Below are 127,811 nucleotides of genomic sequence, written 5' to 3' on the forward strand. Positions count from 1 at the left end.
ACTATAGACAATAACATGTGTGTTGATATCCATCAGTCGATACTCTTTTTTGTGATCCGGTATGCCACGGTACATGCACAGCCGTACTCAAGCCCCAAGCTTGTCACGATACGGTTCCGTGATGTATACGTATGCACTGCATCCGAATAGCTTCATGTAGGTCACGGACGGGATACGATGGTACCAAAGCTCATACGGGGTTCGGTCATCCGTTTTTGAGCTGGGCGTCATATTGATCAGTGTGTAACCATGATACACACACATTTAGCCCATAGTTGTTTTGGAAGCTTCCCGTCAAGTAGGAGTGCTCGCACTCGTTCCATGATTATACGCATACGGCGTTCAGCAACACCGTTCTGCTGAGGTGTGTACGCATTGGTAAACTGTGCAGGAGTACCGTACTTCTTGAAGATCGTACGACCACGCTGTTCGTACTCTTTCGCATTGTCTGCTTGTAGCCGTTGAATGTCATGGTCTTCGATAAGAATTCGAGTGTGTTGTAGGACGTGGACGTCCCGCCTGAAAATATTCTGGGCTTTTCTCCTAAAGTCTTCGTAGCAGGCGTACAACTCACTACGGTTCTTGATAGGGTAAGTGAACATGAATCGAGAAAAGTCATCGATAAAGACTAGAAAATAGCGACAGCCAGTGAGACTAGGCACAGGCAACGGACCACAGATATCTGAGTGCACTGCTTATAAAGGAGATGTAGCACAACAACTCTATTAGAATAGAATGGGGCGCGGTGCGACTTCGCTAACGTGTAGGCTACACAGAAGAACTGAGCTGTAGAATCTACGGGCGCAGCATCATCGAGTCCACCAATGGCTTGGCTCCCAGATAGATCATGTAAGATGCTAGCGTTAGGATGTTCAAGACGATTGTGCAAAAGCACAAGAGATCTTTGCTTACCTTTGGCCTTGAGGGTCGTAGCAGTGGTCTTTGGCTGGGCCTGGAACTGGTACAGGTCCGTGTTGGTGCCTTGAGCTTAAAGGACTGGTCAGTCGGCATAGCACAGAGCTTGCGATCGAAGTTGCAGCGGTAGTCGTGCTTCATAGCGGCTGGGACCGACAGCAGGTTGAAGTGCAACTGCGGAGCGTAGAGGACGGTATGAAGGGTAAGCGTCATCGAGTTGCCTTTGGAGTCAACGACTGCGAGCTCAACCCGTCCACTTCGATTGGAATCTGGTTGTTGCCACCAACCGTGATGGATCCACCACTTGTTGCGATGTCGGCGAACCACTGGGATTCATGCGTCACGTGGCACGTTCAATCAGCGTCAATAGTCCAGGTGGGGTCGAGCTGAACGTTGGCTTGGGCTGTCAGGCTGATAGGATGGTTGATCGTCGTAGCAACAGCAATGATACCGGTATGGCGACGCTGTTGACGGAACACCTTGCACTTGGCACCGTCGTCGTCATCGTCATCTGAGTCAGATTCCAGTGAACGGTTCTTGCCTTGATCAGGGTTGCGGTTCTTGCCACCGGTGCCATCATGCTTGTGCTTGAGACTACCGTAGTTCTTATCTCGGCGACCGTTGCCGCCGTTGCCGTTGCTGTTGCTGTTGTTGCGCCCTTGGGTTTGGTTCCAGTTCTTGGAGTTGGGATACGTATGGTCGAGCTTCGAGTTGCCCTTGAAAGCGAAGTTCGCTGGCAGTACGGTACCAGCCTTCACTCGCCCATCTTGCTAGTCCTTTTGCAGTCCGCGTAGCTTCCTGTAGCTCAGTTGTTGGCTCTTGGCCTTCAATTTCTCAGCTCGGTCCAACACTTGCTGCTTTTGTGCAGTGAAGGGGCAGTTTTTCTTGCCCCATCTCCACATCGCCGTTGTCTCCAGCGGACCCATCCGACCTGCCATCAGACAACTCGCCCGACGAAGAGTCTTGCTGCAAGTCGGGCTTGGGCGCGTCGTGCTGCTCGGCGAGCGACGGGTCGAGTTCATCCTCCTGGCCGAGGTCGACATCGGAATCTCCAGCGTAGTTGGGTTGAGTGACGAAATCGAGAAGATTCTTGCCGTCGAATGCAGCGGTTACGCGGGTCTTCCAAGTAACGAAGTTCCTGCCCTTCAGGCGAGGAAAGTCACAGTCGTTCACGGGCGAGGCTTTCGCTGTGCTCATATCCTGTCAAGGAATAGCGTCGTAGGGCGAAGAAGGAAGAGGATGACTCGAGTCGAAGACGGTAAAAGAAGTTGTGATTGAGGAGAGTTTAGTTGTCGGCTCCTAGTTACCAGTCAAGGTTTCCCTGTCTAGCATGATATCACCTTCTGAAGGTGGTGTATCTACACATAGAATTGTGCTATTTACACTAACAGCTGGCTCAAAAATCTGCTGCCATGATGGAATTCGTCAATTCTGCATCGGAATTTCAACGCTCCTCCCTCGACGTGCCAGTTTCGGCTAATATATATCTCCGATGCCAGCCAGTACCAGCGTGCGCTTGATACGCAACTTGTCGAGCGGGTTGGTAAACGTGTCGGCGGGATTCATATCGCCACTCGCCTTGAGCAGGTCAACCACGCCCTTTTCAATCTGCTCGCGCACATGGTGCCATCGTAGCTCGATTTGGCGTGTCGTTGACTGTAAGTCCGATTCGCCGCCATTACATGCGCTGCTTGCTTGTAAATTCCAATGCTTGGGTTCACCTCTCGTCGCGGAAGATTCTCTTTGCAAAAGGTTACTATCCGAAACCGACTCCATAGCAGCCTCTCATGCAGCACCATATTCAATCACTGCCGTGGACAAAGCTACAATAATCTGGCGTCTCGACATCCACGAAACCGCTACACCTGCCAGTGTGAACGCGAATCCAGTGGTACTGTTGCTACAAGATTATTTGCCCAATCACTATCGCAATAACCTTAACGCACTACAGTTATCGATTCAGTTGGTTGTCGCTTATGCGTATTTACATACTCCACAGAGCCTGGCAGGTACCGCAAAACTCGTTTCAATTCGCCTACCTGCTTTCTGGAAGGCTTTGCCAAATAAATAGCGGCTGAGGTGGCCGAGCGCAAATGCGAGATCCGGTCGGGTACTCGTCGCCAGGTCCATCAGCATACCAATGGCCTCACGGTAGGGAAAGCTGGTGTCGCCATCCTCATATTCACCGAGGAGCACAAAACGAGCATTCACTTCCAGCGGGCCTCCAACCGAATGAGCTCCTCCATAACCAAACTGCTCGACAATCTCATGTGCATACTTACGCGAATGACCATGTAGCCATCAGTTTACTCCACCTCCACGCCAAGGTAATTCTTCAAGTGATCCTGGTCCTTGATGCCGTACGTCTTGCCCAAGCCCTCGAACAAGCCGTTTTTCTCGTCTTCATCGTTGGTCGCCACCAAGACATCATGTACGTTGACCAGAACAAGCATAGTTGTGTCACCGTCCAATCGAAAATACAAGCAAGGCTCAGTCATTGATCGCTGGTATCCCTGGTGCAGCTTCCACTATTTCAGCTCTGAATTCCATTCACGGCCTGACTGCAAAATGCTATCTTTACTACCTCACTCTCGGAAGTAAAGAAACGGTGTTCTCGGGCGTGACTACGCCCATCGTGGAAGTCGTCGACAAGCGCGTTCAACGAAGTCAAGAACAGTATATGGCGCTTACGGCCTCCTATGGGACTCGTTGGTGCTCGACGACCTACCTCCATGCTGACTACGCAGCCCTAATTAAGGTGTTCGAGTTCGAGCGACGCACGGGGAAGGGCTGGCCTGAACTGCGATAGAGCGCCCGAATTGTTGATGCGAACGCAGCCGTCGCTGAAGACAACCCACGATTTTAGCATAGCACGGAACGGCTCTAGGCACGATGCCTGCAGGCTGGTGGTTTGGAACTCTGAAGTGCCCAAACACCTTTGACATTTTTTTCTTTTTACGTTTAATGGAACTTTTAAACTTTGGATTAGTACGTCCCCAGGTTGGACTCTCCATTTCGAAACTTTATGCTTATCCGGACCATGGGCAGCATCGGAATGGACGACGTTAATATGAGCGGCTGCGAGAGGTGTATTACATTGGGACGAAGAAACACAACGAAGTGTTACTACTTCGAATGAACTCTCCCGACCGCTTCGTGGGGTCAAATTAGAAGCGCGGCACTGCGTGCTGCGGGGCGCCGCCCCGTCTGTGGCATTAGGCGACTTGATCTCATCGGAGCCAGCTCACAGCGCTCTCCATCGTCGTCGTCGACGACGACAATTTCCCCGTCGTCATGCTGCTTGGGCGTGGCCTCTCGCGCGGTTTCCTCGTCCGAGGGATCCTTCACCGGCGCGACCTTCTCGTTTGCTGGCGTATTCCCCTGGGCATCCGGGCGACCGCCTCATCCAGGTCCTCACAGAACATCGGGGCTTTGTCATTCACGTCCGTCGTCGGATCGGGTGCCGTCGGTATGGCGTCAAGACAGAACAGCAGAGGGCATCCCTCCATGATCTCCTCGACCGATTCGAACGCGGGCGCCTTCGGGGGGTTATATTTTCCTTCCCAGAGTTGCTGCTCAATCTTCACACGCAGATTCTTGATGCTTCGTCCGCTAGCAGTCGACCCCAAATACGTTCGGAGAGAGACGGGACCCAGTGTTCAGACACGTGACACCGCGTGGTGATGTCAAGCACCACCTGAACCAACGCCTTGGTACTCAGGCGCTGTTTGAACGGCTTGAGCGTCGAGTCGAAGGTGCTTGTTTATCCCAACAGGTCCGCCGATGTCTTGAACAGTGGGTTATCAATCCGGAACAACTTGATAGCGTCGTGGATCCGCGTGTGATACATGGGTTTGGCCTTCTCGGACAGGTATTTCAGGCTGAGCACGGATGGACAGGCGGGCGGAGCCTCGCCTTTCTCCTTCTTGCACATCGGGCCACCCCACCACATCAACTTTCTGTTCCCAAAGGCCTTTATGCGTCGCAGGAACCGAATGCCCCCCCCCCTCCCACACATACACGCCTCAATGCACACGGTGAAAAAGCAGAGACGCTCGCGCGCGTCCTTCATTCCGTTTCCGTCGCTGAGTGAAGACCGACTCGTCGAGCAATGGTGCGTGTAGAGCCCATTCGAAGAAAGGCCTCCAGAAACCGTTACGAAATCGCTAGTGTGCCACATGAACGGCTGAAAACTCGAGTAATTCATAGAGTAAATTCAGGTACCCCTATGGGTACGCCCGCTGGTACGGCTTGTACCAGGTGGCGCGAGCGTGGCGGTACTGGTTCTTCACGCGCACGATATCCCTGGTGCAACTCGAAGTTCGCCTTCACGTCGACCTGCGACCCGGTGGACGTGCGCGAAGACGGCTGTTCCTTCTTCTTGGTCTTATTTTTTGTGGACACAAACCCGGTGGCGGCTCGCTTCGTCGCTTCGCTATCGAAGACTGGGTGTAGCGCTACCACTGGCTGCCGCCTTCGGTCGCGACGGTTTCCGGAGTATCGAGATGGAGCCACTCTGGGCCGGCGCTGTTGTGTCTGAGTTGTTGATCAGTCCTCCACAATGGCGTCGTGAATCTCAAGGCCGCTCGAAGCCTCATTCGCCGTGAGGATGCCCCGCATCGTGGCCCAACTCTTGTCTGAGGGTTGCTCTCTTGCTGCGCCAGCCGCCGGACGTATTTGGCGGATCCTGTTGATCCAGGAACAGCTTGATCTTGTGCGCCAGGTTCTAGTTTGGTGTCGCTCAGGACCACGTGTGGCTTCTTGCTGAATACTGGTGCGTGCGCTGTGATATCTGCGTGTCGCGAGGAGGATTTACTTGTCCCAACTTATCGAGAAAGGCCGGACAGAAAAGGAAAGGGGATGGAAAGCAATTTGACTGAAACGAACATGACCCGACATGGTTCGGTGGGGATCGCCTCGTTGGCTTGCCACTAGGGCGAAACTCAGCGTTATGTGCAGCCTTTCATCCTACGGGTTTCCAACTGAGAAAGGGCAACTCACTACGACTTGGACGAACCATGGGTGATGCCTACGTTGCCTTCGTGAGCTGGCTGGAACGCTGCATGCCTGTCGATCTGCTTCCGGCTGCGCAGGCGTCTGATACGTACTCGCATGGTTGGTGGCAACGCCGCTGCGCAATGTTGGACGGGTCTTTACAGCGCAAGTGTGGCGACTGACGTGCCTCAACGGCTCACTATGGAACCCCTCCATGTGCCAGTGCAACGCAGTGCTGTTGAACAACGAGGGACGCCGGATGCGCGGAGTCACGTACCTGTACGCACTGTGGGGCTCCGTCTTCGCAGAGCCTGTGTACGTACTGGAGGACGCCTAACACGCCACGGAGGCTACATCCGCATGCTCCTCAAGTGGTGAATCACGGGCTACACTACGTTCTACACCTAATTGTCCTATCTGGACATAAGTATGGTGCACTCGGTCGCCGCCTACACTAAGGCTACGATTGAATTCGAGTCGCCGATGTACCTTTGAAGGTGTCTGCATTACGTTTCTCGTGCTCAAGTTCGTGCTGGCGGTGGCATTTTTCGCGCCTATGCCCGCGTACGACCCGTTGGATATGGCCGTCTTGGGTGAAACGGCGTGGTAATCGCGCTGGTGGTGTTGAATTTTACTAATTGTATCTTTGAGTGGGCCTCCGGCCACAGTGTTGACGGTGATCGTGGGTATTGCGATTCACGTCTAGCGCTGTTACGAGATCGAGAATGGTCTAGACGAGTACTCGCCCGCCGCGATGATAGTGCAAGGATTTAAGAACTTACGGATGAGAGCTGCTGAGCGCGGGCGCTCAGGGACTGGCAGCTTGCAGTGCCTGCAAGGCGAGAGTGCTGTCGGAGCATCCGTTCCTTTCCAAGACGCTACGTACAGCGTCGATGTGGAGATTCATAATGATCGCTCTTCACAGCGTGCGCCTTCGGTTATCTCTGCGGAGCTTCGTGCTGCAGAAGAACGGTCGGCGCTCCTGCGCCTCGCGCTCGCCCGCAACCCGAATGTTGGTCGAGGTCGACGAACGTACAGTCGGGAAGGATGTCATGTGAGGGAAAAACTTAAATTTATGCAGTAAAAGGATACATTTCATTTACTTAGCTAACCTTTATTTTTGGGGCTTTTATGGATTTCATCCGGCGTGTCCTCAGTTTTCAAGCTACAAGTTCAGAAGTGAACCCGACACATCCTTGCCGTGGCTTTGCGTTTAGCAAAGGCATCCACGTTCTTCTTTCTGATTTTGGTTTTTACCATCGACAACGCAAGTCCCCAATCCAACCCCCCACCCCAGTCCAATACCCTACACCCACCCAAACCACTTCTGCCTTGCAAGTTCTCCGTCTTCCTATTTCCCTCGCCCCCGCCTCTCTTCCCCAGCATCCCTCTACACTACATAGGAGTGGGGATAACCAAGGTCCACGGGACGCTATGGCGGACTCCGACAGGAGATTTGAGGATGTGTCTGCATCCCTAGCCGAAAGTGAAGATTTTGAAGGGGCCCTTACACGACGGCGTCGAAGCACGAAGTTGCGAACTCGTCTTCGCAGTGCTGAGATACTGGAGACCAAAGAAGAACACAAGCAAGAGTTCCTACGTCTGCCAGCAACAACAGCAGCAATGATGATAACTATGTTCATCAGAGCGATGAGGATGTGAATAACGAAGAGTTTCTGTCTCGTGATGAGAGTGAGGAGGGGATCCCCGCGACGCAAGCAACGGTGTTGAACGCATCTGTGTGCATGGTTCATCCTGTCAAATTCACCACAATGGAGGAAAGCGAGACGAGTTCTAGATGGCCTTGAGAACGCACGTTTTGCAGCGGTGAACAACAACAAAAATTCGGCGGGTTTGAAGTGTACTTCCCATGTCGCCTGCACACACAACTGAAGCTCGCATTCAGAAGGTTGCTGAAGAGGAATTTGTTGGTCGCGAATTGGTATGCACACTTTGATTCCAGCCGCACCAGACTCACAGAGGACTCGGATTCACAAGCCTTTGCTACTCGAGATTGACGGACAAGTGTTGGGAGCTACAGATGGCGCATACAAACTCCACGTTGGTGGATGGACCCTGGTTTCATTTGGCACTTTGGACTTCGATATACGAAAACCCACAGGTACCGGCAGTATTTTATCCGATGGCGTTCGTGTTAGCTCGCAAGGAGACCACTTTTGCGTATTCGCGACTGTTTACTGTCACTAAAGAGCGTTGAGAAGAGTTTTTTTGTGGAACGTTAAGTCTTGAATATGGCTCGTTGGATCACTCAACACCAATTGCGTTTCGCAGGGTCTGGCCTGGTGTTAAGCTCTTGAATTTCTGGCCCGAACTTCACCGTAAAGTTTGAGAAAAGAAAAAAATTGCTCTTCAATACTGAACGCTACAACGGCATTATCAAGGCACACCTGAACTATTTGAGCGAATCAAGGTCGAAGGAGCAGTTTGAGGCATTGTCAGAACTTATCACAGAGAACGGGACGACCCTCGGTGAGCCGCAATACACCCAGTGGTTAGAGGACGTGTATCGCACGGAGCCTTGGGGTTTGCGGTTTGCTACAGCCAGCGATACGCCTGGTATAGTCCCGAATCAAAACCCAATCGAAGCGCAACATCGCACAAAGCGATTTTGGGAAATTGAGTACGAGGAACACGAGGAGATTTTCACGTGGGAGGCCGAAGAGTTGGCGAGTGCCATGAATTTTTCAGTGCGCATGGGCCATAACATTGTTCCTAACTAACACCTCGACTAGTGCTGTAGTGTTGAAGCCTTGGCCAGCTTTGCTACTAAGGGTTTGGATGTTTGTCAAAGTGTATCTGTTTTGGACATCAAATCGCACGTGATCACACAAAAAACACAGCCAAAGATACATGAAGTGCCACAACAGATTAAAAATGAGGGGAAGTAAGAAAAACATATTCACGGCACTTATAGGGTAGTGATATTTTCTAATACACGTTCCACTTCTCCTCAAAACTTGTTGCTTACATTCTATCCAACAAGTATTAAACGTAGCCATCTGAAGCATAAAAACAAGTCAAACTCCATAGAATGGAACGTAGCCGAAATTAAAATAGAAATAATCCGGCCCCGTCCTGTGACCGGGCAAACCGTCTCCGTGTCAGGCCATGTGTCGGACGCGCGAATCGGCCAGGAGATGGTTACATCCTGTTACGGGTACCGACCGTAGGGTACCCCGTCTTACTATCGAACTGAGCGAACGACGCGTGGCCTGAGTGGGATCCCGTGAGGTCCGCGGAGGCCTCTACCTCGCCAAGGACGGGTGTAGACGGGTGAAGCGATGGAATTGAACGTGAATTCAGAAGGGTTGGCACTCCCGAGGACGGAGGACACTACAACGGTCGCCGAGGGGCTGGAAGAAGAAATGACAACCTTAGGAACGAGGGCGGTCCTGTCGGTCCTCAACATCTAAAGATCACTCGTGAATCTTCCATGTCCAAGTGACAACAGATAACAAGAAGCTTGTGTATATTTCTACTTAAGTTTCTTTTTCGTATCATGTTTAGTTCGTCAACACTCAACCGCTCTCGAATCGGTGTGAGCTACAATCTCATCAACAGTCCCAGTGTACCCGACCCTGACTGTAACGGGCCTGGTGTATGCCCGTCACTAGCTTACACCTAGCTGTTGAGAAAGCGTCTTGTTCTCAGTAAGACTGAGAACTAAGGATTAAGTCCGATGCCAATTCAACTCTGATTTATTATTAGACCGGGGCGCGAGCCCTTAGTACTAATGTGAACCACTCAAACAAAGGTCGACAGTTGATTGACTGAAAGTGAGGTCTGGCTTCTCCACCTTTCAGCCAATCAGACGATGACGAGTCAGCACACGCTAGTTGTGTGCCGACCATGCCTACTTGTGCAATATGAGAAAGATGTCTAGCTATTTATGTAAATGGAGGGCCCATTACACTGACGGTGGAGGTACACGACAATAGGTGTTTGGTTTTTCGTAATGGGGGCAAAATTTGCCAATAATTCACAAGAATTTCATGATGACTACCGTCTTATCCCGTACCAACCGCCTACGTAGTCAAAACGAACAAAACATATCTTTTAGTTTTGTCTTACGCTCCATTTGAAGACATGGACAAATTGAACGAACACGTGGTCTAGTTAACAGTTGTTCCGCTAATAATGTCGTCGCCATCAATTCTGTGTCGTTTCAGCTGCGTGCCGCGATCTCACCTCTACCAGTCATTCAGTGCCCAGAAATTCATAGCTCTCACTACCATTTCACAAAACCCTCTCCTCCCAATAACTAATCTGTACTCTACCATATTCACCGACAACAAGCGCAACAGCTACAACCATCACTTCAAGTCGATCGTCGCGTCTGAGTACAAGCTAAACGTAAAAGAGTGCGACTTTCACGCGCTGGCGAAGAAGTACAACGTGTTGGTGCCAATGGTCCGCGACAGGGTTGCAGCAGCCAATAAGCTGAAGCCAGTGTCGAAAGACCTCCGCTTTGCCACACACACGCTGCCGAGAATACCGTGCGCCGACCGACAGGTTGAGTACCGAGAGCTCGGGCGTGACCTTCATAGATGGGTGACCACACGAAACAGCAAAGACTTGCCATCAAATACAGGTATATTCTACTTAATACTCTAAATGCTCTAAACATTCACCGAACCAAGGTGGAGTCTGGTTCTGCGCTTTAACAGTCAGTGAAGCGTTCGCTGCCTGCTATGGCTGCTTGGCAGGTTTTAACAACCACTACGATCTTGTTTCGAGACGCCACACACTACACGAACGCTGTCTGACGACGCCAAAGAAACCTGCACCGAGTTCATCGAACAGGCCCAGCGACTCACTCAGGAGCACAGTATTCAGTCTCACAAGATAACCAACATGGACCAAGTCCCAAGGTATTTTGAAACGGAACCGAAACGAACTATTATGACTCAACACAGCTGTGAAGTTCTGATCCGTAAAGATGGCAGTAGCCACCAGCGCTTCACGACTACATTGCAATTACTGGTGACGGACAATATTTGATTCTTCACCTACTCTTCTTCAAGTTAAAGAAGAAACCAACTGTACCCAAACGGGTCTTCGTCGACGGAGCGATTCTTTATATATCAACCGCTACGCAGGTCAAATTTGGGTTAACCCACTTTATTGGTCAACTATGGATCAAAGTTGACCATAATTGATCCATAGTAAACAATGTGATTGTAAAACTTCGATACCTCTTATATTTTATAATATTTATTATGGTTTCAAGGATATGTAGTAGTAGCACTGGCTTTGACGTGAAAATTTTTGTATGTCCATCGGGCGTACGCCTAAATAGACAGGTGTATATCAGGTGGCGTGGGTTCAAATCCCACACTTGTAGAGGAGGTTGATGCTTGAGGTAATGTCGTGTGGAAACCCTCCGTCAGATCTGACAAATAACAAAGGATTTGGGTCGTATGACACGCTCTTCTTAGGCGGGGCGAGTCTCCCATAGAACAGGCTGACTAAAGGATCACGAGTAATAAATCACCGTGAAAATTTGGTCGTTACGTCGTTTGGTCGATGGTAAATAGGATCATTCCCTGGCCAAACGTTCTTGGTTGGTGAGAGCACTCGTTTTATATATCAGACTACTGGTCCACATTGATCAAGTCACGTTTTGCAACGGTACAAAACAGTTAGTCCAACACTTGTTGATGATGTATTTTATTTATTGTGAATTGGCTCCATCAGGGAAAATGTGAGTCTACCAATGTAACAGGGTTACATGCATAAGTGGCTACAGCTACTTGTGGTTCTAACAAATAGGTATGTCTTGAATTATTATCCGCACTGACCGCAAATACATCAAATGTTTTTAGTTGGCCGGAATAGTAACACACGACCGAAACGCATGGTGTTTATTGAAGATCCATCACTGGGACGGGGCACACATAAGATTTTGTGGTCTGTTGTGGTCTAGGCAGTTGAGTGGTCGAGTTCACTCGTGTTTTGCGTTGCCGTCACCTCGAGCCTGTTAAGTCAGCCAAGTAGTGAAGTGCTAGCATGTTGTAGCCCACCACCATGATGTCCAGTGTCTTAACGCAGGCGTTATGATTAGACCCCACGGGAGTGAACGTTGGAGCGTCGATGTCAACATATTGCTGAGCGAGGGGAGGCAGACTTTGTCAACGCCGCCGGCCTACAGAGCTCCAAGGCGTCGATGCCAGCATGTTGCTGAGCGATGAGAAAGGACATAACAAGGTCCCTGCAAAAACACTGAAATGAAGGGTATTGATAATATCGGAAATATGGAACGGGCTTCTCAAATTCAACTTCGCATTGTGTGCGCTTCATATTTAGATGATTCACCGCTCTTTACTTATCACCGACTTGATTAGAAGCTGAACTCGCTGACGATATGCTTCAGTTGGGACAAAGCCGTTTCAAATTTCAAGTATATCCAGTGGGCAAGTCCCTTTAAGACGGTTTCCTGGAAGGACAACCGAACCAACGTCTCCTTTGGATCGGATCGGGTATTTTGGAGCATTGTGGTGATCAGCCTTGCCTCACCGGGCGTAAATGAACTTCTTGCACTTTTTCTTCTCTCGAGCACGTATCTCGTCTTTGAGGAACTCACGCATTCTGGCAGCGATTGCAGTTTGTCCATCGGTGGGACGGATTCGACATCTCCGTCTTTTTGTTTGCTCAGCTTCTTAGCTTCTGCTCTCGACGGAATTTTCTTCTCTCGCATGGCTCAATCACGGGCAGCTTTCGATGTAGCGCTATCTTTCGGAAGTCGTTGCGAGGGGCCTCCAGCTAGGTTGAACAATGGTGGAGACTTGATGTTCTTGTCAGTGAGCAGTGCGGGTACGAAAGGCAGAGAGACTTGGGGGACCTGAAAGGCATGAGCATACGCCGCCAGAGTGAAATCATGGAGGAAGTATCAATACGATCCAGACGTCGAAGTGCGAGACCCACTTTGGCTGAACACAGCTGCAATAATATGTTCGCATGGCATTTTGAATGTCTGACCACACAGCGACCGCAAGTCCCGGCGTCTAGATCGACGGAAAACGTTCCATTTCGATGCTTTTTAGAGCGTGTGCTTACTGGAGCACTCAGGTTCTGCGCTGAGGTCATTCCTTGTTGACTGCTTCGTGTGGACTCGTCCACGTAAATCCAAGAAGCAGCGCTTTTCCGAACAGAGCATGCTGCGGCTGTCCACACCGGCTTGTCAAATATGGCCTTAGCTCGAGGCGTGACTGTGTGTGAGCCATCCACCCAGACCCTTGCGTTTTCCTGTTTGTTATGTAGTGTTTCCATCATTGCATCACAGAATAGCAGCAAAGCACCGAACGCTTGGCTATCTCGGATACCAGCAAGGAGAAGCCGCTCGCTTGTGTGCGCTACTTAACCCTGGAACTAGTGCCGACAGAAGTCCGGGCATCTCCATCAACACTTCTGTCCAGCACTGACTAGTGGAGTCGCAACCGGGAGAGTGCCTTTGGAACAAGTCGCTCACGAACCATGCCTTCGCTGGACAAATATTAGTTTTTGTGTTTGAGCGCTCCGATTTAGCTTTCGATTCGCCCTTCTTTGACAAAGTAACATGCCAACCATAGGCAGACTCAGATATGCACTTCCAAACCTTTCTATGTCCTGAAGATACTGGATGATGAATCGATTTGTTGTGACTGAAGGCGTAAGATTTTAAGAAACCCTTGGCGTCCTTTGTGGTCGCAAATACATCACGCAGATCGATTGTTTGCCTTCCGAACTGGGCAGGCAGGTTTTCCTGGCCGCGCTCCATGACTCTGTAAATGAGAATGCTGCAGACGCTAAATCGTTGAAACAAACTTGTGCTTTAATTATTAGTCATAATTGCAGAGTCGATCTGTAGAGTTCGACTTCAATAAGCACCATGCGTATCGGTCATTGTTACTATTGCGGTCAGCTAAGAAACGTTTGATGTATTTGCGTTCACTATGGATAATAATCCGTGTCTGTTAGAAGGTTACTTTTTTCACCTTGGTGTAATGCACACCAATGGCTACATTGAAGTGGACTACCGCAACGAGTGGTCCACACATACAATCAGTTAAGTACAATAATGACGGCTCCCGCTGGCAATACCTTTATATATGATATTACATTTAGCTGGAAGACCAATTTAGAATCAATACAGTTCTCATTTTTACCTAAAATAGATACGTTACGTTTTTCTTTGATTTAAATTATACTCGTGGGCTCAAGTATGATGAATTCAAATTAAAACTAAATGTAACGGGGTTACACGCACAAGTGACTACAAGCCACTTGTGATTTTAACAGATAAAATATCTGTTAAAAGTTTTAGATACTTCCTCACCTTGGTGTAAGTCACACCAATGGATACATTGACGTGGGCCACCACAATGAGTGGTCCACACAAGCCCAAAGATCCTATTGGTAGAAAACAGCATCTTTCCACCAATTAGAAACGTGCATATTGCCGCTGCTAACCCCTTTCATAGATGGTAAACAGTTTTAGCAGATTTAGAAGGAAGATCAATTTACATACAATACAGTTCTCATTTTACCCTAATTAAGAAACTTGGTGTCTTTATTTGATTTATATTATACTTGTGTACTCAAGTAGAATTAACTCAATTTATTAATAACTCCTACGCTTCCTCATACAAGTAGCGCACGTGTAAGCCGAGTAGCGAGCCAAAGTAGGTCCACTGCTCATCGGTAGCGCATCCTGCGTCCATGGGACTTGGTAATTGGTTGCGGTAGGGTGACGGAGGTGGTGGTGACACTTTGAACTTGGTAGATTTCAAAATGACTACTTAGGAACAGCACGCACAACGCCGAGATTTCACGACACCCTCTACGACTTAGCGAGCAACCAGACAACTGGAAATTGCGATGGGGCAATGGCGAAAGAACGAACAATGTAGCAATTGTCTGTAAACCGACAACAATGTAGTAGATATTAAGTCACGCCAATACACAAAAATCTAGCAATTTCACAACTGTCTAGTAATCGCACAACACGCTAACATATATTTAACGGCAACGCAACACGACGACATAATAAAACAGCAGTCTTCAACTTTTTTACCGCTGGTAGAATACCCTCTTCGCGGAGATAAAATTTGATCCAGCGTTGATCATCATAAAGGTTGATTACTTTTGACCAACGTTTGACCCATGATTCAATTTTGACCTGCGCAGCGTTGACGTATAGAAAAGGTAATCTTCGTTAACCCCGCAGGCATGTGGAATGACGATAATTTGCTCCAGTATGCTGAAGACGCTATTTGCAGCAGAAAAGAAACGCAGTTTTTAAGCAGCTAGTTCTCTATATTATTGACTCCTACGCGTGCCACATCTAATTGTTCGACGAGAGCCGACTCCAGCGGTACAATATATATGTCTTGCTCGTGTCACCCAACTTGATAAGCCAACTTCAGTCACTCGATGTAGCGGTCAATAAAAGCTTCAGGAATTCTACACGGAGAAGTTTGATGGATACATGGGGAAGGCCATTGACGACAAAAAGTTGCAGGCCAAGACAGCGAACCTGAAAATTCTACGCTACTTCGTCGTAGCACAGTGGGTTCTGGACTGGAACTAGACACAAAAAGCAGAGTGCCACAAAGGCTTTTAACCCTTTGTTCCAAAACTCTGCATCATGCATCGTTTCATGAAAATTGACCAATTAAGTTGGGGACATTATATTTTAAGCCTATCATATCGCTGACGGAAAACAGTGTAAAACAAAGCATTATGCAGCGTTTTACAAAAACCCTCAAGTGAAATACAGGTTACATCTACATAGTCATACATGGGTTTCCGGAAAATTTTGTAAAATGCTGCATTTTGCAAACATATCTTGAATAAATATTCGAAATTTACAATTTTCTATTGTCAGATTGTCTAAATCGGACTTTCATACTCCGAGTTGCAAACCAGCAGGTCATGGGGATGGGTAAACAGACACCGTATTAAGAGAAGTCTAGAGACGATTAACCCTTTCACTGCCAGAGCGTTTTTACAGGCCCGCTACAGACCTGTTACTAGACCAATGAGAGCGCGCCCCTACTGATTATTCGACCTATCAGGCAGCTGTTGGTGGAAACGTGGCATTCCCAGTCTGCATCACGGTACTACCCTTCAGTTTGAAATTTCAAAACAGAGCGCATGGTGCACAGCGATCCCTCCCCACCAGTGGGCAGTTCCTGTGGCGACGCGCCCTGCGAGTGGCAGCAGTACAGCAAGGAGATCATCGGCATCAGGCTCCGAATGCTGACGTCTACGCACAAGAGGCGCACTTCACGGCGCATCAAGCGCTCTCTCATGCGTCTCTATTTCTACCTGAAAAACGGCTTACTTTGCAAGACCACGGAGGTTGCTGCTCCGCGCTGTGTGGAGAAGCAGATTTACAACCTGAATGGCATCATTAGGTACTGTATTAATTCTGTTATCATGTAGCTAAGGAAGCTCTAGCTGATCGAGATATGTAATCGTCTTGTTCTTCTTCAGGCGCGTCTGTGCGGCGTCTCCAGATGCCGCGGCGCACACCGCATCCTGCGCAGAGCAGACTGTGGGGGGGGGGACGTCAGCGCGTCCCGGTAGTGAAATGCAGGACGTGAAACCTACGGTGGCAGCCAGTACAACCAAATAGCGCCTTCTTTGAGAAGCCTCTTAGCGAGCACAAGTAACAGGTAAGTTTGCCTGATGACTGCTTCCTCGAGTTTGGCGTAAGAGCATGCAAGCTGTCATCAGCTCCTAATACTTGATTCAGTGGCTCAACTGGTGCAGGTTGCTGTCGGCGGGATTTCTCTAGTCGGGCTCGCTGGACGCCGGTCAACTTCTCTGCAACACGCCTCTTGAATTCACGCAGTGTGACGAGTGGAGCGTCCGGCCCAGAAATCTTTCGGAACAGCGCAAAAGCGTTTAGATGGTCTAAATCAATAGCCCGTGTAAGGATACCCATCGACATGCGTTTTTCTTATCGTCGGATTGGGTCGGTACTTCTCAACTGATCCACTCTATCTACACCGTTCATGAACATGTTGTAGGCCACGATAGGGGCGGGTACTTGGAACATCTGTCGGTGCAATACTTGGTCTCCATTCCAGCGACGCAGCGGGGCAAGGTCACGACACAACATAATAGCTTCTGGAGAATCACCGCGGAGGACGCGCTGTGACGGTGTACCAGCACGATCGTTCGTATAGAAAATGACCGTACGTTTGTCGCGGAATACTACGTATCCAGCATTGGTCGCAATTGTAATCGGTGGGACATAAGCTGTTTGAAGGTGAGGAGGTAGCTTTTTCTGAGCACGTTTGTGAGCATCCTGTAGTTTTTCCCAGCCTGTCGGTACATCGATAGCTACAACTAGTTCCCATGACCCGCGCGGAGAAGCGTCCATTCGAGCTTTAGCTGCGTCTAGCTCGGGGCTAATCCACTTACCCTGTAGTGATATTCCTACGGTTCCTAGCATTTTCATCTCGCCGTCTGTAAATGCAAGTAACGTCTTGGCAAAGTTGTGTCTAGTATAGAAATTATCGCACATGAGCAAACGGCGACAACTTGGAGCTGGAAATGCCTTTGTAATGTGGCTACCCATAATGCGGTAGCATCCTTCCGCTTCACAGGGATGTCTGACCGCTCTAGTGTTCTCAATATCGGCATGCGCAGCGCAGGAAAGACTTCAACGTAGCGATCCACGGGCACTGTTCGCGTTCGGTTCCCAGATCCATTGTCCCAAACTGAGTAGGTATAAAGGCTCTCCCATCCAACTACACTGTAAAAGCGGACGCCATACTTGTCCTGCTTCGAAGGCATAAATGTCCTGGCCCCGGAGCGTGCCTTTGTGCGTACGGTGTTCTCGTCCAAGCTGACGGCACCCACCGGCACTGCAATGGCAGCAAACTTCGGTTGCACGTGGGCGAGCAAACGTCTGCTGTGCCACAGTGGATCCTGCTCTCGGCGCTGGACGGGCACGCTTCCTGGTGCACGCACCAGGAAGCGGGCTCGAATGCTTTCAAAGCGGTTTCGAGGCATAGTTCGTAAAGTCTGCTTGGCCTAGGAAGAGCTTTTGAGACCATAGGTCTTTGATATCAGTTAGTGGTACAATACTAATCGCAATTTCTAAGCCTATGTAAGCATCGATCTCGAACGCCGTAGCCTCATCCTTACCCGTTTCGTTGAGCATCGTGTTTGTCCAACTCTGCAAGGAGACGCGAAATTCACGAGTGAAAAAGAGATAGAACAATCCGAGCTCGCCGCGCTCTTTGTAGGCTAGGTTGACTTCCTTATCGCGGATGATATGAAGCCCGCTTTCACGAATAATTCCATCCACATAGGCGTTTCCGTTCAGCTTGCGTTGAGCTGCCGGAATCACTGTAACAATCGCCGATGCGGCTTCACTGTCGGACTCTGTAGACCCCTCTTCCTCTGCAATTGCTGGTCCGCCCTCTCCATCGTCCTCGGCTACATCTGAATCCTCGAACGACCACTCTGCAGAGCCGTCCTCGTAGTTTAGGAGCTCGTGTATGTTCATCGTCCCTATGCACGAAGATAGCAAAAGTGGCAAAAGAGCTATTATGCGCTCAGCACTGAGCCTTTTGGTATTCACGGTACTACCAAAGTTAGAGATCCTCAGCGGACCTGTTAGTCTTGGTGATCCCTACACCAAATCCACGGTTGCCGAAATTCTACTAATCAACGACGCGCACCAACCGAGTTATAAGACCGCTGCGGACCTACAAGCCTGCTAGATTTACCTGGTAGTGAAAGAGTTAAGGCAACATGGGATTAGCTGGACCAATCAAAAGGGATTGATACGGTGATAGTCTTCCGGTATAAGCCCACCGCCTCAGTTTGCGGTGAATTTCCTGGCCATTCGAAGAATAACTGTCTTTAACCCCTTGATTCCCAACTTTTGGACTTCAAAACACGTTATCTACGATACTCAATGTTGTATCTTACGACGTACTTTTTCACTTGGTATTTGTAAAGCGCCCATAACCTACTTGCGGGTAGGTGTATAAATTTTGGGCAGGTTTTTCAAGCGATGTCGTAAGTTATACGACTTTGCACACCGTCATCATACCCGCAATGTCGTAACTTACCACATTCAAATCGAAAATCTAAAGTCTCAGTGAATTGCACTTTGAATCCAGGGAGTGAAACAAAAACAATACAATAGACGCAATACTTCAAGAAACTGACCATTACAATCCGTGCAAAACTACCATACTTCAAAGCTGGCTCTCATTACTGCGCACACAGAAATTACTCTTGTTCGCTATCATTATCGTTCTTACCCTCCTCGCCATCACCAACACCGCCGTTGAGACGCAGTTCTCGGCGTGTTTTCTTGCGTTTGCCAGCTTCCTTACCAGGGCACCTCAAAACTACTTTCTTGCCCAATGAAGTTGGAATAGATTGACCACACTTGAAGTCATCATGCCAGATAGCGAAGCAGGTTTTTCCTATACCCTTGTATTCGTGGCGAACCTTGCTGCAAAGCCAGCATTTAGCGTCGTCGACAGAACAGCGTTCGCAGAAGTATGTTGTCGCGAAGGACTTCTTTTTTTCGTTTGTGCGTAAGAGAGCACAGACTTTACAGGAGCGTTGACGGCGTTTCTGAACGCCACTGACAATCTTCCGACTGCTTCAGGGAATGCGTGAGACGACCCGGCGCACGTCGGCGTTTCTGGTTGTTGAGTAGTGGTGAAGCATCCACTTCAAGCAAATCACCTTCTTTGAGCTGCTGTAGTTGGTTTTGTAGAACACTGACGTTTCATGTAGGTTGTCCCTTCGAGTCTTGCAGCTTCCTTGTGCGTAATGTAGGCGCTCACTAACACCAGATCCACAAAGCCCAAAAATAAGCTCTTATAATACTTTCTGAACTTGGTAGAAGTCTGCAACGAGAACGTCTGCAGGCGGAGTTGATCACGCACGTCAACTCCGCCCATCCACCTTTGATAGTCATTTACAGCGGCCGGGCACGGCACCGTAATTGGACCCAACCGCTTGATGTTTCTGCTGATTATCGATGTTGTCATCACCGAACCAGTGCACAAGTAATGTCCTGGTTTACGATCCCACCAGTGAAAAGCTACCATGTTCGGAACTGCGACGGCGTGCGAGAATGTGAACGTGCCACGGGGGATAGATGTAGGTCGCGACTTTCGCTTCTCTATGATGTTTTTGTCGAATCCAAGTCGGTCGGTCATGATGGTGCCGATGACGCAGACACTCGTAGCGAGAAGCTCAATCCCAAGTAGAATAGACAAGTAGAAACGGTCTACGACGACAAGGTACCACGGAAGTCGAGTGTCGGTGTCAAGCGCAATCTTCAAGTTCCGAACGACTGCCGCAGCACCTGTTTTGTGATCGAATGAGTGGCACCACCGTCGCTAGATTTGCGCTTGCCCGCGTACATTTCAAACCTAGGCGACATACAATATCTCAGGTTAGCAATAAAGCAGTAAGTGACGATGTAGCTGTGATAGTATGACATACCTGTGGCAATATGCAGTTATAGAATCACACAACATCAACAATTTTGACCCATAACGATGTGGCTTGTCTGGCATGAACAATCGAGTCGTATTGCGCTTTGAGGTTGAAGGGAGCACTCCTTCGTCAAAGGATTACACAGTAGGAAGAGACCGCGCGACTAAAAATTGCTGCTGGAGCTTGGTTACAACGGGGCGAAGCTTCCACAGTTTATCGCGTGTGCGTGTGGACTCGTTGTCCACAAAATGTAAGTCTCGTAGGATGTCCTGGCGTCGAGTACGCGCCATATACCGACCGAAGGTTCCTGCCGGAATAGCGCCATCTTCAGTCATCGACCAATGATCTGCAAAGCGGCGTTTGTGTGGGCACAACATACGTGCAACGAGAAGGTCGATGACATGTAATATTTCGTGGGTCTCATACGCTGACTTTGCCTTCAATCGCCGACGAATCTGGGCGAGAGTCTCACCAGCACGATGACCAGTTCCACTAACACGACCTCCCTGCTTTAGTAGAATTGCTTGAGCACGCCGCTCAACTTGTTGGTTGTAGTATCGAGTTGTCAACTCAGTTATCATGTCCCACAGCGAATTCGACATAAAGTAGAAAAAGGTAAGCAGTGGCGAGCGCCAAAGCTCTCGTAGTTCAGCAACAGGCCGGGCGTCTTCCATATTTTAAGCTGAGTACGTTGTCGCGCTATCCTCAAACACCGACGACACTGACGTCCACTTCATGGCACGTAATGCGGCTGCCCGCTGTTCGATGTCTCACTTGCTAAGTGAGTCCTTGCCGATTTGAAGTGATTCAATAAACGCTTCGTCCATTTTCACAGCATCTTCACCCGACACAGTGTCCTCGTCGTCACTTGAAGCCCCCGAACCATCGTAGCCGTCGTCACCGTCAACAGCATCTTCTCCATCGATTTCTCCAGAACTAAAGCTCTCGTAGGCACTCATGCTTTCGTCCTCCGGTACAAAGTTGATGTCATTCTTCACTTGGACTCGATGTCGGAGCACACGTCTTGAAGGTGCCATGGTAGCGTCACCTGGTTCAACCTCGCTCTCAACGCCCGAGGCTTCAGACAGCTGCTGCAGATTTGTGGTCGCAGTTCGCTGTTCCGGTGACTGCAGCACGCTGGGTGACAAATCGAATGCCCTGGGCACTGCTGCCTGAGAGAGCGCAACGTCAGAGTCGCTGGAGCCTCCAAATAACTCGTTCAGCGAATGTTGGGAAAGCTGGGCGGACGTGTCGATCTGTGATGCTCGAACCTCGTCACCGACTTGGACCTCGACGGCTGCACTTGTCTCCTCTTCGCTCATGCTCTCGTTGCCGTCACTCTTCTTGTTGCCTAACATTCCGGACTCAATCGCATGCCGCACGACAGCTTCCTCACCGACAAGTACAGTTGCGCCATTTGGGCTTACGTATCTCCAGGCGTTTTGAATTCCTGTCGGGCGCTTTGCAGTCCAGCCTACTGCGCATAGCTGGCGCCAGAAGTGGCCAAAGTCGATGTCCCGTGCGACCGCGGAAACAACGGTAACCTTCCCGCGGCGGGTTATCCGAATGCGCGCCATCGAGCAAATTCTCGAATGACGCCGTCTTCCTTCTCGCAACTCCCCATCTTCCCCGTAATCCTTCCGTCTCTTATTCCCGCTGGCCTGTTTTTGAATCTTTCCCACGGACCTCTTCCATCTTATTTTTCTGAAACGACTTGAGTTAAGTATTGGCTGAGCCATTATCTATTGCCGTTCTTTCAATGTTGTATAATACGACATTGAGTTTTGGTGAAGTCGTAACTTACGACGTTGGGAGCTAAGGGGTTAAGATGACCTACTTATGCGATCTGCGATAGAGGGCAGTCGTCCTAGTCTACATATACGCTGTGGAAGCTGAAATGGTGGGCACAATATTAACGCAGCGTCCGGCGATGGATTACTAAGTTCGAGAAGACTGGCCCCAAATCGGCGGTAACGCAGCACCTAGTAGCGACGTGACGTCACCGCATTTGTGGGATGTAGACGTGAGGTCATCATTCCACCACAGGGGCTCCATGCTGACATGACTTTCGCCCTCAGTACATCATAGCTTTCAGATACATATATGTCAAACGTCAGAGAGACTTCGTCGAGAGGCTTTCCAGCCTTCACCGTCAGCTCGCAGCCCAACTCGTTAGGAAGCGAAACTTTCATGGGAAAAATGCAACAGTAGAGAGTTTTTGCAAGTTTTCCTTTCCCATTCCCAGATAGTCTCTCAGGTGTGGCTATGGGAGATCAAAACCACTTTTCGCGGTTTCCCAGTCCCAGCAAATCACCTTATTAAATAGCATGTCATGCTTTATAGAAGGCTCAAGCTGAGCCCCTTGCTTCCAGTCACTCCTGAACAAGTGAAGATGACGGCGGGCGAGATTCTTCTGCTGTGCGCTCTACTCGAGGACACAGGATGCAGTGACGCCATGGTTCTTATGGTTGCAGCTCTCTATCGCCCGCCCGTCGAGCGCCCTGTCGTGCCTAACATCCGCTTCTGCATCACTGCTACGACGGATGTGGACGCCGAGTTCGACTTTCGTTTCGACGTGGCGGGCATATTGCAGCTGTCTTCGCTGTTCGAGCTGCCCGAGTGGGTGCTGACGAAGCATCGTAACTGTGTGCATAAGACGGAAGCTCTCTGCATTCTACTGCACCGCCTCCGCTACCCCAAGCGACTAGCGGACATGCGCAAGACATTCGGACGGTCAGAGGGCGCGCTCAGTCGTATTGTTCTGCACATGGGTAAGGTTATATTGCTGTATGATGTGGGGAGCTGGCGATTTAATCTAACAGTCTACTAGTTGAAGTGTTGTTCGATAGATATGAAGAAACAATTTACTTTCACAAGCATATAATTCAAAGTCGTATTGCTATCTACGCCGATGCTATCAACCAGAAAGGTGCTCCAATGACCAACATCTTTGGTTTCATTGACGGAACGAAGAACGCAATTTGCCGTCCATCACCACGCGCCGGAAGCAACGAAAACCTGCAGCGCCAAGTGTATTCGGGACACAAGCGTGTTCACTGTCTCAATTACCAGTGCATTACGACACCAGACGGGCTGGCGCTTCATTATTGGGGTCCTATTGAAGGGCGACGCCACGATGTCACCTTGCTGCGCGAGAGCAAGCTGCTGGACTATTTCGAGCAGAACCAAGATATTTTTGGTGGGTATGCTGTATACGGTGATCCGGCCTACGGTAAATCCCGGTATATTGTATCCGGCTTTCGTGGTGCAAGTACGTACTAGGGAAAAGGCATTCAACAGTGCAATGAGTTCTGTGTGTGAGAGTGTCGAGTGGTCGTTCGGTAGACTGAAGACGCTCTGGGGCGTTCATCGACTTCAAAAAGTCGAACAAGATTAGACTAAGTCCAGTGGGGAAGTACGTCATGATCTCAATGCTCATGACAAACTGTCATTGCTGCTACTACAAGGGGAATCAAATTAGTTCGTTCTTTGCGTTAGCACCTCCCTCGTTGCAAGTATATTTAGCCGTGGCTTAGATAACCGTGCAATAAACACAACTGCTGCTCCCTACTTGCTCTGCATCGCGGTCATCATGCGTTGCGTGAACACATCCAGCAACTTCACCATGCGCTCGTTCTCGTCGGCGCGTAAACGAGCTTGCTCTGCGCGGTCCTCAGCTCTCTCACGAGCGCGATCCAGACGTTCTTCGGCTCGTTCTTCTTTGCGAGCTGCTATGTCACGCTCCTTCATCTCCATCATGGCCATAGTAAGTTGGGCGAGGCGAACATGCTTCTTAGGTGGGGATCCGGCTTCGTCAGCGGCCGAAGATTGCTCCAGTCGCTCCATGGCTACCCGGCGAGCCACAAGCGACGCTGCCTCGTCTCGCTCGCGCTTCTTCTGTTCGTTTTGCTTTTTGCATTCTTGCTCCTGTTTAGCATCATCGAGGAGCTCTACAAGCTCATCAAGCAGCTGGTCTCTCTCCGTGACCTCCTCCGCCACGCCAGACAGTAGCTCCGCCTCCTTCATCGCCTCTCGGTGAGTTTGAACAAGCTGGTTCATGCGTGACTGTGCGTTCTTGCCACTTAGCTTACTGCGCGAAAAGGCCGGCGAGGCTACGAGCGTTGCAGCAAGACTGTCCCAGTGCTGCATGACCTTGCCCCGTGGCTTAGCAAAAGGCCGGTCAAGCAGCACTTGGCGAAGCAGAGCGACATCGTCTTCTTCGCTGTAGTTCTTACGGCGTGGTGGGGCTGTCGAGCGAGGTGGCTCGGTGGCAGGCTTCGAAGCCACAGTCGTTGCAGCCATGAGGTCGTGTGGGAGGCGGCAACTCTGGGAATGGGAAGGCTCCCACAGGTTTCCGAATTCTGTGGGTGGCGGAGGGGGTTTCCCATAGAGGTGCCCTTTTTGTGTTTACTTTGCTGTGGGAATGGCAATGGGAGCCGCAGCGAAAACTCTCTAGTGACTGTGAGGATCAAGCACTTGTATAAAGCTTATCAAAAATATCAGGCCTATATGAAACATATCTAGCGGGGTATTAGCCCATTTGGGCGACAGTCCGTCTTAGAACGAGCTTTCGCTGCATCCCCTCCGTGTACCGACGACCGCGATGGCCTTGTTGAGGTATTTGTACTTGGAAGATGGAGAGTCTAACCTTGAACCGCAATTTGTCGAGTGCGACGATGAGGACTGCATGGTCGAAGTTGTAAGTCGTGATCAATTTGAAGCCATCATCGATTGCGTCTCAAACTCAGTCAGCTATCGTAGCACATCAGCCATGTTTGCCACATTCGGCATGAGGCTAAGGAATGTGAAGCTCGGAAAGCCTACAGAAAAGGTTGTTCGTGACTCAGTACAACAACTCACAGCCATAAACCTCACGCTTTTGTGGAGGTGTTCAAACGCGTGTGGTGGGTTTCCATTCATACTCGATGGAGCTACCCATCAAGACCGTGGGTACCTGGATGTAAGACTCTCATTTGGATTAACCAGCGAACTTCACAACTTTATCTTTCTTACAATTTCAACTGGAACATACTTTCCCACACCGGGAACAATTACGCTGCACTGATTTTGAGCTCTCTTAACGCCCTAGGTGGTGATGCAGTACTACAGAAACTGATACGCATATCATCGGATGGAGCAGCTAACATGCTGGGGTGCCAAAATGGATTCTCACAGAATGTCAACGACGTCTGTATAAAAAACGGTGGGGGTGGCATTGTCACAAACTGGTGCGGCAGCTGTAACGGGGTTACACGTACAAGTGGCTACAAGCCACTTGTGAATTTAACAGATAGGATATCTGTTAAAAGTTTTAGATACTTCCTCACCTTGGTGTAAGACACACCAATGGATACATTGAAGTGGGCCACCACAATGATTGGTCCACACCTATCCAAAGATCCTATTGGTAGAAAGCAGCATCTTTCTACCAATTAGAGACGTGCATATTGGCGGGGCTCTGACAGCCAGCCGCTGTGAACCCCTTTCATAGATGATAAACAGTTTTTAGCAGATTTAGGAGGAAGATCAATTTACAAACAATACAGTTCTCATTTTACCTAATCTAAGTCACTTGGAGTCTTATCTGATTTAAATTATATTTGTGTATTCAAATATACTTAACTCAAGTAATTACTAAGTACTTACGCTTCCTCATACACGTAGCGCAACGTGTAAGCAAAAGTAGTGAGTCAAGTTAGACCCACTACAGCAGCCATCAGCTAGGCCTGGCTGTTAACGATTTGCTATCAGTTTTTGACTTATTTGTGGCTTGACATTGAGCACGCAGCAATACTGAATAGCTGTCACTTCCTGAATTAAGGTTTCCAGGTTCTCTGTATTACAAAACTGTAGTTTCTGGAGTTGGAGCTACATAAAATCCAGATAATATGAAATAATCTGGAAATAAATTACGGGTAAAATACCGGCGGATAGTCCAATACTTAACTCCAGTGGAGCTATCGGTTACCCCTGGAATTGTTTTTTAGCATCGCCAAAATAGCTCCAAAACCTGAGATAGCTCCGGAAACTAAAGTTCTCTAATATAGGCAGTAGGACGGATTTCCTGATTTGACGAAGCCTGTTCGTTGGCCTTGGGATACGGCAGTTTTGGGCGGCGTCCACCAGCTCAGCGGACGGAACATTTTGGCGTTCCATTTATTTATGTGAGGTCCTAGTACCGGTATCTCCAGTCCTAAGCCACAAGCAGCTCCTGTAGAAATGTTTTTTTCTCTTGAGACTCGCGGAATAGCGATCTTCACATGGCAGAATATAATTTCATGAGCACGTGCCACAACAAGATCGACGGTGCATGAGCCAACACCGTACCTTACGAGCACTGTGAGTTCCTTCGAAGAAAACGCATCTAGGCTTCCGCTGTTGAACTTGTCACGTACTGTTGCAAGCGGGTCCATCTGTAATGTGATCGCAATCCAGACGCGAAGGTTAGGCAAACAGTTCAAGGGATTATGGCGATAACAAACATTTACAGTACCAGCATTGCAGCTAGTTTCGAGAGCCTCCTGATGCTCGGAACATGCTTCGCGGCTTGGGCAGGGGAAATGAACAGTGTCTCAGACTGCCCACAGTACAAGCATACCGATCAGAAGCGCTCAGCAAAGTTCTGTTTAGCCGTTAACCTTACCTCTAGAAGCAATGACAGTAGGTGATGCAGGTGAGCTCTAGTGTTTTCTGAAATGTTCTGCACGGCATGAACCATACGAGTAAAGTCAGAATTGATACCAAATGAATGCAACAAACCACCTACCGTTCGACTCAAAATGTCATCCACAACTGTCTTCACTATAGGCTCAAGCATCCGTGACATCACTTTGTTGTACACAGCCACCGGCAAACCTTCACGCCACGAGGAGCTCATCCCATTTAGTTTGTAGAGCGCGCTCTTCAAGAAACTCTCGACCACCTCCATATCATATTCCGAATCAAGCGCTCCAAGCGACTACCGGGGATGTATCAGCACAAGTTAGGAAAGCCTCTCAGAGATTGACAAGATGTCTTGTACCAGAGTAATACGCCGCACAAGAAGACGTACCGGTAGGGCCTTCATCCCAGATTCTACCTCATCGAGTTGCGCAGTGGTATACGAAGTCAATGCTCGTTCACCGGCATCCCGAAATGCAGAAACCATATCGATCATTGTGGCAGTTTGGTTAAGTGGTGCTGGTAACCTACAACAACAATATCCAAGGCCCGGTGTTAGTACTCGATACTGCACACACCAAGTGCTGTATACATACCGATGCTTGTACAGATGCCCGATAACCAGCATGTGGTACGTGATGTAGAGACAATCGTTGTGATAGAGCATGCAAGCTCGCGGATCATTCGCAATATCATCTTCGTATAGCGTGGGCACAATCGTCCGGAACAGGAAGAACAGATCTCGAGACGTTTGGAAAAGTAGCTTTGCACTCATTGCGCCCGCCGTGCACGCCTCAACCAGGGTCTGGTGTGCCAGCTCCACGACTTCATGAACGCATACCGTCACACGATAATCGGGAATCTGGAAGCAGCTACTTTCGGCATCATCCGCACTCGAGCTGGCGGGGGAGGTACTAAAGCCTGCACCTCCTTTTCCTCCGTTTTTATCTTTTTTACCAGTACCGCCAGATGCATTGAGAGAGCATTTCTCGGTAGCGCCGGTGATCTTGACAGAATCGTGATATCCGTGACGCATGAGGTCGCGTCCTTGACTCAATATGGCCTGTCGGCGCTTCTTCGCGTGCAACCTTCGGCCAAAACGTGCACAAGAGTCAATAAATCAAGTCGTTGAAGCACAGCAAAGAGTAGCAACGTACTGGTCGAGCTGGTCGAAGAATCCTCGCAACTGGCTATTGCTGCAAGCCGAGAAACCGATCGCAACTAACGTGTTCTCCAAACTCGTTACCTAGGCATCGAAACAGTGTAATTAGCCTTAGGTGCATCACTGTAGCATCAACAAGTTCGACAGACGTACAGCGGTCACGAGTACATCTCGGTATGCATCAAGCGCGGCAGAATCCTGTGGGATCTTGTCCTGCAGCAGATTCATGAGCTGTGCTTCGAGGTTACCGGGGATCTTCCACATGAAATCCCCGAGCTGATTCATTAACTCGGCGTTCCCGGCGAACAGCTCCGCGTGCACGAACTGGAGCACACTCACAACGTGTGCACACTTGCTCTCCACCTCGCTCTCAACGGATGAAGCGTCACCGTCAGCACTCACATTCTGCGGTGCAATTTTCAGCGTCACACCACTGTCGTCCCGCGTCTGTTGCACCGAGCTAAGCGGCATCTGCAGCATCGGCTTAATGAGGTGCTGTGAGATGGCCTTCGCGATCTCTTTCAACTTGGGCGTGAGCATATCCAGCACCTCGCACGCCTTCCAGAAGTCACTGCGCCGTTCCTCCATCGACACACTAGTCGGCTCAAACTCGTTCTCCGAGAAGCCTGCCGTCACCTTCAACGTGCCGTCTTTCCACACGGCAGTGCAGGCGAAGTACCTCGCGAGCTGGTTCAGCAGGCGGTTCTTCTTGCTCAGCAGCTGCAGCTTCACCACGCGGATGATCTTCCTGTCCTCCACATCCCCGTCCTCTCCCTGCTCCGCCTCCGCCAGCTCGCGCACCAGCCTCTCCACTTCCGCGACGCTCTCGGACGCGGCGACGAAGCGCTGCTGGTCGATGGCTTCGTCCACGTCGCCCAGCAGCCGGTCCATCTCCGTGAGCTGCTCGATCAGCGTGAGCATGGCCTTGGACTGCTGCACCTGCTTCTTGAGCCGCTCGCGCTGCGTGAAGGACAGCAGCAGCTGCGCCTCGGGCGCCATCTCGCCGCTCTCGTCCAGCTGCAGGCGGTCCACGGCGTCCAGCAGCGCCACGTTCAGGCGCCGCATCTTCTCCTGCAGGTCGGAGGCGTCGACGTCGTCCGCCGCCGCGGGGAACGCGTGCGACGGGGACGCGCCCCACTTGGCCGCGATCTTGACCGCCTCGGCGGCCGAGATGGCCGACGACGACGCGTAGAACGCGCGCAACGCCTCCACCACCTCGCCCCGCACGTGGACGATCTCCCCGTGGGTCTCTTCGAGCTTCCTGCGGGGCGCGTAGAGCGGTCAGAGACGCAGAGAGAGAGAGAGAGAGAGAGCAGCGAGCGAGTTTACTTACCTGGTCAACGTGTCCAGCGACGCCATGTTGCAACAATAATGAGGAAATAGTAAGGACTAAAAACTAGATGAGGATTTTTATTTTGTGCTTTTGTGCTTGCGTGTCAAGCTTTTTTTCTAAACCCTCAAAACGCATAGTCGTGTTGAGAGGGGCTTGAAATCGATGGCCAAAGTGCGCTGCACTCTTGACCCGCAGCGCTTCACAGTCCATTCGTCCGACCGACTACGTCCACCGCCATGATCTCCGCGCTCGCTTGGGTCCCGAAGGGCGCGTCGCGCCGCATGCCGGACAAGCTCAAGCTGACCGATGAGGAGGTGCAGATGCTGCGCGAGGCCGCCACGGAGGAGGAGCAGGAGCAGCAGCAGGCCATGGAGGAGGCCATGGCCAAGGAGGACGCCGCCGCGGAGCAGAACCAGGAGCAGCAGCAGGGCAGCGACGGCTTGCCGGCCTCCTTCAAGATGGACGAGTACGACGAGGAGGACGACGACGCCGCCATCAAGAACTACGTGGGCGGCGGCGCCGGCGCGATGGAGGAGGAAGAGGGTGACGAGGAGGAGGATGCCGTGCCCGACGAGGAGGGCAACGTGGCCATGGAGGACGACGAGGACGAGCAGGACGACGAGCTGGAGATGGACAAGGACGACGTGGAGATCCGCCCCACCGACAGCGTCATCCTCGTGGCCAACACGGAGGAGGAATTCAGCAACCTCGAGGTGCAGGTCTACGACGACGAGAACGGCGCGCTGTACGTGCACCACGAGATCAACCTGCCAGCCTTCCCGCTGTGCATGGCCTGGATGGACTGCGCGCCCGTGCCGCTGGACCCGAGCACGGGCCCCGTGGACGGCAGCTTTGTGGCTGTGGGAACCTTCAAGCCGGGCATTGAGATCTGGGACCTCAACGTGCTGGACGTGCTGGAGCCGTCCGCCACGCTTGGCGGCGAACAGGACGAGGACCTGCGCGACGTGGCCATGCCCAAGATCTCCAAGCGGCGGAAGAACCGCAAGACGGCGCTCAAGCCTGGCAGCCACCAGGACGCCGTCATGTCGCTGGACTGGAACAGTAGCCACCGCAACATGCTGGCTAGTGGCTCCGCCGACTCGACGGTGAAGGTGTGGGATATTACGACGCAGAAGTGCCTGTACACCATGGCGCACCACAGCAACAAGGTGCAGAGCGTGCGTTGGAACCCCGCTGAGACCACGGTGCTCGCAAGTGCGTCGTTTGACCGGACGATCGTGGTGCTGGATGGACGTCAGCCTGACGCCTTCTCCAAGTTCCAGTTGAGTGCTGAGGTAGAGAGCCTTGCATGGGCTCCGCACAACCCGAGCACCATCGTGGCTTCTTCGGAAGACGGTGTTGTTGTGGGCTTCGACGTGCGAATGAACGGTTCAGCCCCGCTGTTCCGTTTCGACGCCCACGCTGGTGCCGTGTCGGCCATTTCGTTCTCTGCTCAAGTGCCTGGCCTGCTGGCGACGGCGGGTGTTGACAAGACTGTCAAGGTTTGGGACCTCAAGGATAACTCGCCTCTGTGCGTCACCTCGAAGGAGATGAATGTGGTACGTAGTTGCGGGTGTATCTTATATTATGGAGAGTGTGGTAGACTGACTGTTGTATTTTGAATTATTGCAGGGTGAACTGTTTTCGCTGTCCTTTTACCAGGACTCTCCGTTCATGCTCGGTGTCGGAGGCTCGAAGGGTGTGCTGGCGTTGTGGGACACCTCCGAGAATGAAGGTGTCGAGCGCCGATTTGGCTCTCGCGTACAGGGTATGTCCACCGCTGCGTCCAGCGATATTTCGGCGTCTTTCCGGTCGCCGTACCAGCTTGGCGAGGAGCTGGCTGCTGAGGAAGAGCGTGAAAAGCAGCAGCAGGGCAAGAAGAAGTCGGGCAAGAGCAAGAAGGGCAAGAAGCACTAGATAGACAGCTACATATAATAAAGATCTTGTTTGCAAAGTGCGTGGCATGAGAACGCGTAAGGCTTCGAATTTGCAGCTCATTTACATGTTTTCAGCATCGCATTGTCATTGACATTTATCCTTCAGTACTCACACCTCTTTTTCATCCGTGTCATATCCATTGCTTGTAGCGGAAGTATAGCTGTAGTGCAGCGGCGATGGCGATCGCAAAGACCCAGAAAAGTGCGTAGCCGTACCGCTCATGAAGCTCAGGCATGTCATCGAAGTTCATGCCGTAAACCCCAGTGAGGAATTGGCCCGGAAGAAAAACGGTCGTGACCACAGTGAGAGTGTAGATCACGTAGTTCATCTGGTTCGCCTTTGCATCGCGGTATTCTTCCGTGAGCTGGCGGCACATTTGGAGTTGCTGCTCGATGTCATCCAGCACCTGTACAACGTGATCGTGGACATCGCGAACGTAGTCGGTAACTGTTGCGTCAAAATCCTTGCTTTCGATGATATTCTTGAGCACCTCACGCGCCGGCTTCAGCAACCGAGGAAGTCGGAACAGCTCGTTCTTCAGAAGGCGCAGAGAGCGTAGGTCAAAACGGTGGCGTTCTTGATCAAGCTGATTCTCGAGCTCAATAAGGCATTCTGTGATGGAGTCGACAACATTTGTCACCTGATCAACAATCACGTCAAGCACTGAGTACACGAGGAAGTTAGCGTCATTGTGTCGCAGCTTGGAGTATGGCACCGCCAGCCGGCGATTCAGCTCGGTCCAGATATCACTGTCGCCGCCGTCTTTGACCGTGATGACCGTGTCATTGTCCACAACAAAGATAAACACGTGCTCAATCCAGACTTTCAGTGGGTCTTCATCATCGTCCTCGGTGTCATCGGTGACAGTGCTTATAGTGCGGTGGAACGAAGCTCGCCTCTCTTTGGCAAAAGTCGGCAAAGGTGTTCCGCGCGAGTCTCCTTGGTGCGTGCACGAGTAAAGCCGATTACGCTTGCGCTGCAGTGGGAGTCCTTTGTCCGGCCTCAATTGCAGCCTCAACACCGGAAACACCAGAAACAAATGTCCGTCGTAGCGGTCGAACTTGGGGCGTTCATGCCCCTCGATCGTGTCTTCAATCGCGAGCGGATGCAGACGGTACTTGATGGCCAGTCTCTTGAGGTTCAGACTATCTCTTCCGTCCAGATTAATCCAGCGCACATTCACCCAGTCGGGTCGATGCGCCGTGAAGAACTCGTGCGAGTTCTCCTGTCTCAACACGAAGCTCTGCAGCTTGGTGCTCGAAAAGTCCGACACCGACAAGGCTGCTTGTTGATAGCCGACCGCCTTCATCTCCTTCACCGTCCCTTCGTCAAACATGTGCATCAGCTTGAGCCGATGCACCGCTGCGTCGAACTGGTGCAGCGTGATCCGTCCACTTTGTTGTCGGTCAATGCCCTGCACCAGTTTCAAGAACACCGCGTTGTCCGAGCATCGGATGCCCAGTGTCTCCAATGCCACCCGGAACCCTTCGTACGACAGTCCCCCATCTCCTTCGGGGCCTGCGCCTTCAAAGGCCACTCGCAGTCGAGACGCGGTCACGTCGAAGTACGGGTCCAGCATGTTGAGCTCGTCGTCGTCCTGCAGCGCTCCGTTGAGCGACACGTCGGCGAAGCTCTTATAGTTGCCCGGGCTGCCGTATCCGGGGCGCGCCGTGGGGCTGAAGAGGAAGGAGATCTTGTCCACACTCAGCTGCAGCTCCGTCGTCCGACTGTGCCGAGAGGCGCTGGAGACGGTCTCCGGGTACGGCGACAGCTCCGAGTCGCTGCGTGGCGACGCGTCGGGCGCCGCCAGGTCTTGCAGCAGCGGCGTGTCCTCGTCCACAGGGTAGAAGTCAATGGGCCCGGCGATGGTCATGCGCTCCAGAAATGACGCATCGGCCTGCAACTCCAGTGGCAGAAGTGCGACTGAGCTGAGCTGCTCGCTGGCAGTTACAACGCGACAGCTGGCGATTGGTGGAAAATACCTTCACTTGGGTTCACTATACCGGTTAACGCTAGTCGATTCTACCGCGCACTTCAACATGGACGCACGATACTTTTACTGTCACTCTTGGCGCTTGAGCAGCTCTCGCTCGTCCCTGTGGTCCAAAACTGCTCGGAACCACGCAAGGTAGTCGGCGAGCACGAACTTGGCAGCTTGCGGCTCGGGGCTCGCGATGAACTGCAGGCGGAGCCGCGTGGCGAACGGGTGCTCCGTGGTGTGCGGCTTCTGAGAACACCAGGCCACGTCTTGATTCGACAGACTAGCGTGCTCCTGGTCGATCAGTTTGCTGCTCACTGCGACTGCGGACCGGGCCACATCGACCTCACGGGCAAGCGGCATGATCGCCGTCTCGTACTCGCTCTCGGTCGACGGGATCCGGTCGTAGTCCTCCTCGGTGTCGTCCTCTCCGGTCGAGTTGTCACCTGGGGATGGAGGGTCGATGAAGTCCACGAAGCTGCCTGTCATGGGGCTTTGCAATGCATGCGGGGGTCTATACCGATAACAGCCGCCCAGCTTGCTCTCGTCGCTGCCATCACCGTCGCTGAAGCCGAACTCCTCCGAGACGTAGCCGTCTTCCAGTGCGGACAAACTCGGCGACGTGCCGGGGTACGGCCAGGTGGGGAACGTCGGCCGCTCAGCCGCTGCCTTCTCGACGGCCACCTCGAGCACCATCTCCCAGTTGTCGTACGTCGCCGCGTCGGGCGCGCGGAAGCGAACGCGCTTGCGCTTGGGCCCGTACACGAGGCCGAAGCGCAGGTTGCGCACGTCCTTGCCCGACACCGGCAGCATGCGAACCGGGTGGACGCTGCCGCCGAGGTCGATCTCCAGGTCGCCGCCCAGCAGCGTGGGGCGCTTGACGTGGAGCACCGGCACCTCCCGACTGGGCGTGCAGTCGGCCAGCTCGCGCCTCAGTACGATGCTGAGCGTGGACTTGTGCCTTCAATGCAGCAGGGGCACACAGTTATTAGTAACGATGACTAGCACTGAGTTCACAGCCCGCTGCGGGCTCACCAGAACAAGTGGCAGGACTGCATCTGCACGGGCGTCTCGAGCGTTGTACACCGAAATGTGGTGGAGGTGGTCATCGTCACTGCGCGATGCTTCCTGGACGCTTGCCTGCCGGAAGTCTGCGAAGCCGAGGAATGAAAATACCGGCGAGTGACTAGTCGCAGGCACTGCGCCGCTGGCCTTTGCTGGCCCGCTCCACGATTGGAATGCCACTGTTCCGGAGCTCACCAGAGCCTCATTCACTCGATGGCGAGCGGCTTTCGCGGATATCAGAGCTGGTCGCGAACCTTAACTGTCTGGATAGAGTCATCTATCTATCTATTGGAACGCTCCACTGTACCGCAGTCATCAACAGAGACTCGTGGCTGGAACTCGAGCTGACTGTATGCTTCTCGAAGTTAAGTATCTTTTCGTCGATTGCCATGGGTGGATCTTTCGGCGACCGAAACCGATAAAACCCTCTCATTGTTGGGGTTTATCGCACGAGACTCACGAAAAACACAGAGGGATGAAACCAAAACACCCAGCCTGCCGAGCCAAAAAGTCCATCACAATAGAGAAAGAGAGAACAGAGGAAGCAAGCGACAACGATGCACGTGACAGTGACCTCGGCGGACGGCGGACAAGTGGCGCAGATCAGCGTGGAGCCCACGCAGCAGCTCGGCTCCGTCGCCCCGCAGCTTCAGCAGCAGGTAGTCCTTGCCCCCCCGTTGCTGCTGCAGAGTCCAAACTTCTCTTCTGACGCTTGTCGCCGTATCCTTTGCAGTTCGGGATCCCTGCGGCGTCCCAAGTGCTGATGCTGGACGGCAACTCGCTGCGCCTGGACCAGACGGTAATGAACACGATGCAGGCAGCGGTGCTTGCCTCGTTAATTACTGACGAGGGTTTTATTTAACAGTTTGAGCAGGCCGGCGTGAAGGAGGACGATCTGCTCGTGATCATGCGCAACCCATCGGCTGCGCCGGCTGCTGCGAGACCTGGCTTGCCTAATGCAGCGGAGTTCACGGCTCGCCCGGGCATGAAGCTGCACGAGATTCCGGTGGGTGGATGCTGTTGTTAGAGGCACGCGTGCATGCCAATTGAAGTTGTCTGCTGCTCGCCTTTGTTACTATAGGGCAACGCCTCTCCTGAAATTCTTCTCGACATTATGGACAAGAACCCCCAGCTTCTTGCGGAGGTGAGGGGTTGCTTGTGCTTTAGTTGTGAGAGTTGTGTGGGGGCTAAAATGTTGTTGTAGCTGCAACAAGCCAACCCCAAATTGGCGACAGCGCTTCAGACCAAGAGCGTGTCGGTGCGTGATACCCTTTGTTGAAGGATTTGAGTGCCAGTCGCTAACTTGCTTTCTTTTTACGTATGATTCTGTAGGACGTGCGTATGGCACTGATGCAGATGCACATGGAGGCTGCCTCCCGGAAGTTTGAGGAGCAACAAGAGATCGAAGCGTTGGAGCGGAACCCGTTCGACGCTGACGCACAGGCGAAAATCGCGGAGCGTATTCGCCTGTCGAACGTCCAGAAAAATATGGAGATTGCTATCGAGGAGATGCCAGAGGCGTTTGCACGGGTCACAATGCTGTACATCCCTTGCGAAGTGAACGGAACGCAAGTAAAGGCGTTTGTGGACTCCGGAGCGCAGTCGACCATCATGTCGTCGGTAAGGGTCCAACCGTGTATATCGAATGGGTGCTCGAATGCGATAAGGAAGTTAACAGATCGCTGTCGTTGATATCTTCAGAGCTGTGCGGAGCGCTGCGGTATCATGCGCCTTGTAGACAAGCGTTTTGCTGGCCAGGTAAGACCTCTCCTGTCACAGATAATCTATGTCCTGGTGTTTAAATCGTTTCTATCTTACAGGCAGTTGGTGTGGGTACGGCGACAATCATCGGCAGAGTGCACATGGCCCCACTGAAGATTGGCAACGAGTTCTACAACTGCAGCTTCACAATTTTGGACCAGCAGGGCGTTGACTTTTTGTTCGGCTTGGACATGCTCAAGCGGCATCAGGTGCGTTGCATTTTCAATCGAATCTCTAACAACGGTTGTCTTCTCGCTACTGACCAAAGTCGCGGGTAACATGGTGCGTTGCAGTGCTGCATCGACCTGGGCAAGAATGTTCTTCGCCTCCACGAAGGCGACCGCTTCCACGAGGTTCCTTTCTTGCCGGAGCATGTACGTCTTCCTGGTTCTGTTTAGTATCCTATTGCAATCTGGTACGTACTCACGAATTCGTTGTCGCAGGATATCCCGTCGTCGGAGAACCGTGAGGCTTCCGCGCAGCCCCCGGCCACAATTGGCGGCGTCCCGGTTCCGGCTTCAACTCCAGGATCGACTCCGACTGGCGCCCCGCGGGTCCCTGCTCCACCTGCTCCCGCTGTCGCCGCCGCCGCTGCTGCTGCTCCTGCTGGAGGTGAAAACAACGAAGCGAAGATTGCCCAGCTCGTGGCATTGGGCTTCCCTGAGCAGCGTGTACGTTTTGCCGCGGAGGTCCCCTCATCATGTGTCATCCTGACATCTGTGACGTGTGTTGTCTATGTTTCACTATAGGCGATCCAGGCGCTGCAGACTTGCAATGGCAATGTCGAGATGGCTGCGGGGCTTCTATTCGAGAGCATGTAGACAGCTCCTTTTAACCAATCAAACCTCCGTTTGAACCCTTTTCGTCGAATCAAACGTCGTTTCTCCGCTCCCAACCCCAATAGCAATAGCAGCACGCAGGAAGCGGCGATGGCAGGCGATGACGAGTTCCGCGAGGACCTGTACGAGATCCTGGGGCTGGAGCCTGCGGCGGATGAGCGCCAAGTGGCCCGCGCCTACAAGAAGAAGTCCATCCTGCACCACCCTGACCGCGGCGGAGACGGTACGAGCCGCTCAAGTCGCTGCGAGCCCAAGCCAGAGCGTCTGGCTGACTCTTGCTCTGTTCGGTTCGTTTATTGCTGCAGTGCACAAGTTCCTGGAGCTGACACATGCGCGCGACATCCTGCTGGACCCCAAGAAGAAAGAGGCCTACGACAAGAAGCTGTCGCGCGAGCTGCTGGCCAAGAAGAAGCAGCGCGAGCGGGAGGCGGAGCTCGATGGCAAGCGCAAGCAGATGCGAGACGGTATGACACGCGAGCTTTCCCTCTCTTTGTGAGGTGGAATTGAATATGACTTACTCATGTCTTTCTGTTTGATGCAGAGTTGCTGAGGAAGGAGCAGAACTTCGAGCGCAACAGGAAGCCCAGCGCGAAGCAGCAGAAGGCGGAGCTGTCTAGGCTTCGAGAAAAGGCTTTGGCTCGGCAACAGGAGCTGCAGGATCGTCTTGCCAAGGAGGCGAAGCGACGAGCTGAGGCGAAAAAATACCAGGACGCGCATGGCGCTCCGAAGTCACAGCGCACCGTCACGTTCAAGTGGGATAAAAAACAGTACTCGCACTCGGATGATACGCTGAGTCGAGAGCTGCGGTCGTACGGCGAGATTGAAGCGATCAAGATGAAGACGTCGTCTGCAAAAGTTGTGTTTGCTGAGGCATCAGCAGCCGCAAATGCAGTTCGAATTGAAGGACACAAGGACTGCTGGCGAGAGGTCTCGATCCAGGGGCATATCGTCGAGACAGACGGGTTTACGTCTGCAGAAGACAAGACGACATCCTCTGTACCGAAGTCCAAGCGCAACGTGCCGACACTCCCGGGAGGTCCTATCTCGCTGAAAGAGCACTTGGCGTTCGAGAAGACCGTCTTGGCCGCATTGCGTGAGAAGGCAAAGCTGCAGCAAGCGCAACAGACTCCCGTGCAATCGCACTGATAGATGATACTTCGTTGGAGTGGCGTATATTCTTATGGGTAGCTTGACACAGGACTGCCTGCCTACCTGACAGTAAAACAGCAAAATAAATACGCCAATGTCGCCACTACTACTCGTCCTAACGCGCTTTCTCGCTGGACGCTGTCATCTGACGCAGGAACTCCACCCAACTGGACGAAATAGCCACGACCTCTTGGCCCTGCAATGAAGGTGCATCAACACAAGACAGTCAGTCTCCTGTAAGCACTCAAGCAGCGCTACAACCACTGCAACGTGGACCCAGAGCGGCCGACGACGCACCACATCGTTGAGATGCTCCATGTTCTGGTTCAGGATGTGCACGTTGGACACGGCCTCTTGCATCCCCTGCAGCAACAAACAGCAACGCCGTCAGCGCGGTCTCGTCGGTCATTGCGCGCATTGACGCACCTCTCGGATTTCGTCTTCGATGCGTTTCTTCTCCTTCTGGAACCATTCCTTCACCGCCACCACATTCACCACCCCCAAGCAAACACTATTAGCCTATAACCCTGTCAAAATCCGCCTCCTGGGGCGATACACACGCACCCGGTCGGGGCCTCCGCGCGAGTCTCGTCGCGGCACGTCGTCCATCTCGGTCAAAATGGACGAATGATGTGCGCCACACCACTGAACCTACTATACTGCATTCACATTCTATATCGTAGGTTGTCGACGTCGTCCTGTCGCCTACGTAGCTACACAATCCTAATTCGTAGTGGGGGGACACCGCGAGAGCATGATCGGGACCAAGCCGTCGCTGCTGCTGACGCTGCTGCTGCTGGCCGTGAGCGCCGCCTCGCTGCACGCCGTGCAGTTCGACATCCGGCGCCGCGCCGAGAAGTGCCTGAGTGACGAGGTGGCCCAGGGCAGCCTCGTGGTGGTGCACTACAACGTGATCGGCGGCGTGCGCGGCAAGTCGGGCGTGTCGCTGGCCATCACGGACCCGCTGCACAAGTTCCTCAAGCAGGACGCCAACATCGACACGTCGTCCGACGACATCCACAAGTTCTCGTTCACGGCGGACGCCGGCGGCAACTACGCCGTGTGCTTCGTCAACAGCAACGACAAGCCCGTGCGCGTCATGCTCGACTTCAAGCACGGCGTGGAGGCCAAGGACTACACGGAAGTGGCCAAGCGCGAGCACCTCATGCCCGTGGAGAAGGAGCTGCGCAAGATGGAGGACACGGTGGACGAGATCCACCGCGAGATGCTCTACATGCGCGAGCGCGAGGCCACGATGCGCAACACGAACGAGTCCACCAACTCGCGCGTGCTCTGGTTCAGCTTCTTCTCCATCGTCGTGCTGCTCGGCATGGGCGTCTGGCAGGTCATGTACCTCAAGAAGTTCTTCAAGAGCAAAAAGCTCATCTAAGCTCCCAGCCAGCCTTCGCCTGGGATTTCGGGCGCGTGGCGAGGCGACAGCCTTTTTTACATAGATGGTGGGTTCGGACGCCTACGATTGTGACATTGGTAGTACAAGAGTAAAATTCGGGCCTCCACACTCGACTCGAAAATACAGCCAGGTCTAACCTGACCTGGGTCCTTATTCCACCAAGATACCGCTTTCGTCAAGGCACGCAACACCAGCGCGTGCGTTTTCACTGCTGCAGGCTCGTTGATCGTTTATTCCCATATGCGCCTAACATATTTTTAGTTGAAGTTGCAGATGGCTACATTTGTGCGCATGCCGTCCGTTTGGCGTTCCCGAAATGGAGGCTCACTTCCGCCGCGGATTGAAGTGGTGTTGCTGCCGCTGAAGACGCGGCGGGGCTATTTGCGACTTGGTCTGGCCTTGCTCGCCCTGTTTAGCCTTGCGTGTTTTGCATTGAACTGAAGCGATGGCGGACTTCCGCGATGCTGACTCCAGCGACGATGACCAGCAGCATGTGGACGACGATGGCGGTCCAGCATGGGAGACTGCGCCGGACAACGACGACGACGAAGAGGATGCAGCTGGCAGCGACGAGGACGATCGGTTCTCGGGTCGCTACCTTGACAACGAGCATGCTGACGGCAGTGACGGAGACTTCGAGGACGCCTGGCTCGACGACTATCTGCCGGACGCTACCGACCTCCCGCTGTCAAACATGCAAACCGGCGAGTCGGTAGGACCATCGGAGGACGGGCGAGCTTCGCTGCAGCATCTAGGAGTCGACAGCCAAGAGGACAGCGACAATGCACTAATGTCACGAAGGTCGAGTCTGGCCCTTGAAATGGACACGGCACCATCCCTCATGGTAGTGAACTCTTCCGGTGACGCGGCCGTGAGCGTACCATCGCCGCGACTCGCGGGATTTGCGGCCTTCAAACACAACAGTGAAGGTGGGCGGCATTATAGCGCGTCAGTCAACTCTGAGCCCTCGCCAGCGTTGATCCATCCCATCCCGACATCGATGTCACTTGATAAAAGCGGCCGACGAGATTCTTCTCCAACAACCCCGTTGACACCACTGTCGCCATCGGCCTCGCCCTACAAGCGAGCTAACAGCCTTTACGCGAGTCCGGCGTCGACAACGACAAAGATCCAGCTTGCTCAGCAGTCCGACCGAGATGACACCCGGACTGGGTTAGCTCGACCCAGGTCCTACTCGCAAGTTTGGGACTCGTCCGAAACCACAAAGAGAACTTCGTCGCGTCTTTTAGACGAGTGGAAGCGCAAGGAAATGTGGCAGGACTTGAAGCGCGCCGAGGAAAATGTCGTAACACCGAGTAGTACCACCAAGCGCGAAAAATCTCCTTCACGTTTGCACAGGTACAAACGTGCAGCTTCAGATGCCCGACTGGATACGTTGCTGCAGACTCTCCAAGCAGAGGTTGCGACTCCATCACGACGCGAGGAGTCTGTAGTAAAGCAAAGGAAAGAATCGCGCAAAAGCCCAATGAGGCGACGAAACTCGACACAGGTTGTTTCCGCGGTCATGAGCCCTGTAAGCGAAAGCGCTGCCACACCAAGACGAACTCGGCCGTCCATCGCTTCGTCAGCTTCCAGCGCCTTCTCGTCCTCACCTCTCACATTGACCACGGTACCTGTGGTCACGCCACCGTCGCCTGCTCCTTTCGTACCCTCCGTGCCATTGTCGGAGTATGAACAACTGCAGCAGGACAAACAAATTCTACTGCAAGAGAAGCAGTCTTTACAGCACGAGAAGCAGACACTGCGAGCAGAGGTCGAAAAAGCTCGGGATTCATCCGCCGCAGACCAGGAACGTCTTCATCAATTGAACGAGAAGATCCATCAATTGAACGAAAAGATGGCGCAGCTCAGCGAAAAGCAGCTTCAACTTGATGCCGTGGAGCGCGAGAACCGCACTCTGAAGGAGGAGACTCAAAAGCATGAAATGCAAGCCCTGAGCTCGAACGAACTCGTCAAAACTCTGCGCGATCAGCTTGCTCTTACTAGCAAAAGCGAGGAACAGCTCAAACTGCAGACCAAGCAGCTCATGGAGCAAAACCAAACTCTGCAAGCAGATCTGTTGGAAAAGATCGCCTCGGAGACGAGCAAGTTTCAGAAGATGGCGAAGCTGTCCGCGGAGAATGAGTCTCTTATGGAGGAACTTGAGCGCAAGGAAAATGCCATAGGCGAGCGGGAGCTTGAAGAGCGCCTGCGCATGCGAGGCTTGATCATCCACGGTTTGTTGCGCACAAAAAGCCGCGGCATGCTTCACTCTGCGTTGTTTCAATGGTCTGGTGCGGCTCGGAATATCGCTGCATCTCGTTCCCGAGCACTAGCGTTGTTGTCAAGTGTTGACAACAGCATTTCGCTGAAAAGAAAAGCGGTAGCTCTCAACAAACTTAAACGCTTTGCAGTCGTAGATAGCCATACGGAAGCTGTGATGAAACTCCAGGGAAGTCTTGACGCGGCAAAGCAGGAAGCGAAAGTGCATCGTATTCTACTTGGTGTGATGCACTTGGACCGCCTTATGGATCACTGCGAGCACCGTCAGGCAGCAAAATCCTTCAGCTCTTGGAAGAAGATTCAACGAGAACACGCAACCTTAACGCGGTCGCTGGAGCTGGGGGTAACCAAACTGCAACTGGTACTGTTAGGCCAAGCGAAGACAGCTACCCGTAGGGCACTGTCAAAGTGGCAATTTGCGACAACGCGCGACAACAATCGTGGAAATCTTGAGCGGGTACAGCAGCTTGAGGGAAGCTTGGCCGAAGCAAAAGAGTGCGTGTTCTCGCTTTCACGAGCGAAGACGAAGCTAGAGGAAAAGCTCCAAGCCTCCCGTGAAGAGGCCCAGCGACTTACAGGAGAGCTAACAGAGAGTGGATCCGAGTTGCAACTTGTAAAGCACGGGTTCGTAACAACCGTGATTCGCGAAGCTGAACGCGCATGGTTGCGCACGGTGCTCGTACAATGGCGGATTCAGACACATGTGTCTGCGGTCACGAAGGAACTTCGGCTGCAAGTTGAAATGGCCGAGCTGAAGGCGGCTGAGCGAGACAAATACTCAAAGTCGCTCGATGACTACAGTCGCGTACTGCGCAGTGACTTAGAGCGCTTCCAGTTTTTCTCGCTTGATAAAAGGATCACAGTGGATGTGCTATCCAAGAAACTGCTTCGCGAAGAAGAACGATATCGCCACATGGAAGAGCGCCATGTAGCTCTGGAGGAAAAAGCACATGCGCTGAAGACACAACTGACTTCGTTTGTCGAATGGGAAGGACTATCCCTTCCCTTTTCCGTGCTCATCCTGTGCAAGGACGTCGCGGTGAACAATCTTCGTGAGCTATTCCAGCTTCACGCGGCAGCTGACAGCGCCGTAATTAACGACAGCGCAGCCGCGAGAGCAGTAGACGGTGACACTCCATCGCCTCGGTTAGCCATGGCGTCACTTGTCCGCATACTTGAGTACTCAACACTGCTGGAGGAAAAAGTCATTGAGCGAGAGGCCCTCGCGGACAGATTGGCACGCCACCTTCCACCATACGCAGTTGAGCGTGGCTTACTTTTTGCCGATTTCGTTACGGGGTTGAACCAGTTCTTGACTGATCTCTTCGCATCCAGCAGCACCAAGCATGAACAACTCAAAAGGTTTTGGGCAAGTCTTCTTTCACTTCTTGGGGCATCTCACGTACGTGGCGGCGCTGTTGCTGGAGGAACCACGCCAACCAGTGGTCGAGGTGTAAACGGTGCTGGCGAAAATGGTAGCAGCTTGATCTTGTGTCCTTCGCGTGCTTCGTGGGCTGGTCATCTTAGTGACGACATTCTTCAAAATCAGGAGAAATTGCTCGCCGTGCTGGAGCACGAAACCGCAGTCGTAGAGCGAGCTGTCATGGAGAAGGCCTCTCTAAAGCACACGTATCCCGCCAGCGAGAATGGAAGTGTCACCCGTAGTGGAAGCTCAACATTCCTTGAGTACCAATGCGACCCCTTTCTTCCTCCTGAGCTGATCAATAGGGCTACAGGATCGCCTACACATTCGACTGCGTCTGCACCAGCCAAACTTAATCCATCCACCCCGGTGTCGCGTAATATTGAACCAAGCGTTGCACCAGTGGGAGGAACGCCAGCAATTTCGATGGAGGCGTACACAAATTGGCACCTTGCTCCGCAAGTGCGTGATCTCTTCTTAGCCTTCCACTCCCCGTTGCTCAAGCTTCTCGTGCAATACTCGGGTGGTCAGCGTACTCCTGCGCTCGGCAACCAATACTGTCTTAATGCGGCTGCAGCCTTGCGCATGTTCACTGATCTCAAACTGTACCCGGCATTCTTGTCCCGAGATTTTGTCCAGGCGCTATTCGATCGGTTCCGAGAGACAACCGACATTGGAGGTGGCTTACTAGCACCACAGGGCTTCACCCTCTTGCTGGGCTCATGTGCACTTGAGCTGTACGCCCGCTCACTTGCAAGCAGCCAGTCCAAATCCGAATTCCTTCTCTCCGCTCGCGAAGTGCTTTTATCGTTCTTTGGAGACCTTGGATTACTCGCAGAGAGCGAAGTCCCCCCGCCTCCACGGTTATGCTTTGTTGGCATGGATGTTGAAACCATTCTTTGGCCGCTCTTCGAGTACTACGCAAAGTCAGCGGAAACTGTGGGTGGAGATCCAATCTCAACGGATGAAACCCGCGTAGGGATGACAGCCAGCACATTCGAGCGCTTTATGACGGAAATTGCTGGCAAGGCTGCAAATGATTCGCGCGCCATATTTCATCGAGTGATGCAAGACCTAGGCAAGAAGCAAGAGCACAGTCCGGGTGGAGCAAAGGAGGGTAGCCAACACTGGCGAATGCGACTAGACGAGTTTTACATCGCCATCTCGTACGTACAAGCCGAACGAAGTCCAGGGACACAATACGCAACGCCCGGTGAAGCGGTGCGGCAATGGCTGCAGCAAACGCAATAGGAAGCAGCGTAGACCAACATGATGAGTGAGCGAGCACATAGTATTAGCCAACCCAGTGTATAAGCAATGAAAAAGATAGCTACCCCGCAATACGAGCCATCGTCAACCACTGCATTCTATCGAAAGGTTCGTTGTCACTCGATAAACTCCCAAGATTGTATCATTCGTCACGATGTCGATGACTTATCGAGAAATTGGCGCCAACTGCACCACCATGACGCGGTTATTCGTCTGGATAGGGGTGCCCACATTTGAAGGATCCACCTGGTACTTGAGACTGCGGAACGAGTTCTGCTTTGCGCGGCATCGGAACCGAAGTTCGTACTGGTTGAAAATCGGACTGCTAGCGACCAGATCTTGAAGCGCCGCAATATCGCGTTGCTGGTCCTCGAGACTAAAAGACGTGAGCAGCACCGGTTTGCACGAGGCCAGCACTGCCTGGATAGTGGGCTCCCAACTTTCACGCAGATGAGGGTGTCCGACTCCAGGGTTGTACAGCACGAACGCGTCCGGAGTCCCCAGCTTCCTCGTCTCGATCTTATGGTACAAGCCATTGATCAACTGCAACTCGACGAATTCATTCTCGTTCGCCCTGGTCGTGGACGTCTTCTTCCGCGCCGACATCACCGGCACGTGGTCTCCAACAAGCTTGATAGCAAACTGCTGTCCAGGATGGAAGAACGACAGCTCGTCCCACAGGTACCTAGGCATCATGGCCTCGGCGCGAGCTCCGATCACATGCATCTCGAACTTGGGCTTCTCCGCCAGCATCAACTCCGGCAGGAACCTGCTGAGCGTCATGACGTACGAGTAGGCGGACGACAGCAGTCTCAACGCCCTCGCATCGTCCAACCAGCGTTCGTCAGGCTTGTACAGCTTCAGGTAGTCCGTCCACGACGTCAGGTGGTGGTCCCCGCCCCACTCGCTGCTCTCCCGTCGACTCGACTGCAGCACTGCACCACAAAGCCACACCCAAGTCAATAAAGAACAATATTCTACACCTTTAGACAACACTGCACGATGACATATACCTTCCGTGAACAGCTGCGAGGCCTCGGGCGTGGCGGAATACTCGACGTCTTCCACCATGCTGTCGTACAGCGCCAAGACCTCGGGCTTCGTCGCCTCCAACGCCTCCGCGCACTCCTGGACGCATGTGCACATCGTCAGTACACACTACTAAGTACCGTCAATGGTGTGGGGCGCCCCCACCTTGGAGCAGGCGAGCGGCAGCCGCGTTTTGCCGCAGTCCGAGCGCTCGGCCAGCACGTCGCCCATGTCCGCGGAGCGCGAGAGCGCCAGCGCCGTCTGGTGGCCGCACTGGAGGCACGGCAGACGCGCCACGGCCCCCACGAGCGACTGCGCGCCTGGGACCGCCAGCTTGCGCGCCGAGATGGAGCGCACGGCGCCGCGGAGCCCCGGGCGGAGCACCAGCCGCTTGAACATGGCGTATCTTGCGGAATGTTGGCCTTTGAGGGGCACGGAGAGATGTGATTGGAGGATATTGATGAAAAGGGTACAGTGTACCAGACGTGCGTGGCGAGGTGAAGGTGTAGGTTGCGCTTTCTGAACTTCTGTTACAGATGTCACGGCTAGCGTTTCACGTGTCTGAACGCAAATTGTATGGAGTATGGTACGTTCGTGTCATTTTCTGTTGGGTACTTACGCTAAACGTGCAGGGCGGTCTCCTCCCTGCTGGCTCTTGCGGCCTTCGTGTTGAATTCCCTATTATACTTGTTTGAATTGGAAAAATGCTTCGCCGGCGCTGCTGCTCGCGCTCGCGGTCGCGGTCGCGCAAAATTGGTTGGGTGTGGCTGATTTACATGTCGGCAATGTACTTGAGCGCGACCTCGAACATGGTGAGGAAGTAGCCCACCTCGCCCAACATCAAGGACGGGTGGATCATGGCACCCAGCAGCTCCTTGGTGGCGAGCGGGCGCTTCAGCCCGCTCTTCACTACGACGTAGATGTGGATGGGAAGGTAGTCGTCTGCGGTCAGAGCCGAGTTTTCGCGCCACTCGAGGTTCTTCTCTCCGCAGCTTTTAAAAATCTCCAAAGCCGAACGCAGCAGTTCCTGGATCTTGTCCATGGGTAACGTTCGCTCGTCGATCATGCTCAGGTGGTGGCACGACAGTCCCCAATCTTCGTCGGACTGAAGGTGCTCCGGAATGCCGCTGTCGGTCTGTGACCTGCACCGCAAGCGCTCGATGTTTCTCACAAGGCGCTGCTCGGCTTCCGTATCCACCGTCGTGCCCACGAGAAAGTTCACCTGCTTCTCTAGTGGTACAAAAATAGTGTCCTCCACTGCGTGGTACACGCAATCGTCCAGCACGGACGACACGTCAACGCTTTGGTCCAGCAAGGAGAGCGTATCGGCGTACTGCGGATCCAGGTGCTCCGAAATGTACTTCTCGATGCTCGTCACCGTGGTGCGCAGGTCCTTCACCGCTGTCGCTGCAACCTCGCTTCCTTCACACCTGCTGCATTCTGGGCACACTGCAGTTTCGATCGTGGTTACGCGGTTGCGGAACGCATGCAAAAAGCGGTAGCAAGTGCTGCCCTCCACGGTTCCTTCACAGTTGAGGCATCGAAATAAATCGTAGTTCAACCACTTGGGCTCGATCGGTTCGCCTGTCGTGTCGATCTTCTCCAGCGAGGACACAAACTCCGCCGAGCACATCTCGAGCTGCAACTCCATCAAAATACTGCGCTGGAGACGTGAGTGCGGGTCTAACGCTGCCAGGTTTCTCAAAAACACCTCGATCTCGCCCATGCCACGAGTAATGGCCGAAGCGCTCGCTGGTCGGAATCGCCGACGAGGGAACGGTAGGTCCATCAGGAAGCGTAAATAATCCCTCTCCTCATCATTGGTTGCCGGTGCACGCCGAATCATTCCCCGAACTTTACGCCGAAGAAAGTAAAAATCACTGAAGCGCTTCTTCGTGATCCAAAACACTCGGGTGTGCAAGTCCACGACATGCAGGACGTACTCGGTTACGGCGGGCATAGAGCTCACGGTCTCGGAGCGCACCACGCGCACTGAAAGCCCGGGGCGTAGTCCTGGGTACTTCCAGTTTGCGTACTCCTTCAGAGTCATGACGCGCGCTCGCTTGTACGCCCTGCCTTTGCTTGGCGAAAACACCAGCGGCGGCATCGGCGGCAGAATAGCAGATCCCGTCGCTGACGAAGCCGAAGCAGCTCCCGCCGCAGCAGCAGAGGAGGGTCTTGCAGTGGAGGCAGACGATGACGGTTGCCTGGTCTCGGGGCACGCTGCGGCGTCCGGGTCCATCGGTTGTGCAGCCTTCTTGGTGCCGTCCTCTATCCTTCGTAGTCCTGGAATGGAGCTCCTGACGGTCTTCCTGGGCTTGGTCTGTGCTGCTGCTACTGCTGTTGTTGCTGTTGCCGGCGAGGGGGAAGAGTCGGCACTGCCCGGGTCGTATTCAAGCAGGAAGCTGGGCTTCCGGTCACCATGCTGCATATCATAACGGCATGGTCCGCCCATCAGTCACGTGGCCCAAACCGCCTTACAGTTACGATCTATCCAGTGCGTCTCGCCTCGTACCTTGTTCGCGCCGCGGCTGAGGATGGAGCGCGAAATGTGCTGCAGCAGGCGGTTCTCGTAGTGCGACGACATGCGCATGGCGAGCTTCCACATGACGTGGCCCGCGAGTGTCGAGGGCGCGTGCTCGTCGGCGGCCCCCGCGGCCTCCTCCTTCTTCTGCGCCAGGTCGTGCAGCGAGAACGTGGGGGCCACGGGCGCCAGCGACGGCCGCGGCGGGAGCTTCAGCAGCCGCCGCCAGCCCGCGCCGCTCTCCTCCTCCTCCTCCTCGGTCATGGGCTGCAGCTCGTCGCATTCGATCTCCGTCTCGCTGCTCGCGCGCTGGTCACGCCGCCCGGCGACGCCGCTCATGCTGCCTGCCACTGCTGCTGTGCCGCTGCGCGTCGGGGCCTGGGCTGGGCTGGCTAGCGGGGGCGGTGGTGCGGTTGTCGGCCTGGAGCCTGTCCTGCCGCCGCTGGCGATTACGACTGCCGATGCTTTGTGCCTGGTTTCGCTGGCAAAACCGTATAAATGTTGGGGCCAGGGCGAACATGGAGTGGTGCACATCAGCCTTTGGAAACCAGTAGCCCTGGATATCGCATTTTGACGTGAACAGAGCTGAGCTGCAAAACTACTTGCAAAACATTATGCGCAGACAGGCGGGGGCCAGAGGGAGAGACCAGCACCAGCAGCTTGTCGCAAAAAACGAGCGCACGACGCGCTGGAGCAACATGCACGGCTTCAGGGAACCTTCGCGCGACCGCCGCGCAGGGTCTCTGACCAGAATCCACTGGGCTGGGTTTGGGAAGCGGGGGGCGGACCAACGAAGTGGCTCAAGTGTGGCGTTGCAGGCAAATAGTGCCTGCACCGCGTCGGGCAGTAACAACGCGGGCTCTCACGGACACCGGCGTCGAGTCGCTCGTTCCGAGCGTTTTGGCCTTTCACGACGTCTTGACGCGGAGGACGTTTTGCGTCGACACTTGCGCCGCTCACCGCGGTATACTCAAGTCAAGTGAGTGGCGCAATCGTCCCACTCCGGACGCGATGGCTGATTTGCTAGAAGTTCGGGCTCATTTTCCGCCAATCGCAACGCGCCGTACATCCGATCCTGGCGAGTTGCATTCAACTTCAGCCGCTGATGAGGATCTCATCATGAGATCTCGCTTCTGCAGAATCTGCACCACGCAGTGCCTCTTTCTCGCGGGATTTGGCTCCAGGCCCCGACTTGAAGCTGGCGGTGCTGGCGGAGTGGGTGGCGGGAAATCGGCGCCCTCGCGCGCCTTCGAGGAGCGTTCAGTCGGCCGGGGCTGATTTACACTGGTGGTCCTGGGCACACGCCCGGGGCTTGGCGTTGTTGCCGCCGCCTCGATGTAGCGTGCTGCTGCGCAGCGGAGCCTCTGATCCACATGTTCGAGACATGAGTAGCGGGAAGTCCGGCTCGAGGTATGCCGATCGTTGTTGAAACGCCCCACCGTCAGCAATTCGCAGGGCTCGTTCGGTTGTACCAGTCGCTTCGACTGTAGACGCGTCGCACCCGCAGTGTAGCAGGGATTTGCGCGCGCTCACCTGCGGGTGGGCTCATCGCACCCGTCACCTGTAGTCGTAGGCTGCGTACGAAACGGCGATACCTAAGTTACAAAGTATCATATCATGTACATCGATTTAGTTGGGTGCGACAGAGCTGGCATTCTGCCCGTGAAGTTGCAATGTGCCGGACAAGCAACGAGTCGAACGCTTCCAGCGTAGCGAGCGTTGATACAACATCTCCTTCCTTGAAACGGTTCCAGGCCTGACAAGTTTTCCTGTCATCATCTACTCATCCATCACAACCAGCAATACTTTTTGTCAATCAAATCTAATGCACTTCAACATGTCCGTCCAATCACCTTGGAGTGTATCCATCTCTGACATCCGACCAATCGCAGCGCGCCACTCGTGATCCACCGGATCATGAGAGGTCGCAGACGCAGTCACAGCAGCGCTCGGACGCCATGGAGCAGGGGGAGCCGCGGCCTGTGTTGGACCGCGTGGAGCAGCGCCGCCGCTACGGCCTGGACTGCGGCGACGTCATCCGCTTCGAGGCCGGGTCGTGGGCGCCCGGCGGCGAGCACGTGCACCAGCTCACGGTGCGCAATGTGTCACAGCGCACCATCAAGTTCAAGTACGAGCTGCCGCGCACCAAATACTTCAGCATGAACTTCCCCACCGTCATGACGCTGAGCCCGGGCATGCTCACGACGCTGGACGTGGCCTTCCGCCCCGTCAAGCTCGAAGAGTACGACGACTTCGTGGGCTTCCACGTGCGCGTGATCGAGGGCGGAGTCGCGGCCGTCACTGGGCGTTTCCGGGTGCCCGTCGTCGCTCGCATCGCTGCGCTCAAGGTGGAGATCCCGCACGGCGTGGACTTCGGCTTCTGCCCGACTAAAGAGACGACGCTGCAGAGGTTCACGCTGCACAACTGCGGGCAGATCGACGCCTTGTTCGACTGGAAGGTGCCGGCGGCGGGGGAGCATGGCAGTCCATTCGCAGTTCGGCCAGAGTCTGGGAGGGTCAAGGCAGGATCCAGTATAGAGCTAACTGCGAGCTTCTGTCCTACGAGTGCGTCGGTGTATGTCACGACTGCTGCCTGCGCGGTGAAGGTAACAGTGGGAGCTAGAGTCCCGGGAGAATATGCGTGCTAACATCATATTTGCTGTTAATTGTCTTTTCGTATAGCCCGATACTAAGGAATCATTTGCGCCGGCACAAGCTCTTGTGGAAATGATGAAGATCAGTGGGATTAGCAAGTTCACGCACCTCTCGGCCTCGGACACAGAGCTAAATTTTGGTGAAGTGTTGGTCGGTGCACATAACACGAGTCGCGCTCCGACGGAGAAGGAGTTTATTTTGCGAAACCGTTCGCTTGTCCGCGCCAGTTTCAATATCGAGAATCTGGAGAGCGATCATGACCCGCGCTTCTTTTTCTCACCTCTTAGTGGCGTCGTAGAAGCTGAATCAACAATTTCCATTAAGGTACGTTACACGCCGTTGAGTGCTGGAACATTTACAAGCGACCATTTTGACATCTTGACGCCCGGTGGTAATCGAGTACGAATTACGTGCAAAGGTCGAGCTATTGGGCCCAAATTCAGCATTTGGCGAAAGAATCTGGAATCAAATTTCGTACCTACACGCTCAGTAAACTTCCAGGATGTACCTGTGGGTGGAAGTGTGGTTTCCAGGGCCATCACACTGCGGAATGAGTCGCCCATGGAGATCTTCTTTCATTTTGACGCTCAGGCCAAAGGTGTCTTTCACTTCGACCGAGTGACAGGAAAGATTCCGCCATTCTTGGACCTGAATGTCACGATTTCATTTTCGCCGCCTCACTCCGGAAACTTCTACCGACGTTTTTTCCTGCTAGTGCACAACCAAAGTACTCGATATGTGGATGTTTTGGGAACAGGATATGATGCGAAAACACGTCCGTCGCCATTTCAGCAAGCCCACATCGATGCGTATCGTCTTCGTGCTGCAGCTGGCCTTGGTCGTCTTTCGCCGGATCAATTGGAAACATATCACGAAGAGAATGGTGACGCGTTATTTCTTAAAGGCGCACTGCAGCTAGCAAAGGCCGAGGAATTATCAAGTGCTGGTGATGATGCGTCATCTGTAACTCATCTCCCTCCACCCAGTAGGATATTTACGAGAAGTGGAGAAGCTTCGTTAGCCGAAGTTGAGGTCTGCGCTGAATACTTTATCAGTATCGAGGATAAAGCTAACCCGGTGGTTGCTGCTGGCGCGTTGCTAGACTTCGGTAGCTGTGGTATTGTGCAATTCCCGTCTAAAAAGCTGCTGCTTGTAACCAACAATACGCATAGTAAGGTGACCTGTTCATGGCGAGTGGCTGTGGCACCAGGTCCAACAGAGACGAGCGATGACCAATCGGTGTTCCAGGTGTTTCCATCTAACAGTGATATTGCAGCAGGTGCTACTGCAGAGTTCCGCGTAGCATTTCAGCCATCCCGGGTCAACTCGTACTACTTTGCCGAGCTAGAGGCATTTGCATCATTCAAGTCGAACCGCACGTTTCGACTCGTGAATGTGGACACATTTACGCCACCGTGGTGCATGGTAGCCAAGACCTGTGGCAACACATTTGCCTCTCCGACAGAACAGTTCCTCCCAAAGATCAGTTTCCGCCTGATGAAAAACAAGGTCAATTTCCCACCCTGTTACCTGGGGGATAGTGTTTATCAGACAATTATGATCGAGAACGCTAGCGACACACCGGCGCTATTTGCATTCGTGGAAGACCCGGCCGAAGTGTTTTCGTGTAAACCAAGCTGTGGCTACATCGAGGCAAAGTCGTTTCACCTAGTTGCAATTCGGTTTACTCCACGCACTGTGCGGAAGTACTCACATTTGCTGCAGTGCATAGTTAACAACGCGCGGGCAAAACCAGAAGTCATCGAGCTCTCAGCCATTTGCGCTCTACCTCAACTAAGTTTCCAGGACATTGAGGCTGATCTTCTCTTACCATCAGAGGCCAAAGTATATGTGAAGCCCACCGCCATCGGTCTTCAATCTGTGAGGCAAGTCGAGTTGATCAATACTTCGCGTGTTCCTCTTGTGTACCGCTGGGAGCTGCCTCCGAAGTATCAAAGCGTGTTTAGAGTCAAGCCTAAGCTCGGTCGTCTCAACGGCCGAGAAGCTGCGTCGATCGAGTGCTCATTCACGCCCGACGAGATCCGCGAGTATGCCGGTCGATTCGTTGTTGCTGTGAAGTCGATCAGTATCCCGTTAGACCAGCAAAAAAATATCAAGTCGAAGATTCCTGTTCTTCAAGAACTTACTGTTCGGGTACAAACCAAGGGTACGACGGGTGCAATTCTATTCCAACCGGAGACACTCAAGTTCGAGACGATCCTCGTCAACTCCAACGCTAAGCAGACTTTCTTCATTGAGAATACAGCGGACTGCGATCTCATGTACTCGCTGGAGCAAACCATGATCTCAAAAATCCAACGAAGTTTGAATCACCAAAGTGGAGAAAACGATGATGGTGACAATGAAGAGGACGAAAATCCGACTTCTCCGGTTGGCAAGTTGGTTTTCTCACAAGCGCAAGGATGCATTCAAGCACAGTCCCGGAAGAAAATCACGGCAACGTTTTTCCCTACCTCAGCTGGAATATTTACCTTCGAGGTTTCTTGCACTATTGGAAACGGGTCAAAGTCGTCTCCTTACGATACATGGGGGTTCCATGAGCACAAGCAAGCTACGTGTATCATTCAAGCTGAAGCCTCTTTCCCAACCATCGAGATTCAAGACTTGCGCGTACCTGGGCTATCCACGCAGCTTGCTTGGCACCAATTTCAGTGCAACGAGATCAACGAGTACCTCGCAGCACCTCTAACGAAAGAGGAAGAGAGGTTGGGTCGCAGCACAACGGCTATTGGGGGAAACCATGACTCCATCTCTCCCGAATCCGATGATTTCGGGGAGGAAATTTCTCTCAATCGTTTTGCGATACCCTTTTCTCCAGCTCCATTGGGTAGCCGTACTGAGAAGCTCTTTTTGAAACTGCGCAACCCCGGGAGTCTCGTTGTACAATATCACCTGCGCTATCCGAAAGAGGGAAACGTAGAAATTGAGCATTGGGCCGAGACGGGTGCGCCATCTGCTGAAGAGGTACGCTTGAACGCGATTATTGACAGCAAGGTATTTGGTATCTCGCCCCGACGCGCGACGTTACTCCCACGTCAGAGTATTCTTCTGATTCTATCGTACTCGTACACATCAGAAGCTTACGATGGCGAGCACGACCTTCCGTTGTTCTTAGAAGTGGACAAAGGTAAGAAAGTAGTGCTGGAACTGCAGGGAAGAACACTGATACACAAAGACCCCAAGCTATTTCTTCCGACACAAATATTCCACCTCTCCCCGGTGACAATAGGCGAGTTCCGACGTGGCTTCTTGCCACCACCAGCATTGACTCGGCATTGCAGTTCAGGTCACGACAGCGATGATTACATTGGCCAACACGAGCCATCACCTCACTTTCAAATGGGTAAGCCGCCAGTCCAGCAAATCGAAGTTTTTAACCGCGGCGACGGTGCCCTGCGCTTGGATGTTGGAAGCATGTCGTTCAAGCAAGTGAATGCTGCCAACTATGGCTATCGTGTGCTTGCTTGTGGTAGCAATTCTGAGATTATTCCTGCGAAGAGCTCGATTTTTCTCGACATTGAGTTCAATCCAATTAAGGTGGGCACTATCGAGGTCCCTCTCTTGCTTAAAGCACATGGCTTAATGGGTAAAGGGTACAAGGAGATAGTGGAGGTTACTGTTGTGGCTACGGGATATCATCCCAGACAGTGGACACTACAACAGATGAAAGACGAACTGTGGGCGTCGACTGCTCCGCCGAAAAGGCAGGTTGTGGATATCCCTGAACTCCCCGCATGCTTTGTGTCTGACTGCGTTGACTTTGGTCACATATCAATGCACTCCGAGGCAAACCAGCTTCTGGTACTGCAAAATGATAGTAAACCTCTCATTCCTGGAGACTCTGCATCGGTATCACGCAGCTTTGTTTTCGAGTGGGACAGCACGCATCCACTCGTCGCAAATGGAACGCTTGCATTCTCGCCTAAGCGTGGAGAGCTTGGTCCAGGAGAGAAATCGCTCATTCGCGTTACCGTTCACACTGGAGGTGACGCGTTTGTAGTTAATCATGATGTGGCTTGTATGATTACCTACAACGACGATCGCAAGGATAACAACAGTAACAACGCAGCTACTGGCAGCCCGACTCGAACTAAAGGACAGCCATCGAGCAAAAGCTCTCGAGGTAACAACGACAAGAAGACGCCTGCACCTCGAACTTCGGTCATCAATCGATCTATAGCAACACAGGAGGCGGTGGTTGATAAGCGAAACAGTCCTGCGACGAAATTGTCGACTTTAGGGAGCAGTAATGAGTCTCCTGACACGCAGTCACCCTCTCCAATCGTTCAGCGCAGCAGTCAAAGTACTTCACGGAAAGCATTATCACAATCGACTCGAAGGGGGTCGCCAGATAGGAGTGGCCCAATGTCAAGTAGTGATAGCCGCCAACTAGAGATGTTGGCCAACATGGAACCAACGCCGTTGTTCGTACGGATATACGCACACGTGCTGCCGCTTGATGTCATGGAGAGAATTTACTCACGTGAAGAGCTTAAAAAATTGCCGCTTACAACAACGAAGCAGATCCCGCGTATCCTTCCAGTATCAGCACCAACGGTTCGAGACGTGAAAACGCCGTCATTGCCAAGCACCAGAGACATAAGCACGCCAACAAGGACATGCCGAGGAATAGCTCGCAATGACGGTGGCAAGGTACCAACCATCAAACCTGGTACTGCCACCACATCCGTCATCGGGGACGAGTCTGCCTCTGCAAAATGTCGTGACGTTCTGTATGATGTCATGGAGTCTCTGGTGATGGACGTACTGACATCCAGTGCCATTCAAGAGGCTCTCGAAGATCAACTCAAGCCGTTGCCACGCTCAGATCGGGCACTTGACCATGCAAGAACGTCGGATGGAGCTAAGGCTATCCAGCCTCCTGAAGCTCTGTATCACAAAGCCCGGCAGAACGAAGATTGCCAGGCGATCGTTGCAGGTGTGATGGAGAACACGGTATTCAACGTCCTCCAAGAACTCTTCTACGGCGACCTGGAGCAGGAACTGCTTTGTGTTCCGCGAAAAGCAGTGTTCCCCAACGCTGTGGCGGGGTCCGTCCCAGCGGCTACCTCTCAGCGAGCTGCAATAGGCACAGGCATCGACACACGAAACAGCACTGGTCAGTCACTTCTCAAGACGTAGGTGTTCGCTCAGAAAAAATCTGTATGGAGAATACAAGGAATCTATCCGAAGTTGTTCTGGTAGATAAAGAGTACAACGTGGTGGTGCGCGGCGCGCCCTTCACTATCAGGTCAGCAGCTCCGCTCAGCTCGCTTCCCTCAGTCTTTTTTGTTCGTGACAAGCAGCTCTTTTGAATTACGAGCTCTTGGCGGCTTCCTCCTCTTGCTGCTTCTTCTCAGCGTGGAAGTCCTTCGCGAACGTCTCGGCCACGATAAGCGGGAACACGAGGGTGGCGTCGGCGTAAAGCTTGACCGGCTTCGAGTCCAAACGCAGCTTGCCCCAGGAGATGGCCTCATCAGGACGCGCGCCGGCGTCGCTGCCATCGAACTCCTGGCCCGTGTTCACGAAGACACCAAAGTCTGCGCCGTTGCGCATGAGGTTGGCGTTCAGGATGTGGTGTTTGACCATGCCGCCGCCAAGAATGATGACACCAGTCTTGCCAGGAGCGCGGATGGTGTGGTCGTTCATGCGGCGGATGTCGCTGGCGATGTCCACGATGAGGCCCTCGTTGCGGTACGAGTGGAAGTAGATCATGTCGCCGATCGACCCGTCCGTGAGCGACGGGCAGAAGACCGGGATGTTGTTCTTGTAGGCCCAGTAGTAGACCGACTCCTCGTTGTTGATCTCCTTGCCCAGGCGGTGGATGATGGTCGACGGGGACCAGATCGTGCCCTGCGTCTTCTGCTCCTCGAGCATCTTGTCCAGGATGGGGTCCATCCAGTCCTCGAACTTGCAGTAGTTGTCGTTGGGCACCAGCAGGTTGCCGATGCGGTTGATGCCGCGGCGGCGCAGGTTCTCGCCCTTGAGGGCGAAGTCCCCAATGTACGTGGGGGCCAGACACTTGATGAAGTCCTCCTCGATGCCGCCCGCGGACGACACGATGACGTCCACCATCTTGTGCTGCGCCAGGAAGCGCAGCGACTCGCGCAGGCCGCTCGAGATGAGGTTGGACGTGTAGCCCAGGAAGATCTTGGTCTTGACCGTGGCGCGGAAGGCCGGGTCCTTGCGCTCCTCGTCGTGCTCGTCCGGGGACACGGGGTCGTCGCTGAGGCGCCACTTGCGCATCCGCTTGATCTCCTCAATGGCCTCGCCCAGGTTGGTGCCCTGGTAGCCCATGGTCACGTAGCTCTGCATGAGCTTCTCGTAGTCCACGCCCTGGTTGAAGTCGTAGCCGCGCACGTGCGCGCTCTTGCCCTCCAGGTCCTCCGAGCGCACCAGCACGGCGTCCTGCGCCACTTGGGGCACGGCGTCGGTCGACGGGGCGCTCGCACTCGCACTCGCACTCGCACTGCTCATGGCTGCCGCAACTTGAACAATGACACGCATGTACCGGGTGATGGACGACTGGAGCAGTGCAGGACCCCTCGCCTAAGTTAACATTTCTGCGACATGTTCTCGATTCACTCTCTCCCTCGCTCTCCCTGCTGACGTACGTAAACTTACCCGAAGCACTTCGGTAGCGCGGATAGATCCTGGGGGCTACTTTGTCCTGGACAAGTGAACACCAGCTTAGATACCTTAGCATGGCGCACGACGGTAGCAACCTGTTCCAGATCCGCCGCGTCTTCGGCTTCCCGGCGGCGCCGACTGGGGGCGCTGAGGGCGCTGTGCCGGCGCTCATGATCGCGTCCATGGCCGTGCACACGCTGGAGAAGAAGCAGCTGCTGGCGCTGGCCGTGGCCGAGGAGTTCCCGCAGCCTGTGGTATCCACCTCCTCCTCCAAGGGCGACGCCGGCGCCACCGCGGGCCCCGCCGACGCGCGCACCAATTTCCTGCTGCTGCGCACTGTGGAGGAGGACCAGCGCACGCGCTTCTGGCGCTTCCCCGTGTGCTCCACGCCCAAGCAGCAGAAGGCGGGCAAGGCGGAGCGGCTCTCGGCGCTCGAGTTCAGCCCCGAGGGCGACTGGCTCGCCGCACTCTCGCAGCGCAAGAACCGCCTGCACCTGGTACCGGTGCTGACGCTGGTGGCCAACCAGCGACGCGCCATGCTGGACGCGTCGTACCAGCCCACGTCGCACCAGCGGGAGCTCATGAGCGTCAACCAGGCCGCCATGACGACGCAGATGGCGTCGTATCTCCGGGCCACCAACGAGTACGGTGGCCTCAATGGAGCGCGCTATCACTCGCAGGTGGCGGGCGACGACGAGCAGATGAGCACGCTCGAGTTCGCCCCGGGTATTGGGAGTATCACGTGCGTCAGGTGGTGGAGGTCGCTCAACGGCAAGAATTATTGCCTTGTGGGAGGCACCGAGAGTCTGATTTCTATTGTCAATGTGGAGGAGAATGCGGAGGAGTGCAGGTGTGAACTGGTCAATGCAGGCACCATCCTCAACATTGACTTGCTGCAAGAGAATTTCAGGAAGGAACGCAGGACGTCCATGCTGGTCAAGACGAAGACGGATGATATCGATGAAAAGGAAAAGGAGGCCGGGGGTACAGGGGTCAGATATTACCGCGTGGTGCTGGAGAAGAAATTCCAGTTGAGACCCAAAGTATCGCCAAGTAAAGGAAAAGCCAAGCAGGATGAAAACGAATCGGCAAGTGCTACGCCGGCGCTCAAGATCGTAACGACAACTGGTGGGTCGTCGTCTTCAAGTGAAACAAACTTTACGACGACCAACACTGTGGGTGGATCGTCCAGCCCGTTTGGCTTTTCCAAAGCGCCAAAATTTGTCGTCAAGACGTTCCCACAGCACTTTTTGGAAGACATGGACTTTCGTCCGCAACGGATCAAGAAGAACTCGCCGCAGGTGTGTCTTTACCCTATCAACGGTGTGCTGAGCTCAGAGTCGTCATTGGCGTTGTATGACTGCAAGAAACGGAAGGCCAATCTCTATTCCAACTTTCACTGGAGGTTGAAGGGTGAGTATGAGGTTCCTGACCTTCTTCCCTCCTCTTTTGCTGAAACTGGGGAGCAAGATGAAAGCAGAAACGGAGAAAGTAGTGGAAGCAGTGAAAGCAGTGACCACCAGGAAGAAGCGGATGTCTCTGATACTGATGAGGCTAAAGATGAAGTCGTTGATGTCGACCTGACTTACTGCTCGACAGACTTAATGCTCCTCCAAGGTCGTACGTCCAAGTCTCACGAGACTATTTCCACGTGGGTATCCCTCCCGTCAAACCAAGGAATGGACGAAGACGTTGTGAAAGCACACATTGTGCACTACCTTTCATTGCATGGCGATGAGAAAATTGAGCGAGTAGTGCAGAGTACGGCACGAAGTCGTGGAAACGAGAGTCGCAGTCGCTCAAGTGGAAATGTTAGCGGCCAATCGGGCGAAGCTGAGATCATCTACATACTGCAAACAAAGCATCATGTGTACGAATGTCGCCCGCAATGGTCCCGATTGGCTCTTTTCAAGGCATTGTGTGCTCGCTCCATCGCACTTCGTGATGCCTTATCTATCGGCTACGCACTTGGCATCGATATGGCCTCACTGTGCCAGGTTGTGGCGAATACATTGTACACCAATGTGATTGATGGAACTACAGCAGGAGATCCTCAACTTATACAATGGGTCCGCGACCTGTTCGAAGTCTCACGAGTGGTGCCGTCTAGTGCAGTGGAGCAACTTACTGCTATGGGTGGTGTACAAAGTGCTATTGACTATGCCCGGCATGTGCTATCGAAGCCTGTGCGAGACTCATTGTACGATGGATCGGAGAGGAGACGCGTCGCGCTCTTGCTGGTGGATTTGGTGCTCCAGCAGCAGCTTCAAAAGGATACATCGCTTGATACTGAAGTCGGGCAAGAACTATCAGTGCAAGAAAAGAAGGATGAAGAACGGGAAGCATGGCTTGTGGAGTTTTTGGAGACAAACGGTGACTATATGACCACGGACATTGTGGACCTCTGTCTATCCCAGCAGCACGTGGATAAAGCTATCCTTGTAGCAACTCGGCGGAATGAAGTACCGCAAGTACTTGAGAAAATTGTCCACGAGGGTCTGGCCTCCTCTGTGTCCGATAGCATATTGCGCGCCTTACTTGAATCGGGCCATGCCTCTGCGCTTACATCCCCGTCCAGTCGCTTAATTCTACGGTCGTTCCCAGTCGAAGTTCAAGCGGAAGTTCTGCTAGCTTACCCTCCAGCTATTCTTCAACATCGAGACTGGCTTGAGCGAAATTTATTAGCAATCTCTCCAGACCTGTGTCATCAGCTTGCTGTTGAGATTGATCCTACGCAACCGGAACGAAGTGAACTTGCCGCGTCTGGTACACCTGAAGGGTCCTTGTCAGTTAAGGCAAAAGTGCATTCTGATGTTTCAACGTCGGAATTCGTGGGAGTGGCTCCTGAAGAGCAAGTCGAGCTTTTCCTCTCGTTATTGCTCCGATTAAACTCCCCACAACAGAGATTGATAAACGAAGAAGCAGAATGCAGTGACGAGTACTCGCAAGCCAAGCTGGAAACGCTTATGAAGGACTTAGCGACCCAGTATCGCCCGCCTATCATGGTGTCTCGATGTGTGGACTACGAAAATTGGACAGCCGCAGCATGTATTTACGAAGCTCACGGCGAGTTAGTGGAAGCACTCGAGTGTCGGCTGCACTCACACAATGCAAAAACTTCGCCGGGTTCAGCTTCCGCGGACACACCTTCTGATGACACTGTTACTCGCCGCCGTCAACATTCGGATGACTCGGTTGGAAGTGCTGTGTCCGAGGAATCCGAATTCCAAGAGCAGATGCGCGAGGAACTGTTGGAGCTGCTGAACTCGCTCGTTGTGCAGAGCCACGGTTCATACGTCATCTCGGAACAAGTTCGCGCCGCCATTCTAGCGCGCATTTTAGTCAAGTGGTTTGACTATGGTTTGAAGCGCACGGTGCTGGAGGTGTTTCTCATCGACCCCAATGTGTTCAAGCACGTTTCGTCCTTACTAGCGCAGATTTTCTTCTCCGAGGTTGTGGCGTCGGTTGTAGGAGTTGAATCGGTGGGGCCAACAACTCCCGCAACCAATGGACGTACTCATGGTTTCGACGACCGCGACAAGGAATGGGTGCACAAGTGCCAGCACCTCCCGTTCTCGGGGCAGTTCCTTTTCAGAGTCTGCGTGTCCTTCTTGGAAAAGGATCACAAAAACCCTGAGGCGTCGGACCCTCTCAGCTTAGAGTCGCCGACGCTGCAGCTGCTGGAGCTTGTCAAGAACAATGTCGTTGAGAACGATCTGTCGCATGGTGTGGTCTCCATCGCTCCCCATTCGGCACAGGCCCTCGGGAAAACCGATCCGTTGGAGACACACGTGAAGGCATTTACTTGTGGCCACCTGTTCCCCAAGCGCGTGTTTGAAGAAGAGGTCGTGCCAGAATTTGAGAAGCGGATGAATGCGCTGCCAATGCCGTTGTTTGCGACGAAACAAGCCTTCACGAGGGAGTTCAAGCGGAGTGCCAGTGAGTCACCTTGCCCGGTGTGCAGTTTCAACAAGATCAGCCAGCTCGTTTTCCAGCATTGCAAGACCGGGCAAGCCGGCAAGCGGGCGGATGGGGATGTCCCTGGTGAATCGCCACTACAAGCCAGGCCTCGCGTGCAGAAGGCAAAGTTGCCATATTACTTCCTGCATCGCGAAGCAAGCGAACGCCTCGGTTATTCAGCCGAAGCGCAGGGAACAAAACCCCTCAAGCACGAAGCTTGGGAATGGAGAGAGCATCGAGCTTCGTAAAACACAAGACAGCAAAGTTGAAAAGGTTCATGATACATCGCGTTGTGCTTTAATTGACGTCTTAAGTTAATGGGCGTCTGTGCATGTACACAGCAAAACTGGGGAAGGCGACGCGGCTGAGTCGGCTCAAGACAGCTTATCTTTTCCGCTTTTTGCCACGCTTCGCGCGAATGTCGGCGTTGCGCTTGTCGCTCTTCATACGCGGGTCGACCAGCTTCACCTTGCCCTTGCCAGCCTTCTTGCCACCAGCGGTCTTAGTGCCACCGCGCGTCGACACGACATACACCTTGCTCTCCTTCTTGAGCTTGGCGCCCTTCATCGCGCGGTCGATAGCCTTGAGCTTCTCGCGCGTCGACATGTCGGGCAGGTTGGCGATGTCGGTGGCCTTCTTCTTGGCAGCCTTCAGCTTCTTCATCTGCAAGCGCTGCTTGCGTCCACGAGCTTCAGCCACTTTCTTCACGGGCTTAGTAGCCATCTCCATGAAGCGCTCCTTCATCTGGGCGAGGACGTTCTTGGGAATCGGAATCTGCGGGCGGTAGTGCTTTTCTTCGTCGTCAACGAACCAATCGGGGAGAGCTTCCGAATCGTTCCAAGCGTAACGGTTGTAGCTAGCGTCGATCATGTCCTTCGCCTTCGACTTCTGCACCATCATGCTCGCCAGCGCAAGAGTCTTGGCACGGTCTTCGGCATCGTACTCCTCATGGTCCGAGTCGTATTTACGGTCGTCCATGACAGGAAGAGCGTTCTCTTCAGGCTCATCGCCGGCAGCAACAACCTCGAACTTGTCCGACGAACCGTGGTCACCCTTGAGAGCAGCGCCCATACCAGACCTGATGAGAGACTTCTTCTCAGCGGTAGCCTCATCATCACTCTCTTCATCAGCCTCAGCGGCCATGGCAGCTTCCTCGTCTGAATCGGCAGGCGCAGCAACGTCGAACTCTGTGCCGAACTCAAGTTCGTACTCTTTCTCCTCCTTCTTTAGCTTCTTCGCAGCACGACGTTCCTTACGTTCCATAGCAGCCTTGCGCTTCGCGTGGCGAATCTCCTTGTCGGTCTTTGGCATCTCGGGGAGAGTCAAGTCTTCCTTCTCGTCGATTCCGTCGAACAGCTTGTTGTCGGAGAACCAGCGGGAAACAGCAGCACTTGCTTTCTCAGGCACCTTTAGGGATACGTTCAAGTCGCCTTCGTCGTCATCGCTGTCATCCGAGCTCTGTAATACCAAAAAAGCACAGCATTAGAATCAAAGTCTTAATGATCCAGTTGGTAAGCACGTGTGTGGCATGTCGGATGCACAAAGGACTGCGTCTCCGTAGAACCCGAAGGCCAAGAGACTCGGTCAGACATGATGGCAATCCATGTTGCTATCCCCCATTTTTGACAACTGAACAAAGGTACTGAACGACCCGGAACAGATAACACGGATGGGGGAGCCACACACATGCACACAGGAGTATCCACAGCACATACCTCGTCGGGGTTGATCATCTTCTTGTACTGCTTCATGTCGCCGTCGAACATCTCGCTGTCTTGGACCAAGGCTTCGCCAGCCAAAGCACGCTTGGCGACCTTGGTGCGCTTCACGGCCTTTCGGGTTTTGACGTCATCTCCACGGCGAGTCAAGAACTGCTCGTACGCCTTCTCCATGGAAGCTTCAAGAAGTTCATCGTACTCGGCATCGCTGTCCTCGAGACCGGCATCTTCATCATCCTCTTCGTCTGACGTCTCAAACTGAAGTTCCTCGTCATCGGATGAGTCGGCACCAGCGTTGTCCAAATCGTCAACCTTGTCCTTGGACATCTTCAGATCCTTCAAGCTGAAAGCCGACTCAGCTTCGGTGACGTCAATGCCTTCAGCGTCCATTCCGAGTGCAGCACGAATCCGAAGCTTCTGCTTACGTTCACGCTCCTGAAATTGATAGACAGTACAGTTAGATCAATGTTCACATGGTCTCATTGAGTGATACGCATCACATGCAGTGCACTTGGGAATGTCTGAACACAAGAACGGTTGAGAGTCTTATGGTACGGAAAACCTCAACAGCTGAAGGCTGCAAGTTTGTGTAGGCGGCTTCAATAGCCGGTCTGTTCAAGGACCAATCCGACCAAATGGAATTGGAAGGGGCTTTGGATTCCCGCCAAATAAATACACATACATACATGCCCAATCGAGTATGTCCAGCCCAAATCGACCGTCATTCGCACTGAACAGCGAAGATAGGATAGGGAGCCGGGAGTTGATATGGGCGCTTAACGGGAGTCGGGAGGGTTAATCCGCAACATGTCAAACGAGTAGATATGACAAGGACTACTGGGATGCGCCCACGTGCACTCAACATGTAATATACACACACACAGCAATCAACACACACGCTTACCTTCTTCTTTTCACGCTTCTTCTTGGCTTGCACGTTGGCGCGCAGCTGGGACAGCTCTTCACGGACCAGAGCGTCTTTTTCCTTCTCGGTCAGCTCACGCTCGGGTTCCTTCTCCTGCTCCTTCGGCTTCTCTTCTTCATCTTCTTCTGGCTTTTCAGCCTTCAAAAGCTCTTCCTTGTACTTGAGCATACGAGTCCGCCACTTGAGAAGGTTCTTGAAGTCAGCCTTGCCGAGCACCTGGATAACACATCGATATACTGTGAGTTCCATGAACTGGGTAACAGAACCAAATTCTGCATCGGTGACGGTGTCGGTTGAGAGAAGAATCAGACTGCACAAGGGCAGTTGACAGCAACGCCACGCACTGGCTTCCGGTGGGTTTTCCCGAAATTAATCGGGCGCCGGAACAACAGTGGGGCTCAGACAATATTCAGCTTTGAAATCTTCATTTCCTTCTCTCCAGCCGATCATTGCCACCGTCACCATTTCATCAAAACATCCGTCGACACATACCTTGAGGTCACTCAGGCACGTGACGATCTCATCGCTCGTGTCCTTGTGGTCGCGATACACGTCGTCCTCCGGGAGGAACTTGATCTTCGTCGTGTCGGTCAGCAGTCGGATCGGGTCGTGGGCGTCAATGAACTGCGTCACGCTGCACTCGTTGGTCAGTGTCATGCCCAGCGCCTCATCGTAACCTGAAGTGAATCACCAGCCACACAAGTTAACACCGTTGCCCCATCACTACCACCAATAACACACACACTACATGCAGAGAGTAGGAATGTCATAGATCATCGCCCCAAACTGCAAGCAAAGAGCAGCTTCCCCCTCCCGAAAGAGGGTTGGCAGCATGTGCAGGCACTGGGAACGCTTGATATTGCTCTTGGCTACAAGTAGCGCTAGCGACCAATGGGTACAGGCCGCTAGAGACTCTAGAGAATGCAGCCGACATGCAGACACACAGCACAGCTCCAGATAAAGCAACATACCTTCGCGGTGGCGCTTGCGGTCGCCGAACTTGGGGTGGAAGATGGTGATGGCCTTCTCCTGCGCGTCCACCTGGTCGAAGACGTACTTGGGGTCGAAGAGCTTGGGGTCGATCGAGTGCGGCGCCAGGAACTGCTCGCAGACCACGAAGATCTCGGCCGACTCGTTGCGCGAGGACAGCGGCTTGGTGGCGCTCACCTTCTTGAAGAGCTGCTTGAAGACCCAGAGCAGCGCGTTGTAGTCCTGCGAGCGGAAGACCTTGGACACGAAGGTGCCGCCGCGGCCCATGACGTCCACCGCCAGCTTGAGCGCCACGAGCGCCAGCTCGTTCTGCACGTACGCGTCCTTGGAGTACTCGGCGCCCACGTTGGGCGCGCCGTCGCAGAGCACCACGTCGGCCTGCCAGCTCTGCATCTCCTGCTTGATGATCTGGCGGCAGCGCACCGTCGTGATGTCGCACTGGAACGTCTTGACGCCGCGGATGGGGCGGATGGGCAGCAGGTCGATGCCCAGGATGATGCTCGAGGCCGGCATGTACTTGGCCGCCACCTGGCACCAGCCGCCGGGCGCCGCGCACAGGTCGATGCACACCTTGGCCGTGGACAGGAAGTCGTACTTCTTGTTCAGCTGGATGAGCTTGAAGGCCGAGCGCGCGCGGTAGCCCTGCTGGCGCGCCAGGTTGTAGTACTTGTCCTTGTCATGCTTTTTGCGCTTCACCATGGCGGCTCCGATTCCAGAATGACGGAGGATTGGGCCAAGGCGGCGGCTGGCGACGTGCGCGCCAACCAAATGCACGCCAACCAACGAGCATACGGAAGCCAAGTGAAAACGGAAGCCGTGCGAGGTTTTACGCGAAAAACCTCGGGGGGACTTTTGTACCGGAATGAGTGCAGCGTTTGAGAGGAGTGTAGCCATTTTGGGGCGGACGAGGGCAAAGTTGAAGTGCCCGATTTCTCGTTGAGGGATTTCAATGTGGTTGCGATGCGGAGTGGCTGCATTCCTGATCGAGTGAATGCATATTTGAACAATCAAATTGGCCCGGGAGACAGGATTGGCGACGTTCCGACGCTCCAGGCGATCCACGTGCTAGTGGACAGCACTTGGAAAGGAATACATTCGTCAATGTCGAGAGCAGTGGCCCGCGAAAGGTTCTGTGAATCAAGACTTCAAGACGTCTTTGTGTGCGTGCCAGACGGTCATAGCTCAAAGGATTTTGTAGACGCGTTGACGTGTCGGAAAATCCATCGTGCTTGCTCTAACGGGGGCCATGAACGTCACTCTTGCTCGGGCTGTAATTTCCCAGTTGGAGATGCCTGACGGAGCGCAGCTGCCAGACTTCCTCACCTCGCAAGAAACCATTGAGATGGGAAATAAATATCCTTGGCAACATTGTGAGCGATTTCGGGCCGCTGCTTACGATATTGGAAGTGTTTCGAGTTCGACGAAGGTGACGATACCAGCGCCAAAATGGAGGAGCGGTCATGCGACCTCTTTTTGGAATTCTGCTCGAGCGTGTTGGCCACCTGGACGAACACACCGCATGTCTCCTTCTTGTTAGTGGGGTACGCGCCGTTTCTTCGAGCGCAATGATAGCAAATACCTTAGCTCCTGTAAGCAGAAGTTCATTCGCTTGACCTTGCAACTGCTACGCCCCGAGAAAATCGAGCAGATATCCGGCACACGTGGGTCGACGCTTTACAAACCGTGACCCTACGGCAATGGTGGGTCTAGTATCGGATGAGGAGGTTGCAGAAGCTGTCATGCAGATCTTCAACAAAACGCGTGGCCACCCACGCACGATGATCACGAGTCCTACCAAGCTTTTCGCAGATGATTAAGACTGAGTGAAGATAATTCGCGAGCTGTGTAACTTTCAACCGGTTCTGAAACACTAGTGCCTGCCATTCTCGACGATAAGTCAATTGACAATTCTTGTTGCCATCGGATGGCCAAACTTCGCAAAAAATATTGTCATTTGACACAATCATAAATCGCTGCTATCTTGGGTGGCAAGAGACATTCAAAGAAGCCAAGGTGTATGCGTTGCCGAGAATTTTTTCTACGATTGTCAGCATCGCTCAGCCGTTCCACACATGCATCAGCATATTGGACTACTTCGTTGATCGAGTCACACTGGCAAATAGTGCACTCCCTAACACTAACATGTTAGGTACTTTACATGTTAGCTAACTGTTAGTTAGTGCCTAGTAGTTTGAGCTAACATGTCAGTAGATAGAAGTTAGAGGGACAAGCGTGAACTCGACGATTAGAAACTTGAAAGTGAGCTTGTAGTCTCCTTTGCTGCATCTAATAGCGTATAATATCCTTCTTTGATGTCATTTTAGTAACACGTTAGCTAGTGAACTGTTAGCCAAATTGTCGCTGAAGTACCAATTACAATTGTTTCAACGAATTTTGGTTGGGTTCTCCTATAATGAACCAACTATGTTATCTTATGGTCTCAACTTATAAAGAGTTATCCCAGAATGTGAGAGACATTGCATATGCAAATATGGTTCACGATGAAGTTGAATCATAGGACGCTCGTTCGTGCGCACAGTAGTTGGATGTCAGCTTAATCCGTCGGTTAAAATTGATGAGTAAGGCTTGTGCTGCATACAGAATCAGCTATACTCTCATTGGGGAGTGTGGCTGTCGTTGCCCGCCACCGAGTTCGATGCTTCACCCAGCGGCAGCGTGCACTTAGACACCGACACCAGCAGCGACGACACAGGCAGAATATATAATGGAGTGCTTGGTGCGTTCGACCCATATGCAGACGCCGAAAGGCAAGTTGAAGTGGACGAAGGTAACATTACACTACCTTATGTCGCCGCCGACGCAGCCGGCTTGCGCACCAGCACGCGGTCGATCAGGTGCACGTTGGAGCGGTCCGTCGTGTTGAACTTGGCGTCCAGCGACGGGTTCTCGAAGTCTATGCGCAGCACGTTGTCCACCTTGGTCACCAGCGGCTTCCAGTAGCTGGGGCGCGTCCACTTGAACGACGGCAGGTTCCTCTCCAGAGACGCGCGCGGCCCGTTGCCTCCGCTCCACTTGGGGTCTCTGTACACAGCAGCAGACAGGATGTTAGTTAACGCAAGCACGGGCGCAAAAGTTGCGGGGTTCCATGGCCGTACCTGCACCAGCGACGCGGCATCTTGTCCACCCCAAATGCGAAGATCTCGAGACAGCCCTCCTTGTCGAAGTGCAGGCGAAGGAAGTTCTTGTAGCTGGCGATGCGCAGCGACGAGAAGGCCTCGTTGTAGTGGCACCCAAAGATGTTAAGCGACAGGTAGAGGTACGTGCCGAAGACGAAGCTCACCACCGGCGTGGCCAGCACCCAGAAGTACGGGAACACGCTCGCGTAGTACGTCCACAGCTCCATCCGCCCGAGGCTCTCAAACCCGGACGCGCAGATCTTGTTCCGGTGCAGTGCCACTACCTCCGGTACTAAGAGGACAAACAGACAACCAGGTTAGGAGTGTCAACAGCAGCTGCAACGTAAACGTAAGCTTACCGTCAAAGATGGTCATGCAGAGCCGCATGAAGTCACCATACAGCGAAGCGAGGCCGAATATGTCGTACTGGCGGATCGCAGAAAAGTCAGGCAGCGTGCTGCTGAAGAAGAGGTACAGCGTGTGCTCGCCTTCGCGTCCCAGCGATCCTCGAACCGAAGCAACTTCGAGAAGGCACTCGTAGACAAGCAGAATGGTGAAGGCAGCAAGGCAGTGGAAGAACGACACGGCCAGACCCATCGCACAGCGCTTCGGCAACGTCGTGCAGTCCGCAAAGCCGATCATCCCGATTAACATACCAATGGAGCACAGTAGCGACACGTACGATGTCGTCAGCATGTCGTACAATACATGCACGAGCTCTTGACAAAACTGTGCCGCTGCCTCCCAGTACGTTGCTGCAGCGTAAATTGACCCAACAGAACAGCGTGGGAACATAGAGAACACCATGGCGAAATACTGCACATAAGGTCCATCAGTAAAAATCCGAAGACAATACCTTGGTCAAAGGCAGCGCGTAGTCAACGTACCCCGACTCCGCCGATCGCATCGAAGCGCCAGTTAATGCGGCGAAAGCCAAACACGTTCAACATCGCGTATCGTCTAAGAAGAAAGTAAGCAGCATCAGTAACGAAACGCGTATACAATGCAATACAAAACAGCTCAGCACAATACCTCGATACGTGCACTGGTGGGTAGCATTTTTTGTGCTCGTAAGATCCGCCGTTCGATGTCAGGGTTGGACAGGGAATATGCGTGGGGTGCAAAAATGCACCTCCACCGCCTGAGATAATCAAATGCTCCGCAGAGCGTTCACGCTCTGGGTTGGGGTCGGACGCCTTGGTGTCCATTGCAACTCGCTTTTCAGTCGTGATATCATCGTGTTGCTTTATGTGTGGGAAGTGCTTGTGGACTGGCGATGAAAAAGAGTGTCTTCGGGGAAGATTAGCTGTGGAGATTTTTAGTCGCGCTGTGCCAAATTGCATGGAGGCCGGGCGCTTCAGCGTGTGCGTCTCCTCCACTAGTGAGTGTCGCGTATAGTTGTGAATATCCCCAGCGAGTCGCACTGTGCATCGTCCTTTGAGCACGTTTTCAATTAGGTAGGATAACTTCGCATCAAGGTTTGACCGGTCTTCGTAGACATCCAAGAGCCACCGCGGTTCGTGTGTCAGCACAATCACCGCGTCGTTGGGGCCCATTTGCGATTGCACCACTCGCTCAAAGAAGCCAAACTGCTCCGTGTCCACGTCATTTTCAAGTGCCAGGTCCACGCCAAACAGCCACCAGCCATGAGGGAGCCTGAGACTGAAGTAGCTTGTCTTCTGAGGGAGCAGCCAGCCACCCAGCCAATCGCGCTGGCAAATATACCGCGTGAACGTGTTCAGACCATCAAACCAATCATGGTTCCCCGGAATCGCGAAAACACTCGGGCCCTCGTAGTCGCGCAACGAGGAACACCCTTCTGGGGCCTTCTTCCTTGTGGAAATAGCCGATGGATGGTAGCTTGGAGGGGGCTTCATGGCGTATTCAAAGCACCGAAACAGTCTAGTCTCATACGTTTTGCTGTCTGGATGCGGGTAGGCAAGGTCTCCACCGATCACTAACGCGTCGCCGCGTGGGAACACGCGCTTAATTGTTTTTGTCTTTGCTTTCTCATTGCTCTCTTGCTCGGATTTCCCGCCATCGCCACTAGAATTATCATCAGGCACTTCGCAGTCCACCTCCAGCTCTGGTTGGGCAAGCAAACGTGCAATCTGGTAACTGCTGTTAAAGCCGTCGCCGCAGTCAGCCATGAAGTCCAACCATACCTCATCCTTCTCAGCTAGATGGTCGAAACAGTAGTCTTCGTCGTTCGGGTGCAGCGCACGTTGCATTGTGCGCATATCAAACCGTCCGAGGAAGATCTTGAGCGAGATGAGCAGATCGAACACTGTGTCAAACAGGAGCATGGAGTACCAGGGCACCATGGGCAAATTTTGTTCGGGTGGCAAACGTTCGTGCCCGTGCTCTCCCTCTGACAACTCATCCACCTCGCTGTCTTCAACTTGATTGGAGAACCAACCGAAGGAGACCATCATGCGAATTCCACTCATACGCTCTAAGAAAAAGTTGGTGATGGCGAGAAACATCCCCATACACCAAATCAAAATTGCGCCACCATAGCTACAACAGAAGCAAGACCAGTGAGATTGATACCGCCCAAAAAAAACTAAACATCCAAACGCGCGTTTACCTGCCAGGTACCAGGGTCTCCACGTCCTCCGACTGAACAAAAGAAAAGATCTGCGCGCAAGCGTGGCTATTGTACGTCCTCGGTTCATCCGGCGACGCAGCACAGTCGTACGTGGCGTCGCAGTGCACGATGAGCGCCACACAGGCGACGCTGATGGCGGCGCTATTGCGCAGCACGTTCATAAAGGACCGAGCCAGGCTGCAGGTCCACCGACAATTAACCATTAGCACCCCCACAAAAACTAGTAGCACATCTCCACTCACGAGACGTGCGCCACGGTCCACGAGAGACCCAGCCGCTTGGCGATCCGGGAGAGGAAGAGCACCATGAGCACCTCCAGCACGATCAGGAACACAAAACTCGCCGAGAAGAAGGGGAACAGCAGCGAAATCTGCATCACGGACGCCAAGAGCTCAGTATTGTAATAGGTACAATACCATTATTGACACAGGAGGTGGCGTATTGGACATTGGGACGCACCGGTTGCTTGATGGTGGAGTCCAGCAGTCCGAGCGCGTGCACGGGCGTGTGCAGCGCGGCGGCGGAGAAGAGCCAGGCGTAGAGCGCCATGGAGACGTAGACGTAGGGCGTCCACGAGTTGAGCAGCTCCCGGTTCCCGACGAAAGGGCTCGTGAAGAAGTAGAAGGCCAGGTAGATCACCAGGTAGAGCGAGAACCAGACCTGCGCACACGGCCGTCAGCGCCGCAGCGAAGGCGGAGGCTCCCCCCACGCAGTACGCACCAGCTGGTCCTCCGCCTTGGTGGACTCGGCGGTCTCCATGGGCCACGGCATCGGCGGCAGACGCATGCTTGTGTGGAGACCAGTATGGGAACTGGAGGTTGAAGCGGGGTATCCATTTTATTAGACAAATGACCCATTGTTGGATCACTATTTCTCCATAATTGATTTTATTCTCAGTAATAGGTATTGATATATTCTATAACATCAATATTGTACCAGTAGTTTGTAAAAATCAACAATTATAACAGACACGAATTATGATTAACACTGTTAAGTGTTATTTAACAACAAGCCTAAAAAGGTAATGGGACCCATTCCATGAACCCTTTATTTAGGTCAACGAGCGTACCCATTCCAACCGGCGGACCCATTCGTCGATCCGAAGAAACCTGAGCCCGAGCGCCATGGCGTCGGCCGAGCTCCCGGCGGAGTTCCTGTCGCTGGAGGCGGACTTCGTGGACAGCAAGATGGCCATCAACAACAGCATCAACGACATCCTGCGCGGCGGAGGTGGGGCTGCCCGCAGCCGCAGCCAGAGCTGACGGGACGACGCTTAGCTGACCTCGGGCAATCTTGCTCTCTTTTCTGCAGCCAACGCCGTCTCCAACGCCTCGCAGATCGCGCAGGCCCGCGTGGTGGAGGCCCAGCGCTGCGTGAGTGATTGGCTGCAATTAATCGCCAATGGAAACGGCGCTGACGAGATGTCGCTGTGCCGTCTGCAGATGAAGCTCATGACGGTGGAAGTGCGCGGCAGACAGCCCAGCTTGAGGAAGGCGATGCAGACGAAGGTGTCTATAGGAGGTGTTGCCTTTGGACGCCTATGCATTCTTGGAGGGCTGATGGATTTCGGGTTGCATATTATATTATCCAGATCAATATGTACCGAGACGAGCTGCAGGGACTGATCCGTGACTTGGAGCGAGCGCAGCTGATGGCTCGAGAGGGCAGGGCGACCTCTAGCACGGTCAACCAGGTGGGTTGAGTACTGCACTGCACTGCAGGGCTTTAGCCGGTGACAGGGTGGGGTTCGGTGGTTTTGACCTTCGTGTCCGGACATGACGACAGACTTCGCAGTACGAACGGTTGATCAAGAACAACGACCGATTGACCAAGTGAGGGCGACGAACTGTAGAAGGGAGTGCTGCGTGCTGCGGGAATTGAAACTGATGGGTCTGAGTGGCTGCTGCTGGCTGCAGGTCTTCCAAGAAGCTCGAGGACACACATCGCATCGTCGCAGAGACGGAAGAGGTTGGCATTGCTGTGCTGGACACGCTCGCACAGCAACGCGAGAGCCTGCTAGGGGCGCACGAGAAGGTCAGTCAGTATCCACAGACGACTTGGTGTATTGTGGATTGAAAATGCTTGCATTACTGACGGCTTTGAGTCGCCGCGTAGGTTCGCGAAACCGGGGCGATGACAACCGAGGCGCGGCGGATCCTGCAGCGGATGACACGCCGGATCATCACCAACACCATCGTGCTGTACACGACCATCTTCGTGCTCATCGTCGCTATCTGCTACGTGCTGTACGCCGACTTCATCAAAGCCACCCGCCTCTTCTAACGCAACGTTGTCCCAACCTGCAACAGCACCAAGAAGAAGGTGGTCAATGTCATGCAAGAAGGAGAGAGACTATCCATTCGCCGCTTAATATTTTGAATGCTTCAACCCCCACAATAGTACATGCATTGGTTTCCTGCAGTTGAAGTTTTCGTGCTCGCGCCCCTCCATCGGTGTCCGTTGGTATTGATCACCACTATCATAATGGCGGAAGAGCACCGATCGCCGCGCGGTGGCGTCTCGGCCCGCTCCTCCGTCGCCTACTCCGGCCGTCAGGTGCCTCTTGTCGACTTGGCCTTCCAAGGAGACGACGTCAGCGAGTCCCCGGTCAACATGCCGCCGTCCCGGTCACGTTTTCAACTGGAAGACGAGTACGTGGCTCCAAACACCAGTCGGGTAGCAGGTGGGGGCGGTATCCCAGTCTCTGCATTGCCCCGAGCTGCTGCCTCCTGGCACGCGGGCAACGGCAGTGCAGCAGGTTACGATACTTCGCCACAAATGGGGCTGGCGGACGAGTCCGCCATGATGGAGGCCTCGGACCCCGCACTCTTCCAAGCCGCAGTGGAGGAACACGCACGACGACTCGGGATCGAGCCTTCGGTTGATGCAGAGTTCTTGTGGATTGCAAGGGAGTCACTCGTTGCTCCATTACCCGAAGGCTGGTACCATGTTACAGCAACTGCAACAGGGCAACCGTACTACTACAACGAGATCTCTGGGGAGAGTCGATGGGACCACCCGAGCGACGACCAATTCCGACAGCTTTTCAGAGAAGCGAAGCAGAAGCAGTTGATGCAGGGTAAGGCGCATGCCTTCCGAGACCCACACCCGGCAAGGTATTATGATGCAGGAAGTGGCTATCAGAGCGGAGTAGAGTGGCAGGATAACGAACAGGATCATCGGCAAATGCAGTACGCGGCGCGGACACAGCAAGGTTGGGATCGACGACAGGTACAAGGATATTATCAAGGGTACGAAACACCGTACAAAGCGCCTCAAGCTCAAGTTTATTCACCGAAAGAAGAAGCGGGGGTTAGGAATTATTATGTCGCCGATTCGGAGAGCACGCCCGTGTCGACTGAAAGGCAGCAAAATGGCGCCCCCAGAGGTGAAAGCCAGCTTGTTCGAAAACTACAGGAGATGGAGGAACAGAAGGCGAAAGATGATGAAGTTATCACGGGGATGAAGACGGAAGTTGGTGAGCTTAAAAGACAACTTGCAACCCGCGACCAAGCGCTGGAAGCCGTGAAGAACGAAGTCGGCCAGCTTAATGGGAAATTGATTGAGTTTACTCAGCAAATGGAGGAGAGCACGATAGAGCGAGAGGAGATAGTCGTGGCGAACCAAACGCTCAAGAGGGAGCTATCACTGGCTCGGTCAGGGATGGAAGGAAGCACCAAAGCCCATGAGGAGCTACTGGAGGAACATCAAGCAGTTACAAAAGAGCTAGCTCTCGCGAAAGCAAAGCTGAAGGAGGTTCAATTGAAGCATCGCGGAGAAGCAGAGGATGTGGAGAGCCTCCAAAGCCAGCTTTCAAGCGAACAGACTGCACGGGCTCAACTGGAGCAACAACTAGAACAAGCCACGAAGCAGCAATCGGGAATGACGAGGAAGTTTGAGGCAGCGCAAGCTACAATTCGGAGGTTGCAAGAGGACCTCAGTAGAAAGCGCGAGACGGAGGAAAAAGAGAATGGGGAGGCCGTTGTTGCAGCCGCAGAAGCTGCTGCGACTGCTGCTGCAACGATCAAGGTTATCGGAGACCAACTTGCTGATAAAGAGAGAGAGTTAGAAGCAGAGCGAACACGGGTCCTCTCTTTGCAGCAAGAAATTGAGCAGCTCAGGTCAAGTCAAGCAGAAGCCAAGGATTCGCTTGAACAGGATCTGCAAAAACAGCTCGGGGATTCTGTAGCTGAAGCAAATACAAGTCGGAAGGAGCTCCAGGCTGCAAAGGTTAGCTTGACCTCTGTTATGGCGGAGAAAGTGGCATTGGGGAAGCAGTTTGAAGAGTGCAAGATCACAAGTGCCGCGCAGATTAGCGAACTCGAAGATCAGCAGCGCACGCTAAAACGCGAGTTTCGTGCCATGGAGCGCGAATTCAAGACGCAGCAAGGTCTATCAAAGGAGATGGAGGACGAAATCGCGTCACTAAAACTAGCTCTGGAAAGCGCCGAGACGAAGCTCTCATCGGTAGCGCAGACTATTCAAAAGGAACGTATGGAAGCGTATGCAGAAGCACAGCAAGCGGTAAGCCGGAGCTTTTCAAGCGGAAGTGTTGCGCCTTGTACTAACTTTTGATTCGTGATTTTGTAGAGCGCCGAAATTGTCCGCCAGGCGAACGAGGAGAAAGCTCGTGTTGCTGAATTATACACACAAGAAATGCTTGCTCGACGGAAGCTGCATAATCGCCTTATGGAGCTGCAGGGTAACATTCGTGTGTTTTGCCGAGTGCGTCCGATCCAGCCGGTTGAGCTCAAGAGCGAGCAGTCCGCATTGGCTGTCTTTTTCCGCGAAAATGATCACGAAAGCCTCGATCTCTTCGTTGGTAGTGAAGCTGGTGACAAGGCCAACCAGATCGGGCAGAAGCACGCTTTTGAGTTCGACCACGTCTTTCAACCCAACAGCACGCAAGAGCAAGTGTTTGAGCAGACCCGTGCTCTCGTGGTGAGCGCACTCGATGGCTTCAACGTCTGCATTTTTGCGTATGGTCAAACCGGATCGGGCAAGACACATACGATGGAAGGGCCGGAGAGCGACCGTGGCGTGAACTTTCGTGCGCTGCGTGAGCTGTTCACTATCCGCGACGACCGCATGGCAGTAGGAAACTTTGAGTGCTCCATGAAGCTGAGCATTTTGGAAGTGTACAACGAGACCATCGTGGATTTATTAGAAGGTGGTGGCCGTGCTCCAGGAGCAGCCTCTCCAGCCGTAGTCAAAGGTTTGGACGTGCGAGTGGGCAAGAACGGTGTGTACGTTGAGAACCTGATTGAAGTGGAAGTGTTCAACGAAGGTGACGTGCTCGATCTAATGCGCTTGGGCCACTCGCATCGTAGTGTGGGCTCGCACGACTTCAATGAGCACTCGAGTCGCTCACATCTTGTGCTGTCCATTACCCTTGAGACCGGCATGAAGGCCGATGCTCGGAGGCGAATTTCCAAGCTGCATCTCATCGATTTGGCCGGATCTGAGCGTGTTAGCAAGACTGCAGCCAGCGGACAGCGCCTGAAGGAGGCGCAGAATATCAATCGCTCGCTGTCAGCGCTAGGTGACGTGATTGCCGCGCTCGGTGCGAGCAGCAAACACGTGCCGTACCGAAACTCCAAACTCACGTTCTTGCTGCAAGACTCGCTGAGTGGCAACTCGAAGGTGCTCATGTTCGTGAATGTGAGTCCCGTGCAGTGGAATGCATGGGAAACTCTTTGCTCCCTCAACTTCGCGTCACGCTGCCGCAGTGTCGCTTTGGGCCAGGCCAAGGCTGCCACTGCCACCCCCGCCGGAGCACCGACACAAGGCAACGGAATGCAAGCCACCATGAGTATGAGCGCCATGATTCCCAACAGCAACGGTGGTGGGCGAACCACGGCCCCAGGCACGAGACCTGCACCAAACCGGTGACCACCACACGTAGCGCCTAGCGATTTTAACGAAACAAGCTGGACGATGGCGATGGGAGGATAGAACACACTTTATTTTGCTAATTAAGAGTCGGAGGAATGAATAGGGGGGCACACAACTACCCTTTTACATGTTTGTGAGCTCCACCAGCACGGCCTCTACGTCACCATTGTACCGTTCCAGCAAGTCGCAGCAGAGCTCCTCGTCCAAGTGCACCATGATCCCCCGGAGCAGCTCAAGCTGCTGGGCCCAGTGGCTGTCGGTCTCCGCAATGGCCTCCTCGGCCGAGTTGTTGACGACGTCCCACTCGCGGTCCTCGTCCTCGTCACACAGCGTGTCCGCGTCGGACTCATAGGCCGTCTCAGGCGCTCGCTGCTGCTCTTCTGCGTCGGCAGGGACGAGCGCTGGGGGCTCCTCGTCGCTGCTGTCGACCTCATGTGCCAGTAGTGACGTCGACTCGGACACCACTGACGAAACGGACTGGCGCAAGTCCACGGTCACCGCCACTTCCGACGATGGCGGCGCGACAGGCGAAGGCTTGACGAATTCCGTTGGGTCGAACGCGTCGACCCGGTCGTATCCGGAACCGCTGGCGGACCGGCGGCGCTCGATGCCCGCTGCAACGGCCGAGCTGGCGCGTCGCAGGCGCGTGCTCACGCCCGAGCGCGCCGATAATAGCGACCCGCGGCCGCGCTCGAGCACCTCGCTGTTGCGGATGTGGTTGATGGCGGCGCCGGCGTGCGAGACGGCGCCACCGGCGAGCCGCACGAGCGAGTCGCGGCCCTTCTCCAGCAGCTCGCTCTTGCGCAGGCTGGTGGTGGCCTCGCGGGCCAGGCGCGCGAGCTCCACGACCTTCTGCAGCACGGGCGCCACCACCTTGTCGCGGAACGACACGCGCGCCAGCACGCAGAAGTGCAGCGTGCGCGGCTGGCCGGCCTCGCCCATGGCCAGCAGCACGTGGCAGGCCTCGTCGAACTCGAGCGCGTGCGACAGCGTCACCACGTCGCCCTCTTCGTCGCGGTACACGAGCGTCCAGCCGCGGCCCGCCAGCCGCGGGAACAGCTCGCGCACCGTGTCCAGCACCAGCTCGTAGCTCAGCACGCGCGCCTTGAGGTCCTCGGAGCGCAGCGGCACCGTCACGCGGTGGGTCTCGCCGGCGTAGCTCAGCTTCAGCACGACGCTCTCGGCCATGGCTTGGTAATGTTTGTGGGTGGGGAGGTGGAGTCGACGTGCGGCTCAGAGCGCCTTTTCAAGAATGAGCAGCTCTGACAGCATCACGGCTCTGGGTTGCGACAGGGACGGGGATGGTGCCGGAGCCTGCGCGGAACGGGGGTATGCGTTTTGCGCAGGTTCGAGTTGGCAGCGGTTGTGTCGAGATGCGAGGTGAGACCGACATCGAGTCTCGCAGGTTTCCGCCACGATGGGATTTGACAGCGGCTTCAAGGTGGACTACGCACTAAGTGCGAATTTGCACCGAAAGGGCGCTCCCCCTCGTCGGGCAACTGAGACGATGCGGATAGTGAAACGGAGTTGTGAAGAATAAGGTTGCGTGATGAGAGGAACGCGGGGTGGACCACGCGAATAAATCTTCACGCGCTGCAGCTGCTGCGGATCATTTAGAACTGCCATTGGATGTAAATCAGCGATACGGAGCGCGCGCTGATTACCAGGCACTGTTGTTTGAGGCGCCCTGCCTTCCCGCAATGCCTCGCGTGCCGAGTCCTGCTTACGTGGCCGGATGCCGCGGCGATCCGGGATCGACCAGCCGATCGGCGACAGGCCGCCGCGGCTCGAAGCGTGGGCTGCGAGAACGTTGCGGCGCCGCTTCGGTCTCAGATATGGACGACGTAGCGGCTGCGGGCCATTCAAAATGAGATCTCGCGCTGGCGGGTCCAGAGTGCCACCTTCTCCTCAAAGCTGTGTCCCGCCGGGAACCTTCCCGGCAAATAAGACGGCGTCTCACACGAAATGTCACGGGCGTGTAGCTGGCATGCAGGATCGCTAGAAGAGCGCAATGCACTGCATCCACCCACCCAGCAGGCCCGACAGCCTGCTGCTGGCAGCACCTGCTGGGAGGAGCCGTATCTTGCAACGCTGCCCATGTTAACAGAACAGGATCTATCGCCCGTTGCAGGGTGTCCGCTGCGCCCTTTCATGCGAAGAAATGTGGACCACATCATGTACCACGTCACATATTTGAGTTCATCATGCAGCACAACTCGCTGGCGCTCTGGGTTGGTGAACCGAGACGAACGACACCAAGCTACAATGTACTGTAATGTACGGGGCCCTCACTCCAAGCGAGGCGACATGGCCCTTTTGCCAGCACAAGAGCCATGTCGCTTTCGCGTTGCTGCTCAACAGCCTGTTGAGGTTACACACCGCAACATGTAACAGCTTAACACAGGTCAAATCTCGATGCAGTTCCTCGATCTCACGCTCCACACATATTCACACGTGTTAGCCTCTCTCTACATGCACACAGTGCATTGCATTGCATGCACCGAGTGCAATGCGTTGACAAATGCTATGTGTACGTTGCCGCGTGAACAATTCGGATGATGGGGTCGATGTAACACTGCGACTTGTGGTGGAAACGTCAACACCGCGCTTTCGCGTGGTGTCCTGAGGGCTCCGCGCTACATGTGCTTGCAATGCTGCATTGCTAGTGCAGTTGGAGACGTAGTGTCAAGCAGTAATGCGCGGATGGGCCCACCGATCTCCAATGCCACCGTGGCTGTTATGATGGCTAGGATAGCTAATTGTGGTGGTGCAAATCGGGACATCGCAGTGCTAAGCGCGACAGGCAGCACTGAACACTGCTGCCTGTTGCGCCAATCCGATATCCTCAGTTCCCACGCATTGGTTGCCAATGTCAATTTGGTACACTGGCCACTGCAGCTGCAGAGCACAAAACCACCGGCGCACTTCCACCAGCTCTCACCGCTTCCACCCGGAGCTCGTGGATTCGTGGCTGCAAGACGCTTGCGGACGCTTCTGCAGCTGCAGTGCAGCGTGATGACTGCCGCTGTCAATAGAGTCCGGAGGTGATGACACGAGCCGTAACTGGCCTCGCACCCGCGTCGTCAATGAACGCCTGACAGCTGCAGCCAACACGGAGCTCGCTGCGATCATCCTCGTTGACGGCCACTCGCCTCAGCGCTCGTCAGGAGTTTATTGACGGCACACCTGCCTTGCAAATCACAGTCTCTCTTGCTCGTTGTCGGCTCTCTAGGAGAGACTTTTCCGCCGGCCGAGCTCAGCGTCACCGCATCAAGCGCCGACTTTGGTCGCCACGTGATCCCGATTGGCTCGGCATGATATCGCAAGACAGACACGCAGCAAGGTGTCAAGGCCGACTCGTTGGCGCCGGAGAACTGCCCACCTTGCGAGATGTCCCAGCCGCGAGGGCGTCCTCGCTGCTGCCAAATCAGCAACGCACGCAGCAGCAGAAGTAGGCGGCGGCGATGGAAGTCCTGGAACTGGTCCGCGTTGGGCTGTTTCAAAGCGTGTTTCTGCAGTTCCCATTGCGAGAGGTTGCGAAAAAGGTATCGACAATCAATCTTCAACATCGACTCCCATTGAGGACAACTGCCGCCCCGAAACCGACTGTGAACGGCCCGCAATGCATCGACTCCCCCCGCTGAAGTTCCATTCGCGGCGCCTGCGTGTGGCTTAGCAGACTGCAGGGCGACACATGCATACATGTACCCCAACTTGTGAAGACTTGATGCCAGTGCAGTAAGACAGCCGCTATCCAAGGTTGATTCAAGAAACCTGGAGCCGACTGACCACATTCTTACCTCGACACCACAACGTGTCAACCACGGCACCTACGGCAACCAGCCGGCCCATGGCCTGGTCGCGGCGGCTGATAAGTCCAGCGGCCGCAGCCAGCGCCAATCTCGAGTTCCCTGCCTGTCGACCGGTCGACGTTGGCTAGGAACTCGCATCATTTTGGTGCGGGGCAACTTTTTCACGCCCGCGGTTGTCAGTAATGACCGTGGGCGGCATCGAATCCAGTCGCCGCACAGCAGACGCTTCCCTCGTGAACCACTCACGCCTCAATGTGCGTGCTCCCTACTCGCCATTTTCGGCGTGGACTGGCATCCTGGATCCGAGCAGGGCCTGGAGGCCACACAGAGACGCGATTTGTTTGCAGTTGAAGTTTACATTCCTGAAAGATACTTTTTTGACGACGCACTTGGCAGCTTGTGGGGCTAATGCATCGGTCGAGCCGCGCTGGACTGGTAGCGGCCGACGACGCGCTGGTTTGCCATCAACTCGCGTTGTCTTAGCCGGTCGGTTGGTCGACCAGCTAAAGCGCGTGAGGCTCTGCGTGGCCACAAACACGCGCCTTACTGCGTTGTGGGAAATGAGCCGGAGTCCATGGCTCGAGGACAGAGGCGTCCCACGTCGAAGGCCGTCGTGGCATGACAATGCTGGCCCCAAGGCTGCAGTTCAAGTGCCCGCGGCGCGACGCGACGATGAGCTTCCTCGCTGGAGCCCGGGCTCCCAAATCTCGGTGTCCTCTTGTCTTTGGTCGCTGGCTGCGCAGCGGACCTCGCCGTCGCCGCCACCGCAACGCGTCCTTTTTGCATGGGCCCATGGAGAAGGCCGACAACGGGAAGCTCCGCCGGCGCCGCGCTGCGTCCAGCTCGCCGCTGTGCAGTTCCCCCGCCAGCGCTGACCAGACCGCGGCCGGAGCAGGTCTCTCGCCCACACGATCGACGGGCACACGCGTTTGTCAAACGAGTCGCCGCCCAGCGTGACATAAAGGTGACCGCGGTTCTCCATTGGGCCTGGAGCCAAGGTGCTCGCCCTACAACTTGCGCGCAAGGTAGAACTGGTCGCCGAGGGCGTTGGTCCGCCCCACCGGCCACTTCTTGCAGCAGGACGGCTCATTTTTCTGGAAGACGAACTAACACCCGGCGCGTCACGGGCCGGGGCCTGCCAAATTCACGCGGTCTCTGCGCTCGAAACACCGGATCGTTGCTGAACCCTCCAAGCGGCATGCTGAATCGCGTGTGACGTGTGCTCCGGGCTTCCTCGCGGCGGCTCCCCCTCTCCGAAACCTCCCCACCCGGGGCGCGCTTGCCACCTCCCGCGCCATTCTTCGATCTGCTCCGTCCCGACCAAAGCCCGAGTCACTATCGCTTTCTCGGACGCAGCAGCAATAGGAAGCTCACCAGCAGCCCACCACCACCCAAGCCAAGCCAAGCACCGCACCACAGAAGAGCCATGCAGCCCAACGGTACGCCTGCATTGCATTGCACTGCACTGCTTTGCTGGTGGCTGGGGCGTTGAGGCGCTGACTGCACCGGTGCTCGTTATGCTACGCAGGAAACGGAAGCCCGTCGGGCCCCGACTACATTGAGAACTTCTCGCTGCCCGACGCCGAGCTCGCGTCCAAGATCGAGGCGTACCTGGCCGGCATCACCGTGACGGACCACAACCCGGCCATCCTCTTCAGCTGGGACACCGAGGCGCTCGAGGAGTTCGTGCAGGCGGCCAACGCCCAGGCCGACGGCCACCCGCGGTGGTTCTCCGAGCCGCGAGGCAGCGTGTCGCCCAAGTCCGTCATGAGCGACATTGTCAGCTACCTAGCGCAGCTCGGCGGCGGCCGCTGCGACCACGTGCTGCTGGCTCCCAACTCGCTCATCCAGTACGGCCACCTGCAGGAGCGGCTCCAGTACATGCAGTACGACGAGTTCATGCAAAAGTGCATGGCCAGCGTGGCGCCCGGCAGGACACTCGCGCGCACGTTCGCGCTCACTACGCCGTCCATCGACCGCGCCGTGCCCACGCAGTGCCTCCCGCCGCCGCCGCCGGTGCGACAGCTCTTTGAGTAATTGACAGCCCCCCCCCCCCCTCTCCATCCCCTCCCCGGCCGTGGTTAGTTAGAGTTTTGTCTTCGTTTTGGCTTTTGCGCTCTGCATGTTTCTCTTACGACAACTCCCTACGCGTCGCGGACGAACTACGACTCAGCGGAGTACGGTCGGTGCCTGGAGGAAGAAGAGTGTGGGGCGCGCGGACGACGCGGTGCACCAAACAAGCCAAGCCACAAGCAAGCGCCTCCTCCTCGACGTGGATCGCCTGTCCAAGCCCCAGCCAGCCAGCCAGCAGCCCACGCCAAGGCAAGTCAGCCAAGCCAGCCACGCCAAATCGAGCCCCTCCCCATCCATCGCCGCGTCGCGCGCCCCCTTCCTCCCGCACCCACCAAGTAAACTACAGTATAATGCAACAAGTGCTAATAAATGCGCCGCCACCACTACACCACTAGTCCCCCATGCACACTCCCACCCTTATAGAGAAAGCTTGTGCCCCCGACGCAGCTCTCGGTTCGGCGACAGGGGACACGTACGTGGCACGTGGTCCTACTGTAGCATCTTATTCGGTCCCCGATGGATAGATACATGCTACGGTTTCACCGCCAGCAGGCGGCAGGCATTTGGCACATGCCCAGCATTGCGGTGGCATCGGCGAAGCAAATGCAAGCAGCATCGCCAGCGCTCCATAGCGCTCCATAACCGTCGGGCTTTGAGCTACGCTCTACTTGTCCTTGGCGCCTCCTGCCTGCATGGCTGACGTTGCAGTTCGGTCTGACTCCAATCCAGTCAGAAAACGTTCAGATGAGTCATACTCTGATGTACTCCACATCAGCCACACTTCGAACGGAAACGGTACACAATGCTGCTGCTGCGGGTGCGCTGCGTTGATGACGGCCGCGAGCTGCTCCTGGAGCGCCACGGCGCCGACGAGCATAGTATCCGGGTAGCCGAGCTCAAGCAGTTGGTGCTGCAGCAGCGACAGCGACTGAATCGCCCTGGGGACACAGCAAACGCCTCAGATCCGCAGGGTTCCGACCTGGAGGAGAGTTTCGTGCTGCTGCGAGGCCAAATTCTGGCGGATCCGGACGTCGTGGATCTGAATGCTTTGAGCCCCTCGGACTTCTTCGTGTTTGCAGTAGATGCACCGCAGCCTCGAGATGATTCGGGCTCTGGCGGCGAAATGCAACAGGGTAACGCCGATTCCGCTACGCTGGAGGTGCTGCGGTCTCAGCTGGTGGATATGGGCTTCTCGTCTGGTCTGGCGGCTCAGGCGTTGCAGCAATGCGGTAATAATCTCTTGGATGCTGCCTCGTTGCTGGCGGAAGGAAAAGTGAGAGGACAGTCGGGCGGAAAGGGGTCGAAGGACGGTGAAGAGGGGGAGTCCAGCATGGGATCGATTGCCCCGTTACGCAACCTAGTGCAGGATGCGAGTGTGACGATGCTTCGAAGGCTGGCGGCGACAGACTCATTCCAAGCGTTGACGCTGTTAAAGGAGCAGTTTTCATCGGAGACGCTGAATCAGCTCAATGAAAATCCGGTGGCGACGCTGCGAATGTTGTCGCTGCCAGCTCCGACGCGAGCACCAGTTCTGGCGACGGAGCAGCTCAATGAAAATGAGGTTATTGATGTTGAGACTATAGAGCTGGAAGAAACACAGCGCGGGGAATCGAACGGTGCAATCGACCGGGTAGGAACGAATGCATTGATTGGATGTTTTTGCCCTCGAATGCTAACTCAGGCGCTTTTGTGTTGATGCAGCTTACCGATCTGGGATTTGCTCGAGATCTTGTAGAAGTCATGTACGAATCATGTGGTGGTGACGAGCAATTGACAGCCAATGCGTTGTTGCAGACCCTGGAATCATGAAAAACTAACTTACTTGGGGGTAGCGATGATGAAGATACTTAGTACTTGCTATTGATGTTCGGGTTTGTATTAGTGCTTAAACGATGAACGAAGCCAACTAGATCTGTACAATTCAGCTTCGACGACAAGTCTGGGACGTTTTTCGATGAGATGGCAGCTCAAAAAGGCGAGAGTGTTAATACTTCGGACGGCGTCAGAACGAATCACATGGCATCCACGTAGCTATAAGAACGCGTTTTGGCTTCATCTCCGTGGTGTCGAGTGATGCGTGAAAGCTGCGGAGGTTTGCGCATGGTCTCGAGCTGAACGTACTGCCGATTGAGCAGCAGCACCGCTGTCTTCTTCACCTTCCGGAGTTCTCCAGCCAGCCGCTCCTTCTCCAAATTACTGCCCGCCAATTCCGGCAGTGCTAGTTGATACTGCGATTTCCAGCGAGATGCGGCCGCTTCTACTTCATGAAGACGATCAGTGTGCAGTTGACATTGCCTCTGCACAGCTTCAAGCTCGAGCGCGATGTCTTCGCGTGCAGCTTGTCCGGTCACCGCGACGTCGCATCTTTCTTCCAAGACGACCACGGCAGACTCCAGGTCTTCCATCTTCATCAGCACTTGCTCGATGCCTTCCACAGATCCTCCAACACGCTTCAGTTGTTTGCTGAGTGTGGCTTCGCGCTTGATCAGCTCAACGAGCCTTGTCTTGGTGTATTCGTGCGCTCTCTTCTCTCTGCTGTAAGCACGCCACGCTCGATACGATGCACCAAGTGAAGTGAGCACGTCCTCATCGTCACTCCCTGGCTTGCCATCCTCGTCATCTGCAGCAGTAGTAGAAACACCCCACTCAAAGTCCATCGCCTTGCCGTGAGCTGGTGCTCCTCTGGGGACTTTGAAATCGTCTCGAGGACTGGGCTTCTTCGTTGCGAAGCAGCACACAACCGACAGAGCGTTCCCCACTAGTTGAGCCAGATGAAGAGAGCGACCACATGCACTGACTTGCATCTCGAGGAGCTCACTGATGCTTCTCTGCTGTTGCCGCTGTGGATGCCCACGGCTTGTCGCGCTGGAATACTTCTTCCCTGCCAACGATCTGAAAGTCGGAAAGTACGGCACTGCTTTTGAGAGACTCACGGAAAATGTGCTTCGATGCCTTGGCCAAGGCGTCTGGGCGCCAGGACATTGGCTTCGCCTTGGTCGATGAGCTCCCTGCGATAACACGAGATCATACAGCAAGCGAAATAGAGGGAACGCAGCAAACGCGTAGTGTATCTAATTCGTAGTTCTGGGAGTACCAGCAGATGCCCCAGCTACCTGCGGCTTTCTACAGCGGTTTGGGGGCGCATTTACCAGTTCTTCACAGCTTCTTCACAACAGGAATTGGAGGGGCGATTGGCTGGTTTCCTCGTCTAGAACGCACGGAAGCAGACGCGCCGGGTCACAGGCTCGGCCGCATACGCGAAGATCAGAGACAGCGCGGTCTGACCCAAATTCGACAGCTGACGTCGAGACGCTGGTGTCGCGCACTTCTTCTTCGCGGGGGCTTCTAACGGATTTCTCGGGTTCGGCAACACACTCAAGAACGCGATCTTCGACTCCAGGTTGAGGCTGTGGCCGATGACTTGTTGATGGTGGCGTCTAAAGCTATCGAGGTAGTCGGTGTGCTCCGACGACACCTTCACTTCGAGATACTGAAGGTACTTGTTCACTGCGAGCATCTTCAGAAGGGCGCCCAACCCCATCCGAACTGCGTTCGACTCGTAGGCACGGTCATCGGTCTCACTGGACATGACCAAACGAATCCGGAGCTCACTAATGCACTTGACAAGAGGATTGTTTTCCTTGGCCAGACTGGCCGCGAGAGCTGCAACGTTTTCCCAGTGCGGACGGAAGGTAGAAATGCCATGAGTCGGTGCACGGAACTGGTCAAACTTGAACTGCATATCTACCAGGCCTCGGCTGAGAGTCAATTCTCGCAGGTTGGGGCAGCATCGAAGAATCACGCTAGTGTCCACAATATCTCCAGGATTGGCGATCGTCAGAGACGAAAGAGACGAACCGACCGCTGCCAAAAAGCGCGGAAGTCCATCCAGCGTTGCTGTTTCATAAAACTTGAGCGTTAGCGCCGTCAAGCTGGGACGACTCGCGCCAGCTGCCTTCTCGGGTTTGAACACCAAATCGGTTCGTCGAACTAAGCAACGACCGAAACCAGGCACTAGCACGTTCACCCACTCACTCTTTCCATCGTCGCTAAACGTGTGCAGCAAGAACCTGCACGACGTAAATGTCAGGCTGCGAGACTGACCGTGTTCCTGGATATCGTACTGCACCAGAGCTCCATCCTTCAACGTCGCGTCTCTTCCACCTACTTGTCCGTGCGGGAATCCATACAGCACTTCCTCCGGGTTCTCCGAGTCCAAAATGGCCAAGAATGCCTCCACATCTGCCACACTCAGACTCCCGATATCATTGAGCTCGAGTGCTCGAAGCGCGGAGTGCGTCTGCGCTCTCTTCGAGAAGCATCCGTACGCCAGCCACTTCCACCAAATGTTGGTCCTGTCGTGCTCATGGCTCAGCAAGGACATCCACGCCGTCAGTCTCTGGGTCGTCTGGTTCAGCACCGCGGACGAAAACAGCGCCTCGGTCTCCAGCGTGTCCAGCGCTCCATCTGCATGCAGCACGAGCTTGCCCAGCTGCAGCTGGCTGCGCTGCGCGGCGTTGCCATAGTACCTCGTATGCGCCGCCGCAGGGTCGCGGCGCGCGCCGTCAAACAGCGCGATCATCAACTGGCGGAAGGCGATGAGCGTGTCGGGCTCGTCGCTCTCCGAGCTCAGCTTGGCCTTGACGGAGACCAGCGAGAACCAGAAGTTGTTGAGCACGTATCTCTCCATCATGGCGGCGGTCTTGGCGACGCTGCCGCTCTCCTGGATGTCCGCGATCAAGGGCTCCAGCACGAACGTGCAGCGGATGGCGCCCGCCTCCACGTCCGTGCGTTGCAGCCGCTCCCACTCCTGTCGGATCACGCGCTCGGCGCGTGGCAGCTTGCGCATGCCCTTGAGCAGCTGCTCCTGCTGCCCCGGGCCGGCGAGATTCTCCTCGGCGACGCCGTAGGCCACTCGGACGGGCACCTGGACGTCCACGCCCGGGGAGGACAGCTGCAGGCGGCGGTCCAGCGCCGCCACACGCTTCATGGCCTCCACGTAGGCGGCGCTGGGCTGCTCCCGGTGGCCCACGCCGCAGAACTTGACGAGCTCCTCGGCCACCTTGTCCTGCGGCAGCTTGAGCACGAACTGCGCCGGCAGCCGCTCGGGCAGGTTCTCCTCGCCCTCGCGCCACCAGTTGAGCTTGCAGTGCGCCAGCAGCAGGTACTTCCAGGCCGCGTGGTCCACGTAAGCCACGGCCGCCAGCAGCGCCAGCGCCTCGCGCACGCGCACGAGCTCGGACGGCTCGTACGCGTCCTGCGGGTGCCGCTGCGGGCCCAGCGCCACCTGCAGCTGGCGCTCGCGGCGCTCCCAGCCGCCCTCGTCCGCGCCCTCGCAGCGCAGACGCGCGTACTGCACCTTGTGGGCCAGCGCCTGGCACCACGGGCCCAGGAACCCCCAGCGCTGCTCGATGCTGATGTGCGAGGCCTCCATCCGTCCGTGTCCGAAGTAAAAGTGCCCACCACGTGCCTCGTTCTTGCGTCGCGCGGATTTGATGCGCGAACACCGCTTTTCGGCCAATGGCAGAGCGGCTGGATACTGGAGGCAAGAGTGAGCCGAGGCGTGTCAACGCGACGACAGGATTCATGAAGCGGGATGGGATCAGCTGAGGACATGGGTACAGCGCAACGCATGGCACAGTAAACCTGCGCGGAGTAAACCTGCGCGATGCACTGGCGCAGGGCTGCGGAGCGAGGAGAGCCGGAAGCAGTTGCTGACAGCAAAAGCTGGTTGTTGCTGTTGCTGTGCCCTTTGATCATGAACGCTGTCGGGCCGACGACAGTGTCGGCGGCGCCAAAGAGATTCCTCTGCCAGGCAGCATCAGCGGATGGGTGTCAGCATTGCACGAGTTGCACACGATCTTTTGCGTTGCACCTGCTTGCATCCGTGGACAATGGCGCCGGGGAACGCGCGAAGCCTTGCTTATTAGCAGGTACCCTTTGGTGACGTATTCTTACTTTGCAGATACGATATGACTTGCTGGCCTGGAAAGCATTTCCACACAACGGAAGCGATGGAGTTCTCGGAAGCAATCACGACCCGATGAAGTTGCACGAGTTTTACAGAGGGCGCTCCTGTGACTCGTGTAAGGAACTTATATTCACGGCGATTGCAACGCTTCCGTGTCGGGTATCCGAATTGGTCCTCTGTAAATGCCTACAGTACTGGGTTTTGCTCTAACAATCTGCCCGCCTACAATTGTAGCCACTGCTGCCCAGGCTGCAGGGCTGCAAGGCGTCGCAATAAAAAACGGTAGGTAGCTGACGACTGGTACCGGGAGGCAAAGCCGACAATGAAGGGCAACCCATTTGAACACGTGAGCAGCGACGACGGCATTCCCGAGTCGCTGGCGTTACCGACACTAATAGTTAGCTCACCATTTTGCGGAGCGGGGCGACAGGACGTTGATGTGAACAGGATAATTTGGGGCTATGCCGAAAGCTTCAGGAGCTGGCACTATCCCCTGCGGAGGTTGATCTTCCGTAGCTACCGTCACGGTAGTACCGTGCTACAAACGCGCGAATCCACACGAACTAAATGTCCCTGGTTGACAGAGACCTCGCTAACACTTGAGCGTCCCCGACAACACGTCGTGACAGCGTGAATATCACGACAGCAATCGTTCAAACTGAAGAACCGTCGCGTTTTGGCCCCAGAAAAGTTTCTGGAAACTTGTACGCAGACGTTTTACTTGAGTTCTCAGCTCGCATATACAGTACTCGCTACCGTAACGACTTCTCCAGCGGAAGACTTGAGCTTCGCGTTCTGGGCTATCCATATCCTATATGAATGCGTCTGAACCCAGGTTTCGCCCTCGGCTCAGTGAGCTCAATGAGCTCATCGGCCCAACGGTCGTTTCTCCGACAAACAAAATGCACAACTAGTAGCGTGAGCTAAAAGGAGCATCTGGACGCGTTGGCGCGTTCATTTCAAGTTCGACGAGGAAGGGCCGAGTTGGACGGTAGCATCGTCCGGGCCAACTATGGGGAGCAACCTCCATGGGCTTCCGTTCCGGAAAGCCCTTGTAATGGTGATCAATCTCGCATCCACAGTGCTCACCCTGATGGCTGGGTTGCGCGAGAACCCCTTAATCGTGCTTCTCACCGGCCGCTACGACGAGATGCGAGCGCGTTTGATCGACAGGCGCATCAACTACAACCTTGTCCGCGACGACTTCCTCGAGGTCGACACGCTCACCAACCTGACTCTTGTGGGTGAGAGCTTTCGGTTCTTCACGGCACCAACTCGCAGTCCGGACAACCTCGGCGAAGATAGAAGCACGTGTCTGCGCGTGAACTCCATCAATGTGACCCACACCGAAGTCTACTTTGACGATTTTTGGGGCAAGGGGGCTCGGCGCTCGCAGTACTTCTTCCACAGTATTTCGGCTCCAAACTGCGACATCATTAACTTCACCCCGGAATGGGTCGACGAGTGTGTCACCACTCGCGGCAACTCCACTGCTTGCTACCGCTACATCCTCGACAATTTCTTAGACCTGAAAGAGAATCGTGTGGTCCAGATCGGCATTCCAGGAGACACTGGCACTCCTGGTGTGCCCTTCCTGCGCTGTACTGGTCGACCACCCGTCTCCTTCATGTATATCACGGATTTGATGGTGCATCAGTCGTTTTGGGCCGGTGGTAGCTACCACGTCCAGTTCGAGAGCAGCAAGTGCCTAGCAGTTCCGAGACTTCTCAACCCGGACATGAACTACGGTCTCTTTCAGACAGAACCAATGGACCAACAAGCCGAAGTGAAAGTGGCTCTTGACAACTCGGGGTGGATCACATTGATCGTGACCTACGCGTATGGGATTGTCACGTTACTCCTCGTTGCGCGTGGTGTCATCAACACTTTGGCCAAGATCCGCATCGTCAACTACGTACCCTCACAGTTACGCTTCGCTGGAGCTCGAAGATACTTCCGCTATATCGTACCATTGATGAATCTGTCGGTCTGGACATCGGACGATGAAAATTCGATTATCCGATTCAAGGGCAGAGTGATCATGGCGTCGGATGTATGGATCAACCACTGGCTCTACATGATTCTCAGCATTCTGGATGCGCTAGTCAGCATACGCATGACCTACAGCGTGTATGAAATGGGGCAATGGATGCTATCCATGCACATTACCCTGGATAATTTCATCTTCATGGCATCAGCCCTTACGCGCCTCACATGGCTCATGTGCTTTATCCACACAATGGTGAGACTGTCACTCAAATTGGGAGCTCGATCACTAAAAGCGATGAAGCTGATACGTCCTCACCACCAACAAACTCTCGACTGGTACATTGACTCGAGCGCGCTCTTTGTCAGCTACAAAGTTTACAGTTTGATGCTTTGCTTCCTGTTATACGTCCTACTCAAACTTCACGGTGGGACATCCTTCATGGTAAACCCTCCGAACTGTAGCCACGGAATTTTTGGCGGTGCACCGTCGGTCCAGAACTTCTGGAACAGCGAAATTATGATCGACTTTGTGGTGCTTCTCTCGCTCATGATGCTCGGAGGTGGCTTTTTCGGTCTAGTCATGCTGTTGACCCCGTATAAGCGGGTGGCCAACAACAAACTGTTACAGTTGATCCAGAAACGGTATGTGTTTGTTGGATGGGACATTGGTACGGTGATGGACTCCCTCGGTATCGACCCCCTTGACGATAGCCTCGTGAAAGATGAAGTAGCTTACACAAGCTGCCCGCTTGGATGCGTTCTACAACAATTGTACCAGTCGGGACCGAGCGGCCACGTCACTCTGGTAGCCGATTATATTTTTCACGGGAATGGGTTCTCGTCGCCTCCGATGGAGTTCAGTTTCCCAATTCGTAAAGCCATGAAAATGGGTTTGCTGCGCGGGGAAAATAAGTCTTCGACTGGAACGAAAGTTAGTGCGAGCGCGAAGTACGCTGTATCAGACGCAACTGCGAATCACAGCATAAAATCGGGTGCAGTAGCGCATGACAGTGACGATGAAGTGGCGGAGATACCGGGCAATTCCAGCAAGAGTTTGTTTGATAAAAACCTGCGCCTTTTTGCCGAGACAACGTACGGACGCGTGATGTTGGTTGACCAAGACAAACCTGGCAAGTGCGGCAAGAACGCAGCTGGGATGCTGCAGTACATGGCTTCAGACGCGCTTGCTACAATGAACATCATGGATATCAAGCATTTGCTAAACGGTACTAAAAACCTCACCATTGGCTAAGCGATTGCACTGATGCAAACAGTACAGCTGCGTCAAGGGTGGCAGCTTGCTGCTCCGGATTGGTTAGAAGATTCATATTCATATTCATATTACATCAAACCGTTTGCATTCATTCGATTGTTTTGCGCACGTGGGCTTGAGCAGGAATACGATTGTGGATCAGAACATCATGCTCAGAGATGCGATGCAGCATGGTGTGAAGCATACTAACCTGGCAGTGTATTTAAAGCGTAATTAAAGTGCTGGGCAATCGCTGATAGAGATCAAGTCTGCCGGACTAATGCTACCTAAAAAAAAGTCTTGCGTGTTTGTGGGATCCCTTATCCTTTATCTTTAGTTCGTGAGCCTCATTTCTCCGTGCTGCTACATAATTCCACGTTTCCAACGGCTTTGCGTGACCAGGTTGCCAAGCTGTTGGTCGCAAAGGCTGTAACCTCCCTGATTCAGCTTGGGGCGAACAAAGCAGCTCGTGCCTCACCATTTCCCTTTTCAAGTCTTTCCCAACAAGCAACAAGCCTCAAAGCCGAACAACCTGCAGCAGAAATGATGAACGCCAGCGCAGCTCCCGCACCCACGTGTCTAGGAGAATGCAAGGGCACAGATGAAGAATGCTTCCACTCAGCGAAGTCGATCCAGCACCTTCTCGACAACAACAAAAAATGGCGCGAAGACCGAGTGATGCGCGATTCCTTGCTCTTCGAACGACTCTCGGAGGGCCAGCACCCACCCTACCTCTGGATCGGGTGCTCGGACTCGCGGGTCCCTGCTGAAGAGATTACGGGTCTGGATCCCGGTGAGATGTTCTGCCACCGCAACGTCGCCAACCTCGTGGTGACCAACGACATCAACGTGCTCTCCGTAGTGCAATACGCTGTCGAGTCGCTCAAGGTGAAGGATATAATTGTGTGCGGCCACTATGGCTGCGGTGGTGTGAAGGCGGCCATGGAGAACAAACACATTGGAATCCTGGATACATGGCTGCGCACCGTTCGCGACGTACACCGCAAACACGAGGAGGAACTCGATGCCTTGCCAACCGACGAAGCCCGCTACCGTCGCACTGTGGAGCTAAACGTCAAGCAGCAATGCCTCAACGTTTTCAAGATGAACGTGGTGCAGCACCGCCTAGGACGCCCCGACCAGCCGAACATTCATGGCCTCGTGTACGACATCCACACTGGCGGGCTAAAGGAGCTCAAGGTCGACTACTGCGGATACTACGCCAAGCTCGTTGGCACCGACAGTCTGCACGCTTACCCGGACGGAGAGGAGACCATGGGGTTGGCACACCGCCGTCGTAACGCGATTCTCGACTTAGCGGACGGTCTCGAGAAGGAACCGGGCATGATCCGCACGCGCTACATGGCTCGCATGCTCAAGAGGGAGTCAGACCTGTTCACACCCGAAGAAGTGGATGAGGCCATCGAGGTGATCAAGGACCAGATGGAAGACCCCAAGAGCTCGTTCATGAACATCAGGGACCTCATCGCCTACTTCGCACCCATGAAGCCGAAGACCGCTGCGTAAGTCAACGACAGTGGCCTCACGAGCTGCATATTCAGCTATTAGCAGCATTGCATTCTGAGCTTATCAACAAAATACACCACGAAACCAAGTAGTTAGTTGGTAGGTCGAAGTCGACACAGCAAATTTTAGTTTTGTCTAGCCAGCGAAACGGATGCGACGTCACCGTCGTTTTTGGTGAAGTAGGGGTCGTTTCTTCATGTGACGCAAGAGCGCAGGAAGCCGTTGCCGTTAGTGGAGATTCACCAACGGCGTGGTTGGCAACTCCCCAAACAGCTCATTCTAGCTTCGGACCGCTCTCGAGCACCCGCCCTATCCAAGCTTGACCCCTCACCACCAACTTGAATACGATGGGAGACGCCCGTGGAGCCTCGAAGGACGACCACAGTAGCTGCGACCACGACTCGCACTCGCTCCACCACTTGCTTGAGAACAACCGCAAGTGGCGTGACAACGTCCTGCAGCGAGACCCGACGTTCTTCGAGCGCACTGCGAAGGCCCAGTCACCCCGGTACCTCTGGATCGGGTGCTCGGACTCGCGCGTGCCTGCTGAAGAGATCACTGGTCTCAGTCCCGGCGAGATGTTCGTGCACCGCAACGTCGCCAACCTTGTCGTGAGCAACGATATCAACTCGCTGTCGGTCATGCAGTTCTCTGTCGAGAAGCTGAAGGTCACGGACATCATCGTGTGTGGTCACTACGGCTGCGGTGGTGTGACGGCCGCTTTGAAGAACGCCCAGATCGGTCTGCTGGACAACTGGCTGCGTAACATCCGAGATGTCTGCCGTACGCACAAGGACGAGCTTTTGCAGTACAAAACGGAAGAAGAGCGAGAGCGCCGCCTCGTGGAGCTCAACATCCAGGAGCAGTGCCTCAACATCTTCAAGATCAACATGGTGCAGCGTCGAATGGGCCTCTACGGCTCGCCGCGCATCCACGGAATGGTGTACGACATCCGCTCGGGCATCCTCAAGGAGCTGGAGGTCGACTACAAAGGCTATATCGCCAAGCACATGGGCGTCTTCCGTCTCCACAACTTCCGCGACGGGAAGATCCCCACCACCAAGCCGGAGTTCCAACGCAACATGATCATGAACCTGGTGGAGGATCACGAAGAGGAACCTGGCACGGTCAGCGTCCGCTACATCTCGCGCATGCTCAAGCGAGAAAGCGAGCTCTTCTCGGACGAAGAAGTGGATACCGCAATGAAGACCATCCAAGCGCAGTCGAAGACACCGGGAAGCGCGTTCGTGGAGGTGAATGCGCTGGTCGCGTATTTCGCGGGCGAAGAGTCGAAGGCGTAGCTGCATTGCGACCTGAAGGAGCTCAAGTAGCTGTAGCTCAAGCAAAAATAATCAATCGCAACTCCGTTTTCCAAACTACTAACCCTCGGCATCCCTTTAATTTATTTCGTAGGAGGTGCGGCAGCTTCAGTACACCGCTTAGCATAAGCTTGAGTCCACTCAGCTGGGGCACGTACATCATTCTTACCGGGACGAAGTTGCTGATAAAGCGCCAACATCTTGGTGTCAACATCGGTGACCAATTCCTTCAAACTCCGGTTCGGCGGAACAATGTCTAGAAGTGCGTTAATCTCCGCCAGGAATTTGTTCACACCACCATAACCAAGACGCTTGCGTGCCACTCCACCCTTGCCACCGAAATTTTGCCACCACGGTTCATCGTCCAGCATTTCACGAAATAGTGCACCAAGTACCATGGCAGCAAACGGTGCTCTTCCAATGCTTCTTCCAGTGTTCTCGCCATTGGGGGTATCTTGCACCACAGTCACCGGGTTGCAGTTTTGAACTGCCTTGTTCAGCTGGTTGTTTGTCAAAGAATCGGCGAGTTCATTTACGACTACACCAGCGAACAATGAGCCGGTCGTACTCGCCTCTGGCGAGACAGAAACTTCGGGAAGCACGTCGTCAGCAAGATCTACATCTTGCCAGTTGAATGACATTTTCATCAGCGATTGTGCGCAGCGCTTCACTCCAATCTCCACGAGTTTATCCCAAAGAGCAGCATTCTGCAGTAGATACATGCAACAGTCAGTGCTATATCAATACACACACCTCGGATATACTAACAAAACATACTCGCTTACCTGAGTTTCAACCTCCCTGTTTTGCAGCGCAGCCTTGGGCAAGTACTCCTGGAGAATGTTAGTAGATCGCGCCGCGCAGTCATCCTGAATGTACGCGGCATTCGTGAGGATACCGATAATATGCTTCGGCCGCAACGAAGACGATAACTTCGGTGACTCCAGGTATTGGAGTTCTTCAAAACTGTAGCGAACGAGCAACTCGTCAGCTTCCCATACGACGACCCCGTGAACCTCCGCAAGACTGCAACGTTACACATACGCAAAAGTTAGAGACCACCCTCAAGTATATTTACATGAAGCCTCCGAGTGTCATACTTGGAGGTGGCACAGGAAGGATTCATCACTCGCTGTACATCTCGCAAAAACTGCTGCACAAGCGTGTAAAAGGATCTCGCGCTCTGTGTCAGGATAATTTCACGCTCTACTTTGTTCTCGGGATCGCGAATCATCCGTGACGTCATTTCCCACCGCTCACGCTTAATCTCTTCTCTTATCGTGTTCTTGATTGCAATACAGTAGCTTGTGAAGAATGACACCAGCCCGCGTGCTAAGTGTGGGGCTAAATAGTGTGCAGTGGGTAATCCTGCCAACTCCAGCTGCCGTGAGCCGTAAAATACGTATCGAAGTGCGCTCGATACATACTTCGCAACACTCTTAAATTCCGAGACGTCAATGGCTACACAGCTGGCCGACGAGGATGCACCTGCCACTGCCGACGAGTTCCGAGACGACGAAGCACTTGGATCATCCGGAAATATGTGATACGTAATTTCGCTCGCAAAGTGCTCTAGCTGGGCAGATATCCACACCGTCAAGGATATAAAATGGGAGCTCTTCTGTCCCCGGAAGCTACAAAGAGGCATAACCAACCGTTAGTACTGTCCTTGAAGTGTAGTGCAGACTGAATGCTCGTACCTGTGTTCATAATCCTCATAGCATACTAGCAGCGAGGTGAAAAAAGTCCTCGAGAAATTGATGACATAGTTGAGGGCATTTCCGTACGATGGCACATGTCGAAGCTGAAGCGCAATTCGGACGGAGTAGTTTTGTAGGCACATTTTTGTCGCCAGTTGGGTCTCTCCAAGCTGAATCAAGAACTCTAGGTGGTTTTCTTTCTTGTGCATACGCTCTGACGTTTGCAGCGAAGAATTGAACTCTTCGACCAGCTTTTCGACGAGTAAGTGCCGGAGCTCATCGATCTGTGAATGACAAAAAGTTTTACATTATTAAAACCGATGACGGATAACCACGCAACAATATGAGAGCGCTTACTTTCGCTTGTTGGGCCTCTGTAGCTGACTCAATTCCTTGTGTCTCCTTTCGCTTGTACTCCAGCATGAGGTGTGTGAATTGCTCGTAGTTTCTTTCGTAGAGATACACCTCGAGATCGCGAATAAACTCATCCAGAGCCATACTCTGTTTCCGCTCTTCTGCTTTCTTATCGACGGCTTTAAAGTCTGGCTGTACAGCTTTTTCTGAGTTCAACCAGCCACACAAGGTAAGTGTTAGTATCATCGCACATCCGTTAATAAGGCTTCGTTTCTCACCAGGTGGAGTCTCCAATGCTACACCCTTTAAGGCATACATAGTTCGCCTACACTCCAACACTAACGCCTTTAACTGCGACACACTATTCTCCATAGTTTTAATCTCGTCTGCTGCACGAATGAATGAAGTATAATTCGCGCTGATCTCCTCCTTCAACTCCTCGATCGTGTTTTCCTACATCAACACGTGCAAAACACACATGAGAAAAAAAACGTCATAGCCCACTCTTCCAAGCAGAAATCGACCTTCTGAGCGACAAGCTTTTTACAGTGCGAGTCAATTTTCTGTGGCGAGTGCTTGCGCAGGAAGTCCTCAGCATACTTCCTCGCATTAAACTGATCGTTGCCCATAAGGTTCGCGATAGAAGGCCCGCGCATATTCAAATGATTCTTCGGCTGCTTCGGCGCCGCAACTTCCACGAACTTAAATCTTCCCGGATCCGCCACATCAAAGACATGCGACTTCAAAGGAATAATCAGCTTCTGGTCAATCAACCCTTGACCAACTTCCTGGATCTGCGCCGTCGTCAGCTGCGGCAGCGTTTTCTTCACAAACTCCGCGACGTCTTTCGCCGAGAACGACTTGCTGATCTGGATCTGCCACGAGAAGGACTTTTTCATCTGCTCACAGAGCGCACGTAGGTCCACATCCTTGACATTTTGAGCGTTGTTCTCGCTCTCTCTGTCCACCCCGCTCTCCTTCTCCAAAGCCTCCACAACAGCAGGATCCTCCTGTGTCTTCACCGGAACGGGGACGACCCCCGTTCCTTTCATCCCGGCAACAGACTCTAGAGCCTCCATCCAGGCGTCCCGCTCCTGTGTGTTCTTGGCTCTGTAGTCCTTCTTCTTCTTGAACAGCACGAGCGTGAAGACGCGCTGCTGCGGGTCGCTGGCGCTCTTCTGGACGGCCATGATCTCCATGGTCGCGAACGAGTTGGACGGCTCCTTCGCCTCCAGCGAGTCGAAGTACATGAGGTGCGTCGGCGTCAGCACGAACTGCCGCTTGGTCCAATAGCCCGCGCGTCGCTGGAATTCAAGTAAAACCATGGAAAATACAGTCAGAAGTCCATTTTGGCACAGTGTTTCAGCGATATCTCGGCTTCTAGGCGCGTAAAACACAGCACGGTTGCGTGACAGCTGGCGCGTGCCATCGACGCACCTTCCTCTCCAGAATTCCATCGCGGATGGCGCTGCGCAGCGCCTCGGGGGCGCTCACCATGGCGTCGGATCCTCGCGGGCAGTGCTGGACGACGCTTCGCCTTCAACGTGAAAATGGCGAGTGGTGATTGGTCGGATCGATTGCGGTTTGTAAAAAGTGCTTTTTATTTCGAAAAAAGTTAGTTGAAGTTGCCAAAGTTGCCGAACCCGTCTGAGGCTGCGGTGGTCGATGGAGCGCCGTTGAAGTCTCCGAACGCCCCGAAGCCGTTGTTGTCGCTGGCATCCTTGCCTGCTGCTGTGCTGGAGCTGTCCGACGAGACTGGAGCCGCGCTGAAGTCGCCGAACGCTTCAAATCCGCCGTTGTCCGGCTTGGACTCGGACGGGGTCGTCGTGCTGTCGGCCGTGGCTGGGGCCGAGCTGAAGTCGTCGAACCCGCTGCTGTCTGCCGCTACAGGCGAGAACGGGGAGTTTCCGCTGCCACTGGCCGATTTCGACGGCTCAGAGGCTGCCGCTGCACTGTCCGTCGAGGTTGGGGCGGCGTTGAAGTCGCCAAACGCTTCAAAACTTGATGCGGCGGCGTCTGCGGCGACTGGAGAGAACGGCGAGCCGCCCGACGTCTCCGCCGGCTTCTCCGTCGCGGAAGCGCTGTCTGCTGGAGTCGAAGCCGAGCTGAAGTCGCCAAATCCATTGAAATGGCTGCTATCCGCGGCGACAGGCGAGAACGGCGAGTTTCCAGACGACTTCTCAGGTGCTGGTGTCGACGCGGCATTGTCAGTCGAAGCAGAGCCGAAGTCACCGAACGAGTCGAATCCGCTACTTCCAGTGACTGCTGCGGGAGATGGCTCAGGTGAAAACAACAAGTTCCCAGTTGCTGGTTGAGAAGCAGCTGCCGGTTCAGACGACGTCACATGAGCACTGTCAGCGCTGGTAGTGGAGACCGGTGTCGCACTGAAATCGCCAAATGCATTAGACTCGCCGCTTCCAATTGCTGCAGCAGGAGACGGCTCAGGTGAAAACAACAAGTTCCCAGTTGGCGGTTCGGAAGCAGCTACCGGCTCAGCACTTTCAAAGTTGTTAGTGGAGGCTGGAGCAGAGCTAAAATCGCCGAACGCATTCGATCCGTTGCTGTCCGCAGCGACCGGGGAGAAAATCAAATTCGCAGTGCCATCATCTGCTTTCGCTGGCGTCGCTGAGTTATCAGCGGAAGGCGATGCAGTCTCAAAGCCGCCGAACGCTGCACTATCCGTCGCGGCTGGTGATGGGGATGGCGAGAATGGGGAGCTCTCAAGACCGGCTGCGGGGGACGCTGACGGGACCGCGGCGTCAGTGGCTGCTGCGGCTGGTGACGGCTCCGGTGAAAACGGAGAGTTTCCAGATACTTCAATAGCTGCCGAAGGCGATGAGGATGGCGCAGCACTAAAACCACCAAAGTTGCTGTCATCGGTTGCAGCAGGCGAGGGCGAGGGCGAAAATGGCGAGAACGGTGAGTTCTCTGCAGCATCGCTTGCTCCTGCAGGGGACGACGCAGGCACAGCCCCATCGACCGATGTTGGGGCTGACACGAACCCTTGGAAGTCGTTGCTTTCACTCGCAGCAGCAGGCGAGGGAGTAGGCGAAAATGGCGATCTTCCAGGGGTGTCAGCTAGAGACGATGGCATAACATCAGTTGAAGGCGGCGCGGCGAAATCACCAAATGCGTTGAAACTATCGTTCGCGGTCGCACCCTGTGACGAAGAGGGAGACGGCGAAAAGGGAGAGCTTGACGGAATCGCTAGCCCCGCTGCCGGTGACGGAGCAGCACTTGAAACAGACCGGGGTGCAGAGTCGAAGTTGCTAAACGCATTAAACCCACTGCTATCGGTTGCATCTGGCGAGAAGGCGGAGATGGAAGGAGCACTGGGTGCCAACGGAGACGGTAAAGCATTTGAACCGTCAAGAGAGAGAGGAGCGCCCGTAAAAACGTTAGCCCCACCAGTACCGGCAGCTCCTGACGATTCTCGAGTGGAAGGCGGTGGAGAAACTGCATCGATTAATGGAGATCGTGATTCCAGCGACAGCTTCTGCTGTAGTTTTGCGCTCAGTATGGCTTCCTCCAGTTCACCTTCATGTCGTGCAATATCGCACTGGAGCTGATTGATTAGCTGCTTCTGGTTCTCCACTAGTCCACGGAGACTGCGTTCTACAGCGCGCCTGGATTGCTCCTCCGCGGCGCTGTCAGTTGTCACAGACCCAGGAGTCGATGATGCACGCAGATCCTCCCTCTTCATAACCAGCGTTACCAGTTCATGGCGGAGTTCGTCTAAATCGCGCAGCTTATCTGACAACATCTCGATAGCTGTTTGTTTGCGCTCCACATTGGCGAGAGTCTGAACAACTTCGTCGTTCAGCTGGTCCAACTGACCCACAACCTTTTTCTCCTCCTCGTCTCCCATGAATGGTCTTTCCGGGGCAGCAGCCGGTGCTTGGGGCGCACCAAAGTTTCCAGCGCCAAACCCAGGGTAAGTCTGCGGAGGTGGTTGAAACCCGGCACTTTCGACTACCGGCATTTGGATACGTTCGTTGCTCCCTAGGTTTCGAGGAGGAAGCTGGTGAGGCTGCTGCTGAGGTTGGAGCGGTGCCATACCACTGAAACTGGACATCGAGCTCATCGATGATGCCGAGTTGGTACGGTCCCGACCGGCACCACTAGTGATGCTTGCGGTTCGTGACGCCGAAAAGCTGCTAAAATCTTGTTGTCCCGCCGGTGCTGCAAACCCTGCTTGAAGACTTCCAGTAGGAGTGGGAACAGACGGCTCACCAAACCCGGCTGTGTGACTGTTACTTGCGTTAGCATCGGCGTGATTGAACGAGTTCGTCCGTGAAGAGCGCGGTGTTGACGTGGCCAAACTTGGTAGCGGTGTATCTTCTACGGTGGAGAGCGAGTCAAAAGCGGACATACCCTCAGGCTTCGGAGGTGGTACGGTTTCTTGGTGTTGTTGTGCACCAAATCCGTTTTGAGAAGCAAAAGCGTCCTGCCCGGGCATGCTTTGAGAAGCCCCGCCAGCGCCAAAAGCTGTTTCTCCGAGCTCCCGCGGCAGCGTCTGTGGCATCGGTAGTCCGCGTTTGCTCACACACACGATCAAGTGCATTGCCACGTAGAACTCCTGGAGGCTCAGCTTGCTATCCTGCGTCACGTCAGCCATCGACCAAATATCGCGCAGCACCTGCCAGCATACAACCAGCCACACGCACACCAAATCAATTCGCAAAGATCGCAAAAAAACTCTGGCAGACCCTATCAATACGTACATTGCGATCGAGTCCGGACATCTGAAACAACGCCACTGCCTCCGGTCCCATCAGAAATCCATCCCGATCCGTGTCATACTGCTGGAAGACAATATCATACTTGCTCTTCTCATCAGCAGTAACGGCGTACGCAGCTCCGTTGCTCGACGGCGGTTGCTGATGCACAGCACCAAATTCCTGCTGCTGAGCCTGAGTCTGAACCGGTGCCGGGTGTTGCGGCGGATGCTGCATCTGCTGCATTCCTCCCGCCGGGTGCATCCCCTGCGGCGGTGGCGGCACTCCTTCCAGCACCGGGAGGGGGAACTGCATCGCCGCGAACTGGACGAACTTCTGCACCGACACCTGCTCTCCGCGCTGCGCCAGGCTGATGAGCCTCATGGCCACGTAGAACTCGTTCCTGGACAGCTCGCTCTTGCGCTGGGTGTCCGCGATGCTCCAGACCTGCAGTTGCAGCAACCCACACTCAGTCGCTCTACCCCAGCCACTGTATCACTGCACCGACGAGCTGATACCTCACGTAGAATGGCCTTGTCCAGGTGCGAGCGCGAGAAGAACGCGACGGCCTGCTGGCCCCCGATGGCGTTGCGGCGCTGCTCGTCCACGTGGGCGAACAGCATGTCGTAGTACTGCTGCTCCTGCGGCGAGGGCGGCGTCCACGCGTGGAGTGGCGGGGCGCCGCCCATGGCCGGCGCGCTCATGCCGCTCTGCGTCGCGTAGGCGCCCGCATAGAACTGCTGCTGCTGCTGTTGCTGCTGCGGGTTGTACGTCGCGTAGTGCTGGGGGTTCATCGCGCGCTACGATCGCAGGGCGGATAGGAGGGGGGACCGACGTGCGTTATGATACTGAAAAAACGAGCTGAGCTTTTCGCGCAAAATGGCGCAGTCATTTCGCACTATTTTGCGAATGAACGAAACGGAAGTGGCTACAACTTCAACTACCTAACACTATAGCAGCTCCTTGTCACTGCTCGAGTGGTGTGGTGTATTCAATCTCCCTGCGCTAGTGAAAATGGGTGTGCAGGCGTTTACTTTCTAGCTTTTTTGGCCTTGGCGCCGGGTCCAGCCTTGCGACCACGTTTGGGAGCAACAGCGCGGACGACGGGGGGTGGGAGCGTCACTGTGCACAAAGAAACATGAGGAGCGTTAGTTAGGAGGGATATCGCCTCCACGCGGATTGGGAAGCAGACGCACCGTTGGTGAACTCGATGGCGAAGACTTGGTTGATACCGACGGCCAGCTTTTGAATGGCCGGGAGGTCGGGCACCTTCGTGGGCACGTCCAACGGATCGGACTGCGACTCGCCCAGGCCCAGCTGGCCTAGCTGGCCGCGGCCCCACGAGTACACCTCGCCTGTGGCCGTAAGCGCCATCGAGAACTCGTCACCGCAGCCGATTTGCTTGATCGTCTTGTCGGACCCAAACACGGCGACGTGCACGGGGACATCCACACAGTTCTCCTCCGGCGTCTCGCCGCGCTTCACACCAAGCTGACCGAACTCGTTGTCGCCCATGGCAAACAGGCGTCCGTCCTGCAGAAGAACTAGCGTGTGCTGGCCACCGCACGCGACAAATTTGACGGCGTCGTTCTTGAACGCCTGGAGACGAACGCCAGCACGACAATGTTAGGTCAAACCAGCAATAGACTGCGGCAATTTGATGAAGATGAGCACGCACCTGGACAAATCGAGGGCGAGGGACGCGGAATTGCGAGCGGAAGAACTTGGACTGGCCCGCGGGAGGTGCTGGCTTTGGGTGTCCGATTTGACCTGCACCGATAGTCACAGATACACAGAGCCCATTCGTGAGCACTTTGTTGTAGCAGGAACTGAATGTAAATTTGAGAGGCATACCGCGATCGCCGTAACCCCACGCCCAAAGCCCCTTCGTTCTAAACCAATTGATGCGTTTAACTCCAGTTAGCCCCACTTCGCTGTATGTGAGCATGCACTGTAGAAAACTTCACAAAATATTAACTCACCCAGCAACGACAGCAATAGAGTGAGATCTGCCAGCCGCGAGTTGGGTAATATCGCGGCCAAGTAAGAACTCCGAAGGATCCTCGATGGTAGTGTTCTCCGTCTATATCATTGAGCACTAATGTGTAAGTTCGTGTGTTGCGCATTTCGTCCAAGATACACCATTTACGTACACTAGTGAGGTCCGAACTGTCGTTGTTGAGGAGCTGTGGAACCCACTGGTTCTTATTGGAGGCATCACCCAGTTGGGCCTGATTGTTCGACCCCATGCTCATGAACACTCCAGGGTTTTGCGTGTTGAACTGGTCGTCGTCACCATTGTCCTTTGTCGTCATGAGGACGAAGTCGCTGCCACACGCAGCTGCGCAAAAGGACGCAACATGCAAGCATGCACAACTCCGTTAGCAAGTAATCTCTATCGCAAAAAAAGCCCAGAGGCATACCCAGATCGACAGGCACTTCAAGTTCCCTCAACGCAGAAATCTTCTTTGGCACTTTCTTGTTCTTGTTCTCTTGGTGGCCCAGCTGACCAACCTCGCCATTGCCCCACGTGTAGGCGTGTCCCTCAGTCGTGATCACCACACCAAAGCCCGCACCTGAGAGAATCTGCGAGAACCTGCACCATTAATACAACCATCAGCATACCTTCTAACTTCGCTATTGCTTTGAACCACTTGCATACAGTCCCAGAACAGTTCTTACCTCCCCTCGCCCTTGGAACGCTTGTCTTCAGTCACAGATTCCATCTGCATATAGACACGCACGCGGTACTCGTTAGGAATCTTCGCCATGAAGATCGCGATAGACATCGTCAGCACCATGGCGCTCCGAGGCAAGAACGCACCATGCGGAAGTGGACCAGCTTCTCGTGGACGATGTCCTGGTGTCCCAGCTGGCCGTACACGCCCGTTCCGACCGAGTACAAGTTCGTGTCATTGCAGAGTGCGTACGTGCATGTCTCGCCGCAAGCAATGTCCAGCACACCGATGCCGTCCAGCTCGTGCACCTTGGTGGGCTTCCAGACCACCTTGTCCTCGGTATCCGGGAGTGCCAACTACCCAAGCACCACCCAACGCGACGTTAGTTTCACGCCCATTGCAACACAACCCCCGCCGCTCCCGACGACAGCAATGTAGCCATCTACTGCCTTCAACACCAACGCGACGACGCACCTGCCCATCCTCGTTGTCCCCCCACGCGAAAATCGAGGACACGGGCGGCTTGCCCTCCTCTACTCGCCACACACCAATGCAACCAGTTAGACGACCACAAAGACACTGAAAAGACGCTGCTGGAGAGCCAATTCGCAGCAGACGCGGACGCACCAAGCTTGGGCACGCGGCCGGCGCAGAACTTGCAGAACCAGTCGCCCTCGGGCACCGCCGGCTTGCGCGAGAAGTTGCGCGGCTTGGTGTTGCAGCAGGTGCAGCCCTGCGCGCAGCCCGTGTGGAAGGCGCGGTCGCAGCCGTCGCACAGCACCAGGAACTCCTCGTCGTCCTCCTTGCCGCACACGCGGCACGCGTCGTCGCTCATCTGCATGGGCGCCATTGCCTCCAGTCCCGATTGCAAAGTGCTGCGCTCGGGCGGTTACGCGAAAAGCTTCAGCGCCGCGGTGTGGACCACGCACGTCACGCACCTGCTGCATAGACGGACGCGGATCGCGAGTTGAGGCTCGGCAGTTGAAGCCACGTTGGCCGGGAGGAGACGCACACGCAAGGAGGAGAACGCAGACATTTCGCATCTCGTTAGCGAGCAGCTACACTACAGATGGACGAGAACGCATGCAGGAATGGAAACGCCATTGGCGAGACGCGGCGCAGCAGGCGAATTGGGCAGATTGGGCTCGGTCGTCGCGCGTCTCGTCGAATAGGCTTGGTGCGGCAGCTTGAGTACCTTGAACGACGGATTGCACACGCATGCTGTGCATTCAGCGAGAGCGCAGGACGGCGACCATGTGGTCTCCTTTGTAGCCGAGCTGCCGCGCGGCTTGGCCAGGAGGCAGAATAAAAATCTTGAAACCTTGAGGCTCCATCTCCGTGGCAGCCCCTGCGCGCGCGTGGCCATTGCGGCCCTGGATGAGGTAGTCACGGAACTCCCCGTAGCCGCTCGCGTCCGCGATCGACTCCGGCTTGAGCTCGTACACGACCCTTCTTACGTTTGGCCGGTCCAGTTGCAGGAACTCGCCCGAGCGGTTCAGGTGTGGCAGCGTCACCACATCCAGATACAGCGGCCTGCACAATACGTAACAGATCCATGTAAGAGAACTAATCACTCGGTAGCATAGTCCATGTGTGCGCGATGATCCAACGTACAATTGACGGCTGAAGCCAACCGAAAGCGACGTAGCGCTGCAGCGGCACTTGATCTTGCCACTGCGCTTCAACTCGAAGTTCCATTCACTTGGCGTCTACAGAATGGAAAGAAAGCGGTCACAAGTTAGAGCCACACACCAAAACTCCGGTATCTATACCGCAGCAGAGACTTACGTCAAACGGACGCGGTTCCATCATACGAGGGCTGTCAGGCAACGGGCCATTAGGCCCATTGAACGGACGCCTCATCATGTCCGGAGGAGGTCCTCCACGTTCCCAGCTTCGGTCCCTCTTGCGCATCATGTCGCCCGAAGGCGGTCGATTCGGGCTACGGCTCCGACCACGAGGGGAAAACATATTCGGCGGACCATCTCGTCCCGGAGAAGGGCCGTGGCCATTCATAGGAGGCGGACCTCGGTCATCAAAGCGGGGCCCAAAGCCACCACCGCGCGGCGGACTTCTTGGGCCTCCCATGCCCATTCTACCCGGGCTACCGGGCCCCGGTGGGGGTCCGAAACCATTGCCGTTGCGTGGAGGACTGCGCGGGGGTCCCCTGGGCAGGCTGCGACTGCGGCTTCGGCGAGGACCGCCACGGCCACCCATCATGCGCGGGCTGCCTCGTCCTGGCCCCGGCCCGTCACGGAAATCATGGGGCGGACCACGTCCCGGGCTCATGGGCGGACCTCGCCCGAAGTCGCCACGGGGAGGAGAGCGCCCGCGGGGTCCTTGGCCGGGAGGTCCGTTGAATCCGTCGCGCCGGGGGCTTCCACGCCCGCCACCGAAACCACCTCGTGGCGGGCTTCCACGTCCACCACCAAAACCATTACGGGGCGGGCTTCCACGTCCACCACCAAAGCCATTACGGGGCGGGCTTCCAGATCTTCCGCTGAAGCCGCCACTTCCCGGCCTTCCATTAAAGTCACCACGAGGGGGGCTGCGCCCTCCATTAAATCCATTTCGCGGCGGGCTTCCCGGTCGTCCATTAAATCCACCACGAGGAGGGCTGCGTCCACCACCGTTGAAACCATTTCGCGGCGGGCTTCCTGGTCGTCCATTAAATCCACCACGAGGAGGGCTGCGTCCACCACCGTTGAAACCATGTCGCGGCGGGCTTCCTGGTCGTCCATTAAATCCACCATGAGGAGGGCTGCGTCCACCACCGTTAAAACCATTTCGCGGCGGACTTCCCGGTCGTCCATTAAATCCACCACGAGGAGGACTTCGTCCAAAATCATTACGAGGTGGACCATTGAATCCACCGCGGGGCGGGCTGCCGGGTCGACCATTAAACCCACCGCGTGGCGGGCTGCGTGGTCCCCCTGGCGGTCCGTTGAAGGGTCCATTATCTCTGGGAGGAGGACCGTCAAAGTGTCCATTTCCCGGCGGCCCTCGAGGTGGCGACCGTGGCGGTCCTCGTCCATTCATATCACCCGGCATGCCGTTGCCACTGCGTCCACGGCTTCTGCTGCGACTACGGCCTCTCGGGGGCTCTCCAGGTCCGCCCATCATCCTCGGTGACATGGGTCCTCCTGGTCCTCCAATTCTCGGCGACCTTGGGCCTCCAGGTCCTCCCATTCTTGGCGACGTCATGTCACGGCCGTTGTTGGTCATCCTAATTGGCGTACCAACTCGCATGGCTGCATACTGCTCGTTCGGCGGCGAGTGTGAAGGCGACGGAGGGTTCGAGAGCGCAGGAGCACGAGCGTGTTCAAAAGCAGCGGCGGACGGCGACACCGGAGCAGCGGTTGTAGCAGGAGGCGCATCACCAGTCCCAGCAGAAGCAGCAGCAGCAGCAGTAGCAGTAGTAGTTGCAGCAGCAGGGGCAGCAGCAGGAGCACAAGAAGTGCCATCGGCCGTTAGTTTGGTGTCACCTCCAGCAGCAGGGGCAGGCGCCTCGGGCCGCAGCGCGTCTGGCGCTGGCTGCTGAGGCTGTGGCTGTGGCTGTGCCTGGGGCTCTCCCTCGGGCTCCGACTTGCCATCAGCAGCAGGAGCAACAGACGCGCCGGGGCCCGAGGATCCGTTGGCACATGCAGCGTCATTCTCTTCGGTACTAACCACTTCTCCAGCTTCCAGCTCCTGTTCATCTGCAAATGCACAGCAGCCAAAACAAAAATACCGTCATTTATCATTACCATGCCAGAAAAAAACAAGAAAAATCCCTATGACAAGAGTCGACGCTACCTGTCGAGTTGGAGATCTCCGTAGTCTTCTTGGCACCGTCCCCGTTGTTCAGCGCGTTGTTCTTAATATTCAGGTACTTCTCGTAGATGGCGGCGCCGCTGCCGCGCCGCGCCTTGGGCGGGGGCGTCACCGCGGCACTCGCGTCTCCGCCCTCCATTCTTCTTGAGCTTTTCGAAAACTTGTACAGTAACTTTGGATCCTGTGATGGGCGGTGTGGCCCACATGAAACTAGTGTGGACATGGTGTGGCTCAGCGTGTTGACTTGCTTTTCGTATGCGCCTGATATATACCCGGACCTGTTAATGCTGATGCCTTCAAGGTGCGCTATTTTTAGAGGGAAGCTGCAGCAAAGAACGAAGCGACAGCTACGGACTACAGCAACGGCATCGCCTCCTTCCTCTCTGCCTCTCTCGCTGGAGCCGACGCGAAGCCACCTAGCAGCGTGTCCCGCTCCCCCGTCCTGCGTTTCGACCCTCCTACAGTTGCAGCAGCCAGAACGACCATGTCGAGGGACTAGTGCGTTGCTTTTTCCCTTGTTTTTTTTTTCCTTCCGCGGCTCTTCTCGAAGTGCGTTGGAGCCGTTTCTCTAACGATAACGCTGCTGTTTGCCGCTGCGCAGCGACCACTTGTTCAAGCTCGTGCTGATTGGTGACTCAGGCGTGGGCAAGTCTTGCCTGTTGCTGCGCTTCGCGGTGCGTCGGCGTGCGGTTTGGACTTGGATTCCAAACTGACGTCTAACCTGCTGCTGCTGTTGCTGTTGCTGACGCTAATAATTGCAGGACGATGCCTTCACAGAGAGCTACATCACCACCATTGGCGTGGACTTCGTACGTGCCTCGGGTGCTGCTGCTTTAGTTGGGGGCTTGACGAAAGATGCATCTAACAACGGCGATGATGGATTGGCTTGTGGGGCGTGCTGCAGAGGTTCCGCACTGTGAAGATCGACAACAAGACGGTGAAGCTTCAGATTGTGAGTGCAGACGTTGGGTTGGTTTCTTGCAGCGACTTGAAAGGATGGCTAATGTGCTGCGGTGGCTTGTTGTAGTGGGACACTGCTGGGCAGGAGCGTTTCCGCACGATTACAAGTGCGTATTACCGTGGAGCAGACGGTATCATCATGGTCTACGACGTCACGAGCCAGGTAATTCGACTCGCACGATTCTTGTTGCGCGGAATAGTCTCTGGGACAGGGTTTTCACGATTGTTTTTTGTTGATGCCCTCGCAGGAATCGTTCGATCACGTAAACGACTGGTTAAACGAGGTGAACCGATACGCGAGCGAGGGCACGTGCAAGTTGCTGGTTGGCAATAAGAGCGATATTAGCGACAACAAGGCGGTGTCGTACGAGACAGCCAAGGCTTTTGCAGACAGCTTGTCGATCCCGTTCCTGGAAACGAGCGCCAAAAACGCGCAGAACGTGGAGGAGGCCTTCCTCACTATGGCATCGGAGCTGATCACGATTCGCGAAATGGTTGGCGACTCCAACAGGCCTACAGGTACCAAGGTAAGATCCCTCTGCATTCATTTCAGCGTGATCTCTCTATGATTTGCTTGCGTGAGTGGCATGTCCGGTCTTATCTGACGTATTTTGTTTCTGGTGCTTGAAGTTGACCGAGAACACCAAAAGCGGCGGCAACTCGAATGGATGCTCTTGCAACTAGCTGTGCTCGTGAGTTCCCTGCCGTCTTAGCAGAACACGCTGTAGGCGATTGGAACACGAGCCCTCGTCCGTGCCGACACAGCTACCTAGGAAGATAGTGCATCACCCACCTAGCGCGCTAGGTGTAGCTCTCTATTCTGCATGCGTATTACTTAGCGTGCGCAAAATTCTGCTCTTGGCCGCCATGAAAACAATAAAGCGCTCCCAGAGTATTGTTCGCTTCGCTATATTTTTGTTGGTCAAGTTGCATGCACGCGTTGTGCGAATACGGTATGCGACGGCAAGGCACCAAGGTGTCGCCCTCTAAAGTATAACGACCCGCGTAAGGTTCACCGCGGTGTCGGGGGAATATTCACGTCGGCAGAATACTTAGTGGTCAAAGTACCGGACGAGCTTCTCGATGTTGACCGAGTTGACGTCAGCCTCGCCCTCCTGAGCCCGGGTAATTGCGCTGTTGATCTCGGTCTCGCTGAAGAGAATCGGCTCCTTGGCCATGGCGCGCTTGATGTACTTGGCGCTCACGCGGCCCGGCTCCTCATCGTGTCCCTCGACCAGAGTTCTAATCATGTTGCCCTGCAGTTGGGATCGGCGCAGAGACGCCTCCGAAGGGAAGGAGTGCAGTTTGTAAATGGATCGGTACTTACGGACGTAAGACTGGAAGTCGACGTCCATCTCGTTGAGCTCGCCGTTCTTGAGGTCGTAGACCAGGCCGTGGATGCGCGGGAAGCCGTACTTGACCTGGTGGCGCTGCACCAGGCCGATCTTGAACACATTGATGCACTGCTCAATGGTGTTCAGCTCCACCGTGCGGCGCATGCGCTGCTCGTGGTTGTCGATCTGCTGCAGCTCGTCGTTGTGGAGCCGCACCACTGCATCACGCAACAGCAATCAACGGGAAAGACACCATCAGTCACAAGCACGCGCGGCACCACCGGGATGGGTCGCGCGATCTTACCGTCGCGGATATTGCGCAGCCAGTTGTCCAGCAGGCCCAGGTGCTTGTTCTCCACGGCGGCGTGCACGCCACCGCAGCCGTAGTGGCCGCACACGATGATGTCCTTGACCTTGAGGTGCTCCACGGCGTACTGCACGACCGAGAGCGAGCTGATGTCGTTGCTCACCACGAGGTTGGCCACGTTGCGGTGCACGAACACCTCGCCGGGCGCGAGGCCCGTGATCTCCTCGGCGGGCACGCGCGAGTCCGAGCAGCCGATCCACAGGTACTGCGGGTGCTGGCCCTGCGACGTCTTGTCGAAGTAGTCCGGGTCCAGCAGCTTCTTGCCGTCGCGCCACTTCTTGTTGTTCTCGAAGAGGCGCTCGAGCGACGTGGGCAGCGCCATGCTCGAGACCGGGCGGGCCACGGCGGGCGCCACGCGAGGCAGCAGCAGCGAGGAGCTCTTCAGGGCGCGGTGCAGCATCGTGCGGGTCTCTGGCTCTTGGTCGCTTGCGCTCTGGCCGGCGAAGTTCAAAGTGGTCAGCCGGCACCAGTGCCGCACCTGATGACGCGATGACGCACCTCGTCGCAGGATACGCCGTGTTCGGCTGACAGTACCTTGCACATCTGATGTGTACGTATAATATGCTTTTCTATTGGATACAAAGATAGACGTGGTGTTGTAGCTGTTTCGATATCATAGAGTACACTTTACTGGACCCAAATTATTTGAGAAGAGAGAGGTAAGATGGTATACAAAAAGAAAGAGCCCTCAATAGCTGCTATCGACTCGTCATTGCCACTTTCCGCCCAATCGCGACCATCGAGCGAGTTTTCAACGAATCGACGCGCACTTGAACTTCGGTGTGGCGCACACGAGGAAGATGGGCTGCTTAGCGTCCAGCCAATCACAGCACGCGTGAAGTGTCAAATGGACGTGGATGCGACGAACGGCCGTTCCAAGCACCGAGTTGCCGCGACGGCGAGCTTCGCTTGACCTGCACTGCTGCGCGACAACGCCATTCTTCCCCATGCGCTTCAGCCTGCTCCCGCCAGTTTATGACCACCGATCAACGCCGAACGAACGCGCCCCATGGCCACCTACCACGAGCCCATGAGCATGCAAATTTCACGGCTAGGTTGGCCTCTTCAGTTGGCCTGTCCATCGGTAGCAGTCGGGCAATTCTTTGAATTATAAGCGACACTTTTATCGCTGAGGCTGTGGGTGTTATATTTGGTGAACTTGTGAGCCAACGTTGGTAAGCCAAGGTGCGCAACATGAGTTTCAATCTGGGAGTGTCAGGTAAACTATAACCGCAGCTTTGTAAAAGGATATTATATTACACCTTTTCAACTTCAAAACTGCAAATTCCAAGTTTAATACTGCAAATGTAAGAGCAAAACTGGAAATGAATATATTATATTCATTTCCAGTATATTATACTACTTTTATACTGTACACAAGTCATTGGCTGATTTGCAATACTGCTGGCCAACAGGCAAAGGCTTTGCCGCAAAGCGCACTCTTCAACTCTATATACAGAGATATATCATACAGTTTGTATTAATAATGTACAATCATGGCGTACCGGAGACCACGAGATATTTGCCCAGTCGTAAAAACATCAAATACCACGCAAAAAGTATGATAAAACTGTCATTCAGCGCGCGGGAGCATTGCATCGCCGCCACTAATTCGTTGCTGGTCACGCGGCCACCATTAAGTTATTTGCAGGAATGGCGCGCGGCTCTCACCAAAAGGACAGAGCAAAGGCGAAGGTGAGTTCACCTGCGTAACGATATGCATGTACCGATCTAATCATCTACTTTGCTGTATGCAGGCCATAGCCGCGAGCGAAGATGCCGTTGCAAACGGCAATAGCCTCACCGACGTGGTGGCCCAGTACAAGGCGTCACCGCGTACGCTGTTGCGCTGGCGAAAAACAGCGTCTGCGATAGTTTCTCCTCCACCTTCGCGGAAATTCGTGCGCACCGCGGCGCGATGATGGCTGCAGGCACTGCATCCTGATATTGAAACGAGCTGCATACGAGTACTTGTGGTGGTTTCGAGACCGCAACAAGCTGTCCACTCGCCGCTTCACTCATGGCGTCAAGTAGCGTGAGGAGCTACCGGTACGTCACCAGCACGTGCTCGATTTACGGTACTGATATTTTATATTGATATTTGTATGAACCGGCGTTCGGGCGAGCCATGTGCTAAGCATGGATCCAAGTGGTTCGTGATTTGATTTCAGTACTGATATCTACTGTTTGACTTACAATTTGTATGATGTGGCGACCATCAGTCCGTGGCCCATCAGTGCTGCTGCTTGACAGCTTGAAGGTCCACAAGATGGCTTCAACGCGAGCATAGCTCGCGGCCGGCTGCACGGAACCTGATTTCATCCCTCCTGGCATTACAGGCCTTTCCCAGCCGATGAGTGTCGCGGTAATGCGCGTGTTCAAGCATTTTACTAGGGAGATCTAGGAGAGGCACCATGTGGATCACGAATTTTGCACCAATACCACACAGCGACGCAGACTTATCACAGACATCGTCGTTGCTGCGTGGCAATCGGTGCCGATCAACGTGATCCGATGTGGTTTCATCAAGGCTGGGCTCATTTCAGTCGGTCCACGCTCGGACACCGGTGCAGTTATCATTGACAAGACGAATAACAATTAGTTTTTTTCGTGCAAGTTTTAGTGTAAAGTGATAGTTGTACCTTTGAAAATCTATAGTATTCTTTTTAAACGTCGGGCAAAAATTAAGGGTCGGACAAATGTCTCGAGATCTCTAGTATTAGGGGTTGTCAATGTCCGCAGCAGCAGATCAATTTTTTTATTCAGCAAGTCGGATTTTTCCGGGGCTTTGATTGGCCAGAAAAAGCCCGCTAACAGAGCGATAGTCGTTCTGGTCGGGCGGTAGCAGCAGCTTACTTTTTTCCTAGGCGTCCAAAGATCCAACAGAGCCACAATGACTACAAACAAGCGGAAAACAAGTCGCCGCGTGGAGAATACCACCGCCGAACGTCAGCGGTTGCGAGCAGAGCATCCATAAGATCTGTATCAACTCTACTAGTGTCATTTGACGACGAGGGATCGTTTGATCGGGTTGTGTGCAGCAAGCGTTGCTACAACGCAATTCTAAAGTCAGCGCAGTGCCTCAGCGCAAGCAGTCCGAAAGAGAGTCCCAGGCACAATGACTAAAGCTGCGCGCAGCTTTCGCAGCGCCTTCCGGTGAGAAATAAGGCGTGATATCAGAAAGCTTGATCTGCTGCTCCTCTGATCAAAAATGGGGTGGTCAAAGCTCTCTGCTCGCGATTGGTCAATAAACATTTTGATTATTTTGTTAGTTGCTGCTGCGGGCATTGACAACCCCTATTGCCATTTTGATCTGACATTTTGCTGTACCGCGGTATTGATCTTGGAATTTACAGTTGTGAAGTTGAAATCCACTAAAACGGGAAAAGTATAATGCAGTCGTCGCCGCAGGTACGGAGAATAGAGAATCTCGATAAGGGAATCTGCCACTTTAGTGCACTAGAAGCATATTAGTGCACTAATAGAAACGACCAATCACGCCAAAAACCTACGAGCTCTGGTATATTACTGGATGAAATATTCGAAACCGTAAAACCTGCCATTATGTATACAGCTCCTGTTGGCTAACTCTCGACCACCCGATTTGTCTCGTCTGCTTTTGCAGTTAGTAATAGTGGCATGAGCTTAACTATTTGACTATCACTACCAAATTGCCTCGCCCCGAGAATCATGACCAAGAAGCGCGGAGACTACACCAAAAGCAAGCTAAACTCTACCGCACGCTAATTAACCCCTCATTCACCAATGTCGGAGGCTCCGACGACACAAAAATATTCAGGTCGGAGCCTCAGACATGATAACAGATTAGGAAAAAGCAAACATAAAACCGATCTGTACAGTCTACGTGTTCGATAACGCGCGACAGGCTGACACTGCTAAATATGTATTGGTAGAAATACTCAAAAATCACGATTAGCCAAAAATAGGAATTTCCTTTTTTTGTGTCGCCCTTTAGCTGTTTAGAGAAATGCTCTTATGCGGCCACAGTTCGTGCTGCCCCCACTTTCCCTTCTCCAGCGGCCAATCCCCCCCCCTCCAAGCATCTCGCAGGGGCACTGCTCGGCTTAGCAGGTGTCGCGTTGTTCTCCTCAGCTCACCACCACGGTCATGGGCAATATCAAGGCGCTCATGAAGAAGACCAAGACGAACCAGGCGGACATCATGGTGCAGCAGTGATGTCGCCTGCAAGATGCTGGCGTCAGGAGCGGGCGCTACGGCTGCACTAGCGCGAGCTACTCGACTGCGATCACAGCTGACTTGCCCGCGTCCCTTCGCTTGCTGCGGGGCGGGCGCACCGTCCGCTCCCACAGCCTGCATGGCGTCTCCACCGTCTCCCGAGCTTGTTGCGTTGGCCACCGTCGGCGCGTCCCCCCCACCGCTGGTCGTGGCCGCACGTCGTCTGACCGTCCGTTTCGGTAGCTGCGGGGCGGGCTCACCGCCCGCTCCCACAGCCTGCATGGCGTCTCCGCTCGCTGTTGGGACAGGAGCTGGCGTCGTGAACGTCTTGAGCGGATCGAGCTCGTGGCAATGTGGCGTGGCACTATGTGGCGCTGTAACAACCACTCACGGATCCCGCACTGGAAGACATGTGTTAATATTTGATATTGCATATTATGTAGTTATACGGTGTTCTAGTGTGTTGATGTCATTATTGGCTTATTCATTATTCCAATAATTAGTTTTCAATGTGAAGCTGTTCCGCAACGACCAGGACGACCCGACGCACGCCGCGGAGTTGGCGATGGAACCTTCAACCACTGTTACCGCCTCCAGCGACGCGAGGGGCTAGCTGCGGCCGACGGTAGCGGGCGGTATGCCCGTGCTACTCGCTTTGGCCTACGGCGCCACCGTTGTGATCCCAAACCTGCAGCGCCAGCACTCGCAGCCGGAGCGGATGTCGTGCATCATCATCGTCAGCATGGGCGTCGGCACCGTGTTCTTCCTGTCCATCGACTTCGCGGGGTACGCTTCCGAAGGCTATCAAATCTCTGGTAACCTGCTCTTCTCGGCGGCCAACACCTCTGACCCGTACGCGATGTCCACGCTGGGCTTCGTCCTCAACAGCGGCGCTGTCATCGTGGCCTACATCTTCATGCACGTGCACATTGTGATCGCCTTCTCGACCATCGTCATGCCCGGGTTCTTCATGGCGGAGTGGTCCGTATTGGGCATGCACAAGGGCGCGCCCGCGGTCGACCAGGTGCAAGGCGTCGAGATCGTCGAGAAGCTCTCATCCGTCCCTGTCGCGTCGCCGGCGACCCCTTCGAGTGCAACTACACGGACAACCTCCAGGTGGTGGTCAAGTGCGAGGACGAGTTCGCCGAGTACCGCGGCAAGCTCAACGTGCTGCGGCTATGCATGTTGACGCTGGATCTTCCTGCACGACCACTTTCTCGACCTCGTCGACTTCACGGGCGCGTCGGCCCTCACTACCGGTAATCTAGTTCTACGCGCTCATCTTCTACCTCAAGCACTTTTGGACAAACTCCCCATGTACGAGCGCGTGGACAATGTCTCGACGCAGGTCTCGCTGCGTCTACAGTGGTTCGTGGGGCTGTACATGTCGACCGAGAACTCGACCTACCGTCGCGAAAAAAAAAACTCCCACTGCGCGACGACAAGCCCCAACCACCAACTCAATTGCTCGAGACGATCGCATAGGTGTTGCCGGGGTTGGCACATCCTCGCGGAGGTGGCGTCACCAAGCGAGGAAGAAGCGGGGGCTTTCATGTGACTTGGTACAGTTTTCCCATCAAGGAGAATTGGCTGGATGGGGATCCCCATCCAGCTTTCCCATCAAGGAGAATTGGCTGGAGGTGAGCCCCGAGAACCCGCAGGCTCTGGATGTAGAGACGTACGATTGCCAAGCAGGAATCCTGCTGCAGGACACTATTATAAAGAGACGCAATCTATAGTAAGACCTAATAGTACCTGGAGGTGAGCCCCGAGAACCCGCAGGCTCTGGATGTAGAGACGTACGATTGCCAAGCAGGAATCCTGCTGCAGGACACTATTATAAAGAGACTCAATCAATAACAAGACCTAATAGTACCGAGGTATCTCGCTGTCATGCATTTTCTAAGTAGAAACTTGTCAAAATCGTGAATGCCTTCAACTGAAGAGGACACATCTGCAAACATTTGAATGCACAACGCCCCCCCCCCCCTCCGAAAATGCAAAATCTACACACCAGCCCAGCGCTATCACGCACTGGTGCTTTGGAAAACTTACATCTACTGCCATACCGTCTTTTCTGGCAATAGCGTTTGTTCACATACTAAGCCGACAGCGAATTCGTCGAAGTAGGTGGCTGCGCAGGACACACTCAAATTGTTGATCGAGTTTTTACAGAGGACGCGTAAATAAAATGCTCCTTAGTTTCATGACGAGCCCTGTGTTGCCTATCAGACAGAGTCCGTTTTGCTACCGCAGAGACCCGCAGCGTTTTGCCGTTCGCTTCGGACGCCACCAAACCTATAGCACTAACGCTATTTTATATCGGCGGCGTACTTCTAAATAGTGGTATCGAAGAGCTGGCTAAGCACTACGTTCTCATGAAACGCGTGCACAACCCCAGGATAATGTGCGTGTTGACAGGCGTTCGAACCAGTTTAATTGATATCCAAGCAAGAATGATTCTTGTGGGTTGCTTAGCACCATCACCGCAGCTAACGGTATTCTCGGCATGGTTTTCGTTGAAATTTCACTCCGCGTCGCGATGGGATGTGTTTGCAATGGACGATTTCTCAGCGGCACAAGCGCTCCCACGAGAGTGTACGGTTTGTTCAAATGCTATGCAACCTTCTCTTGAGTATGCGATTTGGCGTCGTCAAGTGCGGCCGAGCTAGATACTGATATCTACGCCGAGTACGTCGCTATTGGCTGCTCCGCGTCGATTTTCTTGTTTTATGACCTCGGTGACCTCGACGGCGGTCTCGCCCACAACGCGCTCGAGTATGGAATCTGATGTTCCTCCGTGACCTCAATCTCGCCCTCGACGGCAGTCTCTTCAGCCACAGGATCAACGGTGACTCCTCCTACTCCTCACTGACCTCGACCTCGCCCTCAACGGCAGTCTCTCCGGCCACGGGCGCGAGTATGGCTACTCCTACTCCTCCAAAACCATGTCCGTTATAGCGACGGAAGTCTCGCCAGCCACGGGCTCGGCGGTGACTCCTCCAGCACCTCGGTGAGCTCCACCTCGACGGTAATTTCGTTGACCACGAGTTCAACATCCTCGGCCTGGACAGTTTCCTCAGTGGCTTCGACCTCGATCTCGACGACTGTCTCTCCGGCGGCCACGGGCTCGGCGGTGACTTCCTTCTGCTCCTCAGTGACCTCGGCCTCGGCCTCGAAGCCAATCTCTCCGGCGGCCACGGGCTCGGCGGTGACTTCCTTCTGCTCCTCCGTGACCTCGGCCTCGACTTCGACGACAGTCTCTCCGCCGGCCACACGCGCGAGTGTGACTCCTCCTGACTTTCGGTGACCTCGACCTCGACGGAAGTCTCTCCGGCCACGGGCTCGACGGTGGCTCCTCGAGAAAAGTCGTCGACAGAACTAACGTTGCTATTGAAACGGCGTAGATTGATGTACACTCGGTCGAATTGCATTGATGATTCATAGCTTTTGCCAAGGAACTTGCTCATGCACAACTTTGGTTAGTTTGCGAACCCGTGATTTTCAGCCAAGTCGGGTCCAGCTGAATTGACTATTGTCTGGGAAACCGTTTGACCGGCCTGAAGCCGGCGCTTTTTCCCGGTTGGCCTTCGGTATTGAATCCGTTTGTCAACATGAACCGGGAGGCGTTTTCCAGAGCCCCAGTCCTCATGCCATATTGAAAAACACGATTTCTTGATACCAAAAGACTCGTGGCGGATGAGCTGACACAAATAAACGCTGCAGCAAGCCAAACTGTTAGATTGATTTTCTAAAACCAAATTCGCATAAATGCCACGGCCACTTACTCCCCAGTCCGACCTTCAGAGCATGCCTCGCAGAGCCATTTTGTGTTCTTGCCCCGCTTTCCAGGAGCAGCTAGTATACTGCAGACTTTGCATGCCCTATGCATACGTTTTCTATCAGGATCACCGACTTCGCCATGGAAATCCTGTGTTTCCGAAGGTACATGGTCGGACCGATTGATGTAGCGCCTTGCTAGTGACTGCTGAAATGGTGTGGGATCGTCTTGCCCCTAAAACATATTCCTGGTTAGAAGGAGTGGGAAGTATGATTGCTTTCTGAAATTGTAGAATATACCTCCATGTCGATCGGTTTCACAGCAAGAAGTTGAGCATGAAGCATGGTTAGAAAACCCGAGTGCGACATTCCCGTTTTCCCCATTCGGGAATAGTACGTCCGGTGTACAATATATGCATTCACTAGAGCAAGGTCCAAAAGACCTAGGAATAGTCTGCACACAAACACAATAGATAATTAGTTTCCGTGAGGCAGATCTTGAAAAGCTGTAACACGTACGCCTTGTAGTACTTCTGAAACCGAAAAGCACTTTGTATTGAGAAGCGCTGAAGCCGAAGCTGGTCATGAACATCAACACCCCCCATGTTTTGATGATAATCCTTGACTAACTTAGGGCATGGAATCTCGGATGGCTCTCCTTCCACCCAGGTATTGCACCCTATATCACGTAGACAATCTTTCAGTACACCACCACCATTACACTAGCGTTACACTTTTCTTACCAACAGTCAGTTCTTGTAGGCTTGCGCCAGTCGCAAGCAAATGCACCGGTTTGGAGTCCCACCAGCAGCAAGCCGACATCTCGGGTACTGCTTTCGACCGAGCCACTTTATATGATCCCCGTGATATTTCAGTTGGTCGCTTCTTTCGTTTATCTTTTAACGCTGAGGGAAATCCGATTCGCCGTTGCTGAATAGTCCCAACGAGATATATCTTGTTTGCCAATAGCTCAAGCGCTAACGCAACAGATGTGTAAAACCTGTCAACCACGACAACGTGGTATGATTGTCGCTCTTTAGGTAGCACCATATCCAAGTTGCGGAGTACGGCGGCTGGGCCCGACTTGTCATCAATCGTTTGTGGTCCACCTAGATGCGCCTTCTTCCCGCAGTATACTTCCAGTCTGGTAGTAATGCATACAAACCGGGTTAGTATTAAACCTCTCAACGATATACTAGGTCGTCGTACCTTAGACAGTACGATGTGTTTGGACAACACGTGAGGAACAGTTTCGTTCCCCATTTGTGCGGCTTATCGCGCATATACATCCGTGTACCACGCACGTCGTCTGGCCGTCCGTTTGGGTAGCTGCGGGGCGGGCTTACCGCCCGCTCCCACAGCCTGCATGGCGTCTCCGCCGTCTCCCGTGCTTGTTGCGTTGGCCACCGTCGGCGCGTCCCCCCCACCGCTGGCCGTGGCCGCACATCGTATGGCCGTCCGTTTGGGTAGCTGCGTGGCGGGCTCACCGCCCGCTCCCACAGCCTGCATGGCGTCTCCGCTCGCTGTTGGGACAGGAGCTGGCGCCGTGAACGTCTTGAGCGGATCGGGCTCGTGGCAATGTGGCGTGGCACTATGTGGCGCTGTAACAACCACTCACGGATCCCGCACTGGAAGACATGTGTTAATATTTGATATTGCATATTATGTAGTTATACGGTGTTCTAGTGTGTTGATGTCATTATTGGCTTATTCATTATTCCAATAATTAGTTTTCAATGTGAAGCTGTTCCGCAACGACCAGGACGACCCGACGCACGCCGCGGAGTTGGCGATGGAACCTTCAACCACTGTTACCGCCTCCAGCGACGCGAGGGGCTAGCTGCGGCCGACGGTAGCGGGCGGTATGCCCGTGCTACTCGCTTTGGCCTACGGCGCCACCGTTGTGATCCCAAACCTGCAGCGCCAGCACTCGCAGCCGGAGCGGATGTCGTGCATCATCATCGTCAGCATGGGCGTCGGCACCGTGTTCTTCCTGTCCATCGACTTCGCGGGGTACGCTTCCGAAGGCTATCAAATCTCTGGTAACCTGCTCTTCTCGGCGGCCAACACCTCTGACCCGTACGCGATGTCCACGCTGGGCTTCGTCCTCAACAGCGGCGCTGTCATCGTGGCCTACATCTTCATGCACGTGCACATTGTGATCGCCTTCTCGACCATCGTCATGCCCGGGTTCTTCATGGCGGAGTGGTCCGTATTGGGCATGCACAAGGGCGCGCCCGCGGTCGACCAGGTGCAAGGCGTCGAGATCGTCGAGAAGCTCTCATCCGTCCCTGTCGCGTCGCCGGCGACCCCTTCGAGTGCAACTACACGGACAACCTCCAGGTGGTGGTCAAGTGCGAGGACGAGTTCGCCGAGTACCGCGGCAAGCTCAACGTGCTGCGGCTATGCATGTTGACGCTGCTGGAGGTCGCCTTCATCTTCCTGTGCGACCACTTTCTCGACCTCGTCGACTTCACGGGCGCGTCGGCCCTCACTACCGGTAATCTAGTTCTACACGCTCATCTTCTACCTCAAGCACTTTTGGACAAACTCCCCATGTACGAGCGCGTGGACAATGTCTCGACGCAGGTCTCGCTGCGTCTACAGTGGTTCGTGGGGCTGTACATGTCGACCGAGAACTCGACCTACCGTCGCGAAAAAAAAAACTCCCACTGCGCGACGACAAGCCCCAACCACCAACTCAATTGCTCGAGACGATCGCATAGGTGTTGCCGGGGTTGGCACATCCTCGCGGAGGTGGCGTCACCAAGCGAGGAAGAAGCGGGGGCTTTCATGTGACTTGGTACAGTTTTCCCATCAAGGAGAATTGGCTGGATGGGGATCCCCATCCAGCCAATTCTCCTTGATGGGAAAACTGTACCATGACTGGGTCCACCAGTCTGGAGGTGAGCCCCGAGAACCCGCAGGCTCTGGATGTAGAGACGTACGATTGCCAAGCAGGAATCCTGCTGCAGGACACTATTATAAAGAGACGCAATCTATAGTAAGACCTAATAGTACCTGGAGGTGAGCCCCGAGAACCTGCAGGCTCTGGTTGTGGAGACTTACGATTCGCCAAGCAGGAATCCTGCTGCAGGACACTATTATAAAGAGACTCAATCAATAACAAGACCTAATAGTACCGAGGTATCTCGCTGTCATGCATTTTCTAAGTAGAAACTTGTCAAAATCGTGAATGCCTTCAACTGAAGAGGACACATCTGCAAACATTTGAATGCACAACGCCCCCCCCCCTCCGAAAATGCAAAATCTACACACCAGCCCAGCGCTATCACGCACTGGTGCTTTGGAAAACTTACATCTACTGCCATACCGTCTTTTCTGGCAATAGCGTTTGTTCACATACTAAGCCGACAGCGAATTCGTCGAAGTAGGTGGCTGCGCAGGACACACTCAAATTGTTGATCGAGTTTTTACAGAGGACGCGTAAATAAAATGCTCCTTAGTTTCATGACGAGCCCTGTGTTGCCTATCAGACAGAGTCCGTTTTGCTACCGCAGAGACCCGCAGCGTTTTGCCGTTCGCTTCGGACGCCACCAAACCTATAGCACTAACGCTATTTTATATCGGCGGCGTACTTCTAAATAGTGGTATCGAAGAGCTGGCTAAGCACTACGTTCTCATGAAACGCGTGCACAACCCCAGGATAATGTGCGTGTTGACAGGCGTTCGAACCAGTTTAATTGATATCCAAGCAAGAATGATTCTTGTGGGTTGCTTAGCACCATCACCGCAGCTAACGGTATTCTCGGCATGGTTTTCGTTGAAATTTCACTCCGCGTCGCGATGGGATGTGTTTGCAATGGACGATTTCTCAGCGGCACAAGCGCTCCCACGAGAGTGTACGGTTTGTTCAAATGCTATGCAACCTTCTCTTGAGTATGCGATTTGGCGTCGTCAAGTGCGGCCGAGCTAGATACTGATATCTACGCCGAGTACGTCGCTATTGGCTGCTCCGCGTCGATTTTCTTGTTTTATGACCTCGGTGACCTCGACGGCGGTCTCGCCCACAACGCGCTCGAGTATGGAATCTGATGTTCCTCCGTGACCTCAATCTCGCCCTCGAAGACAGTCTCCCGCCGGCACGCGCACAAGTGTGGCCTTCTCCTGCTCCTCAGCGGCTTCGACCTCGACCTCGACGGAAGTCTCCCGCCGGCCACGCGCACAAGTGTGGCCTTCTCCTGCTCCTCCGTAACCATGTCCGTTATCGCGACGGAAGTCTCTCCAGCCACGGGCTCGGCGGCCGCACCACTTGCACCTCAGTGACTTCCACCTCGACGGTAATTTCGTTGACCACGAGTCCAACATCCTTGGCCTGGACAGTTTCCGCACTGGCTTCGACCTCGATCTCGACGACAGTCTCTCCGCTGGCCACACGCGCGAGTGTGACTCGTCCTGACGTTCGGTGACCTCGACCTCGACGGAAGTCTCTCCGCCGGCCACGCGCACAAGTGTGACTCCTCCTGCTCCTTAGTGACCTCGACATCGACTTCGACGGCAGTCGCTCCGCCGGCCACACGCGCGAGTGTGACTCCTCCTGACTTTCGGTGACCTCGACCTCGACGGAAGTCTCTCCGGCCACGGGCTCGACGGTGGCTCCTCGAGAAAAGTCGTCGACAGAACTAACGTTGCTATTGAAACGGCGTAGATTGATGTACACTCGGTCGAATTGCATTGATGATTCATAGCTTTTGCCAAGGAACTTGCTCATGCACAACTTTGGTTAGTTTGCGAACCCGTGATTTTCAGCCAAGTCGGGTCCAGCTGAATTGACTATTGTCTGGGAAACCGTTTGACCGGCCTGAAGCCGGCGCTTTTTCCCGGTTGGCCTTCGGTATTGAATCCGTTTGTCAACATGAACCGGGAGGCGTTTTCCAGAGCCCCAGTCCTCATGCCATATTGAAAAACACGATTTCTTGATACCAAAAGACTCGTGGCGGATGAGCTGACACAAATAAACGCTGCAGCAAGCCAAACTGTTAGATTGATTTTCTAAAACCAAATTCGCATAAATGCCACGGCCACTTACTCCCCAGTCCGACCTTCAGAGCATGCCTCGCAGAGCCATTTTGTGTTCTTGCCCCGCTTTCCAGGAGCAGCTAGTATACTGCAGACTTTGCATGCCCTATGCATACGTTTTCTATCAGGATCACCGACTTCGCCATGGAAATCCTGTGTTTCCGAAGGTACATGGTCGGACCGATTGATGTAGCGCCTTGCTAGTGACTGCTGAAATGGTGTGGGATCGTCTTGCCCCTAAAACATATTCCTGGTTAGAAGGAGTGGGAAGTATGATTGCTTTCTGAAATTGTAGAATATACCTCCATGTCGATCGGTTTCACAGCAAGAAGTTGAGCATGAAGCATGGTTAGAAAACCCGAGTGCGACATTCCCGTTTTCCCCATTCGGGAATAGTACGTCCGGTGTACAATATATGCATTCACTAGAGCAAGGTCCAAAAGACCTAGGAATAGTCTGCACACAAACACAATAGATAATTAGTTTCCGTGAGGCAGATCTTGAAAAGCTGTAACACGTACGCCTTGTAGTACTTCTGAAACCGAAAAGCACTTTGTATTGAGAAGCGCTGAAGCCGAAGCTGGTCATGAACATCAACACCCCCCATGTTTTGATGATAATCCTTGACTAACTTAGGGCATGGAATCTCGGATGGCTCTCCTTCCACCCAGGTATTGCACCCTATATCACGTAGACAATCTTTCAGTACACCACCACCATTACACTAGCGTTACACTTTTCTTACCAACAGTCAGTTCTTGTAGGCTTGCGCCAGTCGCAAGCAAATGCACCGGTTTGGAGTCCCACCAGCAGCAAGCCGACATCTCGGGTACTGCTTTCGACCGAGCCACTTTATATGATCCCCGTGATATTTCAGTTGGTCGCTTCTTTCGTTTATCTTTTAACGCTGAGGGAAATCCGATTCGCCGTTGCTGAATAGTCCCAACGAGATATATCTTGTTTGCCAATAGCTCAAGCGCTAACGCAACAGATGTGTAAAACCTGTCAACCACGACAACGTGGTATGATTGTCGCTCTTTAGGTAGCACCATATCCAAGTTGCGGAGTACGGCGGCTGGGCCCGACTTGTCATCAATCGTTTGTGGTCCACCTAGATGCGCCTTCTTCCCGCAGTATACTTCCAGTCTGGTAGTAATGCATACAAACCGGGTTAGTATTAAACCTCTCAACGATATACTAGGTCGGCGTACCTTAGAAAGTACGATGTGTTTGGACAACATGTGAGGAACAGTTTCGTTCCCCATTTGTGCGGCTTATCGCGCATATACATCCGTGTACCATTGTATTTTGAATGAGATGGAAGCATACCTTCGTCAAACGATAGGAACCCCCCCGGCTTGTACCCACTCAAAAATGTCGACTGTAACGTATCGACAATCGGTCTGATTTTCCATGCTCGATCATATTTTGCCATCTCGCTCTGGTTGTCCGAGAAATGGAGGTGTTGCATAACTTCGTCAAACCTATGTGCATTTTGAAGCACAATAAGCGGGAGGAATCTAGTTGTAAAACGATTCAAATGTAGCGTACCGATTACGGGGCATCCACGCTCCGAATGTCCCGATGGGCAGAGCTCCAATACTCGATGTGGCCCAATGAGTCGATAGTCGCCGCTTTTGCGGACACAACATGCGCGCAATCAACAACCCAAAGGTCACAGCATACTCGTGCGGCTGAAACAACCTCATCTGCCGCAGTCGTTGTCGTATCTGCGACAATGATTCTACCTTCTTTGTCCTGGACCCGCGGCGTTTACTGGAAATTTGTCGGTCTCTAATTCTACGAGCGCGGGTTACCACAGTTTGAGCCGCATAGCGATTGCTTTCGTCAGCAATTTGCCGGAGCAAACGTTTTGGGAAGAAAAACCAAAAAATATCGATTGGGGATTCTGCGTGCCGTAATACATCCGAGGTTGGTCCCCATTCGTCTGTGTGTATCCCACGATACTCTGGTTGAGGTTCAACGCTGCCAGAAACTACACCAAAATCACATAAGATATCGGGTAAGCTTGTTTGGAAAAGTGCGATCTTCATGCAGTCAATGGATTACCTTCTTCCCATCCCGCTTCCTCCCAAGCCTTGATCTCGTTCCTGTTTTTGGCCAGTGTCAAGAGTGCATCGTCGTCATTGATATCGTCATCTAACGCGTCCATGTATGCAGCAACAGTTTCGTCGCTCCACTCTGTGTTATAGTTCACGTGTGATAGATCCTCATCTTCAGATTCCGATCCTTCGTCAAATTCTGACGAACAGTCCGATGTCAGCTCTTCATAATAACCGAGTTCATCTTCTAGACTGATGTTCACATCCCTGTGAGTAGCTAAGACGGCATCCCGGTGACGCACCCTGTTTTCTTCATGTACTCGTGCTTCCTCCTCTCTTTGCCTTTGCTCTTCAATATACTCACCGGACACCAAGCCATCGTCTTCGCAACCACTGCCGTCATCCCGAGAGGGCAACAGCGCTGATATTGCTTCCAACAACTGCAGATTCGTCGCCCCCGTGCACACTGGAACGTCCCGGCTTAACCGACTCAATAGGGCTTGCAGTGACACTCCACTCTGGTCAGTCGTTTCCCCCTGCAGCAGTATTCGCGATGTTCCACTTGCTACACGCATCTTCTTTGGCGGAGACCTGTTGTTTTCCGCAGCGTTCGTGGCGGCTGGTCGCTTTGTCAATCGTTTCCGTAGCTGCGTGGCGGGCTCACCGCCCGCTCCCACAGCCTGCATGGCGTCTCTGCCGTCTCTCGAGCTTGTTGCGTTGGCCACCGTCGGCGCGTCCCCCCCACCGCTGGTCGTGGCTGCACGTCGTCTGGCCGTCCGTTTGGGTAGCTGCGGGGCGGGCTCACCGCCCGCTCCCACAGCCTGCATGGCGTCTCCGCTCGCTGTTGGGACAGGAGCTGGCGTCGTGAACGTCTTGAGCGGATCGGGCTCGTGGTAATGTGGCGCGGCACTATGCGGCGCTGTAACAACCACTCACGGATCCCGCACTGGAAGACATGTGTTAATATTTGATATTGCATATTATGTAGTTATACGGTGTTCTAGTGTGTTGATGTCATTATTGGCTTATTCATTATTCCAATAATTAGTTTTCAATGTGAAGCTGTTCCGCAACGACCAGGACGACCCGACGCACGCCGCGGAGTTGGCGATGGAACCTTCAACCACTGTTACCGCCTCCAGCGACGCGAGGGGCTAGCTGCGGCCGACGGTAGCGGGCGGTATGCCCGTGCTACTCGCTTTGGCCTACGGCGCCACCGTTGTGATCCCAAACCTGCAGCGCCAGCACTCGCAGCCGGAGCGGATGTCGTGCATCATCATCGTCAGCATGGGCGTCGGCACCGTGTTCTTCCTGTCCATCGACTTCGCGGGGTACGCTTCCGAAGGCTATCAAATCTCTGGTAACCTGCTCTTCTCGGCGGCCAACACCTCTGACCCGTACGCGATGTCCACGCTGGGCTTCGTCCTCAACAGCGGCGCTGTCATCGTGGCCTACATCTTCATGCACGTGCACATTGTGATCGCCTTCTCGACCATCGTCATGCCCGGGTCCTTCATGGCGGAGTGGTCCGTATTGGGCATGCACAAGGACGCGCCCGCGGTCGACCAGGAGCAAGGCATCGAGATCGTCGAGAAGCTCTCATCCGTCCCTGTCGCGTCGCCGGCGACCCCTTCGAGTGCAACTACACGGACAACCTCCAGGTGGTGGTCAAGTGCGAGGACGAGTTCGCCGAGTACCGCGGCAAGCTCAACGTGCTGCGGCTATGCATGTTGACGCTGCTGGAGGTCGCCTTCATCTTCCTGTGCGACCACTTTCTCGACCTCGTCGACTTCACGGGCGCGTCGGCCCTCACTACCGGTAATCTAGTTCTACACGCTCATCTTCTACCTCAAGCACTTTTGGACAAACTCCCCATGTACGAGCGCGTGGACAATGTCTCGACGCAGGTCTCGCTGCGTCTACAGTGGTTCGTGGGGCTGTACATGTCGACCGAGAACTCGACCTGCCGTCGCGAAAAAAAAAACTCCCACTGCGCGACGACAAGCCCCAACCACCAACTCAATTGCTCGAGACGATCGCATAGGTGTTGCCGGGGTTGGCACATCCTCGCGGAGGTGGCGTCACCAAGCGAGGAAGA

At 54.2% G+C, this 127,811-nt stretch overlaps 35 protein-coding genes across 39 annotated transcripts; 16 read left to right on the forward strand and 19 right to left on the reverse strand.

The window, feature by feature from the left end:
* Nucleotides 1–1,268: 1,268 nt before the first annotated feature.
* IUM83_08943 (uncharacterized protein) lies at nucleotides 1,269–2,112 on the reverse strand (the record flags this gene model as incomplete). The annotated part of the gene is made up of 2 exons (XM_067933346.1): nucleotides 1,269–1,648; nucleotides 1,767–2,112. The coding sequence occupies 2 exons, from the start codon at nucleotides 2,110–2,112 to the stop codon at nucleotides 1,269–1,271; spliced, it is 726 nt and encodes a 241-aa protein (XP_067780985.1).
* Nucleotides 2,113–16,065: 13,953 nt separating this feature from the next.
* IUM83_08944 (uncharacterized protein) lies at nucleotides 16,066–16,356 on the forward strand (the record flags this gene model as incomplete). Its single annotated transcript, XM_067933347.1, has 1 exon — nucleotides 16,066–16,356. One exon carries the CDS (start codon nucleotides 16,066–16,068, stop codon nucleotides 16,354–16,356), a length of 291 nt encoding a protein of 96 aa, XP_067781140.1.
* Nucleotides 16,357–26,593: 10,237 nt separating this feature from the next.
* On the reverse strand, nucleotides 26,594–29,581 carry IUM83_08945 (Centromere/kinetochore protein zw10; the record flags this gene model as incomplete). The annotated part of the gene is made up of 10 exons (XM_067933348.1): nucleotides 26,594–26,654; nucleotides 26,728–26,813; nucleotides 26,894–26,977; nucleotides 27,044–27,100; nucleotides 27,167–27,358; nucleotides 27,452–27,587; nucleotides 27,657–28,148; nucleotides 28,218–28,306; nucleotides 28,376–29,483; nucleotides 29,556–29,581. 10 exons carry the CDS (start codon nucleotides 29,579–29,581, stop codon nucleotides 26,594–26,596), a joined length of 2,331 nt encoding a protein of 776 aa, XP_067781139.1.
* Nucleotides 29,582–29,791: 210 nt separating this feature from the next.
* IUM83_08946 (WD40 repeat-containing protein) lies at nucleotides 29,792–31,472 on the forward strand (the record flags this gene model as incomplete). Its single annotated transcript, XM_067933349.1, has 2 exons — nucleotides 29,792–31,114; nucleotides 31,188–31,472. The coding sequence occupies 2 exons, from the start codon at nucleotides 29,792–29,794 to the stop codon at nucleotides 31,470–31,472; spliced, it is 1,608 nt and encodes a 535-aa protein (XP_067781068.1).
* Nucleotides 31,473–31,623: 151 nt separating this feature from the next.
* On the reverse strand, nucleotides 31,624–33,366 carry IUM83_08947 (magnesium and cobalt transporter CorA; the record flags this gene model as incomplete). The annotated part of the gene is made up of 1 exon (XM_067933350.1): nucleotides 31,624–33,366. The coding sequence occupies one exon, from the start codon at nucleotides 33,364–33,366 to the stop codon at nucleotides 31,624–31,626; it is 1,743 nt and encodes a 580-aa protein (XP_067781138.1).
* Nucleotides 33,367–33,555: 189 nt separating this feature from the next.
* IUM83_08948 (RxLR effector candidate protein) lies at nucleotides 33,556–34,580 on the reverse strand (the record flags this gene model as incomplete). Its single annotated transcript, XM_067933351.1, has 2 exons — nucleotides 33,556–34,432; nucleotides 34,507–34,580. 2 exons carry the CDS (start codon nucleotides 34,578–34,580, stop codon nucleotides 33,556–33,558), a joined length of 951 nt encoding a protein of 316 aa, XP_067781071.1.
* A 513-nt stretch (nucleotides 34,581–35,093) lies between these two features.
* Nucleotides 35,094–37,118, forward strand: IUM83_08949 (putative DNA damage-inducible protein 1; the record flags this gene model as incomplete). Its single annotated transcript, XM_067933352.1, has 11 exons — nucleotides 35,094–35,195; nucleotides 35,270–35,335; nucleotides 35,402–35,542; nucleotides 35,618–35,680; nucleotides 35,741–35,794; nucleotides 35,869–36,156; nucleotides 36,238–36,294; nucleotides 36,357–36,506; nucleotides 36,591–36,671; nucleotides 36,741–36,968; nucleotides 37,047–37,118. 11 exons carry the CDS (start codon nucleotides 35,094–35,096, stop codon nucleotides 37,116–37,118), a joined length of 1,302 nt encoding a protein of 433 aa, XP_067781070.1.
* A 108-nt stretch (nucleotides 37,119–37,226) lies between these two features.
* On the forward strand, nucleotides 37,227–38,282 carry IUM83_08950 (dna damage-inducible protein; the record flags this gene model as incomplete). Of its 2 annotated transcripts, XM_067933353.1 has the most annotated exons (4): nucleotides 37,227–37,359; nucleotides 37,442–37,600; nucleotides 37,678–37,747; nucleotides 37,931–38,282. In XM_067933353.1, 4 exons carry the CDS (start codon nucleotides 37,227–37,229, stop codon nucleotides 38,280–38,282), a joined length of 714 nt encoding a protein of 237 aa, XP_067781015.1. The 2 variants fall into 2 exon arrangements, with proteins under 2 accessions (XP_067781015.1, XP_067781016.1); XM_067933354.1 differs by having other exon boundaries at nucleotides 37,678–38,282.
* Nucleotides 38,283–38,400: 118 nt separating this feature from the next.
* IUM83_08951 (DASH complex subunit DAD1) lies at nucleotides 38,401–38,894 on the reverse strand (the record flags this gene model as incomplete). The annotated part of the gene is made up of 4 exons (XM_067933355.1): nucleotides 38,401–38,481; nucleotides 38,583–38,648; nucleotides 38,712–38,759; nucleotides 38,850–38,894. The coding sequence occupies 4 exons, from the start codon at nucleotides 38,892–38,894 to the stop codon at nucleotides 38,401–38,403; spliced, it is 240 nt and encodes a 79-aa protein (XP_067781017.1).
* A 145-nt stretch (nucleotides 38,895–39,039) lies between these two features.
* IUM83_08952 (transmembrane emp24 domain-containing protein 10-like) lies at nucleotides 39,040–39,675 on the forward strand (the record flags this gene model as incomplete). Its single annotated transcript, XM_067933356.1, has 1 exon — nucleotides 39,040–39,675. The coding sequence occupies one exon, from the start codon at nucleotides 39,040–39,042 to the stop codon at nucleotides 39,673–39,675; it is 636 nt and encodes a 211-aa protein (XP_067781018.1).
* Nucleotides 39,676–40,141: 466 nt separating this feature from the next.
* On the forward strand, nucleotides 40,142–43,299 carry IUM83_08953 (uncharacterized protein; the record flags this gene model as incomplete). Its single annotated transcript, XM_067933357.1, has 2 exons — nucleotides 40,142–41,933; nucleotides 43,289–43,299. 2 exons carry the CDS (start codon nucleotides 40,142–40,144, stop codon nucleotides 43,297–43,299), a joined length of 1,803 nt encoding a protein of 600 aa, XP_067781019.1.
* A 1,537-nt stretch (nucleotides 43,300–44,836) lies between these two features.
* Nucleotides 44,837–46,099, reverse strand: IUM83_08954 (Mrna processing protein; the record flags this gene model as incomplete). The annotated part of the gene is made up of 3 exons (XM_067933358.1): nucleotides 44,837–45,606; nucleotides 45,685–45,799; nucleotides 45,866–46,099. 3 exons carry the CDS (start codon nucleotides 46,097–46,099, stop codon nucleotides 44,837–44,839), a joined length of 1,119 nt encoding a protein of 372 aa, XP_067781012.1.
* Nucleotides 46,100–46,472: 373 nt separating this feature from the next.
* On the reverse strand, nucleotides 46,473–48,563 carry IUM83_08955 (sprint protein; the record flags this gene model as incomplete). The annotated part of the gene is made up of 2 exons (XM_067933359.1): nucleotides 46,473–48,125; nucleotides 48,216–48,563. 2 exons carry the CDS (start codon nucleotides 48,561–48,563, stop codon nucleotides 46,473–46,475), a joined length of 2,001 nt encoding a protein of 666 aa, XP_067781013.1.
* A 1,619-nt stretch (nucleotides 48,564–50,182) lies between these two features.
* On the forward strand, nucleotides 50,183–56,042 carry IUM83_08956 (Coiled-coil domain-containing protein; the record flags this gene model as incomplete). Its single annotated transcript, XM_067933360.1, has 3 exons — nucleotides 50,183–50,830; nucleotides 50,907–51,270; nucleotides 55,729–56,042. 3 exons carry the CDS (start codon nucleotides 50,183–50,185, stop codon nucleotides 56,040–56,042), a joined length of 1,326 nt encoding a protein of 441 aa, XP_067781014.1.
* Nucleotides 56,043–56,216: 174 nt separating this feature from the next.
* IUM83_08957 (deoxyhypusine synthase) lies at nucleotides 56,217–57,377 on the reverse strand (the record flags this gene model as incomplete). Its single annotated transcript, XM_067933361.1, has 1 exon — nucleotides 56,217–57,377. One exon carries the CDS (start codon nucleotides 57,375–57,377, stop codon nucleotides 56,217–56,219), a length of 1,161 nt encoding a protein of 386 aa, XP_067781142.1.
* Nucleotides 57,378–57,604: 227 nt separating this feature from the next.
* IUM83_08958 (uncharacterized protein) lies at nucleotides 57,605–61,738 on the forward strand (the record flags this gene model as incomplete). 3 transcript variants are annotated; one of them, XM_067933363.1, is made up of 2 exons in its annotated part: nucleotides 57,605–58,943; nucleotides 60,663–61,738. In XM_067933363.1, 2 exons carry the CDS (start codon nucleotides 57,605–57,607, stop codon nucleotides 61,736–61,738), a joined length of 2,415 nt encoding a protein of 804 aa, XP_067781021.1. The 3 variants fall into 3 exon arrangements, with proteins under 3 accessions (XP_067781021.1, XP_067781020.1, XP_067781022.1); XM_067933362.1 differs by lacking the exon at nucleotides 60,663–61,738 and adding an exon at nucleotides 59,286–59,346 and having other exon boundaries at nucleotides 57,605–59,181; XM_067933364.1 differs by lacking the exon at nucleotides 57,605–58,943 and having other exon boundaries at nucleotides 60,767–61,738.
* A 136-nt stretch (nucleotides 61,739–61,874) lies between these two features.
* IUM83_08959 (ribosomal RNA large subunit methyltransferase J) lies at nucleotides 61,875–65,822 on the reverse strand (the record flags this gene model as incomplete). Its single annotated transcript, XM_067933365.1, has 5 exons — nucleotides 61,875–62,948; nucleotides 63,206–63,643; nucleotides 64,113–64,349; nucleotides 64,626–64,810; nucleotides 65,105–65,822. 5 exons carry the CDS (start codon nucleotides 65,820–65,822, stop codon nucleotides 61,875–61,877), a joined length of 2,652 nt encoding a protein of 883 aa, XP_067781023.1.
* A 1,904-nt stretch (nucleotides 65,823–67,726) lies between these two features.
* IUM83_08960 (uncharacterized protein) lies at nucleotides 67,727–71,630 on the reverse strand (the record flags this gene model as incomplete). Its single annotated transcript, XM_067933366.1, has 10 exons — nucleotides 67,727–67,730; nucleotides 67,944–68,165; nucleotides 68,240–68,552; nucleotides 68,620–69,076; nucleotides 69,148–69,220; nucleotides 69,293–70,780; nucleotides 70,851–71,048; nucleotides 71,114–71,241; nucleotides 71,331–71,531; nucleotides 71,592–71,630. The coding sequence occupies 10 exons, from the start codon at nucleotides 71,628–71,630 to the stop codon at nucleotides 67,727–67,729; spliced, it is 3,123 nt and encodes a 1,040-aa protein (XP_067781149.1).
* Nucleotides 71,631–71,995: 365 nt separating this feature from the next.
* Nucleotides 71,996–73,154, forward strand: IUM83_08961 (kinesin-like protein; the record flags this gene model as incomplete). 2 transcript variants are annotated; one of them, XM_067933368.1, is made up of 7 exons in its annotated part: nucleotides 71,996–72,101; nucleotides 72,183–72,244; nucleotides 72,314–72,379; nucleotides 72,463–72,564; nucleotides 72,657–72,703; nucleotides 72,788–72,905; nucleotides 72,987–73,154. In XM_067933368.1, the coding sequence occupies 7 exons, from the start codon at nucleotides 71,996–71,998 to the stop codon at nucleotides 73,152–73,154; spliced, it is 669 nt and encodes a 222-aa protein (XP_067781048.1). The 2 variants fall into 2 exon arrangements, with proteins under 2 accessions (XP_067781048.1, XP_067781049.1); XM_067933367.1 differs by lacking the exon at nucleotides 72,314–72,379 and having other exon boundaries at nucleotides 72,463–72,555.
* Nucleotides 73,155–75,119: 1,965 nt separating this feature from the next.
* On the forward strand, nucleotides 75,120–76,763 carry IUM83_08962 (kinesin-like protein; the record flags this gene model as incomplete). The annotated part of the gene is made up of 2 exons (XM_067933369.1): nucleotides 75,120–75,395; nucleotides 75,462–76,763. 2 exons carry the CDS (start codon nucleotides 75,120–75,122, stop codon nucleotides 76,761–76,763), a joined length of 1,578 nt encoding a protein of 525 aa, XP_067781151.1.
* Nucleotides 76,764–76,889: 126 nt separating this feature from the next.
* On the reverse strand, nucleotides 76,890–77,954 carry IUM83_08963 (Agmatine coumaroyltransferase-2; the record flags this gene model as incomplete). The annotated part of the gene is made up of 1 exon (XM_067933370.1): nucleotides 76,890–77,954. The coding sequence occupies one exon, from the start codon at nucleotides 77,952–77,954 to the stop codon at nucleotides 76,890–76,892; it is 1,065 nt and encodes a 354-aa protein (XP_067781150.1).
* Nucleotides 77,955–82,004: 4,050 nt separating this feature from the next.
* IUM83_08964 (Ubiquitin-associated/translation elongation factor EF1B, N-terminal, eukaryote) lies at nucleotides 82,005–82,615 on the forward strand (the record flags this gene model as incomplete). Its single annotated transcript, XM_067933371.1, has 2 exons — nucleotides 82,005–82,017; nucleotides 82,107–82,615. 2 exons carry the CDS (start codon nucleotides 82,005–82,007, stop codon nucleotides 82,613–82,615), a joined length of 522 nt encoding a protein of 173 aa, XP_067781062.1.
* An 838-nt stretch (nucleotides 82,616–83,453) lies between these two features.
* On the forward strand, nucleotides 83,454–84,460 carry IUM83_08965 (Ubiquitin-associated/translation elongation factor EF1B, N-terminal, eukaryote; the record flags this gene model as incomplete). The annotated part of the gene is made up of 2 exons (XM_067933372.1): nucleotides 83,454–84,281; nucleotides 84,353–84,460. The coding sequence occupies 2 exons, from the start codon at nucleotides 83,454–83,456 to the stop codon at nucleotides 84,458–84,460; spliced, it is 936 nt and encodes a 311-aa protein (XP_067781110.1).
* Nucleotides 84,461–84,663: 203 nt separating this feature from the next.
* IUM83_08966 (uncharacterized protein) lies at nucleotides 84,664–85,308 on the reverse strand (the record flags this gene model as incomplete). The annotated part of the gene is made up of 1 exon (XM_067933373.1): nucleotides 84,664–85,308. One exon carries the CDS (start codon nucleotides 85,306–85,308, stop codon nucleotides 84,664–84,666), a length of 645 nt encoding a protein of 214 aa, XP_067781111.1.
* Nucleotides 85,309–85,859: 551 nt separating this feature from the next.
* Nucleotides 85,860–88,085, reverse strand: IUM83_08967 (uncharacterized protein; the record flags this gene model as incomplete). Its single annotated transcript, XM_067933374.1, has 2 exons — nucleotides 85,860–86,409; nucleotides 86,995–88,085. 2 exons carry the CDS (start codon nucleotides 88,083–88,085, stop codon nucleotides 85,860–85,862), a joined length of 1,641 nt encoding a protein of 546 aa, XP_067781100.1.
* Nucleotides 88,086–89,634: 1,549 nt separating this feature from the next.
* Nucleotides 89,635–91,863, forward strand: IUM83_08968 (uncharacterized protein; the record flags this gene model as incomplete). The annotated part of the gene is made up of 1 exon (XM_067933375.1): nucleotides 89,635–91,863. The coding sequence occupies one exon, from the start codon at nucleotides 89,635–89,637 to the stop codon at nucleotides 91,861–91,863; it is 2,229 nt and encodes a 742-aa protein (XP_067781148.1).
* A 543-nt stretch (nucleotides 91,864–92,406) lies between these two features.
* IUM83_08969 (carbonic anhydrase) lies at nucleotides 92,407–93,390 on the forward strand (the record flags this gene model as incomplete). Its single annotated transcript, XM_067933376.1, has 1 exon — nucleotides 92,407–93,390. One exon carries the CDS (start codon nucleotides 92,407–92,409, stop codon nucleotides 93,388–93,390), a length of 984 nt encoding a protein of 327 aa, XP_067781147.1.
* A 347-nt stretch (nucleotides 93,391–93,737) lies between these two features.
* On the forward strand, nucleotides 93,738–94,691 carry IUM83_08970 (Carbonic anhydrase; the record flags this gene model as incomplete). The annotated part of the gene is made up of 1 exon (XM_067933377.1): nucleotides 93,738–94,691. The coding sequence occupies one exon, from the start codon at nucleotides 93,738–93,740 to the stop codon at nucleotides 94,689–94,691; it is 954 nt and encodes a 317-aa protein (XP_067781033.1).
* A 101-nt stretch (nucleotides 94,692–94,792) lies between these two features.
* Nucleotides 94,793–98,260, reverse strand: IUM83_08971 (Exocyst complex component 8; the record flags this gene model as incomplete). The annotated part of the gene is made up of 8 exons (XM_067933378.1): nucleotides 94,793–95,416; nucleotides 95,495–95,735; nucleotides 95,810–96,343; nucleotides 96,410–96,693; nucleotides 96,767–96,969; nucleotides 97,042–97,216; nucleotides 97,288–98,067; nucleotides 98,201–98,260. 8 exons carry the CDS (start codon nucleotides 98,258–98,260, stop codon nucleotides 94,793–94,795), a joined length of 2,901 nt encoding a protein of 966 aa, XP_067781034.1.
* Nucleotides 98,261–98,378: 118 nt separating this feature from the next.
* Nucleotides 98,379–102,275, reverse strand: IUM83_08972 (transcription factor; the record flags this gene model as incomplete). The annotated part of the gene is made up of 4 exons (XM_067933379.1): nucleotides 98,379–99,085; nucleotides 101,138–101,402; nucleotides 101,488–101,928; nucleotides 102,000–102,275. The coding sequence occupies 4 exons, from the start codon at nucleotides 102,273–102,275 to the stop codon at nucleotides 98,379–98,381; spliced, it is 1,689 nt and encodes a 562-aa protein (XP_067781031.1).
* A 236-nt stretch (nucleotides 102,276–102,511) lies between these two features.
* On the reverse strand, nucleotides 102,512–105,000 carry IUM83_08973 (Transcription factor; the record flags this gene model as incomplete). Its single annotated transcript, XM_067933380.1, has 11 exons — nucleotides 102,512–102,603; nucleotides 102,678–103,080; nucleotides 103,160–103,251; nucleotides 103,336–103,373; nucleotides 103,464–103,564; nucleotides 103,635–103,822; nucleotides 103,905–104,077; nucleotides 104,164–104,207; nucleotides 104,306–104,515; nucleotides 104,634–104,692; nucleotides 104,787–105,000. The coding sequence occupies 11 exons, from the start codon at nucleotides 104,998–105,000 to the stop codon at nucleotides 102,512–102,514; spliced, it is 1,614 nt and encodes a 537-aa protein (XP_067781032.1).
* A 388-nt stretch (nucleotides 105,001–105,388) lies between these two features.
* On the reverse strand, nucleotides 105,389–106,076 carry IUM83_08974 (Epidermal growth factor receptor substrate 15; the record flags this gene model as incomplete). The annotated part of the gene is made up of 3 exons (XM_067933381.1): nucleotides 105,389–105,692; nucleotides 105,774–105,868; nucleotides 105,948–106,076. 3 exons carry the CDS (start codon nucleotides 106,074–106,076, stop codon nucleotides 105,389–105,391), a joined length of 528 nt encoding a protein of 175 aa, XP_067781029.1.
* Nucleotides 106,077–106,444: 368 nt separating this feature from the next.
* Nucleotides 106,445–108,111, reverse strand: IUM83_08975 (Epidermal growth factor receptor substrate 15; the record flags this gene model as incomplete). Its single annotated transcript, XM_067933382.1, has 4 exons — nucleotides 106,445–106,992; nucleotides 107,399–107,417; nucleotides 107,829–107,857; nucleotides 107,955–108,111. 4 exons carry the CDS (start codon nucleotides 108,109–108,111, stop codon nucleotides 106,445–106,447), a joined length of 753 nt encoding a protein of 250 aa, XP_067781030.1.
* A 345-nt stretch (nucleotides 108,112–108,456) lies between these two features.
* On the forward strand, nucleotides 108,457–109,616 carry IUM83_08976 (GTP-binding protein YPTC1, variant; the record flags this gene model as incomplete). The annotated part of the gene is made up of 7 exons (XM_067933383.1): nucleotides 108,457–108,470; nucleotides 108,574–108,646; nucleotides 108,734–108,781; nucleotides 108,877–108,924; nucleotides 109,000–109,095; nucleotides 109,181–109,459; nucleotides 109,563–109,616. The coding sequence occupies 7 exons, from the start codon at nucleotides 108,457–108,459 to the stop codon at nucleotides 109,614–109,616; spliced, it is 612 nt and encodes a 203-aa protein (XP_067781028.1).
* A 368-nt stretch (nucleotides 109,617–109,984) lies between these two features.
* IUM83_08977 (Carbonic anhydrase) lies at nucleotides 109,985–111,033 on the reverse strand (the record flags this gene model as incomplete). Its single annotated transcript, XM_067933384.1, has 2 exons — nucleotides 109,985–110,484; nucleotides 110,571–111,033. 2 exons carry the CDS (start codon nucleotides 111,031–111,033, stop codon nucleotides 109,985–109,987), a joined length of 963 nt encoding a protein of 320 aa, XP_067781189.1.
* Between the last annotated feature and the right edge of the window lie 16,778 nt (nucleotides 111,034–127,811).

This window comes from Phytophthora cinnamomi (genome assembly GCF_018691715.1).
Source record: "Phytophthora cinnamomi strain GKB4 chromosome Unknown Contig120, whole genome shotgun sequence".
Lineage (NCBI taxonomy): Eukaryota > Oomycota > Peronosporomycetes > Peronosporales > Peronosporaceae > Phytophthora > Phytophthora cinnamomi.